At 45.6% G+C, this 104,278-nt stretch overlaps 4 protein-coding genes across 9 annotated transcripts; all 4 read left to right on the top strand.

Annotated features, from left to right (window-relative positions):
- The first annotated feature begins 2,921 nt into the window (after positions 1 to 2,921).
- Positions 2,922 to 52,336, top strand: LOC123931893 (zinc finger protein 671-like). Of its 2 annotated transcripts, XR_006816316.1 has the most exons (5): positions 2,922 to 3,158; positions 14,744 to 14,870; positions 15,628 to 15,750; positions 16,410 to 18,012; positions 52,306 to 52,336. XR_006816316.1 is itself a non-coding variant. In XM_045989570.1 (4 exons), exons 1-4 carry the CDS (start codon positions 3,126 to 3,128, stop codon positions 17,615 to 17,617), a joined length of 1,491 nt encoding a protein of 496 aa, XP_045845526.1. In that variant the 5' UTR covers positions 2,922 to 3,125; the 3' UTR covers positions 17,618 to 18,280. The 2 variants fall into 2 exon arrangements, 1 of the variants encoding a protein (XP_045845526.1); XM_045989570.1 differs by lacking the exon at positions 52,306 to 52,336 and having other exon boundaries at positions 16,410 to 18,280.
- Positions 25,792 to 52,394, top strand: LOC123931882 (zinc finger protein 814-like). 4 transcript variants are annotated; one of them, XM_045989537.1, is made up of 6 exons: positions 25,792 to 26,010; positions 28,840 to 28,966; positions 46,466 to 47,188; positions 49,444 to 49,497; positions 51,764 to 51,848; positions 52,306 to 52,394. In XM_045989537.1, the coding sequence occupies exons 1-6, from the start codon at positions 25,978 to 25,980 to the stop codon at positions 52,307 to 52,309; spliced, it is 1,026 nt and encodes a 341-aa protein (XP_045845493.1). In that variant the 5' UTR covers positions 25,792 to 25,977; the 3' UTR covers positions 52,310 to 52,394. The 4 variants fall into 4 exon arrangements, with proteins under 4 accessions (XP_045845493.1, XP_045845494.1, XP_045845492.1 ...); XM_045989538.1 differs by having other exon boundaries at positions 51,764 to 51,818; positions 52,306 to 52,379; XM_045989536.1 differs by having other exon boundaries at positions 51,764 to 52,311.
- Positions 52,395 to 59,372: 6,978 nt separating this feature from the next.
- On the top strand, positions 59,373 to 65,091 carry LOC123931902 (zinc finger protein 211-like). The gene is made up of 4 exons (XM_045989600.1): positions 59,373 to 59,758; positions 62,018 to 62,144; positions 63,896 to 63,952; positions 64,049 to 65,091. The coding sequence occupies exons 1-4, from the start codon at positions 59,726 to 59,728 to the stop codon at positions 64,114 to 64,116; spliced, it is 285 nt and encodes a 94-aa protein (XP_045845556.1). The 5' UTR covers positions 59,373 to 59,725; the 3' UTR covers positions 64,117 to 65,091.
- Positions 65,092 to 81,721: 16,630 nt separating this feature from the next.
- On the top strand, positions 81,722 to 91,839 carry LOC123931874 (zinc finger protein 850-like). 2 transcript variants are annotated; one of them, XM_045989514.1, is made up of 3 exons: positions 81,722 to 81,952; positions 84,534 to 84,660; positions 88,840 to 91,839. In XM_045989514.1, exons 1-3 carry the CDS (start codon positions 81,860 to 81,862, stop codon positions 91,746 to 91,748), a joined length of 3,129 nt encoding a protein of 1,042 aa, XP_045845470.1. In that variant the 5' UTR covers positions 81,722 to 81,859; the 3' UTR covers positions 91,749 to 91,839. The 2 variants fall into 2 exon arrangements, with proteins under 2 accessions (XP_045845470.1, XP_045845471.1); XM_045989515.1 differs by lacking the exon at positions 81,722 to 81,952 and adding an exon at positions 86,434 to 86,603 and having other exon boundaries at positions 84,589 to 84,660.
- The last annotated feature ends 12,439 nt before the right edge of the window (positions 91,840 to 104,278 follow it).

Below are 104,278 nucleotides of genomic sequence, written 5' to 3'. Positions count from 1 at the left end.
TGAATCCAAACAGGTCAGTGCTTTGGAAATGGTCTGATGGTTCCTCAGAAAGTGAAGCAGAGAGGCTCGACATGACCTAGCAGTTCCACTCTTAGGGTTAGGTCTGAGAGAACCGAAAACATACATACGCGGAAAAACCTGCGCACAAATGTTCACAGCAGCGTTACTCATGAGAGCAAAAAGGTGGAAACAACCCAGCACTCCATCAACTGACAAAGAGATAAAGTGGGGGCTCTATCCATATAACGGAATATTCTTCAGCTATAAGAAAGAAATACCGATACATCTACAACATAGAAAAACCTTGAAAACATTATGCTAAATGAAGTATGTTAGACACAGAGGTCACATATTTTCTGATTTCATTTATCCAAAATGCCCCAAATAATCAAACCCATAGAGGCAGAATGTAGATAAGTGGTTCCAGGAATTGGATGAGGGGAGAAAAGGGAAGGACTGCTGATAGGTGTGGGGTTTCTTTTTTTTTAAAGATTTTATTTATTTATTTGACAGACAGAGATCACAAGTAGGCAGAGAGGCAGGCAGAGAGAGGAGGAAGCAGGCTCCTCATCCAGCAGAGAGCCCAATGTGGGGCTCGATCCCAGGACCCCGGGATCATGACCTGAGCCAAAGGCAGCGGCTTTAACCAACTGAGCTACCCAGGCACCCCAGGTTTGGGGTTTCTTTTTGGGGTAAGGAAAATGTTTAAAAATCAGATAGTTGTGATGGTTGTAAAACCTGGTGAATATACTTAAAAAAACAAAACAAAACAAAACACCACACTTGGATTGTACTTTTTTTTTTTAAAGATTTTATTTATTTGACAGACGGAGATCACAAGCAGGCAGAGAAGCAGGCAGAGAGAGAGGAGGAAGCAGGCTCCCTGCTGAGCAGAGAGCCCGATGCGGGGCTCGATGCGGGGCTCGATGCAGGCCTCAATCCCAGGACCCTGGGATCATGACCTGAGCCAAAGGCAGAGGCTTTAACCCACTGAGCCACCCAGGCGCCCCTGGATTGTACTCTTTAAAAGAGTAAATGTTGTGGTATGTGAAATAGATCTCAAAGAAACTGTTAAAAAAAAAAAGATTTTGTTGGGGCGCCTGGGTTTTGTTTAATTTTATGGTGAACTGAAGCCAGACCCAGGCTTCCTGACTCTTCCTTTCAGTTTCCATCTTTTATAAAATAAAAAAATTATAACAACAACAAAAATTGTAATAGACAACATGACAAAGGAGTAGTGCGATATATATTAGGAATTGGGATGGTCCAAAGAATCTTTCAGCCAACAGTTTGCACCTGCCTTAGTGGCGCAGTCAGGAAGGAGTTATGTGTGGGGCAGGTGGCCCAAAGGACAGCAGGGGCACCTGGGTGGCTCAGTCTGTTGGGCGTCTGCCTTTCACTTGGATCAAGATGCAGTTCTTCATTGGGCTTGTTGTGCTGCGGGAGCCTGCTGAACTTAGTCCCCTGCCTGCAGCTCCCTCTGCTTGTGTTCTCTTTCTCTCTCTGACATATATATAAAATCTTTATACAAATTGAGGTATAACTGACATATAACATTATATTAGTTTCAGGTGTACATCATAATGATTCCATATTTGTATACATTGTGAAATAAGTACAACAACTCTAGTTAATATCCATCACCTTACACAGTTACAAAACTTAATTGCTTTCTATAATTTGCATTTTACAACTTCTTCGGATTCCTCATGCAGAATACTGCCTGTAATCACAGAGGAAATGATAACCACTTTTCGGGAATGATATGAGATCATGGGTTTACGATACCCCTACATTTTGGTATTCAGAGCACACTTTGCATGGATGCTCCACCCGTGAACACTGCAGACATTGTCCTGTATCAAAATAGCATTTCTTTCATTATTCTGCTTTTGAGATCAATGTCAGATCTTAAAGGAAGTGAATATAAAGACAGTGAATAAGAAAAGTGAATGGATAAAAGCTCACCAAGTGGACATCGTAGGTTACACAGATCCATATTTGTACTCTTGCTTCAGGGAAGCACATCTTCCTCCATCTTCCTTGTCATGCCTCTATCTGGAGTACTTTCCCTCTTGTCACTGTACATACCCGGTTCAGTTCCTAATACTAGCTCTAAATCTTCAGAGCGCATGCATTTGAATTACAGTACGGTAATTTTTATTCATGTTCTCTATCAGTGGACACATTTTGTGACTGACTAACTGGAAAACTTTGTGCATTTGGATCTGCAGCCTTTGGGAGCATCCAAAAAGAGCATGCTGAGCTTCCTGGATTCTAGAAAAACATGTCTCCGAATCGGTGCTCTGTTGCAGCCAGACCCTCCAGAAATCTAAGTATGGCCTCTTTCGGAAGGAGCTAAGTCCCCCTTGGGACCTAGAACCTCTTTCCCAGTGTCCTCTGGCGCCGCTGGGCTCTTGAATTAGGCGTCCCTAACCAGAACTAAATTTCGCAAAACTGATCTTAAAGCTCCGTTCTACATGTATTTAAAAACCAGCAAGGTAATAGTTATTAGCTCTCAGATATGACTGGACAGAGAGAGACTTAGTGGTGGTGTGTGTCCGTTTGATTTTGTGGCTCTGGGGAACATATGAAATAATGTGTCTACAAGCACGTCTGTGATTGGTCCAGAGCAAACGCCACGAAATCCGGATGCGGGCTCCGGCGGAGCAGAGAAGTCCCACCACATCCTCGAGCAGTAGGGCGTACCACTGACCACGCCCTTCGCAGTGGTCCCTCGCCTTTCCCAGGAACCTCCTCCGGAGCCACGAACCTGGAGCTTTGGCTCATAGAGAACTACATTACCCAAAAGCCTAAGCGCCGCAGTCCAATGAAGGCTCGGGAGAGGGGCATTTCTGTAAGTGCGAAAGGCGGCTGGGCAGGACTTCCGGTATCCTCTACGCATTGGACGTTTGGTCGCTTTTTGCTAGGATCTGCTCAAGCCGGGGGTTTTGATTGCTTGTTCAGGCCGAAGGTGGAGCGGTCGTTGCCGTTTCACAGAGACTAGTCGGAGGCTCGGGGTTGGCGACGTCCACCCACCGTGGCCCCGCGGCTGGGGCAAGACTTATTTGCGTCCCCGACCTAGACCCGGGCCGCTCCGGGCTCCGCTTCGTCCACCGAGTCGGATGGCGGCGGCCGCGCCCAGGGACTCGGCTGAGGTAAACGCTCGTCCCCCGGGCCCTCCCCGCCACCCCCCCATCCAGACCCCAAAGACCTGCGGCCCCGGCCCGGGTGTCCTGGACAGGGAGTTGGGGGTGGGCGGGGGCGCGTGCGTGAGCGCCGGCGGGCTGCGTGCGGGAGCGGGCTCCGGGCTGAGGGGCCGCCGGGGCGGGGTCTGCTGGGGGCCTGAGGCGGGAGGATTCTACCCTCAGGGGACGGAGCGTGAGGCTGCGGCACGCTTTTCCTGAGAAGTTGTATTCTCATTGTGAGGACTCTGGGAGCTGTAGGGGTTTTGAATAGAAGAAGGACTTGATGTCAGTGGGGACTAAAAAGTAGTCACGTTTTTCCGCACAACAAAGCAGATTAGGTTGGGGCGTGAATCTGGATTCTTGGAGACCGGTGAGTGGGCTGATGCAGCGAACTCCCAAGAATGTTCTGAGGGTGGGTGAACCAGAGTACTGCCGGAAGAGAGGGAGGAAGTGGTCAGAATCCGGATAGATTTTTTTTTTTTTTAAGATTTTATTTATTTACTCGACAGAGAGAGATCACAAGTAGGCAGAGAGGCAGGAAGAGAGAGAGAGGAGGAAGCAGGCTCCCCGCTGAGCAGAGGGCTCGATTCGGGACTCGATCCCAGGACCCTGAGATCACCACCCAAGCTGAAGTCAGAGGCCCAACCCACTGAGCCACCCAGGTGCCCCCCCCCCTTTTTAAACTGAAATATAGTTGCACAGAATGGCGTTAGTTTCAGTGTACAAGTCAGGTTTATACATTATTGGCTGGGACTCAAGAAGCACATTAACAAGAGAAAAATAGTTTATTGATGTGTGCAACACAGATGGGAGAAACCTAAATCAAAAGTAACTAAAAAAAAAAAAAAAACTCAGAATGGTGGCTCAGGATTCCAGTTGGTGTAGCATTTTCTTTTTTTTTTTCTTTAAAAGATTATTTATTTACTTATTTGACACAGAGAGAGAGATCACAAGTAGGCAGAGGCGGGGAGTGGGAAGCAGGCTCCCCACCGAGCAGAGAGGCTTAACCCACTGAGCCACCCAGGCGCCCCTGATGTAGCATTTTCAACAAAGAACAATAAATCTGTAGAGAAATGACAGGAAGAAAAGTAATGTTAGACTTCCAAGATCAGCCCAGTGTGGGACTCAATCCGTCATTACCTGACGTCATTACCTGAACCCAAAGCAGACGCTAGCAAAGCAGGAGCTATCCAAGCGTCCCCCTTCCGTGGGGTTTTTAAGACAAACTGAAATCAGTTTTTAAGTTTTAAGTTTTTAAGACAAACTGAAATCAGTTCTCTTATGGAACCCTATTTGTGAAAGTCTGCTTAAGATAATGGCCACACCAGGAACACCTGGGTGGCTCAGTTGGTTAAGCATCTGCCTTGGGCTCAGGTCGTGATCCCAGGGTCCTGGGATTGAGTATCACATCAGGCTCCCTGCTCAACAGAGAGCCTGCTTCTCCCTCTTGTTCTGCTGTTCCCCCTGCTCGTGTGCTCTCTCTATCAAATAAATAAATACAATCTTAAAAGAAATTAAAAGGTTATGACCACATCAATTCTAATTTGTAGGGGTGGGTTTACCCAAACCAAGTCCCAGTTCTCTGACCCACCTTGGTATCCTACAGTTCAATTGAAATCTGACACTATTTACTGGGAAATACTGTCAGATCTCACAGGTTAAGTGTTTAGTCCTCTAAGACTGTCTGCACTTCCCCCTTCAGGCACCAGTCACACATCCATGTTCTCACGTCTTGTTTCTGACCAACTGGCTATAGTCTGGAGGTTCCAATGACCCCCAGCCTTCTCGGGTCTGATTAATTTACTAGAGTTGCTCACAGAACTCAGGGAAGCATTTTACTTAATAGATTAATGATATATTGTAAAAGGATATAATTCAGAAATAGCCATATGAAGGGCAAGGTATGAGGAAAGGCACAGAGCGTCTGTGCTCTTTCCTGATACACTGCTCTCCCTGAATCTCCACTTGTTCACCAACCTGGAAGCTCTCCGAACCCTGTCTTTTTGGGGTTTTATGGAGGTTTCATTATATGGGCATGATTGATTAAATCCTCAGCAGTTAATGATTGATTGATTGAACTCAGTCTCCAACCATTCAGATCTCCAGAGGTCAGGGGTAGGACTAAAACTTCCAACCCTCCAATTATATGGTTGGTTCTCTTGGCAACCAACCCTCATCCTTACTTAGCTGCCTTCCAAAAGTCACCTCATTAACAAAAGAAAAGATATCTTTTCTCTTGTCATTTAGGAATTTCCAATGGTTTTAGAAGCTCTATGCCAGAAACAGGGACAAAGATCAAATATATATTTCTTGTGAATCACAGTATCACACTGACCTGGTAAATACACCTATGTTCATAGAGAATTCAGAAAACTTTTAGTCTGTGTTGTGGCTTTATTTTTGCCTTAGTGAATGTGTTTAAATGCTCAGTGATGAAAAACCAAGATGATTTTGTGAATGTTATGTGTTTTTTTTTTAATATTATATTCTATTTTTTTAGAAAAACTTTTTATTTATTTGACGGAGAAAGAAATCACAAGCAGGAAGGCAGTGGAGAGCCCGATGCAGGGCTCGATCCCAGGACCCTAAGATCATGACCTGAGCCGAAAGCAGAAACTTAACCCACTGAACCACCCAGGTGCCCCTGAATATTATATTCTTAATATCACTTATATGGTTATTCTCCGATTTCTCTCTCAGAGAATAGGCAAGAGCAAGTAACGTATACGTTTTTACCCACAATTCTTTTCAGTTTTTTACTTTAAATATTTTATTTATTTGAATTATAAAGAGATTGTCATACTGTATTAAATGCATAGGCGAACTCTATGCAGTCTGTCATAAATGGTCCTTCATTACAAAAATAGAGAAAAGCTAAAAGGAACGGAATGAAGTAAAACACAAATACTAAGAAGAGGGTTGGAGTGATGATATTAATATAAGAAATTGTCAACTTTAGGGAAAGTGGTACTACCAAAGATAACATAAGGACATTTAAAATATTAGATAAAATTTAATCAGGAAAATGTAAGTGCTAAATGTATTTGTACATAAGAATAAGCCTTCAAAAATTCTTTTAAAATATTTTTTTCCATTTTTATTTTTTCCTAAAGGAGACAGAAAGCACACACAAGTGGGAGGAGCAGAGTGAAAGGGAGAGAGAATCTCAGGCACACTCGGCTGAGCTCAGAGCCTGACTTGGGGATTGATTCCTTGATCCTGAGATCACAACCTGAGTGGAAACCAAGAGTCAGAGGCTTAACTGACTGAGCCACCCAGGTGCCCCTTAATTTTATTATTTTTTAAAATAATCTCCATGCCCAAAGGGGGGCTTGAACTCAAAACCCCGAGATCAAGGGGTGCATGGTCTACCAATGGAGCCAGCCAGCAGCCCCCCAAATTATTTTAATAATAGAATAGACCCCCAAACAGTAAAGATATAGAAGACACCACCAAGGGGCACCTGGGTGGCTCAGTGGGTTAAAGCCTCTGCCTTCGGATCAGGTCATGATCTCAGGGTCCTGGGATCGAGCCCCGCATCGGGCTCTCTGCTCAGCAGGAAGCCTGCTCCCTCTCTCTCTGCCTGCCTCTCTGCTTGCTTGTGATCTCTGTCTGTCAAATAAATAAAATATTTAAAAAAAAAAAAAAAGAAGACACCACCAATATCATCAGCTAACTTGATTCAATAGATATGCAGAAAACATTGCTCCATATTGCAGCAGAATGCACATTCTTCTCACCTACACATGGAATATTCACCAGGATAAACCAAATGCTGGGCATAAAACAAATTTCAGTAAGTTTAAAATTGAATTATACATAATATATTCTCTGTAACAGCAAAACCACAGATGTTGAAATTTTACAGAACACTTAAATTACCAAAAAGTAAAGACATAAGGGAAAGCAGTAGAGAATAAACTGGGAGCATAGTTTTGTAAAATAGGCAAGGGTGATTTGAATATAGAGCTAAAAAGATCAAACATATGGAAAATGGGTAAACATTGCTATTAGAATTGAAGACTTCTATTTCATAAAGATTATGACAGCCAAAATTTAGAGTTAAGAGAGACTGAAAGAGGTTTTTCTTTTGGGGAGGATGGCAGAGTAGGAGGATCTTGAGCTCACCTTGTCCCGTGGCTACCTAGGTAGTATATACCTTAGTGTAAATAAACCAGAAAACAACCCAAAGACTGGGAGAACAGACTCCCCACAGGTAAATGTAGAGAAGAGGTCACATCAAAAAGGGTAGGAAGGGCAGGGAACCAAACTGACCCACAAGACTATTTGTGGACAGGAGGGACACTGCAGGCACGGAGGAGGGAGAGGAGCAGACCCCACACCAGGTACCCAGGGCACCAGGAACTCACACTGGGAAACTTAATACCCATCATCTTCGGCTTTGAAACCCAGAAGGGCTTAGCTTCTTGAATTCTTAAAATCGGGGTGCTTAACACCTGGATCTTTAAAAAATTAGTGGCTTTGGAGGGTGATAGGAAATGGAGTCCCTGCCCGTGAAGCGATGCATAAAAACAGCTACACTGAGATAGATCATAGACGCAGCAGTTGGAAAAATGCCAGATGTATACTGAAAGGAGATTTATTTTCTGGTTTCAGAATATGTGCTGGAGGAGCAGGGATTTTTAGGAGACTTCTCAAAAAATAAAAGAGTTGTCAGGTGCCATTTCCTTCACCTCCACCACTAGGCTAGAAACATGGACACCTCAGGATCACTGCAGAATGAACTCTTCACCTCACTTGGCATTGGCATGCCCCACCCTCTGTAAATCAGCCTTACTGGAGTCCATCCAAAGTGGCTGCAGGTCCCCTGCCACAGCAGACCAGTGAAAACCCTGCTAGTACCATGTGTGCCAGGTTCTCCTGTGGACCCAGCAAGTGACTGGGTCCTCTCCCACAAGCGGAACAGCACAGACCTTGCTAACATGCTTGCATTCTCCAGCAGTCCCATCCCTTCCCCTCCAACACGCTTTCTGCGGGACTCCCATCAGAAGAGGCGCCGCAAGTGTGGCAGTGTGCAGGTGGTCTGGACAGGGGCCAGCACCACTGCAAAGTGACTTCTGTCCTGGGAGAAGGGAAGATAAGCACACACAAGAGTTTGACTGTGGCCCCAGCACTGAGTTGGGGGCAGGGATTTGGGCTGATTGCAGGCTACACCCACCAGTAAAAGCCTCTCAGGACAACACAGAGTGTCCTGCTGTTCAGTGCCTGAATCTGACTCAGATGCCTGGTCTGACTCAACTCAAACCCAGGGTAGCCCCACACTGCTCCGTTAACAGTACAGAGACCAAACCCTGTCCGCAACGGGGAGAGAGCCATTGCAGGTGGCTGAACTGAAGGCAAACGTGTCTCAGCCACAACAGTAGGGTGCACATAACACACGTAGGGGACGCTACCGAAGCACCAGGTTCTGGTGAAAAGGTGACATTGCACTGCAGGGCACGACAGAAACTTTTCTTCATAAGGAATACACGAGCAGTAAATCGGCCCCAGAAGAAATGTTGAAGGGTACTCTAAGTGGAAAGGGAAAACTATAAACAGGAGTATAAACAGGAAGATCAACAGCAGTACAATTAAACATAGCTATAAAAATCAGTAAAGAGATTCACAATATTATATAAAGTACAGCACCATAGACTTAAAATCTGGGGTGGAGGAAGGGGCGCCTGTGGCTCAGTTGTTAAGCATCTTCCCTTGGCTCAGGTCTTGATCCCAGGATTCTGGGATCAAGCCCCATATCAGGCTCCCTGCTCTGTGGGAAGCCAGCTTCTCCCTCTCTAACTCCCCCTGCTTTTGTTCCCTCTCTAGCTTGTGCTCTCTCTCTCTGTCAAATAGATAAATAAATCTTAAAGAGAATTTGATCAGACTTGTGACTATCAGCTTAATATAGAGTGTTATATGGATAAAATGTTATATACAAACCTAATGGAAACCACAAATCAAAAACCAGTAATAGATATGCAAAAAAGGGAGGGGAGAGAAATCTGAGTGTATCACTAAAAGCCAGAAAACAATGAGAGTGGAAACCAAGGGAAGAAAGGAACAGAGAAGGACTGCAAAAATAATTACAAAATAAGTAACAAAATGGCAGTAACTATCAACAATTACTGTAAATGTAAATGGACCAAATGCTTCAATCAAAAGAAATAAGGTGATGGATTGGGTAAAAATGTAAGACCCATGTATACACTGCCTGCAGGAGGCTCAGTTATGACCCTAAATACATGCAGGTTGAAAGGGAAGGGATGGGAAAGCATTCATCATGTAAGTGGAAATGAAAAGAAAGCTAAGGTACCAATATTTCTGTCAGAAAAAATAGCTTTAAAACAAAGACTATAATGAGACAAAGCAGGGCACTGTATAATTAGAACAATCCAACAACAAGATATAGTAAGTTTAATTATTTATGAACCCAACATGTGAACACCCAAATATATAAAGCAGTTAAACATAAAGGAGTAACTAGTCGTAATACAGTAACAGTAGGGGACTTTAACACCCTAATTACATCAATGGACAGATCATCTGAACATAGTCAAGGAAACAGTGACATTGAATGATACTTTGGACCAGATGTAACTAACATATATTCAGAACATTTCATCTTGAAACAACAGAATATAAATTCTTCTCAATTACATGTGGAATGTTATCCAGAATAGATCAAGCTAAGCCACCAAACAAGTCTCAACAAATTCCAGAAGATTAAAATCGTACCATGCATCTTTTCTGACCACAATGCTATTAAACTAGAAATGAACCACAAGAAAGAACCTGTAAAGAAGACAAATACAGGAACACAAATACATAAAAAGTCTGTAAAACCACAAATGGGTGGCTCAGATGGTTGAGCATCTGCCTTCAGCTCAGGTCATGATCTCAAGATCCTGGAATGGAGCTGCATGAAGGGCTCCCAGCTCAGCAGGGAGTCGGCTTCTCCCTCTCCCTCTGCTTCTCCCCCTGCTTATGCTCTCTCTGTCTCTCTCAGATGAATAAATAAAATCTTAAAAAAAAAGAACATGAATACATGGAGGTTAAATAACATCCTACTAAACAATGAATCAGTCAATCAAGATATCGAAGAAGAAATAACAAAATACATGGAGACAAATGAAAATGAAAACATAACAGTCTCAAATCTTTGAGAGCATCAAAAGCTGTCCTAATTTTGAATTTTATAGCAATACAGGCCTACCTCAAGCAGCATGAAAAATCTCAAATCTAACCTTAACACCTAAAGGAGCTAGAAAAAGAGCAAACAGAACCCCAAACCAGTAGAAAGAAAGAAATGATAAAAATTAGAGCAGGAATACAATAGAAATTAAAAACAGAACAGTCAATGAAACCAGGAGCAGCTACTTTGAAAAGATGAACAGAACTGATAAACCTTTAGCCACACTCATCAAAAATTAAATTAAAAAGAGGGCTCAATCAAAATTGGAAAAGGAGAAATAACAACTAACACCACAGAAATACAAAGGATTATAGGAATATTATGAAACATATGTCAACAAATTGGACAATCTAGAGGAAATGGATAAATTACTAGAACCATATAACTTCCCAAAACTGAATCAGGAAGAAATAGAAAATTTGAACACACTGATTACCAGCAATGAAATTGAATCAGTAATCAAAAATCTTGCAATGGGGTGCCTGGGTGGCTCTGGTCATGTTCCCGGGTCCCAGGATCAGGCCCCATGTCAAGTTCCTTGCTCAGCAGGGAAGCCTGCTTCTCCTTCTTCCTCTGCCAGCCGCTCCCCCTACTTGTGCTCTTTCTCTGTCAAATAATTAAAATCTTTAAAAAGAAAAAAAAAACACCTCTCAACAAACATAAGTCTAGGGCCAGATGGCTTCTCGGGTGAGTTCTACCAAATACTGAAAGAAGAGTTAATACTTACTCTTCTTAAACTATTAAAAAAAATAGGAGAGAAAGGAAAGCTTCCACATTCATTTTACAAAGCTGGTATTACTCTGGTACTCAGACCAGATAAAGACACTACTGAAAAAGAGAACTACAGGCCAATATTTCTGAACATAGATGCAAAAATTCTCAAGAAAATGCTAACAAACAATCTAACCAAACATTAAAAGTATCATTCACTGTGATCAAATGGAATTTATTCCTGGGATGCAAGGTGGTTCTTTATTCACAAATCAATCAGTGTGATACATCATATCAACAAGAAATAGGATAAAAACCACACAATCCTTTGAATAGATGTAGAAAAAGTACTTGACAAAATAAGCATCCACTCTTGATAAAAATCCTCAACAGAGTAGTTTTAGAAGAAATATACCTTGACATGATAAAAGGCCATATATGGAAAACCCACAGCTACTACCCAATGGTGAAAAACTGGGAGCTTTCCCCCTAAGATCAGGAGCAAGACAGGGATGTCTAGTGTCACCACTTTTATTCAACATTGTACTGGAAGTCCTTACCAAAGCAATCAGACAACAAAAATAAAAGGCAGCCAAATTGCTTAAGGAAGAAGTAAAACTTTCATTATTTGCAGAAGATATGACACTTTATATAGAAAACCCAAAAGAGTCTTCCAAAGAACTGCTAGAATTGATAAATGAATTCAGTAAGGTTACAGGATACATATCCATTACCCTTTTTTACACTAATAATGAAGTGGCATAAAGAGAACTTAAGAAAACAACCCCAATTATAATTGCACCAAAAATAACAAAATTTCTAGGGATATACTTAACCAAGGAGGTAAAAGACCTGCACTATGAAAAGTATAAAACACTGATGAAAGAAAGTGAAGATGACAGAACAAATAGATACTCTGTGCTCATGAATTGGGAGAGCAAATATTGTTAAAATGTCCCTATTGCCTAAAGCAATCTACATATTTAATGCAATCCCTATTAAAATACAGCATTTTTACAGAATTAGAACAAATAATCCTAAAATTCGTGTGGAGCTACAAAAGACCCGAGTAGCCAAAGCAATCTTGAAAAAGAAGGAAAAAAACTAGAGGTATCACAATCCCAGATTTCAAGATCTGTTACAAAGCTCTAGTAATCAAAACATTATGGTACTGGCAGAAAAATAGACACATAGGTCAGTAGAACAGAACAGAGAGCTCAGAAGTAAACCCACCATTATATGGTCAGTCAGCCTTCAGCAAAGGAAGCACAAATACCCAAAGCGAGTCTCTTCAATAAATGGTGTTGGGAAAACTGGACAGCTGTATGGAAAACAATGAAACTGGATCACTTTCTTACACCATACACAAAAATAAACTCAAAATGGATGAAAGACCTAAATGGAAGACCTAAAACCATAAAAATCCTGAAAGAGAGCGCAGGTAGTAATTTCTCTGATGAACCATAGCGACATTTTTCTAGATATGTCTCCTAATGCAAGGGAGACAAACAAAAATAAAATATTGGGAGTACATCCAAATAAAAAGTCTTTGCAGGGCAAAGAAAACAATCAACCACACAAAAAGACCACCTACTGAATGGAAGAAAATATTTTAAAATGATATGTCTAGTAAAGGGTTAATATTTAAAATATATAAAGAACTTACACAACTCAACACCAAAAACCAAATAATTTAGTTTAAAAATGGGCAGAAGACATGAACAGACATTTCTCCAAAGACATCCAAATGGCCAACAGACCCATCTCACTAATCGTCAGGGAAATGAATATCAAAACCACAGTGAGCTATCACTCCTGTCAGAATGGCCAAATTCAAAAACACAACAGCTGTTGGTAAGGCTGTGGAAGAAAAGGATCCCTTCTGCACTGTTGGTGGGAATGCAAGCTGGAAGGTGATATATATATCCCCAAAGGATACATTATTGAGCTATAAAAAAGAATGAAACTTTGCCACATGGGATAATGTGGTTGGGTTTACTGTAAGTGATACTGATCAGAGAAACAAATACCACATAATTTCAGTCATATGTAGAATTTTTAAAAATTTTATTTATTCGACAGATCACAGTGGCTTATTTTATAACTGGAAGAATGCTGTATTTACATGTGGTCACACTGCAGGAGATCCAAGGAGGGGACTAGGCCTATAGTTCCAATAAGTGTTGAAGAGCTGTGTCAGAGTGATTGCTAGGAAGAGGGCAGAACAGGTTGTGTTTTCTGTTACTTTACTCGGGCCTGTTTTGTTTACCAAAGTGCGTTGTGGGAGGTGGGGGGGAGGCAGAGAAGAATCAAAGTTGTGAACGTGCCGCGACCATCAATCGAACGGGTGACATCAGTTGTCAAATGGATGTTCAGAGGATTAGGTGGGGATAGGAAGGTTGGACTGTGAGGGCACAGCATGTATACAATAGATAAAATAATGGCTTCCCACACCATCCCTGTTTTTTTTTTTTAACATTAGTTTACTTTTATTTTTTAAGATTTTATTTATGTATTTGACAGAGAAAGAGAGATCACAAGTAGGCAGAGAGTCAGGCAGAGGGGAAGTAAGCAGGCTCCCTGCTGAGCAGAGAGCCCGATGTGGGACTCCATCCCAGGACCCTGATATCATGACCTGGGCGGAAGGCAGAGGCTTTAACCCACTGAGCCACCCAAGCACCCGGGCCATCCATGGTCTAATCCCTTGAACCTCTGGCTGTGTTACCTCATGTGGCAAAAGGGATTTTATGTGTGTGATTAAATTAAGTATATTAACAACATGGAGAGATTACCACTGGGCCCAGTGTATTCACAGGAGGATAGAGTCAGAGAAGATTCCAGGAAGTAAACAGGTCAGAGTGATAATAATTGCTGGCTTTGAAGTCGAAGAAGGGGCAGGGAGTCAAGGAATGCAGAAGGTCTTGAGAAATTAGGAAAGATAAAGAAAGATTTTTTTGTAGAACTGCCAGAAGGAACACGATCCTGATGACATCTTGATCTTATCCTGGTGAAGCCCATTTTGGATTTATAATCTTTACAACTGTAAGAAGAAAAATTTGTGTTGACATAAGCTGCAGAACTGGTAATGATTTGTCACAGCAGCTACAGGAAACTATAACGATGTGCAGTGGAGAACTGGAAGAAGGCTGAGGGTACCTGAAATATGCGTGTAGTCCTGGGTGCCTGAGACTGAAGAGAGATCCAGATTGGGAGGTCTTCAAGCAGGACTGGGGGCTTTCCTTTGGCAGTTGGGACCACTGGAGGTTGGGGCAGGATGGGATCCCAGTTAAATGCTTGGTACTGCCAAGCATTCTCTCCATGCTGTGTGCAGAGCGACATGTGAGGAGTCTGTTGTGCTGTCCGTGGTATGGGGGAGAAGAGTCGTGGTGGGTAACAGAAGCTGCGTGAGAGGTGTGGTCTGCGAAGTGATGTGCACGATAGGAGTGAGTGGGAACTGATGGTCCTGCAGCCCCGTTCCTGGGGGCTTCCGTGAGAACTGGGAACTGGAATTATGTCCTGGCATGATTTAGGGTCCCCCCGGGGGATTGGCTGGCACATGGGGAAGAGGGTGAGCATGACGTCGTTGTGGGTAGACAGAGTGGGGATACTCAGTCAAGAGACTTCCTGGACCGTGCTGGCCATGTCATTGCAGGTCTGTGTGATCTCTGAGGACGTTTTTGTGTTCTTCTCCCGGGAAGAATGGATGCTCCTTGATGATTCTCAGAGACTTTTATATCAGGATGTGATGCTGGAGAACTTTGCACTTTTAGCCTCACTGGGTAAGGTCTGCATGCCAATCCCATCTGCTTTCTCTTTTTCTCCAGGGTCTGCTCTGTCCTTCCCATGGGCAGGTCATAGGCACTGCTTCCTTGCCAGGTTTCCTGGAATAGTGGCTGTGGGTGCCCTGTTGGCGTTGGATGGAGTGTTCTCATCTCCTAGTGAGCCAGTCCTGAAGCCTTGCAGTGAAGGGTTGAGAGGCATGAGGTGTGGTTTGCCCAATGGATCCCATAGTCGTGCTCATTTTGGGGGCCTGGTGAATCTGTCCAGAATGATGGCACTGCTATGCCTAAGGTTCTGCTCCCTTTCTCTAGGGGACATTTTCTGGAGCTTAATTGTACCAGGAGTTACAGGCACTCACGTACTCACTACTTATGGGTATCTTCGTGCAGTTCCTCCAAAACCTTCCTTCAAGGTTTAAAAAAAAATTTTTGTAAATTTTTTATTTATTCGATTTAGACAGAGACAGAGAGAGCATGAGTGGAGCAAGGGGCAGAAGGAAAGGGAGAGAATCTCAAGCAGACTCCACGCTGAGTGGGGAGCCCAACGTGGGGCTTGATACCATGACCCTGAGATAATGACCTGAGCTGAAACCAAGTCAGACACTCAACCAACTGAGCCACCCAGGCACCTTCCCCGCCCCACTGCCAAGGTTGTGGTTTTTTTGTTTTGGTAATAATTTTTTTTAACTTACGGAGTATCGGAGGATATCTTGCTCTGGCCAGTAGTGGCTGCTCACCTGTCATTTGTCTCTCTTAGGAATTACATCCTCCAGATCGCACTTAGTCACCCCAGTGGAGCAGAGGGCAGATCCCCAGATAGCTGACTGGGTGGATATGGCTCCAGCCACAGCAAGGAAGACTCGGAAGGGACCTGGACCTGGTCAGTGGATGCAAGGGAAGGGCATGATATCAAGGTTGGGTTCAAAACTAGCAGTACTATCTTTTCATACCAGTGTTTGGCTTCAAGGCTCCTGGCCACACCGTATTTCTGCCCATCCTTCTGCATTCTTTTTTTTTTTTTTTTTTTTTTAATCCTTCCGCATTCTTGATACTGCAGCTTATCTCCTGTCTGCTTCTAGGCCCCTGCAGTGTTCCATCTGCCCGGCATCCAGGCCACCCCCACCCCCAGCTGGGTCTGCATTGTTCTGCAACATTGGCTTACACTTAAGGTGTCATGAGATGTGCACACCCCCTTAAATAACCCTTGATCCCCAGCTACACATTTGTTAGTGGGTCTTCCTGGGCCTGCACGTGCCCTTCTGGATAGCACTCCCCCGTCTCCACAGCCAGAGACCTACTGGAAGCCACTTGCTGTTCTCTGTCCACATATCCTTGCCCTCAGAAGGCTCCTTCTTGTCCTTCATTCAGTGACCTTTGGAGGACCCAGTTCTGCATTGCAACCCCTTCCTCAACCGTCCCCACCTCTCTTGTCCTATAAACGGTCCCACTGAGATACTCCCGGGTGTGTCGCACACACCCATGGGGTCGCCCCTCCTGGTAAATGTGACATGCATGTTAGCAGTACTTCTCTGCTTCCAGGTGGTTGGTCTGCAGTGGAGGATGAGCCCACATCCCCTGAGCAGAGTGTTTCTTTAGAAGGAGTGTCACCGGTCAGGACTCCAGTGGCAGGTCTGAAGCTCCAGTCCTGGGACGTATCTGGCTCAATATTGAAAGAAATCTTACACCCGACTGAATACCAGGGGGAGGAAGCCAGGCTGGAACCACACAGTGGTGGGGCCTGTTGGAAGCCTCTTGGGCTCAGGGCAAATGTCCATCAGCACCACACTGCAGAGAAACCCTTCAGAAGAGACGAGGACAGTGGCTCTGCGAAAAGCTGCGGATTCTATGTGCCAGAGAAGACCTGTACACACAGTGAGGGTAGAAGGGACTTTCCAGCCACCTCAGACCTTCTTCAGCACCAGGTCTCCCATATTAGGACGAGGCCCCACAAGAGGACGAGGCCTGGGGGAGCCCTTCACCCTGGACAGCAGCATCACAGGTGCTTCGAATGTGGGAAATTGTTCACCCGCAAAGACACGCTTACTCGGCACCAGAAAATCCATACTGGAGAAAGACCTTATGAGTGCAGCAAATGTGGGAAATTCTTTAGCCAAAGCTGTGACCTTTTTAAACATGAGACCATACACACTGGAGAAAGGCCTTATGAGTGCAGTGAATGTGGGAAATTCTTTAGACAGGTCTCTGGCCTGATTGAACACAGGCGAGTTCACACTGGTGAAAGACTCGATCAGTGCAGTAATTGTGGAAAATTCTTTAGTAGTAAGTCCAACCTCATTAGACACCAAGAAGTGCACACAGGGGCAAGGCCTTATGTATGCAGTACATGTGGGAAAGAGTTCAGCCGCAAACACACACTTGTTCTGCACCAGAGGACTCACACTGGAGAAAGGCCTTATGAGTGCAGCGAATGTGGGAAGGCCTTTAGCCAAAGTTCCCACCTTAATGTACACTGGAGAATTCACAGCAATGATTATGAGTGCAGCCGATGTGGGAAAACCTTTAGCTGCATCTCTAAACTCATTCAGCACCAGAAGGTTCACTCTGGAGAGAATCCTTACGAGTGCAGCAGATGTGGGAAAGCCTTTACCCAAAGGCCAAATCTCATTCGGCACTGGAAAGTTCATACTGGAGAACGGCCCTACGTGTGCAGCAAATGTGGGAAAGAGTTTAACCGCAAACACACACTTGTTCTCCATCAGAAGATTCATACTGGAGAAAAGCCTTAATACCACAGCGGTTGTGAAAAATCCTTTAGCCATTACCCCAACTTATCCATTTGCGAATTCCTGGCAGCAGACCTAGGACAGCCTTTACCAAGGACCAAACTTTATCCAGCCCTGGAAAATCCACACCAGACAAAGGCCTCAGCGGTACAGGGAATGTGCCATCTCCCTGTTTGGTGTAACAGCTCTCGCCAGAGAGGAGCTGCGAGAGTAGGCTTTGTGAGGGAGCCATCATTCAGAAGTGGTACCTCACACGTATGAACCTCTGCGCTGGGGAGGCTCCTTGTGAGTGCCTGGTACATCAGTGATATCAGGACCTGTGTGCGCATTGTAAATTGCCAAGGCCCTTTGTCAGTGCTAAAAGCCATCCCACTACTACCATCTGCCTGAGTCCCGCGGTACGTGTTGGTCACTCCAGCATGCTTAGGCAGGTGGACCTGTGCTGTCTCCACAGTCCCTAGAAGGAGTCACGATTGGCCTCCATGGTCCATGGGGAAGCTCATTTCCTTACTTTTGTCTGGGTTAGGCATGGAAAAAGTCAGCACACAAGATGGGTTTTCCAGGTAGCTTGCAAAGATTTATCCTCATGGACTTTCTCATCTCGTGTGATGCTCACTGTGGATGTGTGCGGTCTCACGGCCTTCAGCCCTGGAAGGCCATATCTCACATCACTCATGTGTGAGTACAATAATAAAGGGCTTATTCTTGAGCTACTTTTGTTTTTTTTAAAGATTTTATTTATTTATTAGAGGGAGAGAGTCTGAGTGGGGTGTGAGGGGGAGCAGAGCAAGAGGGAGAAGCAGGCTTCCCGCTGAGCAGGGAGCCCAACATGGGGCTCGATCACAGGATCCTGGAATCATGACCTGACCCGAAGGCAGACACTTAACCGACTGAGCCGTCCAGGCACCCCTTTGAGCTGCCTTTAATCTGGAGGGTTCTGCTCATTTTGTGGAGTGTGTTGAGGACACACCTGTGTTCTACCAACATGAAAGGATAAAGTTTATGGGAGGCCCCAATTTTCCATGTCCTGGGACACGATGATGGCAGAGAAAAGCTGTCACGCCAGGTTTGGTCTAATTTGTGTTGCCCCGCAGTCTTCTAGGAAAGCCTTAGGAGCTTTGGGAGACCTGTCATGGTAGCCTTCAATTCGTGAGTCCCTAAGTAACTGTAGGAAAGGGGTTGTGACAACCTCCAGTGCATCTGAGAGCAGAGTGAGTTTGGTCCCTTGTCCCCATGGAATGTTTCATATCCCCAGGCTCTATTAAGAGGAGTCTGGCCTCTGGTACCTGGCAAGAAGTCTGAGTTCAGAATTCAGTATGTGGGAGTCACTGGCAGGAAGACCTACAGGAGCCAGGCTGGGGCTATAATGGACACAGGAACAAAGCGCATTAATACGGAGTCAGAGCGGTTGCAGCACCCTGGGAGGGCTCTCCATGACAGGCGCCTGCTCATGGTACTCCGGTATCATGGCTGAGCAGAAGATACAGAAATTTTCAGGACTTCCAGATCTGTCTTTTCTGGCCAAGATCCCTTGCAGGACAAATAACCCAAATATTTCGTGGATTCCCTTAGGCCATAGATGCCTCAAGTCAGAACTGTTGCTGTGGTGGCAGGAAAGTGGATTGAGAGGCGGGAGATCTGGGATTCCAGGGATGTGGCTTTTGTGACTTATCCAATATTCTTTTTTTTTTTTTAAAGGTTTTATTTATTTGTCAGAGAGAGAGCACAAAGCAAGGAGAGTGTCAGGCAGAAGGAGAAGCAGGTTCCCTGCTGAGCCAGGAAACCGATGAGGGACTTGATCCTAGGACCCTGGAATCCCCACCTGAGCTGAAGGCAGATGCCCAACTGACCGAGTCACCCAGGTGTCACGACTTATTCAATGTTCTTGGTGACTCATATTCAATGTTCTTGGTGACTTGTATAGAAACAGCTTTCCTGAGTTGCCAGTTTATGCTGCCACTGAGGCAGGACTACCCCCAAGGCATGAGGAAAAAGTAGAGTGTTCTAACGTTGCCTAAAGGATTTCATTTGTCTTTTTCCTATTTTCTTAAGGTGGACTATGTTAATTAGATGAGAACTCCCTTCTAATACCAACATTTTGTAAGTTTCCCTGTAATTATTATGTTAGCAGAATTCCCATGTTAGCAGAATTCCCCACATTCTGATACATTGTGCATTTGTTTCATCTAAGAATTAGTTTAAAATTGGACTGAAAAAGTTCCAGCTTTATTTCTAGGGACTTCTGAGTATCTGTCTTTGCCACTAAGACACCTGCTAAGATAAGGGCCATGTTGTTTAATATCCAAAAATTTCCTGACCACACCTTGTCCCAGTTCCATTGCTGATGGTTTCCAACTGGCATAATGGTTAGATAGTTTGGCTTGACTGTGTTACCAGAGAGGCATAAAAACTCCTACTGGAATCTTCTGACTCTGGAAACCAGTGTTCATCACTCACATATTTGTGGTGTAATCTGGGAGTGAGTCACAAGAGTGTGTGAATAAAAACCTGAGAAACTGCGTGGATGTTCAATCCCCAGTATGGCCCTGCATTTCCTTCTCTTGGTATGTTACATCCTTCGCTTTTAAGAAAACCTGCTATGAGTATGTTCTGTCGAGTCTTTCAAGTGTTTTTAGGTACAATACTTGTGAAATGTTTCCAGTTCATGATGAGGATGGGATATTTAATATGATCCCTTATTCTAATTCAAATAATAGTGACTAAGCAGGGAGCGCCTGGCTGGTTCAGTTGGTAGAGCATGTGATTCTTGATCTCAGAGTTCAAGCCCCACATTGAGTGTGGAGCCTACTTTAAAAAAAAAAAATTGACTTAGTGCACAGGAAGCAAGATGACAGAGGCTGGTGAGGAAGGATTTTGTTAACAGGTTGGTTTCCAGGCCATCCCTGGGTTGGGTATGCATAAGGGATGTACTCAGAAACAGGAAGGAAAATAAATGTGAGAACTGGAGTCTGTAGGTCCATGCTAAGTGGATTGCAAATCAAAGACAAACAGGGTATGTCAGCCAAGATTGTGATTCCTTGGCTGTCCCCCCACCCCTTTTCTAGTAAAAAGCATCAGAGTGTTGGGGTCCGTTATCAAAGGAACGAGACTGAGACAAAGTGAAAGTTATGCAAAGCTTTATTCTATGCCAAGCATCAGAAGTCAGACTGACCGGCCAGGGCTGCCTCCAAAGAGGCCAGTCCTGATCTCACGGGCTGGTTTTATAGAGTATAACCGTAGACCTCAAGGTACGTGGCTTCTATTGTTAGGGCGTTTACTCCTGGAATTGATACCCGGAACCGATACCAGGAACAGCTGGGATGTTTGGAACTGCTGGGACGTGCTGGGGCGTTTAGAACTGCTGGCATTTATTCCCGGAATGAAGTCCATAGATGTAAACAACAATATGGCTACCCAGGTAATATGGAGTCGCTTTGGCTAAGCAGGCCCTAATAGTTAAATAGGTTTTAACATTAAATCTGCCCTAACGCAGAGAAACAGCTAAAGGCTCTTAAAGGTGTAGATCAAGCCTGTGGTTCAGTTTGATACCATACCTTCTATCACCATCCCTCTGAGCCAGCTGATTGACATGATGGAAGGGGAGACGATGTGATGTGAGACATGTTATGCATCTCTGTTCAGCTCTTGAGTGGGATTTAATGCTGGGGGGAAGGATTATTCAGAAGAAAGGTTAACTATAAACAAAAGATGGAAGAAATAGAATAAATCAGATAAAGATGTTCAGGTGGTTGATTAAAAGTGATATCTTTAAAAAGAAGAAGGTAGATGGAATAGTTACTAAAATTTTGATGGATCACTGTAAGAAACTGGTAATCTGTTCAAAGAATTGGGACAAACTCAATTCATCCTAGTCATAATAAACTTTTAAAATATTAAGATTATTTTTAGAAGGCATCTATAATCTTCTCAGAACCTGTTCTGATTATAACCAGGCAAGGAAATGGAGAGGATTATGACCGAGTGATGGGCTGGCCAGGGTCTCATGACCTTCCAGCAGGGACTCTACATCCTGGTATTTCACTGGTATTGGTGGTGACATGGCCTTAGGGCAGCAAAAAATAGAAATTGCTAGGCTTGATGATCTATGTGTTGTTATAATTTAAAAGTCAAATTAAAATTGAGAGGGAAGTACTACAGGAATGTGATACTGCTGTAGAAGGCTTACAGGTGAAAACATGGTCCACAAAGGAATTTCTGGGCAGAAACCACGAATGGCTGTGCCTCCCCCTGACCATAGTGCATTATTGGAATGGATATGATGTTATACAAATCTACTTCGTCCTTTTTTCTTTTTTTTTTTAAGTAAGCTTTACGCCCAACATGGGGCTTGAACTCAGGACACCAAAGATCAAGACTCTTGTTCTCTACTGACTAAGCAAACCAGGTGCCCCTAGTTAAGGATCTTTGATTTTTTTTAACTTCAAAAAAATTTAAGCTTTTATTTATTTAAGTAATCTCTACACTCAGCATGGAGGCTCCAACTCACTACCCTGAGATCAAGAGTTGCATGCTCTTCCAACTGAGCCAGCCAGGCTCAGGATCTTTTAGATGCAGCTGTGTTAGTATTTACAAATTCCCATTTAATGGTCTCAGTGGTAATAAAAGCTGATGGATCGGAGAGGTTAACTTTAGATTTTGGAGGACTTGATAGTTGTAATACCCACCGTGGAGCCCAAATCAGAAGCAGTATCTAATATGCTATCTACAATTAAAGCTACAGGCTCAGAGACATAATATTTCAACAAAAGACTAAGTGTATACTTGAGAAACTCAGTGATGCATTTTTCTAATATTTGTGAGAAAAACATTTCATAGTTTCTGATCTCTTTCCTCTAAGAATTTCCTATTCAGAAACACTGCCAAGAATATCTAAGATTACCATCCTTATTTTACATTCTAAATATTTAAGTATTTTCTTGACCTTTTGCTTTTTGTTTTATATACCTTTAATTTTCCATTAATTTTTAATTTCAATGAATGCAAATATTAAAAAACTCTTTTTTAAAAAAAGACCTCTTCTGTTCCATCTGGTTTAGTCCATGTTTAGTAATATTTTACTCATAAAACATTGAAAACATACTGCAATATTTTTATTTAATGGATTTGACATTCTTTATGCTTAGATCTAGTACTTATTTTTCTCTAATTAGAGCTAAAAATGTTTGCTATGAGTTTTTTTTTTTAAGATTTTATTTATTTATTTGATGGAGAGAGAGAGCCCAAGTAGGCAGAGAGGCAGGCAGAGAGAGAGGGGGAAGCAGGCTCCCTGCTCAGCAGCAATTCGGGGCTGGATCCCAGGACCCTGAGATCATGATCTGTTGTGAAGGCAGAGACTTAACTCACCGAGCCACTCAGGCGCCCCTTATTTGATTTTTTAAAGATTTTATTTATTCATTTGAGAAAGAAGAGAGAAAACAAGCAGGGGGAGATGCAGAGGGAGAAACAGACTCCCTACTGAGTTGGGAGCCGGGGGCCTGCTCCCAGGACCTGTAGATCACGACCTGAGCCGAAGGCAGACACCCAACCATGTGAGCCACCCAGGCACCCATATTTTTTTAATTTTAATACTGTTTTGCACAGTTTAGGTTGTGTGTGTGTGTTTTAATTAAAGATTTTATTAGGGCAACTAGATGGTTAAGTTGGTTAAGTGTCTGCCATTCAGGTTGTAATCTAAAGGGTCCTGGGAGTGAGTCCCTTGTCAGGCTCCTCGCTCAGTGGGGAGTCTGCTTCTCCCTCTTCCTCTGCCACTGCCCCTGCTTGTGCATTTTCTCTCTCAAATAAATATATAAAATCTTCGAAAAAAAGATTTTGTTTGGGTTAAAGCCTCTGCCTTCGGCTCAGGTCGTGATCTCAGGGTCCTGGGATCGAGCCCCGCATCGGGCTCTCTGCTCGGCGGGGAGTCTGCTTCCCCCTCTCTCTCTCTGCCTGCCTCTCTGCCTACTTGTGCTCTCTATCTGTCAAATAAATAAAAAATCTTTAAAAAAAAAAAAATATTTATGGGGCACCTGAGTGGCTTAGTCAGTTGAGCGTCCAACTCTTGATTTCAGCTCAGGTCATGATCTTGGGTGGTGAGATGAAGCCCCATATAGGGCTCTGGGGTCAGTGCAATGTGCTTGGGTTTTTTTCTCCCTCTGTCTCTCTGCCGCTGGCCCCTGTGCTTTCTCTCTCTCAAATCTTAGATTTATTAAAGAGAGAGTTGGGGGGAGTGGGCAGAGAGGGAGAGAGAAAACCCCAAGCAGACTCTGAGCTGAGCACTGAGTGCTGAGCCTAGAGCCAGACAGGAGCTAGATCCCATGACCCCAAGATCATGACCTTAGCTGAAATCCAGAGCTGGACCCTTCACCCACTGAGCCACCCAGGCGCCCTGGTTGATTGACAGTAGTATTTCTCAATGTTTTCAGGAATGAAAAAAACCACATTTTGGAGATAAAAGTCTCAGAATGATCAAGCACATTGGTCTAGCAGTCACATGCTCTGTTTGAGTCTATCTTTTCTCAGACTTCTTAAAACCTTCTCAAAGTTCTCAGAGGTCATAACCATTTCTTAGCTTTTACCAATGTGTAGGGAGATGGAATGTGGGTTTCCCTGTAACTATTTCTGCCACTGTCTTTAAACAGCTGAAGTCTGTATCTCACCGCTGTTTTATTCTGAGATAATTTCAAGTACTAAAGCAATAGTATGACCAGTGCCCGAAGAAAGAAGAATCACTTCCCGGCAAGAAGGTGAGATCATGGGGTGGCTCAGTGGGTTAAGTCTCTGCCTTCAGCTCAGGTCATGATCCCACGGTCCTGGGATTGAGCCCCACGTCCAGCTCTTTGCTCAGCAGAGAGCCTGCTTCCCTTCCTCTCTCTGCCTGCGTCTCTGCCTACTTGTGATCTCTCTCTGTCAAGTGAATAAATAAAATCTTTTTAAAAAAAGGTGAGATCATTGGGTTCAGACAACCCTTCATTTCAGGGTTCAGATTCTCCCTTTGCACACTTGCTCCAACTGAAAATGGCAAGACATGTTCGGTAGCAAAAATAGCATCAGTTAAGCTGCACTATGTTTGCGATGATGTCAGACTACTAAAAGGAATTAAGTACATCTGAGAATACGGAGTAAAAATATGTGGATAAAAGTGTTCTTTGATAGATGCGACACAATCACTGTACAGGCAGGAGGGGTTTAGTGTGGAAACAGAGGCTGACGGCGTCATTGACCACTTCATTTGGGGTGGCCTATCATCCCTTGTCCTTCTTCAATGTCGTGTACCATATGGGGTGTGGAAGAGGAAACCACGGGCCACAAATGGAGTCCCTTTTTCTCCATCATGTCAGCAGACCAGGGCGGAATACCTAAGCTCAATGCATTTCCAACCTCCCCCAGAAATTGAGTTTTCAAGCTCAGTCAGGGATTTTCTGGTCAGCACCAAAAAGGTAGTTTGCCACAGGGATGGGCCCTTTCCATCCCCCAAAGAAAGATGAGGGATTTTCCTAGTAAGACTCCATTTTTCCCCCAGTAAGGTGACCTCATCTAACATACTCCTTTTTTCTGTTTATGGTATTCTTGTCCTACCTTTAAAAACATTTCCCTCTCTGTAGCGCTTTGGAGCTGCCCTCTACTTGCTAGATGGGAGGCTGCCCAACTAAGGAATCGGTGGATAAAGCCAGCAGACCTTTACAATGTACTAGGCTGAATTTTTGTTGTTCAACAAAGCCTTTTTCGTATTCTTAACCAAGTCCAAAACTGACTAATGTTTCGGGGTGCAAATATCTGAGGAGCAACAACATCTATTCACCTATGCACAGACTCATTTCTTTCTGAAACGCTGTACGAAATGATACATATCGTCATTTACCTCAGTAAAAGTGTTTGAGAGCATCTGAAAGAATAGTTTTCTTTGCGAGCTGACTGAGCTTTATGGAATCTGAAAGAAGGGCTCTTCTCCGCCTTTAACAAGGAGCTAATCCTAACCCTGGGTAGGAACCTCACTTTTCAGCATCCCTCAGGGCACGTGACCGAACCTGGGGTATTCCCGGTGGAGGACGCCCTACCGGAGACCCCGAGCTCTGGGAGCCACACCACCCGGAAGAGCTTAAGTACCCAGGGCGCAGCGAGGAGCCACTGAGGGAACCGGCCGCCGTCTTTCTAGGTGTGCGTATTCGCTGGGGGCGGGACTTCCGGCCTCATCGCCGCGGGCAGGGTTGTAGCCCCAAGTTAGGTCTGTTTGTCTCCTGTTCCCGAGCGCGGGTCAGGATTGGGGTAACTGACGCTGAAGACGCGAGGAGCGGCGCCTCCTCGCCGCACACAGTTGAGCCCGGGTGTCCGCTCCCCTCCGGCCCGTTGTCGGCCCACCGAGTCCGATGGCGGCGGCCGCGCCCAGGGTCTCAGCTGAGGTAAACGCTCGTCCCCCGGGCCCTCCCCGCCGCCCCCCACCCAGACCCCGAAGACCCGAGCGCGGGGCGCCTACTCGCGGCCCTGCGGCCAGGGCCTCGGTGTCCGGGACAGGGAGGCGCGGGTGGGCGGGGGCCCGTGTGGGAGCGCGGGCGGGCAGCGTTGCGGGAGCGGACTCGGGGCTTAGGGGCCGCCGGGGCGGGGGCTGCAGGAGGCCCGCGCCCCCAACCGGGGACGGCGCGGCTGCCTTGGTTCTGTCAGGAGCAGGGTGCGGCGCGGCGGGTGAGGCCGGCGCGGTTGCTGCCTGCCGAGGCCGTGTCTGCTGGCGGTGAGGGGAGGTGGTCCAGCCCGGGTGTCAGGGGGCTTTCTCGGGCCGCAGAGAAGCGCCGCTGCCGGGGGTGAGCGCGCAGGCAGGGCGCGCGGCAGGAGGGACTCGCGGTGGTCGCTGGTAGTGGCCCGGACCGCCACCGTGTCCGCCCTGGATGTTGGAGAACCGGCTGCCGTTGCTCTGTTTTCGGAGAAGGGCTGAGGCGAATTGTGGGTGTCGCAGGGGAGAGGAGAACGGGGGGAGTGAGGGAACCCTGGGGCTTTTGGTCGGTGACGCTTGAAGAGAAAACTGCAGAGATTTTACCCGCAGAGATGTTGTTTCTGTGGGAGCGACAGGGAACAGCGTTTGGGACCGAAGAAGCCGAGTCAAAGCAGTAGCCAGTGTGAAGAGGAGGGAGGTCGTGCTTTTTAAGGGGAAAGGGGCGAAGTTGGGAAGGCTGTTACCAACTCTGAGGCGACGGGAGTAAGGTGGGAGTCGTGGCTTCCCGGTGGCTGGCTGTTGGGTGGGTGATCGGGAAAGACAGTCTTTCTGGGTTTGGGGTAATGAAGGAGTGCCCCACATAAGGCCAAGTCTGTCTTTTCCTCTTTGGTCTGCAGTTGATCACTGTGATACTGTTTGAGATCTCCCCTCAAGCCTGCAACCTCCTGATACCATTTTGTAAGATTTTCCATTGTTAGTTTTCACAGGCCCTGGTAGCAGAAAAGATGAAAGCTTCCATCAGCCGATGAAGTCAGCTGTAGGTTAACTGTCTTTGGGGATACCTAAGTTGTTTTTTGTTGTTGTTGTTGTTGTTGTTGTTGTTGTTCTTGTTTGTTTGTTTTTTAATTTGCCAGATATTCTGTTGAGAATTATAAAAGACCAAAAACATTTTTTGCAAACTGCTTTTAAACAAATGATTTGCTTTAGATTACAAATACTGTGTAAGACGATGCCTTCTTCTGCAAAACCAATAAATACAAGAACAAATTTTAAACATGTGATTTGTCCAAGATACTTGGAGGGGAAAAAAGCCCGATTTTTTTTTTTCCAGTATTGAAAAAAAAAATCAGTATTCCCTAACCTTTCAAAGAATAAGTTAAAAGAATGACACAGCTGGAGAAAAGAGAGAGACAGAGACCATCTTAAATTCCTTTAAATAGCTTCTGATAATTCTGCTGCTACCTTTCCTTTCTGGAACTCCTATCTTCTCAAAAGAGTTGAATGTAAAATATAAGTTGTTTTGACATTGTTTACAATCTCTGATGTTTCAGAGAAGTGTGATTAATGGCATCAAGTGGGCAGCTGGAGAGGAAATTTTGGGAAACTGGGGGAAAGATTCATGATGGAGAGTTTGAAAAGTGATGGCTGCTGTGTGGACCAGGGTGGAGACTTGGATCACATTTGGGAAGGGAATGCAGAGTGTCATGGCAATGCGCCTAGTAGATCAGAAGGACCTAGTAAAATATACTGAAGAGTGGTTTTCTTGTTCAACACGTGGTCGGGGTTGCTGGGCATTGTGAACACAGGTGAAGGAGAGAATGATCTGGCAGGTACATGGGCAAGCCTTTCATGGGATGATGGGACAAGAGGTAGCTAGAACACGCAGGAGTAATTTTGCCGAGAGTGAAGTTGGGCCTGCTCTTTATTCAATGATGTATGGCTTCACAGAATTTTATGAGTTTTTATGGTGCTTGGGGTGTTTCAGAGTCTTGCTGGTTGTTAAGATCTGGACAAATGTGGTCATTTGTGGTTTGCTGTGCCTGGCAGGGAGACCTTTAGTGCTGGGGTTTTCACAGAGGTTCAGTTTGGAGTGGAGCATTCTGATTGTTGAGGGACAGTATGGGTAGCACAGAAATAGAAGAGGGTCTATGAATATCCTAAGCTGACATGTGGTTGGGAGTGTGTTACTGCAGGGAGGATTAGAGGCAGGTGAGGAGGCTTCTCAACAGCATTTGAGGCTTTCCCTCAGTTGGGATCCATGGGAGTACTGGGGTGATAGCAAAACCTGTTTGTCTTTGTGACACATCCTTTGGTTGTCAAGCGACAAGGACAAGTGTGAGTCAAGGGAGAATCCTTTGGTGTGGAGCAGGAAGGTGTGGGTGTTCATCTGTGGGGTCCGAAGTCATGAGAGAGGTTCAGTCTACAAAATTATGTACACCTGGAGAGGAAGTGTGAGCTAAGGGCCTCAGGTTTGGGCCTGGTATTGAAGACTTCCCAGCAGAGCAGGGCCTATAATTGGCTGTCTTGAGGGTATGACCTGGGAGACTCCATGGGAATATCATGGCAGGGGTTTGGGACCTGCAGGGACATATTGCTTCCATGTGTCCCCTGCGTGTTATTGCTGAGCACTGAGCAGTGATCGGTGGGAAAGTGAGAGGACAGCAGCATTAGAGGCACCAGGACCTGGTATTATCTGAGGAGGGGAGCTGGACTGGCAGGGGAGACCGGGGTGGGTGTGTGGGTTGGCTGGTGGGTTCTCAGAGAGAGAGAATGCTCCGGGTTCCATGTTTTCCTTTCATGGTAGTGTGGTGTGACCTTTGAGGACGTGGCCGTGTACTTCTCCTGGAAGGAGTGGAGGCTTCTTGATGAGGCGCAGAGACGGCTGTACCACCATGTGATGCTGGAGAACTTTGCACTTGTATCGTCACTGGGTAAGGCCCTCAGCGTCCCCTTGACCTGCCCTGGACTCTGTATCCTGCGGACTCCCCTCCTCCTTTCTCCAGGGGAGGGTTTGTCCTTCTCTGGTGTGGACTGTGTTCACTGCGTGCTTCCCCAGCTTTCTGGGCAGTTGCTTTTGTTGCTGGCCCTGAGTTGTTGGTGTGCCCTTCTGTCTGCCCGCAGCCCCAGTACCCGCTGCGCTGAGCCCTGATCGGGTAAGATCGGAGGCCAGTGGTCCTGCATGGAGGCTGATGGAATGTGGCACCTTGCTTGCCCTCTCCCTGGCTGGGTCTCTGTGTTCAGATCAGTGCCATTTCTGTGGCCTGGGTTTTGAACCCTTCCTTGGGGTGATATTTCCTTGTGCCTGCCTGTGCCTGAAAATGGAGGCATGGGCATGGCCACTGTGTAGGTATACCATGGACTACTTCTCAAGACTGTCCTGTATGGTTCTTTGGGTAGTATTTACATCTCTTCTTCCACCTGCCCCCCTTCCTTCAACTTTGCTGAAATACGATTGACAAATAGAATTATATTATTGCAAGTATATTACATGATGACTGGATACACAATATGAAATTATTACCCAAATGAAGGTAATCAACACATGCATCATTTGTTAAGATTACCTTTTTCTTGTTGGTGGTGAGAAAGCTTAGTATCTATTCTCTTACCAAATTTCAAGTATACAGTACAGTATTAACAACTGTACTCAACATTAGATCCTCAGAATTTACTCATCTTATAAGTGAAAGTGTGTATCCCTGACCATCTTCCTCTGTCCCCCAGTCCTTAGCTTCTGGCATTCTAGTCTGTTTCTGGGGTTTTTATTTGTTTCCAGAGTTTCTGTATATGTGGTACCATACACTAGCTGTCTTTTCTGTGCAGTTTGACGTAGCATAGTCTTTTCTAGGTTCATCTATGTTGTGCAAGTGGCAGTTTTGCTTTCTTTTTTGTGGCTGAATATTCCTGCATGTGTGTGTCTACTAAATGTTCTTTGTCACTTTAAACACTCAGGCACACTTACTGATGTTTCCATATATTTGCTATTGTGAATAATACTTCAGTGGATATCTCTGTGTGGAGATATTTTGTGGAGATACTGATTTTGTTTCCTTGGGATACATATCTGGAAATGGCAATGGTAGATCATATGGTAGCCTTTTTTTTTAATATAAATTTTGTTAGTTAACATACAGTGTAGTAATGGTTTCTAGAGTAGAATTCCGTGATTCATCACTTACATACACATCCAGTGCTCATCACAACAAGTGTCCTCTTTAATAGCCGTCGCCCATCTAGCCCGTTGCCCACCACTTCCTGCCATCAACCTTCAGTTTGTTCTGTATCGTTAAGAGGCACTTATGGCTTGTTTCCCTGTCTCCTTTTATCTCTTCCCCACTCCTATATGTTCATCTCTTTGCTTTCCTAAATTCCACATATAAGTGAGTGAGATTATATGGTATTTGTCTATCTTTGTTTGACTTACTCAGCATAATATACTCTAGTTCCATCCACATAGTTGCAAATGGGAAGATTTCATTCTTTGTGATGGCTAATATTCCATTGTATATATGTGTGTACACACACACACACACACACCCCACATCTTCTTTATCCATTCATTAGTCAGTGGACATTTGGGCTCTCTTACTTGGTTATTGTTGGTGCTGCCCTAAACATCGGGGTGCATATACCACTTCTTACCTGTATTTTTATATCCTTTGGGTAAATAGCTAGTAGTGCAATTGCTGGATTGTAGGGTAGCTCTATTTTTAGCTTTTTGAGGAACCTCCATAGTGTTCTTCAGAGTGGCTGCACCGTTTTGCATTCCCACCAATAGTCCATGAGTGTTCCCCTTTTTCCACATCCTCGCCAATAGCTATTGTTTCCTATATTGTTTTTTTTTAATTTTTTATTTTTTTATTATTATTTTTTAAAGATTTTATTTATTTATTTGACAGAGAGAAATCACAACTAGGCAGAGAGGCAGGCAGAGAGAGAGAGAGAGAGAGGGAATCAGGCTCCCTGCTGAGCAGAGAGCCCAATGCGGGACTCGATCCCAGGACCCTGAGATCATGACCTGAGCCGAAGGCAGCGGCTCAACCTGTTTTTTTTTTGTTTGTTTGTTTTTTAATTTTTTAAAAAGATTTTATTTATTTATTTGAGAGAGAGCACAGAGGGAGAGTGAGAGGGAGAAGCAGACTCCTAGCTGAGCAGAGAGCACGACACGTGGTCAGTCCCAGAACCCCGAGGCCATGACCTGAGCTGAACACAGATACTTCACTGATTGAACCACCCAGGCGCCCCTAGACACTTTAAAAAAAAATAGGATTTTTTTTTAATTTGAGAGAGAGATAGAGATAGCGAGAGAGCAGTAGCGGGGAGGAGAGGGAGCCCACTGAGCAGGGAGCCCGATGTGGGGCTACATCCCAGGACCCTAAAATCATGATCTGAGCTGAAGGCAGATGCTTAACTGAGCCACCCAGGCGCCCCTCCTGTGTTGTTAATTTTAACCATTCTCTCAGGTGTGAAGTGGTATCATAATGGTTTTGATTTGTATTTCTCTGATGATGTTTGATGTTAAGCTTATTTTCATGTGTCTCTTAGACATCTGGATGTCTTCTTCTTCTTCTTCTTTTTTTTTTAGTTTTTTTTTTTTTTTAAGATTTTATTTATTCATTTGTCAGAGAGAATGAGCACAAGCAAGGGGAGAAGCAGGCTTCCCGCTAAGCAAGGAACCCAGTGCAGGAACTCGATCCCAAGACCCTGGCATCACAATTTGAGCTGAAGGCAGACGCTTAACTGATTGAGCCACCTAGGCGTCCCTGGATGTCTTCTTTGGAAAAATATCTATTCATGTCTTCTGCCTGATTCTTAACTGGGTTATTTGTTTTGGGATGTTGAGTTTGGTAAGTTCTTTATGGGTTTTTGATACTAAGCCTTTACCAGATATGTTGTTTGCAGATCTCTTCTTCCATTCTGTAGGCTGCCTTTTAGTTTTGTTGATTGTTTCCTTCGCTATGCAGAAGCTTTTTTCTTGGTGAAGCCCCAGTAGTTCATTTTTGCTTTTGTTTGGCTTGCATCCAGCAGCATGTTTAATAAGAAGTTGCTATAGCCAGGGTCAAAGAGGTTTCTGCCCGTGTTCTCCTCCACGATTTTGATGGTTTCCTATCTCATATTTAGGTCTTTCTTCTCTTTTTAATTTGTTTTTTTGTGTATGGTGTAAGAAAATGGTCCAGTGTCATTCTCCTGCATGTGGCTGTCCAGTTTTCACAATAGGATTTGTTGAAGGGACTGACTTTTTTCTGTTGGATATTCTTTCTTTCTTTTGGGAGATTAGTTGACCATAGAGTTGTTGGTCCATTTCTGGGTTCCGTATTGATCCATGTGTCTCTTTTGTGCCAGTGCCATGCTGTCTTGATGACTACAGCTTTGTAATATAGCTTGAAATCTGGAATTGTGATGCCTCCGGTTTTGTTTTCTTTTCAGAATTGCTTTGTCTATTTAGTGAATTTTGTGTTTCTGTATAAATTTTAGGATTATTTATTCTAGTTTTGTGAAACATGCTATTTTGATAGGGATTGCACAGAATTTGTAGATTGCTTTGAACAGTAGAGACATTTTAACAATATTTGTTCTTCCAGTCCATGAGCTTGGACTGTTTGACATTTCTTTGTGTCCTCTTCAGTTTCTTTCATGAGTGTCCTGTAGTTTATAGTTTTCAGAGTAAGATCTTTTACCTCTTTAGTTAGGTTTAATCCTGGGTATCTTACTGTTTTTGGTGCAGTTGCAAATGGGATCAATTCCTTCATTTCTTTTTCTGCTGCTTTGTTACTGGTGAAGTAACCAGTATATAGAAATGCAGTAGATTTCTGCACATCACTTTTGTATCCTGCAGCTTTGCTAAACTCATGTATTGGTTTTAGCAGTTTTTTGGTGGAGTCTTTCAGGTTCTCTACAGAGTATCATGTCATCTGCAAATAGTGAGGTTTTGACTTCTTCCTTGCCAGTTTGGATGCCTTTTATTTGTGTATTTATTTATTTTTTGGTCTTCTGATTGCTAAAGCTAAGACTTCCAGTACTATGTTTAATAGTAATGGTGAGAGTGGACATCCCTATCTTGTTCCTGACTGTAGAGGTAGAGCTTTCTGTTTTCCCCATTGAGGATGATATTAGCTGTGGGTCTTTCATATATGGCCTTTTTGGTGTTTAGGTATGTTCCCTCCATCCCTACTTTGTTGAGGGTTTTCATCAAGAAAGGATGCTGTATTGTGTTGAATGTTTTTTCTGCATCTATGAAGAACACCATATGATTCTTATCGTTTCTTTTCCTAATGTGGTGTATGACGTTGATTTGCATTGGTTGAACCATTCATAGTGGCTCAGGAAGAAATCCAACTTGATTGTGGTGAATAATTCTTTTAATGTAATGTTGGATTTGATTTGTTAGTATTTTTTTTTTTTTTAAAGATACTTATTTGAGAGAGAGAACACAAGCATAAGTGAGCTATCGGCAGAGGGAGAAGCAGGCTCCCCACTGAGTAGGGAGCCTGACACAGGGCTTGATTCCAGGATCCCCAGGATCATGACCTGACCTGAAGACAGACTCTTAACTGACTGAGCCACCCAGGCGCCTCTGATTTGCTAGGATTTTATTGAGAGTGTTTGCATTCCTGTTCATCATGATACTGGCCTATAAGTCTCCTTTTTAGTGGGGTCTTTTTCCGATTTTGGTATGAAGGTAATGCTATCTTTGTAGAATGAGTTTGGAAGTTCTCCTTCCATTTCTGTTTTTTGGAAAGGTTTGAGACCATGACCTGAGCTGAAGACAGAGGATTTAATCCACTGAGCCTCCCAGGTGCCCCTGTCCCCTCACTTTCAATCTGCAGGTGTCTTTAGTCTAAAATGAGCCTCTTCTAGGAAGCATACAGATGGATCTTGTTTTATTTTTTTTTTTTAATTTATTTGACAGAGAGAGGGAGATCACAAGTAGGTAGAGAGGCAGATAGAGAGAGGGGGAAGCAGGCTCCCCGCCAAACAGAGAGCCCAATGTGGGGCTTGATCCCAGGACCCCGAGATCATGACCTGAGCCGAAGGCAGAGGATTAACCCACTGAGCCACTCAGGCGCAGATGGATCTTGTTTTAAATCCATTCTTACGTCTTTTTATTGGGGCATTTATTGATCCCAGGGTCCTGGGATGGAGCCCCGTATTGGGCTTTCTGTTCAGTGGGGAGCCTGCTTCCCCCTCTCTCTGCCTGCCTCTCTGCCTACTTGTGATCTGTCAAATAAATAAATAAAATCTTTAAAAAAAATTTGCAGTTTGCAGTGATTATTGAATGATATAAATTTGGTGTCATGGTGTTGTCTATAGAGTTGGTGTTTTTGGTGATATTTTCTGGTCCTTTCTCGTCTTTGTTGCTTTGGGGGTTTTTGTTTGTTTTTTGGGGAGGTTTTTGTTTGTTTATTTTCCTCCACTCAAAGAATCCCCTTTAAAATTTCTTGCAGGGCTGGTTTAGTGGTTATGAACTCCTTTAGTTTTTGTTTGTCTGGGAAACTGTCTGTCCTTCTATTCTGAATGACAGCCTTGCTAGATAAAGAATTCTTGGCTGAATATTTTTCCCTTTCAGCACATTGAATAGTTCCAGGGCTTTCTGGCTTGCCAAACTTCAGTGGACACGTCTGCTGCAAACCTGATCTATCTTCCTTATAGGTTAATGACTTTTCTTTTCCCTTGCTGCTTTCAGGATTCTTTCCTTGTCTGTGTATTTTGTGAACTTAACATATAATACGCCTTGATGGTGGTCGACTTTTATTGAATTTATTTATTTTTTATAAAAATAGGTTAGGGAAGGGGAGAGGGAGAGAGACAATCTTAAGCAGCCTCCATGCCCAGCACTGAGCTCAGTGCAGGTCTAAATCTCACAACCCTGAGATCATGACCTGAGCTGAAATCAAAAGTTGGATGCTTAGTCAGCTGAGCCACCAAGGTGCCCTGGCTTTTAATTTCATGGGAGTTCTCTGTGCTCGTTGGATTTTGATGTCCATGTCCTTCCTCAGATTAGGGAAGTTTCCAGCTATAATTGGTTTGAATAAACTTTCTACCCCCTTTTCTTTTTCTTCATCTTCTGGGACTCCAATGTTATAAATGTCATCACCTTTTAATAATTTGCTGTTGAGTTCCCTAAGTCTAAGTATGCGGTCCATTACCTTTCCCTCTTCTTTTGAGCTTCATGCTTTTCCGTAATTATATCTTCTATGTCACTGATTGACTCCTCTCATTTGTCCATCCTCATTTTTATGACCTCCACTTGGGATTGCATCTTGGTTGTAGCATTTTTAATTTTGGGCTGACTAGATTTCAGTTTTTTTATCTCTGCAATAAGGAATTATCTAGTGTCTTCTATGCCATTTTCAAGCCCAGTTGGTATCCTTATAATCATTTTACATTCTAGTTCAGACATCTTAATTATATCTGTATTGATTAAATCACTGTCCATGAGTACTACCTCCATCTCCTGTTCTTTCTTTTGTGGTGAATTTCTCCATCTTGTCATTTTGTGCAGAAAAGAAAAGAAGAAAGAAAAAGGAAAAACAAAACAGTAACAACACCAAACTAGATTCCATGTTTGTTTTGGTCTGGTTGTTAAAAGAATCTAGAATCCAAATAAGAAAAAAGAATACAATGAAGGTAAATAAATAAATAAATGTAAAAAGAATCTGTATAAAAATAGAAACGCAAAAAAGTTAATAAGATAAAGAATTGAAAAAAATAAAGAAAGAATAAAGAATAAAAGTATAAAGGAGGCTAGATACTATTTTCCCCTAGAGCTGAAGCTTTTTGCAGCCCTCTATGATCTTAGCCCTCTGCTAACATCAGCCTTAAATTACTCTTTTGTCTTGTTTGAGATATAAATTTGCTTATTTGATACCTTTGCCTTAATGTAGGGCTTTATTGCTCTAAATTTCCCTATTAGAACTGCTTTTGCTGTATTCTATAAGCTTTATTATTTTGTGTTTCTGCTTTCTTTGTTTCAAGATTTTTTTTAATTGCGCCCATTTGTTTTTCATGATTGCATTGTTTAATATCCACATATTTTTGAATTTTGAGCTTTCCTCCTATTATTTATTCCTAGTTTTATACTACCATGGTCAGTAAAGATAACTGATATTATTCCTCTTAAATTTGCTACGACTGGTTTCATGATTTATAACATATGATCTTTTCTAAGAAATGTTCTATATTCCCTTGAGGAGAATATGTGTTACTCCGCAGTTGAATTGAATATTCTCTATATACCTACTGGTCCATTTGATCTAAAGTATAGTTAAAATACAAAGTATTCTTGCTTTTCTGTCTGGATAATCTACCCATTGTTGATAGGGGAATATTGAAGGTCCTCTGTTATTATATATATATTTTTAAGATTTTATTTATTTATTTGACAGAGAGAGAGATCACAGGTAGGCAGAGAGGCAGGCAGAGAGAGAGAGGGGGAAGCAGGCTCCCTGTCAAGCAGCTAGCCCCGATGCGGGGCGCGATCCTAGGACCGTCAGATCATGACCTGAGCTAAACGCAGAGGCTTAATCCACTGAGCCATCCAGGTGCCCTGAAGGCCCTCTGTTATTATTACAGTATTACCGTCTATCTGCCTTCGGATTGATAATATTTGCTTCCTGTGTTTAGGTGCTCCGTAGTTTGATGTTTGGTGCATATACACTTGTAGTTGTTACATCCTCTCAATACATTAGCTCCTTTATCCTTACGTTATGACTTTGTCTCTAAGTCTGTTTTATCTGATAAAAGTATTGCTATTTTTGCTTGCTTTTTGTATTCCATTTGCAAGAAGTACATTTTTTCCTCCCTTCACTTTTAGCCTACGTGTGTTCTTAATGCTAAAGTGAATCTAATATCCACAGCACATAGTTGGATCTTGTTTTTTGTTGTCATTGTTTTGTTTTGTTTTTATTTATTTATTTATTTTTTATTGATTTATCTGACAGACAGAGATCACAAGTAGGCAGAGGCATGCAGAGAGAGGGGAAGGGAAGCAGGCTCTCTGCTGAGCAGAGAGCAGGATGTGGGGAAGTTTTCCTTCCATTTCTGTTTTTTGAAACCGTATCAGAAGAATAGGTGTTAAATTTTCTTGAAATGTTTGATAGAATTCCCCTGGGAAGCCATCCAGGCCTGGACTTTAGTTTCTTGAGAGATTTTTGATTCCTGCTTCAATTTCCTTTGTTGGTTATGGGTCTGTTCAGTTTTCTGTTTCTTCCTGTGTCAGTTTTGGTAGTTTATACATCTCTAGGAATGTGTCTGTTTCTTTGAGATCGCCTAATTTCTTGGCATACAGTTGCTCATAGTATGTTTTTATAATTGTATTTTGTCAGTGTTGGTTGTAATCTCTCCTCTTTCATTCATAATTTTATTTATTTGGGTCCTTTCTCTTCATTTTGGTAGTGTGGCCAGGGTTTATTGATCTTACTAATTCATTTAAGGAACCAGCTCTTACTTTTGTTGATCTGTTCTACTGTTCTTTTGGTTTCTAATCTTTTATTAATTCTCTTCTGCTGGGGTTAAGCTTTATTTGCTGTTCTTTTTCTCCAGCTGTTTTAGATGTAAGGTTAGGTCGTGTATTTGAGACCTCTCTTTTTTTCTTGAGAAGGGCTTGTATTGCTCTATACTTCCCTCATAAGACTGCCTTTGCTGCATCCCAAAGGTTTTGAACCATGTGTTTTCATTTTCATTCCTTAATTTCCTGTTGACCTATTCATTCTTTAGTAGGATGCTCTTTAGCCTCACTGTATTTGAGTTCTTTCCAACTTTCTTCTTGTGATTGAGTTCAAATTTCAAAGTATTGTAGTCTAAAAATATGCAGGGAATGATCCAAACTTTAGGTAACAGTTGAGACGTCATTTGTGACCCAGTATGGATCTGTTCTGGAGAATGTTCCATGTGCAGTCGAGAAGAATGTGTATTCTATTGCTTTAGGATGGAATGTTCTGAATATATCTTTGAGGTCCATCTGGTCCAGTGTGTCATTGAAAGCCATTGTTTCCTTCTTGATCTTCTTAGATGATCTGTCCATTGCAGTGAGTGGGGTGTTAAACTACTATAATTGTATTATTATTAATATGTTTCTTTAATTTTGTTATTAATTAGTTTATATAATTGTCTGCGCCCATCTTGGGGGCATAAAATTTACAGTTGGTGGATCTTGTTGGGTAGACATTTTAATTATATTAGTAATGTCCTTCCTCATCTCTTATTACACTTTGGTTTAAACTCTAATTTGTCTGGGGGCGCTAAGCCTCTGCCTTCGGCTCAGGTCATGATTCCAGGGTCCTGGGATCAAGCCCCATATCGGGCTCCCTGCTCGGCGGGAAACCTGCTTCTCCCTCTCCCTCTCTCACTCCCCCTGCTTGTATCCCCTCTATCGCTGTGTCTCTCTCTGTCAAATAAATAAAATCTTTAAAAAAAAATAAAATCTAATTTGTCTGATATAAAGATTGTTACCCCAGCTTTCTTTTGATGTCCATTAGCATGATAAATGGTTTTCTGCCCCCTCACTTCCACTCTGGAGGTATCTTTGTGTCTAGAATGAATCTTTTGCACACAGCATATCAGTGGGTCTTGCTTTTTTATCTGATCTGGTACCCTGTGTCTTTTGATTGGGGCAGTTAGGCCACTTACCTTCAGAGTACCTATTGAAACATTAAGAGTTTAGTGCCATTTTTACCTGAATATTTACTGTTTCTACATGTTTGCTCTGTTCCTTTCTGGTCTATGTTTCTTTTGGTCTTTTTCTTCACTTAAAGGGTCCCCTTTAATATTTCTTGCAGGGCTGGTTTAATGACCACAAATTCTTTTAGTTTCTCTTCATCCTGGAAGCTCTTTATCTATCCTTCTATTCTGAATGACATCCTTGCCGGATAAAGTATTCTTGGCTGCCTGTTTTTCTCATTTAGTACCTAAATATATCATGCCAGTCCTTTCTGGCCTGCCAGGTCTCTGTACATAGGTCTGCTGCCCATCTAATGTTTCTACCCTTGAAGATTATGGACCTCTTGTCCCCAAGATGCTTGCAGGATTTTCTCTTTGTCTCTGAGGTTTGCAATCTTCACTATTAATGTGCTGAAGTGTTGACCTGTTTTTATTGATTTTGAGGGGTATTCTCCGTGTCTCCTGGACTTTGATGCCTGTTTCCTTCCCCAGATTAGATAAGTTCTCTACTATAATTTGCTCCAATATCGTTTCTGCTCTGCCCTTCTCTTTCCTCTTCTGGGATCCTAATTATTTTAATATTGTTTCACTTTATAGTATCACTTTTCTCTCCAATTCTCCTCTTGAGATCCAGTAGTTGTGTATCTTTCTTTTTCTCAGCTTCTTTATTTTCCATCATTTTGTCTTCTATATCACTAATTTTTCTGCCTCGTTTATTCTAGCAGTTAGACCCTCCTTTTTTTTTTAAGATTTTTTTTATTTGACAGAGGGAGAGAGCAAGCACAACCACAAGCAGCAGCAGGCAGAGAGGGAGGGGGAAGAAGGCTCCCACTGAGCAAGGAGCCTGATGTGGGGCTCGATCCCAGGACCCTGGGAACATGACCTGAGCTGAAGGCAGACACTTAACCAGGCACCCTTAGAACCTTCATTTTTTTTTTTAAGATTTTTATTCATTTATTTGACAGAAATCACAAGAGAGGCAGGCAGAGAGAGAGGAAGGGAAGCAGGCTCTCCGCTGAGCAGAGAGCCCAATGCGGGACTCGATCCCAGGACTCTGAGATCATGACCTGAGCTGAAGGCAGTGGCTTAACCTACTGAGACACCCAGGCACCCAGAACCTTCATTTTTTATTGAATCTCAATAGCCTTTTTGATTTTGACTTGACTAGATTTTAGTTATTTTATTTCTCCAGAAAGTATTCTCTAGTGTCTTTTATGCTTTTTTTCAAGCCCTGCTAATATCTTTATAATTGTTATTCTGAACTCTAGTTCCACATCTTACTTATATCCATACTAATTAGGTCCCTGGCTGTCAGTACTGCCTCTTGTTCTTTTTTTTTGAGGTGAGTTTTTCCATCTTGTCATTCTGTCCAGAGAAGAGTACATGAACGAGAGGACAGAATACTAAAATGACAACAACAACCCCTTAGAAATATACATTAAACAAATCAGAAGAGACCCAAAACCAAAAAATATATAAACATTTTTAAAAAGTGAAAGAGAATATAATCAGACAGGTGAGTAGAACAGAGCAGTACACTGGATCCTGTGTGTATTTTGGTCTGTTTGTTAGAAAACTAGATGGCAAGAACAAAAACCATGTATGTACAAAAATAAAATTTTAAAAAAACAGAATCAATGAAAGAATAAAATATAACTTTAAAAAACAAATTTTTAAAAAAAGATGGAAAGAATATAAACAGATAGGATAACATACACTATATCCTGGGGTGTATTTTGGTCTTTTTGTTAGAAGAAACTACATCTCAAAATTGTGAAGAAAGAAAAACTTATTATACAAAAATAAAATTAAATACATTGAAGGAATAAAATGTAACTATCAGGATGAAAATTTAAAAAGACTTAAAAAAATATAATCAGACAAGTAAAGAGAACAGAGCAAATACATTAGACTCTGTGTGTATTTTGGTATGTTTGTTAGAAGAAACTGCATCCCAAAATTGTAAAGAAAATAAAATTTATATACGAAAATAAAATTAAATACAGTGAGTGGATAGAATGTAACTCTAAGAATGAAAATAAAAAGAGACTTTTAAAAAAGAGTTGCTAAAATAAATCATTTCAAAGGAAAAAGAAAAGAAAAGTAAAATCGAAAGGCTAAGGAATGATAAGAAAAACCATGTATTTTATGTACCGTTTTCCCCTAGTGCTGGAGTTTTGCAGTTCTGTGCGATCATTAAACTTGCTGATCTGAGGGAGGGGCCTGTTGCGCTGATTCTCAGGTGTCTTTGCTTTGGGAGGAATTGCACCCTCTTGTCAGAAGGCATGGCTAAGTCAGGGGCTCTGGATTGCTCTATGTGGCTTTTGTTCCCTGAAGGCCTTCCCTGCAGCGAGAGAGGATGGCAGTGAAAATGGCGGCTGCCCAATCTCCAGACTCAGAACTGAAACCTCCTCATGCCCCCCACTTCTCAGTGCATCCTCAAGGAAAAGCAGGCAATCACTCCTGTTTCCCTGGTCTCCAGCCACACTCTGTGCTCACCCAGCCTGTGACTAAGCATTTGTGACCTTGCTCAGAGTCTCCAAACTCTGTAGACTCCTGTGGTGTGCATGCATGCTGTTCCTCCCCGTGAGAGGAAAAGGGATCTCTCCAGGGCTCTGCTGCTTCCTGAGCCCCTGCTCAGAGAGTGGTCGCCCTACTGTGTGGTGGTTCATGGTTATGGCAGCACTGAGCTGGGACCCCAGTTCTTTCTGTGACCCCCGGGAATCCTGAAACTACACTGTCCCACCTAGGATTCTACCTTGCTTGCCACCTGAGCTCCTTTCAGGCAGGGACATCCCTCACTGGAACAGCCTTCTAAACGTTCTGATTTTGTATACTTCTGATATATCACTTTCCGTTGGCCCCCTTCCAGAGGCATCCTACCCCCATGGTTTATCTTCTGATATATTACCTCAGATTCCCTTCTCCACACCTCATACCTCGCAGACAATGGTCGCTTTTCTATTTGTAGACGTGCAGCAGTTCTTTCCTTAGATCTCCAGTTGAGTTCACAGGTGTTCATAATAATTTGATAGCTATCTAGCCAAATGCCTGGGACCAGACAAATCTAAGGTCTCCTACTCCTTCGCCATCTTGGGCTCTTCCTGTTTCCCCCAGTTTTCTTAATGGGACAGTGTCACCATCTTATTTTAATGTAAATATTTAATACCAGAGGTTAAGTTAATTTTTACCAACACAGAATTTTTGCAAATATATGAAATTTCCATTTTATTGTGTAGTTTATATCATACTAGTTAAAGTCATTTCTCTACATGTATTCTCTCTCTCTTTTTAAAGATTTTATTTATTTGAGAGAAAGCATGCGTGAGCATAAGCAGAGGGGAGGGACAGAGGGAGAGGGAGAAGCAGACTCTCTGCTGAGCACAGTGCCCGATGTGGGGCTTGATTCCAGGACCCTAGTATCATGACCTGAGCCAAAACCAGATGCTTAATCCAGCTGCCCCTGTATGTATTCTAAAATAGCCACTTTGGGATGATTTCCATCACCTGTATCATAAATATAAGGACCTTGATTCTAACCAAACAGCATCTCAAATGAGTAACTTTTAGTTAGAGGATAAGAAAGTCATCAGATAGGGGTACCTGGGTGGCTCAGTGGGTTAATCCTCTGCCTTCGGTTTGGGTCATGATCTCAGGGTCCTGGGTTCGAGCCCTGCATCGGGCTCTCTGCTCAGCGGGGAGCCTGCTTCCCCCACCCTCCCTGTCTCTCTGCTTACTTGTGATCTCTGTTAAATAAATAAATAAAATCTTTAAAAAAAGAAAGTCATCAGATGATTGTAGTAGTTAATTTTCAAAGGACATTCTATTGAAATGTTTCTTCTGATGCAATAGGTGTAAGTTTGAATCCTCAGAAAACAAGGGCAATACAAGATTACAACGAACTAAACTTTTGTGGTTTAAGCCTTCCATAGTCCTAATCCTTTGACAGAAGCAAAGCAAAGCGTCTTTGCTGCAAATGAAATGGGTCTCCAGCATTTCCATCTAGTTGATCTCTCAGAGGTAGACACCTAAGACATAAAACAAATACATATACCATCTCGGTTCTGGTTGGTTGAATTGTGCCTGATGAGTTTAATACCCACCTAATCAAGTCCCAGCAGTGGAAGGTCACATAAGTCACTCTGGTAACTGGTAAGAAGAAACTTCAAAAGCACAGGCTGGTTATGCTGGTGCAGCCCTGTGGGAAGTTATTTAACACAAAGAATGAGTTGAGGGGCATCTGAGTGGCTCAGTTGGTTAAGCAACTGCCTTCAGCTCAGGTCATGATCCTGGGGTCCCACTATTGAGTCCCTGATTGGGCTCCCTGCTCAGCAGAAGCAAGTCTGCTTCTCCCTCTGATTTCTCCCCTCTCATGCTCTCTCTCTGTCAAATAAATAAATAAAATCTTTTTTTTTTTAAGATTTTATTTATTTGACAGACATCACAAGTAGGCAGAGAGGCAGGCAGAGAGAGAGAGAGAGAGGAAGCAGGCTCCCCGCCGAGCAGAGAGCCCGGTGCGGGGCTCGATCCCAGGACCCTGAGATCATGACCTGAGCCGAAGCCAGAGGCTTAACCCACTGAGCCATCCAGGCGCCCCAATAAATAAAATCTTAAAAAAAAATGAGTCAAACAGTTCTGCTACAAAGACCAGTTCATTAAGGATAGTCTGTTTAGAAAGACAGAAACATTCTTCGGTCCCATTCGTTATCTGCCATCCTACTTCTTAAGAGAGAGGTGGCATTAAGAGGATTTAGTGTTGTACAGGTATGAATTATGCTCTAGTAGTGCCACATGTCCTCGTATTTTGATGTCTTCCCAGCTGCCTGTGGTCTCATATTAGGGGCCCCATCAGTGATTGGGTGGACTGTTGCCAACTATTAATTGATTCATGTGTCACTGCTTATATCTGACTCTCCTTTTGGAGAGTGGGCACACCCGGAACTCTCCTGTATTGTGGGTATAGAGTGTGGCGTGACTGCACACTCTGCCGCTCCTCTCTGCTGATGTCTGGGACTTCTGCGGGGCAGCCCCTGTGGCATCCAGGCACCTGGATGGTGTGCCTCCAGCGTGCAACTCTCAGGTGAGTCTGCTGCTCACTCCGCTTAGCCTCATCTGACCACCAGTGACTACCCCTCACTGCATCCTTGGCAGCCCACTCTGTTCGTTTCTACGATTTCTGTATCTTTGTTGAACAGCTTATTTTGTTTATTATGTATCTTCTTTTGTTGAGTCTTCTACCTGTGTTTTTTCTTTTTTTTTTTTTTAAGATTTTATTTACTTATTTGACAGAGAGAGAGATCACAAGCAGGCAGAGCAGCAGGCAGAGAGAGAGGGGGAAGCAGAGAGCCTGATGTGGGGCTCGATCCCAGGACCCTAAGATCATGACCTGAGCCGAAACCAGAGGCTTAACCTACTTAACCACCCAGGCGCCCCAACCTGTGTTTTCTTGTGCCTCACTAAACTTTGTTAAAACAATTATTTTGATTTTTGTCTGATAGATCTCATACCTCTATTTCCTTGACTCTATTTTCTGACGAATTACTGTATTCCTTTGATGTGTTATGTTTCCTTGATTTTTTGTTTCTTACATATCTGCATTGATGTTTGCACATTTGATGGTGTGGTCGCTCCTTCCAGAGTTTGTGGTACTTTTGGTCAGGAGGGTCCTTCACCGACAGGTGCGTACAAGGGTGTCAGCTTCATGGGTTATGGCCGTTCTGGACCTGGGGAGGGCCCAACGATAAACTCTCTGGCCCCCGTCAGCACTGGCAAGGCCTCGGGAAGAGAGAGCCGGATGGCCAAGGCTGCAGTGTCCAAAGCAGCGGAGGAGACTGCTGAGGAATGCCTGGTGGCTTTTTTCCAGGAGAGTATCGTGGCAGAGTTGAGGTCGATGCAGAGTCCGAGTCTTGGGTACCCTGGGGTGGTGGCAGCGGCCCTGGCATCTGATGGGCTGGCACTCATGGAGCAGCCATAGAAGAGGGCCTGGTGTGCGGGTATTTTCAGAGTGACAGCAGTTTTGGGCCCTGGGACACTGATTACAACTCAGTCGCGTTCATTTGCTTTGTGAGTTGCAGCCACGAAGTTGGGTGTCTGTGTGTGCACGGAGACCCAGTGGCTCTGAGGCCCTGGCATCAGGCTAGCCTATCTAGAGGGTATTTCCACTCCCTTGAGTCGTCAGTGGACCCAATGCAGTCAGGGTCTGAAACGAAGATCTGGGGCCCAGGACAAGCGCAGCATTGGGGGAGGGGGCGCAGTCACGATCCTTGTCCTGGAGGTGCACAGCAGCAGCTCTGGAGCAGGGGGAAGCCGGATGCAGGAGCTTTATAGCCACTGGGTCCATGACAGTGATGCATGTTGGTCAACTCAGTGGCATAGGATGCCAGTGTACCCTGTGGGGAAGGTGGCGTGAGTCGGTTGAGCAGGTACCACAGTAGCACCTGCCTGGTGTGACTGATACAGACAGAACCAGCCCTTCTGACCCGTCACCACATCTCTGCTAATAAAGTCTCCAGCTGTCCTTTCTGCATGCTTGTGCTCTCCTTTATGCCCCACTGTGTAGTAATTGGTCTTAATTGGATTTTTGATCCCTCTGAAGCTAATGTCATTCATGGGCAGCTCTTGAATTCATTTTTGGTGGGGTGAAGGAAGGTATCTCCACTTCTACCATTCTGCTGACATCAGTCATATAGGGTGCTTGTCTGGGTCCTTTGTATCCTGAGTAGCTCTGGGACAGTGCTGGCCATCCACTTAGCCTGTTTTCCTCCAGTATTTCTTTCCTTTCCTTCCCATTCCTTCCTTTTCCTTTTCTTGCCCTTTCTTTCCTTTTTTTTTTTTTCTTCCCTTTCCTTTTTATTTTTCTTAAGTAGGCTCCACACCCAGCACAGAGCCCAACACAGAGCTTGACCTGATAACCCTGCGACCAAGACCTAAGCTGTGATCAGGGGTTAGATGGCCAACAGAGCCACCCAGGCTCCCTTTCCTATAGTATTTCTATCCTCCTGGTACCCTGTAGTTGCTCAGGAAGGCTTACAGGGAAGAGTCCTTTGTGTGTCATAGCATGGACATGCTCCAGCATGACCAGGTGGGCTCACAGGCACAGGGCCCTGTTTCTCGTGAATGGCAGCTGGGAAAGGTGTGATATCAGCTCTGTGTTCATATCATACTGGGCACCTTTGTTTGTTCAGCCAGAGTCTGGTGTGATTGCCAGTGGCCACACCCCGTTTCTGTCTTTCCTTCTTCACTGTTAACAATTTGTGGACTTCTGGGATCTACTCCTTTGGTAATTCCATGACTTGCAGTGTGGGGGTAATCGGAGCTTCTCAGGCCTCTACGTCTCACCCATTTCTCCCAGTGCTCTTTCCTTTCTGTGTACCCCAGCATCCATGCTTGGCCACTTTGCCATGAGATGTTGACATATGCTTAAATTGACCTTGAACAGCAGCAAATTTCTTGTAAGTAGATTTTCCCACAGTCTTCTACTCAGCCAAGAAACAAGCCAACATGAAGCTGTGGACAGAGAATAAGTTGTAGATCCTGGCTCTCTCCCTTGTGTCATACCTTAGTTTTGTATTTTTCTGGCTAGTGCACTTGCCACGATACCTTGACTTTAGGGGCCCAGGAGTGCTCAGCGGCCACTCCTTCAACTGTGTTCCATCTCTGGTGTCTTGAAAAGCCTGTCATACATTCATGCCCAGATGAGACAGATGCGTGTGTGATGGGCTCACCCCACACTACAGCCAGCACGTGTTTCACCAGCGTTTCTCTGCCTTCAGGTTGCTGCTGTGGAGCAGAGGATGAGGAGGCTCCCTTTGCACAGAGCGCTTCTGTAGGCGTGTCCCAGACCGGGACGCCCAGGGCCACTTTGTCTTCCCGGAAGACCCACCCCTGTGAGGTGTGTGGTCCCGTCTTGAGAGACATTTTCCACTTGGCTGAGCTCCAGGGGAAAGAAAACAGCCAGAAACGGTTGAGGTGTGGGGCCTGCAGGAAACGATTCTCTTTCGGTGTGAAGTTGGAGCAGCAGCAGCAGCAGCAGGAGCAGCCCGCGGGAGCAAAACCATTCAGAAGCCATGTGGACAGGGCCTCTGCTGTCAAGAGCTGGGGATTCGATGTTTTGGGAAAGCCCTTTCCCTGTGGAGACGTTGAGAAGGGCTTGCTGTCTGGCTCGGGGCATCTGGGGCAAGAAGCCACTTGTACTGGGGAGAAGCCACACACGATCCCCCAGTGCAGGGCAACGTTACAACGCGGAAGCAGTCGTGGTGCTTGGGGAGGATGCAAGAACACCTTTGGTCCCAAACACACAGATACATGGGACCAGGGTGTCCACCTTGGAGGACAGTCCTTTGTGCGCAGTGAATGTGGGAAATCTTTCAGCACTCATACTGCTCTCCATTATCATCACAGAGTTCACACTGGAGAAAGGCCTCATGAGTGCAGTGAATGTGGCAAGTCCTTTACCCGAAGACATAGACTCAACATGCATCTAAAGGTTCACTCAGGTGAAAGGCCTTATGAGTGTAAAGAATGTGGGAAATCTTTTATTTGTAGGTATGAACTCCAGTATCATTATAGAAGTCACTCTGGAGAAAAACCTTTTGAGTGCAGTGAATGTGGGAAGTCTTTTACCTATCGCTCTGCCCTTAGTTATCATCAGAGATCCCACCAAGGAGAAAGGCCTTATGAATGCAGTGAATGTGGGAAATCTTTCACTTCTAGCTCTGCACTCAGGTATCATCACGGAGGTCACACAGGAGAAAGGCCTTACAAATGCAGTGAATGTGGGAAATCCTTTCGACAAAAACATTCCCTCTCAATACACCAGAAAACTCATAGTAGAGGAAACCCTTACAAATGCAACAAATGTGGGAAATCTTTTTCTTGTAGTTCTAGTTTCCATTATCATGAGAGAATTCACACAGGAGAGAGGCCTTACGAATGCAGTGAGTGTGGAAAATCTTTTATAAGTAGTACTGCCCTCCATTATCATCAGAGAGTTCACACTGGAGAAAGGCCTCATGAGTGCAGTGAATGTGGGAAATCTTTCAGCACTCATAGTGCTCTTCAGTATCATCGCAGAGTTCACACTGGAGAAAGGCCTCATGAGTGTAGTAAATGTGGCAAGTCCTTCACCCGAAGAAATAGCCTCAATATGCACCTAAGGGTTCATTCAGGTGAAAGGTTTTATGAGTGTAAAGAATGTGGGAAATCTTTTATTTGTAGGTATGAACTACAGTATCATTATAGAGTTCATTCTGGAGAAAAACCTTTTGAGTGCAGTGAATGTGGGAAGTCTTTTACCTCTCGCTCTGCCCTTAGTTATCATCAGAGATCCCACCGAGGAGAAAGGCCTTATGAATGCAGTGAATGTGGGAAATCTTTCACTTCTAGCTCTGCACTTAGGTATCATCACAGAGGCCACACAGGAGAAAGGCCTTACAAATGCAGTGAATGTGGGAAATCCTTTCGACAAAAACATTCCCTCTCAATACACCAGAGAATTCATAATGGAGGAAACCCTTACAAATGCAACAAATGTGGGAAATCTTTTATTTTTAGTTCCAGCTTCCATTATCATCAGAGAATTCACACAGGAGAGAGGCCTTATGAATGCAGTGAGTGTGGAAAATCTTTTATAAGTAGTACTGCCCTCCATTATCATCAGAGAGTTCACACTGGAGAAAGGCCTCATGAGTGCAGTGAATGTGGGAAATCTTTTATCACTCGTACTGCTCTCTCTTACCATCACAGGGTTCACACTGGAGAACGACCTTATGAGTGCAGTGAATGTGGGAAATCGTTTAGGGGAAAATCTAACCTCTCTCAACATTGGAGAGTTCACACTAGAGAAAGGCATGGTTCTGTAATGAATATGCAATTTCCTTATTCAGCATAATGCCACTGGTGAAAACTCTTTGAGGAGCCGTTTGCCTGATTTGAATCTTTTACGGTAGGGAAATTCCTTAAATTTATGTTGGAAGTATGTGTGGCCATGTCGCATTTTCTAAATTGTCCAGAGAGCTCTCTAGATTTATGTAACTGACAGTTCTGTGACCCTTTCACCTCTGCCAACTTGTAGGTCCGCACAGTGCCCATCAATCCTCACCCCAGTGTACTCAGAGAAGCTGACCTCTGTTCTCATGAACTGGAACAGATTAGCAGTAACTTGAGGTCTTTTTGGGGTCAGCTTTCCCTCCTCCTTGAATACCTTCATGTCATGGACTTGCATCAGTGATGACCCAGAGAACATCGTGAGTTTGGCCGGCAGCTTAGAGAATGGCTACCTTTTTTCAGGAACATGTTGGTCGCATGTGATACTTGTGATGAGTTTTTCCAGCTTCCAAGTCACAAACTGGAGAACTGTCTTCTCCACATTGATTTGGATAAAATGATAATCAAGGTCTTACTGTTTAAGTCTTTAATCATGAATGTTCTACTTACTGTGTGGAGTAGTTTATAAACAGATTTGGGCTTAACAAGCATCAAATGGTGAACTTCTAAGAGTCTCAATCTAGCTGTGCTTGAGGAGGAAGTGGAGGATGACAGGAAATAGCTTGCCAGTTTTGTTTTGTTTTGTTCTTTTTAAGTAAACTCTATGTCCAACTTGGGGCTCAAACTCAAAACCCCAAGATCAAGAATCAAGCTCTACTGAGCCAGCCAGGAGTGCCAGTAGCCTGCCAGTTTGGACTAAATTTGCATTGATGCTGCCTCACAGCCTCCTAGCAAAAACTGCGGGGCTTTCTGGTTTTCGTTTCAGGTCTGGACGACGTGTGTTTGAGGAGCCTCAGTGATGAGCCCCAGGAGGGAGCAGGTGTGAGACTCTTAGTGCTTCTGCCAGTGACATGAATTTCTTCCCTTACTCGAAGGGGTTCTCACAGGGGATGTCAGCACTGTTGAGGGCTTATTAATCCCAGCTTTACAAGCAGCCATGTGCCCTGATGTCCACAACCCACTGGGCTCACGTCACTGGTTGAAAAACCACAGTGGGAAGGAGAAACCATAATTGGTACAGAAACACTTAACAGGAAGAGGAGGAGGCTGCAGCCAACTGGATGGAATGTGCCTCTTCTAGAAATGGATCCAGACAAGTTTCTGTGACAGTGACTGTAGGATCAGTGTGTACAAATCTCAGGACCTCCGGGCATATTTATCTTGTGTAGGTAAAGTCACTGTCAGAGAAAATAACTGAAAGCTATTGGTGATCCTTTTAGCCCGTGTTCTCCGTGTCCAGGCCAGTACTACAGAGAGGAATACAAGAGAGTAAAAGGGGTGGGGGGAGTCAGTAGTTTGTTGATGTGGCCCTTAAGATCCAGACAGTGTTCCTGTTAACACCAGCGGAACCATCCTTCACTGCTGCCTGTGTCTGCAGACACTGAGGTAAGACTGACGCCCAGAGGACATGGAACAGGGTGGTACTGTCAGCATAAGGTTGCCAAACCTATTTTTATTTTGAGCCAATTTTTAAAACTATATTAAGGTTTAAATTACAGATGCTAATAAACTGCATATATTTAAGAGTGTACAATCGATAAGTTTTGACAAGGATATGAATCGCTGCCACATCATAATCCTGATAATGACCATATATGTTATGCTTTATTTACCTCTTGCCTACTACAATCTCTCCTTACCGTACCCACCTCTCCCGGAACCACTGTACTTTATTTTACAATGGGAACTATCCACCTTTTGTTATTTATATGTTTGGAATTAAGCTGTTTACTCTTCCCTACCCTCTGTGATTTCCTTTCATCAGTGATGTTCTACAAATAGCTCACTTTTGTGTCTAGATAACACCCTTATGTTGGCACATGCTGCTGTTACTTTATTCATCTTTTTTATGGGCACTTAAGTTATTTCTAGATTTTGCCTGTTGAAAATAAAGGAGTCAAAAACATTAGTGTCGGGGTGCCTGGGTGGCTCAGTGGATTAAGCCGCTGCCTTCGGCTCAGGTCATGATCTCGGGGTCCTGGGATCGAGCCCCGCATCGGGCTCTCTGCTCCGCAGGGAGCCTGCTTCCTCCTCTCTCTCTGCCTGCCTCTCTGCCTACTTGTGATCTCTCTCTCTCTCTGTCAAATAAATAAAATAAAATCTTTAAAAAAAAAAAAAAAAAAACATTAGTGTCAATACTTTTATAGAGATGTAAGCTGTTTTTATTTTTGTCAATAACTTAATGTTCAGTACCTGAGTCACAGGACAGGTGAATATTAACTTCTGAAAAAACTGCTGCACTGCAATCAAAATGATTGTTCACTTTTGCATTTGCATCAGCAGTGGATGAAAAGTCCACTTCTTCTGCAACCCTGCCAATACTCGATGTGGCCATCCTTTAATTTTGCCCAATGTAATAACTGTGTAGTATAGTTTTAATTGCATTTCCTGAAGGATTCAGGATCTTGAGCATTTTTTATGTCTTACTTGCCAGTTGGAAATCTTTTGTATTTCTTTTCCATTAACATCATTTTCCTATTTTCTTGTATGTGAGTTATAGTTATTTTCCTTTTCATTTACAAATAAGACAGTAAAACAAAGACATGTTTAAAGGAAAACCACAAGCTTGGAATGGAGTCACTTTGCTACCACTGTATCACCAAACCGGGACTTGATAGCTAATGTGATTGCAATTTTTCACTTTTCCTCAGTCAACCTAAAGTTTCCTGGTCCCAGTGGTGAGGTAATCCTCCTAAGAAGTCTCCATTTTCCCCCAAAAGGAGGTGACTTTGCCCAAATAATCTTTTTTGTTTTCATGACGTCCTTGTCCTGCTTGTCCTGCCTTTAAAACTTTTCTGGCCCTTTGATTCCCTTTCTATTTGTTAGATGGGATGCTGTTCAATTCATAATTGTTCAGTAGAAACAATCTGATCTTCAGATTTACTAAGTTGAGTATTTTATTTATTTATTTAAATGCAATTAGCCAAAACTAATATAGCACATTAGTTTTGGTGTAGAGTTCAAGAGTATTGTTTTTCAGTAGCTGTATGTTGGAGTTGTCCTGGGTTTTAAATAGGTTGATAATCATTTTTCTATATGGAATAACTGTTCTGAATACTGGAAGACTATTCATTATTTTTCCTCAGATACTTTTGTGTCCTGGACTGTCATGACCAAAAACCACACATGTTTAAGTTTAGGGTACGTTCTTACCATCATGTCGGGACTTTGGTACGTGCAGAATTCAGAAATGCAAAAAATCCAGCCCCACTTTATAGTATTTGCCTATTTACAAACTAAATTCTTCCATGGTGAGAGTGGATGTGCTGAGAAAGCGCTGAAAAACCACTTGGGCGGTTGGAGGAAAACTAAACCTTGGCGTGTGCAGGAGATGTGACAACGCCAGGCAGACAGCAGCTGTGGGGGCTGGGAGCTGGCTGGAGGTCTGCAGGAGCCTCACAAGCAGAAGACGTTAATCCTGACAGGCCAGAGGGGAGGGACGTCCCTGAACACCCTGACTGATGACTGGTGATCTGTCTGGACGGTCTCACCTGAGAGCGACAAGGTTTTCGTGTCCACATGCTGAGTTCAGAGTCGCATCCTCCCATCCCAACCAGTACACTGTAAGAAATTCTCACCGTGGAACGCCAGCCTCCAAGTGATTTAATTCCGTCTCTTTCTGTAATAGCTGACTGCGGATCCCCAGAGTCGACCTTCCGTGCATCTCGCCGCCAATCTGGGATGTGTTTCCGGACAGCGGTCTCACGGAGAAGCCAGCTGGGCGGGGGAACGGGTAGCGGACGCTGGGCCACTTCCGGTCTCCCCCCACCCCCCCGGGCCAGGAAGGACTGGGAGCCGGGTGGGGCGGGGCCTCTCCCGGAAAAGACAGGGGTTTCCGCCGGGGCAGGGGGTGGGGGCTCACCCGGAACATCCGGCTCAGGACTGGCCACCCTCTTCACTCAAAGTAGAGGAGTGCAGGCCTTCTGGGGCCTCTACCAGAAAGAAGGGGGTCCCTAAGACTGGCGTGTGGGAACCTGCGGAAGCCTTTTCCACCCCACGAACACACGCGGGATCATGGTCTCATCTCCGAAGCTATGCCAGGAAGGGGTCTGCCGGCTGGGAGGCAGGGGTGGTGCACAGAGGAGACACTTCGAAGTTGTTGAGTACCCGTACTTAGCTGGAGGCGAAGTTCCCACCGTCAGTCCTTAAGGCAGTGTTCTGTCCAGAGCTCTGGCCATCCGTGCCCCTCAGGGACACAGCACAGTCCGTAGGTGAGTCCTCCGTTCCTCCCGCGTGCACCTTCATGACCGCTCCGGCGCCTCTTGCGGGTGACGGGGTGTAGCCTGGAATAAACAGCGGATTAGGTTGTCCGCGATTATTTTAAGGGAAAAACGTGAGGCCCAAGTTTGTCCACAAATTATGACTTGGTTGTGCTGTCCGGGGTCTCGCACCTATCCTGAGTGTCCCAAATGTACTAGGTTAGGTTCCTGCCTCGTGACAAAATCCAGAGGCCGAGGAACAAATGGGACTAAGGAAGGAAGACAGTGGACTAACCTCTCAAAGACTGACTCCAAAGTGCTCAAAACACTTCCGGGTTTATAGAAGGAAAATGTGGGGCCAAGGTGAGTGGGTACTTGCAGATAGGCAGCAAAACTCAAACAGATCCTTGTCCTGGTGTCAGTCATGGGTGGGGACTTGGTGGCTCAGGGCAGTCCTTAGTGCTACAGGGGGTAGTTTTGGTTCCCATCAGGGGATGCCTTGCCAGCAGGGTCCAGGGTCTTCCATCTGAGTGAAGAGACAAGCTGGAAAGAAGAACCTGACTAGAAAGTTTGAGGTCAAATGGGGTCTTCTTTCAATAGTAAGAAAAACTTATTCGTGAAGCCACCTCAGGCCCTCCAGCCAACCTAGTAATCTTGAAGGTTTAACAAGCACCTTAGCCTCGTGATTGATTCACCCTTTTATCTGTAGATCAAGCATTCTCTCCTAGGATGAGATGAGCACTTGTGAATGCCACAAAGCAAAACAGATCCTTTTGCACAACCTGTAAGTACTAAGGAACCAGATCCCTTGCACAACCTCCCAGTACTATGATCCCATCTATAGATAGTACCATTGAGTCTGCATGTAGTCAAGAAATGTTCGGGGGCACCTGGGTGGCTCAGTGGGTTAAAGCCTCTGCTTTCGGCTTAGGTCATGATCCCAGGGTCCTGGGATCGAGCCCCGCATCTGGCTCTCTGCTCAGCGGGGAGCCTGCTTCCCTTCCTCTCTCTCTCTGGCTGCCTCTCTGCCTACCTGTGATCTCTGTCTGTCAAATAAATAAATAAAATCTTTAAAAAAAAATAAAGAAATGTTGCGGACCAATGTACTCCCATTACTGGTTCACTGTCCTAACTTTAAAAACCCACGGGCAAGTCAGAAACCTGAGAGCTGGCGTTTGTATGAGAGCCCACCTTCTCCCTAGGTGGCCAGCCTCCTGAGTAAAGATTATGTTCCTTTCCAATCACCACTTGTTTCTTCAGTATTGACTTTTGAAGTGCTAGGCAGCCAAAACTGGGTTTTGGAAACAGGTATTTGAACACAGAGACACACACAGAGCAATCCATTCATGTGAAAAGGCACTTCTAAAAGTATACCATCCTGCAAACATTGTTTTTCTGCACTAGGTAGAGTGGTTAGAAGCTTTTCACTTTAGTGTTCATAAAGGAGTAGTAACCCATTAATAGCAGACAATCAGACATTCTAGACATTACTTTTTAATGAAGAGAATAAATGTGTGCTAATAAATTTTGCAGCCTCTGTTCTGAAATCCTGCTGCTATAGAAGAGATTCATGTAAATGAAATGACAAAGATAAGTGCCCTGTCTTCAGGAGCCACGACTAGCAGATGGAATGTTTTACTCTGCATCTGTTCTATCCAGACATTTCTTAAAAAACCAATTTTTGGGCTACCACCAAAGTGTCTGAGTCAAGAGGTCTCGGTTGTGGGCTGAGAATGAGCATTCATTTTTTTTTTATTTAAAGATTTTTATTTATTTATTTTGACAGAGAGATCACAAGTAGGCAGAGAGGTAGGCAGAGAGTGTGGGGGAAGTAGGTTCCCTGCTGAGCAGAGAGCCCGATGTGGGCCTCGATCCTAGGACCCTGAGACCATGACCTGAGCTGAAGGCAGAGGCTTAACCCACTGAGTGACCCAGGTGCCTGATAATGAGCATATCCAATGAGCTGAGGTAAAGCTGATGGAGAGGGCAGGGCAGAGGTGAAACTGAAAACAGGTTTTTTCAGGAAGGCCAGGCTGCCTCCCTCCACGCTCCAGTACAGGGACTCTGTAGACCTACAGATTGTGAGGAGCAGCAGGGCGAAGGGTTCTCACACACACCTGCTGAGTGCCTCGGCAGTGAGCCAAGCAGGGTAAAGGCTTAAAGGGCTGGAGTCGCAGGGTCTCCAGGGCAGAGAGGCCACAGGAAGCCACCTAGCCACTGGCTTCTTTTGCTTGGAACTGCAAATCAGCAAAGAGGCCGCTAGATGCCAGTGGCTCTGATGCTCTACCACCTACAGAGGCAAACTGAAACCCAACCTGGAGCAAAGTCTTGTAAGTGCCTAAATGGTTGCACTGACTGCAAACGCCCAGTCATGCAAAGCTGTCTACGTTGGTCTCCGTGTTCGGCATGGAGACTACCTAAAACATACAGTCACCTGGTTTTCCAAGTAAGACAATTCCTTAAGCAATAGGCAGTCACATAACGTTTTGCTTTGCTTTCCCTTCTGGTCTACAAAAGCCTTTACCTAATTTGGTTTGGAGCCATCTGAATGCATTTGGTGTTTACACAAATAAGCTCTTTGAAATTTTCACCTAATGAAAATAAAACCTGCAGGACTCATCCTTTCTCAGTGATGCTGTTATTAATGAGGGCTTCCTTTCTGCCCAGTGGGTTATTACACCTGGACTCCTTTTCTCACAGAATCAGCTCTCCTTGTTTCCATTGTACCTACTTCATTCTAACATAGAATATAACAGTAATTCTGCTTTCCTGTTTCCTGAGTTTTCCTTGAGCGTAATACAGGGCATTTGAAGGCAGGACTGCTTGTCTTGTGCCAGAATTTCTCCTTTGCATCTACCAGAGCTCCTGAGAAACTAGTATGTGCTCAGTGCACATTTGTTAGAACAGTGAATAAACATGACCTTTTTTTTTTTTTTTAAGATCTTATTTATTTATTTGACAGAGAGAGAGGAGGAAGCAGGCTCCCCGCCAAACAGAGAGCCCGATGTGGGGCTCGATCCCAGGACCCTGAGATTATGACCTGAACCAAAGGCAGAGGCTTTAACCCACTGAGCCACCCGGGCGCCCCCCCACCTTTTTTTTTTTTAATTTTTTTTTTTTTTAAGATTTTACTTATTTGAGAGAGGGAGAGAGCCTGGGTGGTTCAGTGGGTTAAGCCTCTGCCTTCAGCTCAGGTCATGATCTCAGGGTCCTGGGATCGAGCCCTGCATCGGACTTTCTGTTCAGTGGGGAGCCTGCTTCCCCTTCTCTCTCTGCCTATCTCTCTGCCTACTTGTGACCTCTCTCTCTCTCTCTCAAATAAATAAATAAAATATTTTAAAAAGATTTTATTTATTAGGAAGAGGGAGAGAGCTCAAGCTGGGGGAGGGACGGGGGAGAGGGAGAAGCAGACTTCCCACTTAGCAAGGAACCTGACACAGGGCTTGGTCCTAGAACCCCAGGGTCATGACCTGAGCCCAAGGCAGACACTTAACTGGTCCAGGTTACTGAACCACCCAGGTGCCCCTAAACATGACATTTCACTCTCCCTCTCATTTTAACTATTCTGGGTATCATAAATTTCCTCCTTAAGTCTCCAAAGTGGTGTGAAAATCAATGAAGGAAACCACATTCAAAATGGAGCTTTAATGGGGCACCTGGGTGGCTCAATATTAAGCATTTGACTCTTGATTTTGGCTCAGGTCATGAACTCAGGATCATGAGATCTAGCCCCTGTCTCTCCCTCTCTCCTCCCCTACTTCTCGTCTCTCATGCCCAAATAGATCTATTAAAAAAATAAAATGGAGCATTTACACAGGGAGGAACGAATAAGCAGCTGAAAAAAGGAATATTATTTTTACTTGACAAGGGAGGATGCTTTCTCAGTAGGAATTTAATCTGCTTTGAATCAAAAGGATGAGCTCTCCTTGCCCCAGCAACCACACACTAACCAGGGCCATGCAGGCAATGAAACATTGTCACAACTAGAAATTCATTTTCTTCAATAAACCTTTAATGAGAGCAAACCTCTTCATGCTTCTCTTAAACCCTCATAAAAAGCTAACTTTCCTTCTATATCTTCAGACTTGCTTGTGCTTTGCCCTGCTGTCCTTATCCCCAACTGAAATTCTTCTGTCATTCCCGAATAAACTCAATTTGCTAGTAAAATGACCGGCTGTTTACTTTGAAGGATGACAGTAGCATAGTTCAATATTTTCAAGAATGAAAAGGTCAAAATTTGGAGATAAAAGCCGCACAATGAGCAGCCACATTAGTCTAGCAGAGTCACGTGCTCAATTTGATTCTATCCTTTCTCACTTCTTAGAGCTTCTTCTAAAAGTACTCTGAGATTATTATTGTTTCTAAGCTTTTATCGATGTGTAGGAAGACGGAATGTGGCTTTCCCCGTAGCTACCCTGCCACTGTCTTGAAGTAGCTCAATAAACGTTATGAACTGCTTCCCCAAATGTGCATTTCACCACTGTTTTTGGAGATAACTTCAATTCCTAAAGTGACACTACTGCCAGTGCCTCAAGAAAGAAGAGTCAGTTCCCAGCAAGGAGGTGAGTTCATTGGGTTCATAAAACCCTTTATTTTAGGGCTCAGATTCTCCCTTTGCACACTTGCTCCAACTGCAAATGGCAACATGTGTTCAGTACCCAAAATAGCATTGGTTAAATTGCACTATGTTTGGGATGATGTCAGACTCCTAAAAGGAATTGAGTACATAGAAATATATGGATAAAAGTGTTGGCTCAGTCGGTTAAACATCTCCCTTCAGCTTAGGTCATGATCCCAGGCTTCTGGGATCCAGTTGCTCATCGGGCTCCTTGCTCAGCGGTGGCCTCCTTCCTCTGCCTGCCACTCTCTGTGCTTGTGTGCACTCTCTAACAAATACATAAAATCTTTTTTTTAAAAATGTTCCTTAATAGATGGGACACAATCACAATACAGGCAAGAGAGTTTCAGTGTGGAACCAGAAGCTGACTACATCACTGTCCTTGAAATTCAGGGTGACCTACCATCCTTGTCCTTAAGTGTCAACAGACCTGTAAAGGGTTTGAAAGAGGAAACCATGGGGCCAAATGCAGTCACTTCCACTAGGCCATGTCACCAAATCAGGGCATAATACCAAAGCACACTGCCCTTTCAACTTCCCCAGAAATAGTTTCCGAGCTCATTCAGGGATTTTCTGGTTAGTACCAAAAAGACAATCTACGTAGACAGGGTCTCTCCACCCCCCCCCCCAAAGAAAGATGAGGGATTCTCCTAACAAGACTCCCTTGTCCCCACAGTAAGGTGACCTCAACTGACATAATCCCTTTTTATCTGTTTATGAAATTCTTGTCCTACCTACCTTTCCTTTCCCGTAGTGCTTTGGAGCTGCCCTCTACTTGCTAGATGGGATACTGCCCAATCCACAAATCAATGAATAAAGCCAACAGTTTACAATGTACTGGGCTGATTTTCTTTTTTAAAGATTTATTTATTTATTTGACAGAGAAACCACAAGTAGGCGGGGGGGGGGGGGGAGCAGCCTCCCCGCCGAGCAGAGAGCCCAATGTGGGGCTCGATCCCAGGACCCCGAGATCATGACCTGATCCAAAGGCAGAGGCTTAACCCACTGAGCCACCTAGGCGCCCCTGAATTTTTGTTTTTTAACAGGGACTTGTTTGCATTCTTCCTAACCAGTCCAAAACTGACTAATGTTTCAGGGTGCAAATATTCAATGAGCAACATCTTTCTAGCTATGCACAAGCTCATTTCTTTTTGAAGTGCTATATGAAATGATATGTTATTTAAACTGTTGGAAAAGGAAAAGGAGTGAGACTGATATAAAGCAAAGGTCAAGCAAAGCTTTATTTCGCGCCAAGCATCGAGAATCAAACTGACTGGCCAGGGCCATCTCTTGCAAAGAGGCGACCCCTCCCAGCCTCACAGACTTTTATAGAGCAAAGGCCATGTGGTTGAGCCTGGACACACACAGGTGGCCAATTGAATTAAAATTCACACTATAGAAGCTATTTGAACTAGCCTATCACTCTGGTCAGAATTGGCGCCCAAAAGGCACGGCCCACATTCTTGGGTGGTTAGGGAGGTGCTTTCCTGATTGGATGTCTCCGCCTAGCTTGACTCATCCTTGTATTCTGGGCTCTGTTACCTCCCCCTGATCTGACACGTCCTGGTATATGGGCTCTGTTATCAGGGGCTGGTCAGTCATATTTTACTGGTTTCCCAGACTTGTTTCTAAGTAAGTGGGGGGGGGGGGGGGGGCAGGGTAAATCCAAGTCTACTGCATAAACAACAAAATGGCTCACTCTGGCTAAGTAGGCCCTTACATAAATCAGTAAAAGGATCTGGAAGCACCTAAAATAATAGTTTTCTACTTTGGAAACTGACCGTCATAGAGTCTGAGAAAAGGGCTCTTCACCTTTGACAAGGAGCAAAGCAGGTCCCTGTGGGTAGGAGCCTCACTTCCCAGCATCCCTCAGGATGCCACGCGACCAAACCTCCCTTATTCCAGGTGGAGGACGCCCTACGAGAGACCCCGAGCTCTGGGAGCCACACCACCCTGAACAGCCCTTGCCCGGAGAACACAGAGCCAATGAGGGAACAGGACGCGGCACTCGTAGGCGAGCGCATGCGCTGCGGGTGGGACTTCCGGCTTCGTTCCCAGCTGTATATGTATTTACCTTTTCTAGGGTCTGCTTATCTTTTCAGGTTCTGAAGCGCGGATTCAGGGTCGGGGTGACTGATCGTGAAGACGCGACGGGAGGCGCAGTCCCCGCTGCACACAGTTCAGTCCGGGTGTCCGTTCCCCTCCGGCCCGCTGCCGGGCCACCGAGTCCGATGTTGGTGGCCGCGCCCAAGGACTCGGCTGAGGTAAACGCTCGTCCCCTGGGCCCTCCCCGCCGGCCCTCCCCAGACCCCGAAGGCCCGAGCGCGGGACGCCTGCTCGCGGCCCTGCGGCCAGGCCCCAGTATCCGGGACAGGGAGGCGCCGTTGGGCGGGGTCCCGTGTGCGCGGCTGCCTTGGTTCTGTCAGGAGCAGGGTGCGGCGCGGCGGGTGAGGCCAGCGCGGTCGCTGCCTGCCGAGGCCGTGTCTGCTGGCGGTGAGGGGAGGTGGTCCAACCCGGGTGTCAGGGGGCTTTCTCGGGCCGCGGTGAAGCGCCGCCGGCGGTGGTGAGCGCGCAGGCAGGACGCGCGGCAGGAGGGACTCGCGGTGGTCGCTGGTAGTGGCCCGGACCGCCACCGTGTCCGCCCTGGATGTTGGAGAACCGGCTGCCGTTGCTCTGTTTTCGGAGAAGGGCTGAGGCGAATTGTGGGTGTTGCAGGGAGAGGAGAACGGGGGGAGTGAGGGGAACCCCGGGGCTTTTGGTCGGTGACGCTTGAAGAGAAAACTGCAGAGATTTTACCCGCAGAGATGTGTTTTTGTAGGAGCGACAGGGAACAGCGTTTGGGACCGAAGAAGCCGAGTCAAAGCAGTAGCCAGTGTGAAGAGGAGGGAGGTCGTGCTTTTTAAGGGGAAAGGGGCGAAGTTGGGAAGGCTGTTACCAACTCTGAGGCGACGGGAGTAAGGTGGGAGTCGTGGCTTCCCGGTGGCTGGCTGTTGGGTGGGTGATCGGGAAAGACTGTCTTTCTGGGTCTGTGCTAGTGAAGGAGTGTGCCCATTCCAGGTCAAGTCACTGTCTTCCTCTTCTGTCTGCGGTTGATCACTGTGGCAGTGCCTGAGAGCTCCCTCTGCTGCAACCTCCCGACTCCATTTTAGTGAAGTTTGCAGTTACTGATTTTCACAGTTCCTAGCAGCTGAAGGAACGGAAGCTCCCATTAACTGGATTAAAGGTAGCATAGGTTGATTTTTCTGGGGGATGTCCTACATTGTTTTGACATTGTTTACAGTCTCAGCTGTGTCAGAGAAGTGTGAGTCATGGAATAACTTGGGAGCTGGACAGCAAAGCTTGGGACAGTTGGGAAAGTTTCAGATGGAGGGTTTGAAAGTGATGGCTCTGATGTGGACCTGGGTGGAGATTTGGATCGCAGTTAGGAACTGAACACAGAGTGTGATGACAAAGCTGCTAGTAGGTTCAATGTCCTAAGTTGTGCGGAAGAATGGTTGTGTTGGGCAGCATGTGGTGGTGGTCGACGGGCATTGTCACCAAGGGTGAAGGTGAAAGATCTGGCAGATGATGGTCAGGGTTCCTTGGGATGATTGGAAGAGATGGCTGAGGACATCAAAAATTGAGACAAGATGACAGTGAGACAGGGGCTGTTCTCTCTTCCGTGTTCTAAGGCTTCAGCAGAATTTTGTGGTCAGCTTTTACGTTGTATGGGGTGTTTCAGAGGCTTCATGCCAGAAAAGGTCTGAGGCAAATGTGATTCGCGGTTCTCTGTGCCTGGCAGGGAGACCTTTAGTGCTGGGGTTTTCACAGAGGTTTAGTAGAGGATGGTTGGTTCCTGATTGTCGAGGGCCAGCATGGGCAGCAGAGAAGTAGAAGACGGTGTAGGAGCATCCTAGGTTGACAGTGGTTGTGAGTGTCCTACTGCAGGGAGGATTAGGGGCAGGTGAGGAGGCTTCTCAGCAGCATTTGAAGCTTTCCCTCAGTTGGGATCCACGGGAGTACTGGGGTGGTAGCGAAACCTGTTTGTGTTTGTCACACATCCGTTGGTTGTCATGTGACAGGTACAAGTGTGAGTAAACAGAGAATCCATTGGTGTGGGGTAGGAAGGTGTAGGCGTTCATCTGTGGGGTCTGAAGACATGAGAGACGTACAGTCTACAGAATCATGTAGACCTGGGGAGGAAGTGTGAGCTAAGGGTATTGGTATTAAAGACTTCCTGGCAGAGCAGGGCCTATAATTGGCTGTCGTGAGGGCTCGCTCTGGGAGACTCCATGGGAATATCCTGGCAGGAGGATGGGACTTGCAGGCCACATTGCTTCCATGTGTTCCCTGCGTGTTATTGCTGAGCACTAAGCAGTGATCAGTGGGAAAGTGAGAGGACAGCAGCATTAGAGGCACCAGGACCTGGTATTATCTGAGGAGGGGAGCTGGGCTGGCAGGGGAGACCGGGGTGGGTGTGTGGGTTGGCTGGTGGGTTCTCAGAGAGAGAATGCTCCGGGTTCCATGTTTTCCTTTCATGGTAGTGTGGTGTGACCTTTGAGGACGTGGCCGTGTACTTCTCCTGGAAGGAGTGGAGGCTTCTTGATGAGGCGCAGAGACGGCTGTACCACCATGTGATGCTGGAGAACTTTGCACTTGTATCGTCACTGGGTAAGGCCCTCAGCGTCCCCTTGACCTGCCCTGGACTCTGTATCCTGTGGACTTCCCTCCTCCTTTCTCCAGGGGAGGGTTTGTCCTTCTCTGGTGTGGACTGTGTTCACTGCGTGCTTCCCCAGCTTTCTGGGCAGTTGTTTTTGTTGCTGGCCCTGAGTTGTTGGTGTGCCCTTCTGTCTGCCCGCAGCCCCAGTACCCACTGCGCTGAGCCCTGATCGAGTAAGATCGGAGGCCAGTGGTCCTCCATTGAGGCTGATGGAATGCACCTTGCTTGCCCTCTCCCTCGCTGGGTCTCTGTGCTCAGATCGGTGCCATTTCTGTGGCTGGGTTTTGAACCCTTCCTTGGGGTGACATTTCCTTGTGCCTGCCTGTGCCTGAAATTGGGAGACATGGGCATGTTTACTGCTTATATGAACCATGTGTTACTTCTCAAGACTGCCCTGTATTGTTCTTGGTTTTTTCTTGAAGATTGATTTATTTATTTGACAGAGATCACAAGTAGGCAGACAGGCAGGCAGAGAGAGAGAAGGATGCAGGCTCCCCACAGAGAGAGCCCAATGTGGGGCTCGATCCCAGGACTCTGGGATCATGACCTGAGCTGAAGGCAAAGGCTTTAACCCTCTGAGCCACCCAGGTGCCCTGTCCTGTTTGGTTTTTTTAGTAGTGTTTACATCTCTTCTTCCATCTGCCCCTATCCCATGAGCTTTGTTGAGGTATGATTGACCAGTAAGATTATATTATTGAAATTTTATTACTTGATAAATTGATACACATTGACATTAGTGTAATTTTTAAAAAAATTTTTAAACACAGGGGCGCCTGGGTGGCTCAGTGGGTTAAAGCCAGTGCCTTCGGTTCAGGTCATGATCCCAGAGTCCTGGGATGGAGCTCTGCATTGGACTTTCTGCTCAACAGGGAGCCTGTTTCCTCCTCTCTCTCTGCCTGCCTCTCTGCCTACTTGTGATCTCTGTCAAATAAATAAATAAAATCTTAAAAAAAATTTTTAAAACAGAAACTACTGTAAGATTTTTTTTTTAAAGATTTTATTTATTAATTTGACAAAGAGCAGGAGAGGGAATACAAGCAGGGGTAGTGAGATAGGGAGAAGGAGGGAGCCCAATGCAAGGCTTCATCCCAGGACTCTGTGATCATGTCCTGAGCCAAAGGCAGATGCTCAACAACTGAGCCACCCAGGCACCTCTAATTTCTTTTTTATTTATGTATTTGACTGAGAATGAGCACGAGAGTTTGTGTGCTCATGTGCACAAGCAGAGCGGAGGGGAAAGGAAGAGAAAATCCCAAGCTGACACTCTGCTGGGAGTGGAGTTTGAGGCGGGGCCTCAGTACCACAGCCATGAGTTGTGTGCTAGAACCAGTGCAGTACCCAGGCACCCCTACTTTATAAGATTATTAACAAAGTGAAGTTAAAACACAAAATCATTTGACATAATTACCTTTTTTGTTGGTGGTGGTTCAAAAACTTAGTATCTACCCTGTTAGCAAATTTCAAGTATAGAATACAATATTCACAATTGTAATCAACCAGCTGTACTTACTCATCTTATCAATGGATGTGTGTATCCTGACCAGCATTGCGTCACTTCCCTCAGTCCTTAGCTTCTGGCATTCTACTTTCTGTATCAGTGAATTTCATTTCTTTGTCTTTTAAGGAATGCTCATATAAGTGGTACCATACAAGGTTTGTATGTTGCTGTGGGGCTGATTTGGCCCTGCATAATGTTTTCCAGGTTCGTCTGTGGAAAGTGGCAGTGTTGCCTTTTTTATGGCTGAATATTCCTGCACAGGTACATGTGTGTCCTAATTTGTCCTAATTGTTCTTTGTCTCTTTATTTTTTCATTTAAATATAATTTATTTTTTTTTATTGTGTTTTCTCACATAGACTCCATACCCAGTCTGGAGTTTGAACTTACCATCCTGAGATCAAGAGTTGGATGCTCTACCAGCTAAGCCAGCCAGGCATCCCTTCTTTGTTGCTTTAAACGCTCATACACATCTACTGACGTGTCCATGTGTTGGCTTTGTGAATAGTACTGCAGTGGATATTCATGTTCAGATCGGTTGTGGAGATACTGATTCTGTTTCCTTGGGATACATACCTAGAAATGGCGTCGTGGTAGACTATAGCGCAGTTATAGTTTAAGATTTTGGTGGGTCTCCCTAATATTTTCCATAATGACTTCCCTCTTGACATTCCCAGCAGCAGTATTCCAATGTCATTTTTTTTCTGCACGTCCTGACCAGCATGTTACCTCTTGTCTTTTTGGTAATAGCCATGTTAATAGGTACGAGGTGATATCTTGTGGTTTTGAGGTGTTTTGGTTTGGCTTTTTAAGATACTTATTTGAGAGAAGCAAGAGCATGATGGGGGAGGAGGGATGGGGGAGAGGGAGTACTCTCCACTGAGCAGGGAGCCCTACGTTGGACTTGATCCCAGGACCCCAAGATCATGACCTGAGCCAAAGGCAGCCACTTAACTGTCTGAGCCCCCTAGGCTCCCATGGTTTTGGTTTTCATTTACCTGAAGATTTGTGATTGTGAGCACGTGTTAGCCACTTGTACATCCTTTTCATTCTTGTGGGTTTCACTGGCTCTGATGCAACTTTTCTATTTGGTATGGTGGTACTTGTAGTTTTTTGCTTTTGTTGTGTATGCTTTAGATGTCCTATTCAAAAAATCACTGGGAGGAATAAGGTTAGGGAGCCTTTTTATGTTTTTTCTAGGAGTTTTAGGGTTAAAGGTTATATGTTTAAGTGTTTAGTCAATTTCAGCTTCATTTCCATGTGTACTAAAGGATAAAGATCAAGTTTCATTGTTTTTTTATTTGGATATTTAAATTTCACAGCAATATTTTATTATTATTTTTATTATTTTTTTATTTAAAGATTTTATTTATTTGGCAGAGAGAGATCACAAGTAGGCAGAGAGGCAGGCAGAGAGAGGGGGGAGAAGCAGGCTCCCTGCTGAGCAGAGGAGCCCGATGCGGGACTCAATCCCAGGACCCTGAGATCATGACCTGAGCCTAAGGCAGTGACCCTTATTATTATTTTTAAAAATTTATTTATTATTTCAGAGAGAGAGCAAGCAGGGAGGGACTGAGGAAGAGGGAAAATGAATTCAAAGCAGACTCAGCAGTGCACGTGGAGTCTGGTGCCAGCTTTATCTAAAAACCGGTAGTTCATGACCTGAGCTGAAACCAAGAGTCAGGTGCTCAACAATTCAGCCACCCTGGCGGTCTTCAAAACAGTATTTTGAACATTTATTTATTTTACAGAGAGACAGAGATAATGGTGGGGAGGGGCAGAGGGAGAGGGAGATAGATAGTCCCAAGCAGACTCTAAGCTGACAGATGCGGGATTGCTCTCATCACCCTGAAATCTCGACCTCACTGAAACCAGGAGTCAAAGCTCAACCAAATGTGCCCCCTGGGACTCCCAGTAGATTTTACAACATTATTAAAGAGATTATTCTTTCCTAGTGTAGAATTCTTCCCAATTATCCCTTTGGCATAATTGCAAAAGATTAGTTGACTGTATATACGAATGTTTACTTCTGGAATTTGTATTTTGTTCCCTTGGACTCTTTTTAAGTCAGTATGCTATTATTTTGAATCTCGTAGCTTTGTAATGTAGTTTGAAATCTGAAATATGCTGCCTTCAGCTTTGATCTTTCTGAAGATTGCTTGGGCTTTAGGCTTTGGTTGACTTGGTGGCAGATGTTCCAGTGTACTCTGTGGAGCAGGAAGCTGGAGGCTCTGCTGAGCAGGGACTGCGTAGCAGGCACCCTGTGGCTGACAGAGATAATCTCAGCCCTATTTCTTTCCCACCCACCGTGTCTCTGGTAACAGTCTGCAGTCGTCTTTTCTGTGTGCTTGTGCCTTTTTAACCTCCACTGTGTACTGCTCAGTCTTAGTGGCACTGTTGCGTCCTCTGAGGGAATGCCATTCATATACAGCAGTTGAATTGATTTTTTTCGGGGTGAAGAATGGTATCTTCTAGGGACACCTGGGTGGCTCAGTCGGTTAAGCTGCTGCCTTTGGCTCAGGTCATGATCCCAGGGTCCTGGGATCAAGTCCTGCATTGGGCTTTTTGCTCTACAGGGAACCTGCTTCTCTCTCTGCCTCTGTCTGCCACTCTGCCCTGCTTGTGCACTCTCTCTCTCTCTCTCTCTCTCTCTCTCTCTCTATCCCTCTCACAAATAAATAAATAAAATCTTAAAAAAAAAAAAAAGAATGGTATCGTCTATTATCCCACCCTGCTGACGTCAGTCACATAAGATGTTTTTCTGTGTCTGAAGTGTCCCGAGCTCTAGGACAGTTTGGTTTTCCTTCATTATTTCTATCCTCCTGGCATCTTGTAGTTGCTCAGGAAGGCTTACAGGGAGGAGTCCTTTGTGTGTCATAGTATGGACATGCTCCAGCATGACCAGGTGGGCTCACTGGGAATAGAAGTGGGGAATGTGTGATATCAGCAGTGTTCAGACCATACTGGGCATCTTTGTTTGTTTAACCAGAGTTTGGTGTGATTGCTGATGGCCCCACCTTACCTCTGTCTCTCCTTCTTACTGTTGACAGTTTATGGATTCTGGATTCAACTCCAGTGGTAATTCCACGACATCCAATACAGAGGTCATCAGGTCATCAGTGCTTCTCAGGCCTCCATGTCTCACCTCTTACTCTCACTGCTTTGTGTGTACCCCAGCATTCACCCCCAAATGGTTTACCATGAGAGACTCACATGTCTTTTTTTTTTAATTTTGTAAAACAGATTTTATGTATTAATTTGAGAGAGAACGAGCAAAGGGAATGGCAGAGAGAGAATGAGAGAATCAGGCTCCCCTGTGAGCAGCGAGCCTGATGTGGGGCTCGATCCTAGAACCTTGGGATCATACATGAGCTGAAGGCAGATGCTTAACAGACGGACCCACCCAGGCACCCCCTTCACATGTCCTTAAACTGACATTGAAGATGAGCAGATTTATTGTGATTAGATTTTCCTGCAGCCTTGTACTTAGACAAATAACACCAGCAGAACTGGTCCTACACAAACTTGTGTGAAGAGAAGTAAGGTTTAAACCATGGCTCTCCTCCTTGTGTCATACCCTAGTTTTTTGTCCTTCTAGTGTGCTCTCAACAACTTTTGGGGCCCAATAATGTATAGCAAGCACTCCTTCAAATGAATTGCATCTCCTTTGCTGGAAAAGCATGTTATACGCTTGTGCCCCCGTGGGACAGATGCATGTGTGTGATGGGCTGACCCCACGCTACAGCCAGCATGTGTTTCACCAGCGTTTCTCTGCCTTCAGGTTGCTGCTGTGGAGCAGAGGATGAGGAGGCCCCCTTTGCACAGAGCGCTTCTGTAGGCATGTCCCAGACCGGGACGCCCAGGGCAGCTCTGTCTTCCCGGAAGACCCACTCCTGTGAGATGTGTGGTCCCGTCTTGAGAGACATTTTCCACTTGGCTGAGCTCCAGGGGAAAGAAAACAGCCAGAAACGGTTGAGGTGTGGGGCCTGCGGGAAACGATTCTCTTTCTGTGTGAAGTTGGAGCAGCAGCAGGAGCAGCCCGCGGGAGCAAAACCATTCAGAAGCCGTGTGGACAGGGGCTCTGCTGTCAAGAGCTGGGGATTCGGTAGCTCGGGAAAGCCCTTTACTTGTGGAGAAGTTGAGAAGGACTTGCTGTCTGGCTCAGGGCATCTGGGGCAAGAGGCAGCTCGTACTGGGGAGAAGCCGCACACGATCCCCCAGTGCAGGACAACGTTACAGCGCAGAAGCAGTCATGGTGCTTGGGGAGGGTGCAAGAACGCCTTTGGTCCCAAACACACAGATACATGGGACCAGGGTGTCCACCTTGGTAGACAGTCCTTTGTGTGTAGCGAATGTGGGAAGACATTCAGGTACAAATCCTTATTTGCCATACACCAGAGATACCATATTGGAAAAAGACGTTGTAAGTTTGGGAAATATGGAAAATCACTTTGGCAGAGGTCAACCCACAGTCAACATGAAAGGACTCACAGTGGATCCAGACAGTACACGTGTGGCAAATGTGGGAGATTCTTAGGCCACAAATCTGTCCTCTTTCATCCCCAGAGATGGCACAGTGGAGGGAAAATTTATGTTTGTAGCGGGTGTGTAAAATCTGTTAGCAGTAGCTCAGTGTTGATTAGTCATAGGGTTCAGTCTGGAGAACGGTTATATAAGTGTTGTTGCTGTGCAAAATCTTTTCCCTCTGTGTCTGCCCTCTCACATCATCAAAGAACTCACACAGCAGAAAGACCGTATGAGTGCAGTGATTGTGGGAAATGTTTTACCACTAGTTCGATTCTCCATGCTTACCAGAGAGTTCACACAGCAGTAAGTCCTTATGAGTGCAGTGAATGTGGCAAGTCCTTTGTCCAAAGGTATAGCCTCAAAGGACATGTAAAGATTCACTCAGGTGAAAGGCCTTATAAGTGTAATGAATGTGAGAAATCTTTTAAGTTGAAGTCAACATTGATTAAACACCAGAGAATTCACACAGGAGAAAGGCCTTAAGAGTGCAGTGAATGTGGGAAGTCTTTTGTCTATAGGACTCATCTCCGTTATCATCACAGAATTCACACAGGAGAAAGGCCTTATGAGTGCAGTGAATGTGGCAAGTCCTTTGTCCGAAGAAATATTCTCAAAGTACACATAAAGATTCACTCAGGTGAAAAGCCTTATAAGTGTAATGAATGTGGGAAATCTTTAAAGTGTAAGTCAACATTGATTAAACACCAGAGAATTCACACAGGAGAGAGGCCTTATGAGTGCAGTGAATGTGGGAAATTTTTGCCACTAGTTCTGTGCTTCATTCTCACCAGAGTTCACACTGGAGAAAGGCCTTATGAGTGCAATGAGTGTGGGAAATCTTTTACTGCTAATTTGGCCCTCCATTATCACCAGAGAGTTCACACTGGAGAGAGACCTTATGAGTGCAGTGAATGTGGCAAGTCCTTTGTCCGAAGAAATAGCCTGAGCTTGTACCTAAAGGTCCACTCAGGTGAAAAGCCTTATAAGTGTAATGAGTGTGGGAAATCACTGAAGTGTAAGTCAACATTGATTGAACACCAGAGAATTCACACAGGAGACCATCCTCATGAATGCCGTGATTGTGGGAAATCTTTTACTTCTAAATCTGCCCTTCATTCCCACCAGAGAGTTCACACTGGAGAACGGCCATGAGTGCAGTGACTGTGGGAAGTCTTTTACCACTGCTTCTCACCTTCGTTCTCACAAGAGAGTTCACAGTAGTGAAAGGCCTTACGAATGCAGAGGATGTGGCAAGTCCTTTTCCCGAAGGAATAGTCTCAATGTACATATCAAGGTTCACTCAGGTGAAAGGCCTTACAAATGTAATGAATGTGGGAAGTCTTTGAACTATAAGTCAACTTTCATTCAACACCAGAGAATTCACACAGGAGGAAAACCTTTCCTGTGCAGTGAACGTGGGAAATCTTTTCGTTATAGCCGCACCCTCCGGTATCATCGTCAGAGTCACCTTGCAGTAAGTCCTTACGATTGTAGGATTGTGGGAAATCTTTTACTTGTAGTACTTACCTCCGTGATCATCAGAGAGTTCACACTGGAGAAAGGCCTTATAAGTGCAGTGAATGTGGGAAATCTTTCACTTCTCGTTCCCTCCTCCGTTCTCACCAGAGACTTCACACTGGAAAAAGGCCTTATGAGTGCAGTGAATGTGGCAAATCCTTCTTCCAAAGAAATACCCTGAATGTACACATAAAGGTTCACTCAGGTGAAAAGCCTTACAAGTGCAATGAATGTGGGAAATTGTTGAAGTACAAGTCAACATTTATTCGACACCAGAGAATTCACACAGGAGAAAGGCCTTATGCTTGCTGTGAATGTGGGAAATCTTTTTGTAGTTATGGTGCACTCAGTTATCATCACAGAGTTCACACTGGAAAAAGACCTTAGGAGTAGTGGGGATGTAGGGAATCTTTCAGCTGAATTTCCAATCTCATTCAGCATGAGAAGGTACACAGTAGATAAAGTCTGTGTGGGTGAAAACATGAACTAAAGGGTTCTGTTCTCTAATATTGTTATGTTGACTCCTGTCCTCTAATGCAGTAGGAGTAGCAGATGATGTCTTTGGGAGGTAATTGATATTAGAATGGATCATGTGTGTGAATTCCTAATGAATGGTGTTAATGTGTTGGAAGTATTCAGAGACAGCCTGCTTCCCCTGTCAATTGTGTGAGGACCCTTTGAGATCTTCTATAAATCCGGAAACTGGTCCTCATGAGACATAAAACCAGGCTATATGGAGAATGTAATGGGGGATAGCCAGCCTCCAGAAGTGAGAAATTTTTGTTGCTTACAAGCTACCCAGTTTATCGTATTTTGTTAGAGGAGCCTGAGCTAAGAAACGTGAAGAGTGTAGGTAATGTTTTGGGCAAAGATACTGTTTCATAAAAATCGGAGTTCACCTTGGAGCATGACCGCATGGGTGAGCTGAAGGACACTAGTCCTTCAGCCAGACATCTGTCTTCCTTCCACACTTGAGAGTTCACACTGCAGAAAGACTTTAAAATGGCAGAGAACATGGTATTTCCTTTTGTGTAATTGAACCTTACGAGGCAGCCACCTTCCTGAATTGAGCTTTGTTCACCTGCACATCCACAGCAGAGTGACTTCCTGAAATTCCAACTATTTGGGAAACGTTCAGAGGTTGTATTGTGTGTTCTGATGTTTCCAAGGTCATTACTGGAGTCCCTGCCAGATTCTGTGACAGAAGTCATTTCACCTCTGTCACCTGGATGGTCCCAATAATGAACATCTGTCACCACCCAGCTTAGTGATGCTGACCACTTCGCTTTGTCATTCGCTGGTGGACATGATGTGTATTGAGATCGCCTCATTGCCTTCTAAGTTAGTGCATGGATGTGACCCAGTGTTGACCCTCCATACCTCTTGAGTTCTGGATGGTGTTTTGCAGAGAAAGACTAAATGATTTAGGGACCTTGTTGGTCTCCTGAGTTTTGTGATAAATATTTGCAGCTTCTAAGTCAGTAACCCAGGAATTGGGTGCTGTGTGTTGCTCTCGCTTATGCATTATTAAAGGCCTTTTGTGTTTAATTACCATTGGTCTTAGGTGTTAAATTCATTCTGAGGGATGGTTTGAAGTTGGAATTGGGCTCTGCCAGACGTAGGAGTGAACGGATTTCTTTGCAACCTCAAACTTACTGTGTCTCAGAGAGGATATCTGCAAATAAGTAATACATAGGTCAGTTCTGCTCTCCAACTTGGGCTTTAATTTGTATTAAAACTCAAGACCAGGGCGCCTGGGTGGCTCACTGGGTTAAAGCCTCTGCCTTCGGCTCCGGTCATGATCCCAGGGTCCTGGGATCAAGCCCCACATCAGTGTCTTTACTCAACAGGGAACCTGCTTCCTCCTCTCTCTCTCTCTGCCTGCCTCTCTGCCTACTTGTGATCTCTGTCAAATAAAGTCTTTTAAAAAAAAGTGATACATTTCACTTAAAAAAAAAACCTCAAGACCTTTGTTATGAGATTTCTATGCCCTACACTTTATGTTAATGTGGTAACCCCAGTACCTCACAATGTGACCATAGTTAGACATAGCATCTTCAAAGACATGATGAGGTTGAAATGGGTTATTAGGATGGACTCAAGCAGTATGGCTGATGCCCTGAGAAGAGGAGATGAGGAATCCGGCACCCAGGGATGACCATGGGCAGACATGGAATCCCCATCTGCAAGCCAAGGAGAGAGGCCTCAGAAGAAGCTAATCCGGCTGACACCTTATGTTCAATTTCGAGACTCCAGATTGGGGTGAAATAAATTTCTGTTGTCAGGTCACCCAGTGTGTGGTACTGTGTTACGTCAGTTCTAGCTAATACAGCCTCCTTGGATCCATATCTGGGTTTTGTGGTGTGGGTGCCAAGAAGCTTTGTGTGCCCAGAGGTCACCATGAAGAGGGACCACTTGAGACCTTCTCCAGTGCTTATGGAAACAAGAATATTTTGCTTGTCCACAGCTGATAGCCCAGGCTGCCGGGCACTGTTGTGTGGAATCTCTACCCAGATCCTTCACAGGAGCCTTGTGACCGGCTTTGCAGTTTCCACTTGGAACTCCACGGGGGCAGGGGGACTGTAATTGGTAATCTAGATGATTGGGTAACTAGAGAGTAGAGGAGACATCAGCCACCTAAGTGGTGTGTATCTCTTAAAGTGTGTCCTCAGATGTTGTTGTGACTTGCTGGGAAGGATCAGTGTGCACACTAATTCTCCACTTTCAGACACACATATCCTGGTTGGCTGAGGTCATTGTCATAAAATAATCCAAGTCTCTGAATTCTTCTGTCCTCTGTGGTGCTTACATGTCAAGGCCATAGTGGTGCAGGAGGAAAAAGGATAAAGGAGAATTTATCCTCTAGGGATGTAGCTTTTGTGACCCCCTCCCACCAGCATACTTGTTGGAATCCTAAAGGACTAGCAGACACTTGCTCTGAGCCATCCTCCTCCTAGGTAGTCTCCCAGGTACTCCCAGCTCTAGGGCTAAGAACGAAGATCTTTCTGGAGGAGGTGGTATGGAGTCCTACTCCTGTTAAGGTTGCTCAAGATCATCTTCTGTCCCAAATTCCATAAATAAACCATTTCTCCTCCAGGTGGACTTTTCAGCCTTTTTGTTTGGTCTGAAGGCTCAGAGGTCATTTTGCAGGTCTGTCCCTTATATTCAACAGTACTGTTTTCTTCTCTGGATGTATACCACTATTGATGTCTTCATCTGTTCGGAGCATTTGGGTTATTTTCCAGTGTTTTCTTTCACAAACAAATCCCTCTATATACTTTCATTATAATTCCTTATGCAGATAACTGTTTCATTTCACTTCTGTTAAAACTCAAAGCACAATGGCTAGGCACAGGTAGGTGAGTGTTAACATTTTCCTGAAAGTGCCAAAGGGGTGCTCCCACCACGTGTGTATGAGAGTTCCAGTATTTCCAGCCCCTCCCAGTACTTCATAGGATATCTAATGTCAGCCCTTTTAGTATGTGTGCAGTGCTATGTTGTAATTGCATTTCCTAGGGATTTCTGACTTTCAGCATTATTTCATGAGTTTCTTTACCACCTGTATGTCTTCTTTCATACACTTTCTGTTTAATTTGTCTATTTTCTTTGATATGGTTATGGCCAGTTCTTTTTCAATTACAAATAAGCCATGCACACAACAAAAATAAATGTTAGAGTTTTTCTCATTCTTACCTGGTGTGACATTTTTCTCTGTAGTGTCATGGTACTACTAAAAGGCTATTTTTTCATTAAGTACATTAGGTTTTTGTGGCCTACCCATTGTCATGGACCAAAACACCTTACATGTTTAAGTCTAGGGCACATTTATTTCATTATATGTTCATTTTATTAAGTCCAGGCATTCAGAAAAACAATCTATCCCAGCTTTGTAGCGTTTGCCAATTTCTAGAGTGTAAATTCTCCCATGGTGAGAGTGGATGTGCTCAGAGTAGGTGCTGAATAACTGTACTTGGGTGTTTGGAGGAAAACTAAACCTTGGCGGTGCAGGAGATGTGACAAGGCCAGGCAGACAGCGGCTGTGGGGGTTGGGAGCTGGCTGGAGGTCTGCAGGAGCTTCACAGGCAGGAGACATAAACCCTGATAGGCCAAAGGGGAGGGACGTCCCTGAACACCCTGACTGGTGACTGATGAGCTGTCGTCTCACCTTAGTAGCAACAGGGATTATGTCCACCCCTCAGTTCAGAGTCGCTTCTTGGGAGGTTCTCACCATGGAATGCCAGTCTCCCAGTGATTTAATTCCTTCTTTTTCTGTAATAGTTGGCTGCGGGTCCCCAAAGAGTTGACATTCGTGCATCTCACCGCCGCTGTGGGCTGTGTTTCCAGGCAGCTGTCTTAGGGGAAGTGGGCTGGGGCCAGGGAGGGGTTGAGGGCACTGGGCCCCTCCAGCCTACCCCTGGCCAGGAAGGACTGGGAACCAGGTGGGGTGGGGCCTGTCCCAGAAAAGATGGGGATTCTCTCCTGGATCGGCCTCACCCAGAAGATCGGGGGTGGGTTCAGGCATCCCTCTCCACCCGAAGGAGGGCCTCTCCCAGAAGTAAGAAGGTCCATAGGTTAGGTGTGCGGCAACCTGTGGAGGCCTTAACTCCCCCTCCTACCCCTGGACACATGTGGGATCATGGTCTCATCTCGGAGGACATGCCAGGAAGGGGCCTGCAGGGGGGCCTGATGCCGGTTTGGAGGGCAGGGACAGAGACAGAGGAGACACTTGGAAGTTACTGAAAGGGCTGTCTGGGTTGAGTACCGTACTTCACTGGAGAGGATGTTCCCACCATCAGTACTTTTTTTTTTTTAAGATTTTATTTATTTATTTATTTTTTAAGATGTTATTTATTTATTTGACAGAGAGAGATCACAAGTAGACAGGCAGGCAGAGAGAGAGAGGCAGAAGCAGGCTCCCTGCGGAGCAGAGAGCCCGATGCGGGACTCGATCCCAGGACCCTGAGATCATGACCTGAGCCGAAGGCAGCGGCTTAACCCACTGAGCCACCCAGGTGCCCCCCCCCCCACCATCAATCCTTAAGTCAGTGCTCTACCCAGAGCTCTGGCCCTCCTTTGCCCCTCAGGGACACAGCACAGTCTGCAGGTAAGTCCTCCATTCCTCTCGATGCACCATTATGACCACTTTGGCGCTGATGTGAGTACAAGTCTGGCCTAAACTTAGTGGATTAGGTTGTCCACAGTTATTTTAAAGGGGGAAAATGTCAGGTGCAGGGTTTTTTTTTAAAGATTCTATTTATTTATTTGACAGACAGAGATCACAAGTAGGCAGAGAGGCAGGCAGAGAGAGGAAGGGAAGCAGGATCCCCGCTGAGCAGAGAGCCAGACGCGGGGCTCGATTCCAGGACCCTGAGATCATGACCTGAGCCGAAGGCAGAGGCTTTAACCCACTGAGCCACCCAGGTGCCCCGTCAGGTGCAGGTTTTTCAACAAATTATGACTTTGAGGCACCTGGCTGGTTCAGTCAATTAAGCCCTTAGACTCAGGTCACGATCTGGGTGTTCTGGGATAGAGCCCTGCCTTGGGCTCCCTGCTCAGTGAGGAGTCTGCCTCTCCCTCTCCCACTAGCCCTCCTCCTGCTTGTGCTCTCTCTCTCAAATAAATAAAATCTTAAAAAAAAAAGCAAATTATAACTTTGTTGTAGGGTTGGGGCACAGGGGTGCAAGAGCACTTATCCTGGGGGTCCCAGACAGACTAGGTTTGGACACTTCCTGGTGTGAAAATCCAAAGACAGAGAAAGCAGAGGCGTAAAGCAGAAAGGCATCTCAGCAAGGCCAGCACAGAGAAGACAATGGCCAAACCACTCAAAAATTGTCTCCAACATGTGGAGAATGTTTCTGGGTTTGTAGAAGGAAAATGTAGGGCCAAGGTGGGTGGGTACATGCAAGTAGGCAGTGAAAGTCAAACAGACCATTGTCCTGGAGTCAGTCATGGGTGAGGACTTGCTGGCTCAGGGCAAAAAGTCCTTGAGGGGGTAGTTTTGGTTCCCCTCAGCAGATGCCTTGCCAGCAGGGTCTTCCATCTGAGTCAATAGACAAGTTGGAAAGAAGCTGCCTGGAAAGTTTGAGCTCCAACTGGGGGCAGCTGAGATTCTTCTGTACTAAGAAAAATAGTGTGTATGGGTGAAGCCAACTCAGGCCCTCAGGCAACCTAGTAACCTTAAGGTTAAACAAGCATCCTTAGCCTACATGATGGATTAACTTTTCTATTTATCTATAGGCCACACATTCACTCCTAGAAACAGCTGGGGACTTCCAAATGCCACAAAGCAAAACAGACCCTCTTGTACAATCCCCAGGTACTAAGGAACCAGATCCGTTGCACAACCTCCCAGCACTGTGATGACATCTATAGCTAGTACCATCAAGTCTGCATGTAGTCAAGAAGTGTTAAGGACTGCTGTACTGCCCTTACTGGTAAGCTGCCCTAAACTCCTTTAAAATCCCCTGGATGAGGATGAAACCTTGGAGTTGGCCTTTCTCCAAGAGTCCACCTTCTCCCTACGTGGCCAGCCTTCCCAATAAAGCTCATTTTCCTTTCCAATCAATACTTCTCTTTTGAGTATTGACTTTTGGAGTGCTAGGCAGCCAGAATTGGGATTTGGTAACACAGAAATGTATTTGAACACAGGCACAGACACAGAGCAATCCATCCATATGCAAAAGCAATTCTTTTTTTAAAGATTTTTTTAATATTTTTATTTATTTATTTGAGAGAAACACTGAGAGAGAGCATGAGCGACGAGAAGGTCAGAGACAGAAGCAGACTCCCTGTGGAGCTGGGAGCCCGATGCAGGACTCGATCCCGGCACTCTGGGATCATGACCTGAGCCGAAGGCAGTCATCCAACCAACTAAGCCACCCTGCAAAAGCAATTCTAAAAGGATATTATGGAGCACCTGTATGTCTCAGTTGGATAACAATCCACATCTTGATTTTGGCTCAGCCGGTGATCTGGGGATTGTGAGATCAACCTCATCCCTGGGCTCCATCTTCACTCTGGCGTCTGTTTGAGCTTCTCTTACTTCCTGTTCAGGTTACTTCCCCACACACGCTCCTTCTCTTTAAACAAACAAACAAACAAACCATACGGCAAATATTGTCTTTCTGTACCAGGTACAGTGGTTAAAGGTTTTTCACTTTTTATGTTCATAAAGTAGCACTAATCCACTAACAAAGTACAGAAAATCAGACATTCTAGACATTACCTTTTTTAAAAAAAGATTTTATGTATTTATTTGAGAGAGAGAAAGAAAGAGAGCAAGTGCAAGAAATGGACAGCAGAGGGGGAGGGACAAGCAGACTCCCCGAGTGAGCAGGGAGCCCATTGCAGGGCTCAATCCCAGGACCCCAAAATCATGCATGACCTGAGCTGAAGTCAGACGCTTAACCAAATGAGCCATCCAAGTGCTCCTCTAAACACCACTTTTTTAATGAAGGAAACAAATGCGTACTGAAATTTTGCAGCCTGTATTCTGAAATTTGCAGCTATAGAGGCGATTCCCGCCAATCACAAGAACATCAGGTGCCTTTCTTCAGGAACACAAGGAGAGCATGGAATATTCAACTGTCTGTCTATCTTACCCAGAGACGTCTTAAAGAACTGACTCCCGGGCTACCACTGAAGTGTCTGAGTCAAGAGGTCTCTGCTGTGGACTGAGAATGAGCATTTCTAATGAGCTGAGGTAAAGCTGATGGAGAGGACAGGGCAGAGGTGAAACTGAAAACAGGTTTTTCCAGGAAGGCCAGGCTGCCTCCCTTCATGCTCCAGTACAGGGACTCGACTCTGTAGACCTACAGACTCTGAGGAGCAGCAGTGCGAAGGGTTCTCAGACACACCTGCTGAGTGCCTCTGCAGTGAGCCAAGCAGGGTAAAGGCTTAAAGGGCTGGAGTCGCAGGGTCTCCAGGGCAGAGAGGCCACAGGAAGCCACCTAGCCACTGGCTTCTTTTGCTTGGAACTGCAAATCAGCGAAGAGGCCGCTAGATGCCAGTGGCTCCGATGCTCTACCACCTACAGAGATAGGCAGAGGGAGAAGGAGGAGGCTCCCCACTGAACAGGGAGCCTGATGCAGGGGCTCCAGTCCCAAGCCCCTGGAATCACGACCTGGACAGAAGGTAGCCACTTAACCAACTGGCCACCCAAGCGCCCCACGGTCTTCCCTTTTCAGATGAGCCCTTTCCCTAGTTTTGGTTCAGTATTACCTGAATGGTTTTGGTGTTTGCTCAAATAAGCTCTTCAAAATTTTCATGTAGCTCACTTCATCTTTTAACAGAACTAACAGGGGTGCCTGGGTGGCTCAGTTGCTAAGCTTCTGCCTTTGGCTTAGGTCATGATCCAAGGGTACTGGGATAGAGCCCCGCAGTGGGCTCTCTGCTCGGTAGTAGGCTGCTTCTCCCTCTCCCACTGCCCCCACTTGTGTTCCCTCTCTCGCTCTCTCTCTCTGTCAAATAAATAAATAAATAAATAAATAAATAAATAAATAAATAAAATCTTAACAAAAACCAGAACAAATAAAAATAAAAACCCAAAGGACTCATCCTTGCTCAGTGGTGCTCTTATTAACGAGGTCTTCCTTTCTGCCCAGTGGATCTCTTTTCTCACAAAATCACCTCTCCTTGTTTCTATCTCACCTGCCACATTTTAACATCGAATGTAAACTTGAACTTTTGTTTTCATGTTCCCTGTGTTTTCCTTGAGTATAATACAACGCATCTGAAGGCAGGACTGCTTGTCTTGTGCCTTGTCCTATGTATCTACCAAATTTCCTAAAAAACCAGTATGTGCTCAGTGGATGTTTGTGGACACAGTGAATACACATGACATATCCATTTCTCTTCATTTTAATTCTTTTTTTTTAAAGATTTTATTTATTTATTTGACAGACAGAGATCACAAGTAGGCAGAGAGGCAGGCAGAGAAAGACAGAGGAAGAAGCAGGCTCCCTGCGGAGCAGAGAGCCCGATGTGGGGCTCGATCCCAGGACCCTGGGATCATGACCTGGGCCGAAGGCAGAGGCTTAGCCCACTGAGCCACCCAGGTGCCCCTCCATAGCTATTTCTACCACTGTCTTTAAACAACTTGATAAAGGTTAGAAACTGCTTTCCAAAATGTGCATTTCACCACTGTTTTCTGAGATAACTTCAATTGTTAAGCGACACTGCTACCAGTGCCTAAAGAAAGAAGAGTCGCTTCCGGGGCGTCTGAGTGGCTCAGTGGGTTAAGCCTCTGCCTTCGGCTCAGGTCATGATCTCAGGGTCCTGGGATCGAGTCCCGCATCTGGCTCTCTGCTCAGCAGGGAGCCTGCTTCCCCCCTCCCTGTGCCTGCCTCTCTGCCTACTTGTGATCTCTCTCTCTCTGTCAAATAAATAAATAAAATCTTAAAAAAAAAAAAGAAGAAGAGGGGCGCCTGGGTGGCTCAGTGGATTAAGCCGAGCCTTCGGCTCAGGTCATGATCTCAGGGTCCTGGGATCGAGCCCCGCGTCGGGCTCTCTGCTCCGCAGGGAGCTTGCTTCCTCCTCTCTCTGCCTACTTCTCTGCCTACTTGTGATCTCTCTCTCTGTCAAATAAATAAAATAAAAAATTAAAAAAAAAAGAAGGGGCGCCTGGGTGGCTCAGTGGGTTAAGCCGCTGCCTTCAGCTCAGGTCATGATCCCAGAGTCCTGGGATCGAGTCCCGCATCAGCCTCTCTGCTCAGTGGGGAGCCTGCTTCTTCCCCTCTTCCTCTCTCTCTGCCTGCCTCTCTGCCTACTTGTGATCTCTGTCTGTCAAATAAATAAATAAAATCTTTAAAAAAAAAAGAAGAAGAAGAAGAAGAAGAAGAAGAGTCACTCCACGGCAAGAAAGTGAGATCATTGGATTCAGACACTTCATTTCAGGCTCAGATTCTCCCATTGCACACTGGCTCCAACTGAAAATGGCAGTATGTGTTTGGTACCAAAAACAGCATTGGTCAAGTTGCACTATGATCGGGATGATGTCAGACTCCTAAAAGGAACTGGGTATATCTGAGACTATGGAGAAAGAAATATACGGGTAAAAGTGTTCCTTCATAGATGGGACACAATCATGATACAGGTAAGAGAGGCTTAGTGTGGAACCAGAGGCTGACCGCGTCACTGACCACATCATTCGGGGCGGCCTACCGAACCTTGTCTTTCTTCCCTGTCATGCACCTGTATGGGACGTAGAAAGGAAACCACAGGGGCCAAATGGAGTCACTTCTGCTAGGCCTTGTCACCAAACCAGGGCATAATGCCGAAGTTCACTGCGCTTTCCACTTCCCCAGAAATTCCGTTTCCACTGCTCGGTCAGGAATACACCGGTCAGCACCAAAAAGGTAATCTACATGGATGGACCCTCCATCCCCCAAAGATAGAGGATGGATGGGGCGCCTGGGTGGCTCAGTGGGTTAAAGCCTCTGCCTTCGGCTCAGGTCATAATCTCAGGGTCCTGGGATCGAGCCCCACATCAGGCTCTCTGCTCCGCGGGGAGCCTGCTTCCTCCTCTCTCTCTGCCTGCCTCTCTGCCTAGTTGTGATTTCTCTCTGTCAAATAAATAAAGTATTAAAAAAAAAAAAAGAGGATGGCTTCTCCTAATGAGTCTTTTGTCCCCACAGTAAGGTGACCTCATCTGACATTAACCTTTTTTCTATTTATGATGGGCACCTGGGTGGCTCAGTGGTTTAAGCCGCTGCCTTCGGCTCAGGTCATGATCTCAGGGTCCTGGAATGGAGTCCCACATCGGGCTCTCTGCTCGGCAGGGAGCCTGCTTCCCTCTCACTCTCTCTGCCTGCCTCTCTGCCTACTTGTGATCTCTCTCTGTCAAATAAATAAAATCTTTAAAAAAAATTAAATAAATAAAAACTAAAAATTTTCTATTTATGATGTTCTTGTCCTACCTTTAAAAACCTTTCCTTTCTGGGACGCCTGGGTGGCTTAGTCGGTTGAGCGGCTGCCTTCGGCTCGGGTCATGATCCCAGCATCCTGGGATCGAGTCCCACATTGGGCTCCTTGCTCGTTGGGGAGCCTGCTTCTCGCTCTGCCTCTGCTGCCTCTCTGCCTGCCTGTGCTCTCTCTGACAAATAAATAAATAAAGTCTTAAAAAAACAAAAACCTTGCCTTTCTGTAGCGCTTTGGAGCTGCCCTCTGCGTGCTGGACGGGGAGCTGCCCACCCCACAAACCCAGGAGTAGCGCCGAAAGCCCCTCAGAATGCACCGGGTTGAAGTTTTATGATTTAACAGGAAGGTTTCTTTTTTCTTTTTTTTTTTTTAAATATTTTTTATTTATTTGACAGAGAGAAATCACAACTAGGCAGAGAGGCAGGCAGAGAGAGAGGAGGAAGCAGGCTCCCTGCAGAGCAGGGAGCCTGATGTAGGGCTCGATCCCAGGACTCTGGGATCATGACCTGAGCCGAAGGCAGAGGCTTTAACCCACTGAGCCACCCAGGCGCCCCTAACAGGAAGGTTTCTAAGTTCCTAACGAACAATGAACTGACTCTAACGCGCTGACGGACGCAAGCATGAAAGACCAACAACAACTTTCCAGGTAGACAGAGACTCATTTCTTCCAGAGGCGCCTCAAGGGATGATTTGTCATTTACCTCAGCCACGGGATTCGGGAGTATCTAACGTAACGGTTTTCTCCTTTGGAAGAAGACTGGCCTTCCTGGACTCTACTCCGCCTTAAACAAGGACCAAATGCGGTCCGGTGCCTCTCGGGAAGGGCAGCACTTTCCCGCAGCCCTCAACGTGAGACTGGACGGAAGCGCCGAACTCCAAGGTAGAAAACCCCTTTTCTGACACCGCCCAAGTTCTGGGATCCACACCACGGGGAAGATCCTCGGAGCTGACGATACAGCAAGGGGCCAATGAGAGAACAGGACGACGCATTTCTAGGCGGGCGCATCCGCTAGGGCGGGACTTCCGGCCAATTACGGGGTTGGGCCTCTTTTTCCGTTTGTTTACTTGGGAAGGTTCGGAAACGCACTTTGCGAAGGGTGACCAGTGGAGAAGACGTGAGGGGAGGCTCTTCCTCCAAGGCAGACAGGAGGCCCGAGGCTCTGTGACATCTCTCGAGTTGCCAAGTATCGGGGCCTAAACAAAAACTGATGGCCCGGGTGCCCGCTTCCCCCCACCAGCTCCCGGCTCCGCTTCGCCCACAGAGTCCGACGGCGATAGCCCCGCCAAGGGACTCGGCTGAGGTAAACGCTCGTCTGCCGGGCCCTCCCCGCTGCCCCCCCCCCCCAGACCCCGAAGGCCCGAGCGTGGGGCGCCTGCTCCCGGCCCTGCGGTCCCGGCCCCGGTGTCCGGGACAGGGAGACGCCGGTGGGCGGGGGCCCGTGTGGGAGCGCCGGCTGGCTGCGTGCGGGAGCGGGCTCTCGGCTGAAGGGCCGTCGGGGCGGGGGCTGCAGGAGGCCCGCGCCACCATCGGGGGACGGCGCGGCTGCCTTTGTTCTGTCAGGAGCAGGGTACAGCGCGGCGGTTGAGGCCGGCGCGGTCGCTGCCTGCCGAGGCCGTGTCTGCTGGCGGTGAGGGGAGGTGGTCCAACCCGGGTGTCAGGGGGCTTTCTCGGGACGCGGAGAAGCGCCGCCGCCGGGGGTGAGCACGCAGGCAGGGCGTGCGGCAGGAGGGACTCGCGGTGGTCGCTGGTGTGGCCCGGACCGCCACCGTGTCCGCCCTGGATGTTGGAGAACCGGCTGCCGTTGCTCTGTTTTCGGAGAAGGGCTGAGGCGAATTGTGGGTGTCGCAGGGGAGAGGAGAACGGGGGGAGTGAGGGGAACCCCGGGGCTTTTGGTCGGTGACGCTTGAAGAGAAAACTGCAGAGATTTTACCCGCGGAGATGTTTTTGCTGTGGGAGCGACAGGGAACAGCGTTTGGGACCGAAGAAGCCAAGTCAAAGCAGTAGCCAGTGTGGAGAAGAGAGAGGTCGTCGTGGGTTTTTTTGTTTGTTTGTTTTGTTTTCTTTTGTTTTTCTTGGGAAGGAGCGAAAGCTGTTACAACTCCCCAGTCCAGGGGAGTAAACTAGAAGATCCGAAGTATAGTGGCTTCTCATTGGCTGAGCTCTTGGGTGGGGCGATCATGGAAAGGCTGTCTCTTGTGTGTGTGTGTGGGGGGGGGGGGGTGGTAGTGAAGTAATAACCCCAAATAAGTTCAAGTCCATCTCTCTCTGTTGGGCCCGCAGTTGATACCACTCACTGTGGTGTCTGAGAGCTCCCCCCAAGTGCAACCTCCCGACCCCAATTTAGGGAGGTTTCCCATCATTAATTTTCACAGTTCTAGCAGCTGAAGGGAGGGAAAGTCCCATCAACCTGATGGAAGTTAACGGTAAGTTGCTTCTCTTTGGGGGGTGTCCGAACTGGTTTCCACAGTGTTAGGTGACTTAGATGTTTCAGAAAATGGTAAGTGTTGGCATCAAGTGGGCACTGGAGAGGAAATTTTGGGAAACTGGGGGAAAGATTCATGATGGAGAGTTTGAAAAGTGATGGCTGCTGTGTGGACCAGGGTGGAGACTTGGATCACATTTGGGAAGGGAATGCAGAGTGTCATGGCAATGCTCTGAGTAGGTCAGAGGGACCTAGTAACGTGTGCTGAAGAGTGGGTTTCCTGCTCAACACGTGGTCGGGGTTGCTGGGCATTGTGAACACAGGTGAAGGAAAGAGGCCGTGATCTGGCAGATACATGGACAAGCCTTCCGTGGGATGATGGGACAAGACATAGCTGAGGACGTGGGGGTTTTTGTTTGTTTGTTGTTTAAGTAGGCTCCATTCCCAGTGTGGAGCCCAACACAAGTCTTGAACTCAGAACTATGAGATGGAGATCTGTGTTGAGATGAAGAGTTAGATGCTGAACCCATTTAGCCACCCAGGCGGCCCCTCCTGTGAGTATTCGAGAGGCTGGAGCTGCTCTCTATTCAGTGTTCTAGGGCTTCACCAGAATTTTGTGGCCAGCTTTATGACATGTGGAGTGTTTCAGAGGCTTCCTGCCAGAAAAGGTCTGGGGCAAATGTCATTTTTGGTGTTCTGTGCCTGGCAGAGAGATCCTTAGGGCTGGGGTTTTCAGAAAGGTCCAATACTGGATGATTGGTTCTCAGCTGTCGAGGGCCAGCATGGGTAGTAGGGGAGTAGAAGACGGTGTAGGAACGTCCTAGGTTGACAGTGGTTGTGAGTGTCCTACTGCAGAGAAGATTAGAGGCAGGTAAGGAGGCTTTTCAGCAGCATTTGAGGCTTTCCCTCAGTTGGGATCCATGGGAGTACTGGGGTGATAGCAAAACCTGTTTGTCTTTGTGACACATCCTTTGGTTGTCAAGCGACAAGGACAAGTGTGAGTCAAGGGAGAATCCTTTGGAAGGTGTGGGCTTTCATCTGTGGGGTCTGAAGACATGAGAGGTACAGTCTACAGAATCATGTAGACCTGGAGAGGAAGTGTGAGCTAAGGGCCTCTGGGCCCTGGTATTGAAGACTTCCTGGCAGAGCAGGGCCTGTAATGGGCTGTCGTGGGGGCACAACCTGGGAGACTCCACGGGAATATCCTGGCAGGGGGATGGGACTTGCAGGCCAAACCCGGAGCTTAGATTGCTTCCATGTGTCCCCTGCATGTTATTGCTGAGCACTGAGCAGTGATCGGTGGGAAGGTGAGAGGAGAGCAGCATTAGAGGCACCAGGACCTGGTATTATCTGAGGAGGGGAGCTGGGCTGGCAGGGGAGACCGGGGTGGGTGTGTGGGTTGGCTGGTGGGTTCTCAGAGAGAGAATGCTCCGGGTTCCATGTTTTCCTTTCATGGTAGTGTGGTGTGACCTTTGAGGACGTGGCCATGTACTTCTCCTGGAAGGAGTGGAGGCTTCTTGATGAGGCGCAGAGACGGCTGTACCACCATGTGATGCTGGAGAACTTTGCACTTGTATCGTCACTGGGTAAGGCCCTCAGCGTCCCCTTGACCTGCCCTGGACTCTGTATCCTGTGGACTCCCCTCCTCCTTTCTCCAGGGGAGGGTTTGTCCTTCTCTGGTGTGGACTGTGTTCACTGCGTGCTTCCCCAGCTTTCTGGGCGGTTGCTATTGTTGCTGGCCCTGAGTTGTTGGTGTGCCCTTCTGTCTGCCCGCAGCCCCAGTACCCGCTGCGCTGAGCCCTGATCGGGTAAGATCGGAGGCCAGTGGTCCTGCATGGAGGCTGATGGAATGTGGCACCTTGCTTGCCCTCTCCCTGGCTGGGTCTCTGTGTTCAGACCGGTGCCAATTCTGTGGCTGGGTTTTGAACCCTTCCTTGGGGTGTCATTTCCCTGTGCCTCCCTGTGCCTGAAATTGGAGGCATGGACATGTTTACTGCTTATGTGAACCATGGGCTGCTTCTCAAGACTGGCCTGTATGGTTATTTTTGTAGTGTCTACATTCCTTTTTTACCTGCCACCCTCCATTCATCTTTGTGAGGTATGATTGACAAATAAAATTGTATTATTGAAATTATATTATATAATGATTTGATATACATTATAAATTTTTTTAAAAGATTTTATTTATTTATTTGACAGAGATCACAAGTAGGCAGAGAGACAGGCAGAGAGAGAGAGGGAAGCAGGCTCCAAGCCGAGCAAAGAGCCCAATGTGGGGATCGATCCCAGAACTCTGGGTTTATGACTTGAGCCGAAGGCAGAAGCTTTAACCCACTGAGCCACCCAGGTGCCCCTATACATTATAAATTTTTAAACATTTATTTATTTATTTATTAGAGAGAGAGAGTGTGTGTGTGTGTCTGTGTGTGTGATAGAGAGAGAAAGAATAGAGAGAGAGCCAGGGGGAGGGGCAGAGAGATAGAGAGAAACCCGTGGTAACTGTGCTGAGCAGGGATCCTGAGGCAGGCCTTGATCTCTAGTCCCAGACATTGAGATGCTCTTATATTATGAAATTACTAACAAAATGAACCTGATCAGTACAGGATCACTTGACACAGTTATGTTTTCTGTTGTCGGTGGTTCTAAAGCTTGATATCTACTCGAATAACAAATTTCAAGTGTTCCATAGAATATTGGCAACTGTAGTCAATGTGCTCTATGTTAGAGCCTCAGAAGTTATCTTGTGAATGTAAGTCATGTCCTTACCAACATCTCCCCATTTCCCTCAGTCTTTAGCTTGTGGCATTCTACTTTCTTTGAGTTTGACTTTTTTCTTTTCTTAATAAATATCCACAAAGGGGTGCCTGGGTGGCTCAGTGGGCTAAAGCCTCTGCCTTCAGCTCAGGTCATGAATCCGGGGTCCTGGGATTGAGCCCTGCATCGGGCTCTCTGCTTGGCGGGAAGCCTACGTCCTCCTCTCTCTCTCTCTGCCGGCCTCTCTGCTGACTTGTGATCTCTCCCTCTCTCTCTCTCTCTCTCTCTCTCTCTGTCTCTCTCTCTCTCTCTGTCAGATAAATAAATAAATAAATAATCTTTTAAATAAATAAATAAATAAATAAATATCCACATAAGTGAGTTTGTATCCTGTATCCACATACAGGGTTTGTGTTTTGCTGTGTGGCTTATTTGACTGAGTGTGGTGTTTTTCAGATTCATCTGTTTGTGGCAAATGGCAGGGTTGCCTGCAGTTTTATGGCTGACTATTCCTGCACGTGGGCGTACTAAATGTTCTTTGTCACGTTATTTATTTCTCTATCTAGATACAATTTATTTTTTTATTCTTTTTTTTTTTAAGATAGCCTCCATGCCCACTGTGGGGCCTGAACTCACCACCCTGAGATCAAGAGTTGTGTACTCCATGGACTGAGTTGGGCCGTTGCCCCCGATTTGTCAGTATAAACACTGACACACAGTAATGTGTCCATACATTGGCTTTGTGAATAGTACTGCAGTGGATGTTCCTGTTCGGGTAGGTTGTGGAGATACTGATTCCGTGTCCTTGGAATACATACCTAGAAATGGCAGTGGTCGACTGTGTGGTAGTTGTATTTTCAATTTTTGTTGGGTGCCCTTATATTTTCCATACAGACTTCCCTGTATACATTCCCAGCAGCGGTATTCCAATGTTCCTTTTTCTGCATGTCCTGACCAGGGTGTTACCTCTTGTCTTTTTGGTAATAGCCATTGTAACAGGTAGGAGGTGATATCTTGTGGTTTTGGTTTTCCTTTCCCTGATGATTGGTGATTGTGAGCACGTGTTAGTCACTCGTACATCCTTTTCACTCTCTGGTGTGTTTCATTGGCTCTGGTGCATCTGAAAAGTTGCACTTTTCAATTTGGTGTAGTGGTATTTGTGAGTTCTTGCTTTCGATGTGTATGCTTCAGATGTTCTACTCAAAAAAGCATTGTCAGGAATATGGTTATGGAGGCTTTTTCCTATATTTTTTTCCCCTAGGAATTTTAGGGTTTGAGATCCTATGTGTAAGTCCTTAATCAATTTGGAGTTCATTTCCTTGAGTGCTGCAAGCAGGGGACCCAGGATCCTTGTGTTTTCATTTGGACAGTCAGATACCACAGCAGTATGAAAGAGGTTATTCTTCCCCAGGGTTGATTCTTGGCCTCATTGTCAAAGATTAGTCGTCTGTAGACGTGTTGCTTTACTTTTGGGCTCTTCATTCCGTTCCACTGGTCTGTTTGGATGCCCGTGCCCTAGTGTGGTGAAAACAGTGGCTTTGTAGTATAGTTTGAAACCGCAAGTGTGGGCGCCTGGGTGGCTCAGCGGGTTAAGCCGCTGCCTTCGGCTCAGGTCATGATTTCAGGGTCCTGGGATCGAGTCCCACATCGGGCTCTCTGCTCGGCGGGGAGCCTGCTTCCCTCTCTCTCTCTCTGCCTGCTTCTCTGCCTACTTGTGATCTCCTGTCTCTCGCTGTCAAATAAAAAAAAAAAAAATCTGAAACCGCAAGTGTGCTGCCTTCAGCTTGATCTTCTTTCTCAAATTGCTTTGGCTTCAAACATGGGTTAACTTGCTGGCCAGTGTTCCCGTGTCCCCTGTGGAGCAGTAAGCTGGAGGCTGTGTCGGTCAGGGGCCTCAGTGGCACCCACCCCGGGGCGGATGGAGCCAGCCCAGGCCTCATTTCCCACACATTGCACATGTCTGTGCTAATACAGTCTCCAGCCGTCTTTCTGTGTGCTTGTGTCCCCTTTGTTGGTCTGCTCTGTTCTAGTCAGTGTTAATGGGCTCTTGGGCACTTCAAGCTAAGGCCACTCACAGACAGCTGTCGAACTGATTTTTTGTTGAGGTGAGGGATGATTTCTGCTTTCCCGCCATCCTGCTGCCATCAGTCACAAAGGATGTTTTTCTTTGTTGTGTCCTGAGTAGCTCTAGGATGGTGCTGGCGGTCCCCTTGGCCCGTTTTCCTACAGTATTGGTATGCTTCTGGTACCCTTTGGTTGCTCAGGAAGGCTTCCACGGAAGAGTCCGTTGTGTGTCATAGCATGGACATGCTCCAGGAATGACCAGGTGGGCTCATAGGGAGCCTCTTTCTGGTAGATGGCAGCTGGGAAAGGTGTGAGACCAGCACTGTTCAGATCATACTGAGTTTCTTCAATATCTTCAACCTGACTGCGGTGCCTATGCAGATGGCCACACCCCATTTCTGTCTTTCCTTCCTTACTGTTGACAGTTTGTGGACTGCTGAATTCTACCCTTTGGTACTTCCCTGACGTCCAGTATAGGGGTAATTAATGCTACTTGGGCCTCCACATGGCACCCGTATCTCTCACTGCTATTTCTGTGTAGTCCAGCATTCACCCCTGAAAGTTTTACCGTGACATATTCACATGCCCTCAACTGTCCTTGACCACAAGTAAATTTCTTGGGGTGGGATATTGCTGTAGCCTCTATTCAGCCAAATCTCAGTAGCAGAAATGGACCTACACAAACCTTTGGGCAAAGAATAAGCTGTAGGCTCTGGCTGTCTTCCTTGTGTCGTACCCTAGTTTTCTGTCCTTCTAGTGTGCTCTCCCTAGTACTCTGACTGGTTGTGCCCAGTAGTGCACAGCGACCTCTCTTTCAAATGAATTCTGTCTCCTTTGTCTGGAGAAACATGCTGTACATCCTGCTTAGGTGAGTCGGGTGCGTGTGTGATGGGCTCACCCCCTCGCTACAGCCAGCACGTGTTTCACCAGCGTTTCTCTGCCTTCAGGTTGCTGCTGTGGAGCAGAGGATGAGGAGGCCCCCTTTGCACAGAGCGCTTCTGTAGGCGTGTCCCAGACCGGGATGCCCAGGGCCGCTCCGTCTTCCCGGAAGACCCACCCCTGTGAGATGTGTGGTCCCGTCTTGAGAGACATTTTCCACTTGGCTGAGCTCCAGGGGAAAGAAAACAGCCAGAAACGGTTGAGGTGTGGGGCCTGCGGGAAACGATTCTCTTTCGGTGTGAAGTCGGAGCAGCAGCAGCAGGAGCAGCCCGTGGGAGCAAAACCATTCAGAAGCCGTGTGGACAGGGCCTCTGCTAAGAGCTGGGGATTCGGTGGTTCAGGGAAGCCCTTTACCCATGGAGTGGTTGAGAAGGACTTGCTGTCTGGCTCGGGACGTCTGGGGCAAGAGGCATCTCGTACTGGGGAGAAGCCACACATGAACCCCCAGTGCAGGGCAACGTTACAGCACGGAAGCAGTCATGGTGCTTGGGGAGGGTGCAAGAACGCCTTTGGTCCCAAACACACAGATACACGGGACCAGGGTGTCCACCTTGGTAGACAGTCCTTTGTGTGCAGTGAGTGTGGGAAAACATTCAGGTACAAATCCTTATTTGCCATACACCAGAGATACCATACTGGAGCACGACATCATGAGTTTGTTCCCCGTGGAAAATCCCTTGGGCAACGACCAACCCTGAGTGAACATGGGAAGACTCAGGGTGGATCCACGCAGTACACGTGCAGCAAATGTGGGAAATCTTTAGGTGGCAAATCTGTCCCCCTTCATATCCAGAGATGGCACAGTGGAGGAAAGAGTTATGTTTGTAGCAGGTGTGCAAAATCCCTTAGTGGGAGCTCATTGTTGATTAGTCATAGGGTTCACTCTGGAAAACGGTTTTATAAGTGTCGCGTCTGTACAAAATCTTTTCCGTCTATGTCTGCCCTCTGTTATCATCAGCGATCTCACACAGGGGAAAGACAGTATGAGTGCAGAGATTGTGGGAAATGTTTTACCAGTAGTTCTGTCCTCCATTACCACCAGAGACTTCACACTGGAGAAAGGCCTTATGGGTGCGGTGAATGTGGCCAGTTCTTTCTCCGAAGAAATAGCCTCAGTGTACACATAAAGGTTCATTCAGGTGAAAGGCCTTTCAAATGTAATGAATGTGGGAAATCTTTGAAGTGTAAGTCAGCATTCATTAAACACCAGAGAATTCACACAGGAGAAAGGCCTTATGAGTGCAGTGAATGTGGCAAGTCCTTTCTACGAAGAAATACTCTGAATGTACACATAAAGGTTCATTCAGGGGAAAGACCTTATAATTGTAATGAATGTGGGAAATCATTTAAGTTTAAGTCAACATTCATTAAACACCAGAGAATTCACACAGGAGAAAGGCCTTATGCTTGCAGTGAATGTGGGAAATCTTTTATCTCTAGGACTGACCTACAGTATCATCAGAGAATTCACACAGGAGAGAGACCTTATCAGTGCTCAGAATGTGGCAAGTCCTTTGTTCGAAGAAATATCCTCAAAGTACACAGAAAGGTTCACTCAGGTGAAAGGCCTTTTAAGTGTAATGAATGTGGGAAATCTTTGAAGTGTAAGTCATCATTGATTAAACACCAGAGAATTCACACAGGAGAGAGGCCTTATGAGTGCAGTGAATGCGGGAAATCTTTCATCACTAGTTCTGTGCTTCATTCTCACCAGAGAGTTCACACTGGAGAAAGGCCTTACGAATGCAGTGACTGTGGGAAAACTTTTACCACTAGTTCTGTCCTCCGTGATCACCAGAGACTTCATACTGGAGAAAGGCCTTATGAGTGCAATGAATGTGGGAAAACTTTTACCACAAGTTCTGCCCTCCATTATCACCACAGAGTCCACACTGGAGAAAGACCTTATAAGTGCACTGAATGTGGCAAGACCTTTGTCCGAAGAAATAGCCTGAGTGTGCACCTAAAAGTTCACTCAGGTGAAAAGCCTTATAAGTGTAATGAATGTGGAAAATCATTGAAGTGTAAGTCAACATTCATTCAACACCAGAGAATTCACACAGGAGAAAGGCCTTATGAGTGCAGTGAATGTGGGAAATCTTTTTCAGCTACTTCTGTCCTTCGTTCTCACCAGAGAGTACACACGGGAGAAAGGCCTTATGAGTGCAGTGAATGTGGAAAATCTTTTACCTCTAGTTCTGCCCTCCGTTCTCACCGAAGAGTGCACACTGGAGAAAGGCCTTATGAGTGCCATGAGTGTGGCAAGTTCTTTCTCCACAGAAATAGCCTCAATGTACATATCAAGGTTCACTCAGGTGAAAGACCCTATAAATGTAATGAATGTGGGAAATCTTTGAACTATAAGTCAACATTCATTCAACACCAGAGAATTCACACAGGAGAAAAACCTTATCTGTGCAGTGAATGTGGGAAATCTTTTAGTCATAGCTGTGCCCTCCGGTATCATCGTCAGAGTCACCTTGGAATAAGTCCCTATGATTGTAGTCAGTGTGGGAAATCTTTTACCTCTAGTTCTGTCCTCCGTGATCACCAGAGACTTCACACTGGAGAAAGGCCTTATGAGTGCAGTCAGTGTGGGAAATCTTTCACTGCTCGTTCTGTCCTCCGTTCTCATCAGAGAGTTCACTCTCAGGAAAGGCCTTATGAGTGCAGTGAATGTGGCAAGTCCTTTGTTAGAAGAAATAGCCTCAATGTACACATAAAGGTTCACTCAGGTGAAAAGCCTTATAAGTGTAATGAATGTGGGAAATCTTGGAAGTGTAAGTCGACATTCGTAAAACACCAGAGAATTCATAAAGGAGAAAAGTCTTTTGCTTGCAGCGAATGTGGGAAATCTTTTATGAGTCATGGTGCTCTTAGTCATCATCACAGAGTTCACAGTAGCAACAGGCCTTAGGGGTGCTGGTGTTGTGGGGAATCTTTTTGCTAAATCTTTAGTCTCCTTCAACCTGAGGATATACACAGGAAATAAAGTATGGGCAATATTATGAACTGAATGTTTATGTTCACAAAAACTGGTATGTTCAACCCCTGTCCTCTAATGCAGTAGGTTTAGCATGTGATGTCTTGGGAGATAATTCAAAGATAACGTTTCATGAAAATCTGAATTAGCCCTGGAGCAAGGCCTCACGAATAGGTGAATGACACAATTCCTTTAGCCAGTTACCTGTATTCATTCCACACTTGAGCCTTCACACTGCAGAAAGAGTTAAAAATAGCATGAAAGGTAACATTTCCTTCTTTAGAATATTACTCTGGAGAAAAACCTTTTTGAGGAAGCCAACTTCCTGAATTGAACTTTGTTCACCTGAATCTCTATAGAGTGGAGTGACTTTGTGTAAGTTCAGCCTTTTGGGAAAAAATTCAGAAGGTGTATATTGCGTTCTGATGTGTCTGTAGTTAATGGAAGTCACTGCCAGATTGCATGGCAGAAGTCCTTTCATCTCCGCCACCTGGGTGGTCCCAATAATGTAGATCAGTCACCACCCAGCATGCTTAATAGTGCTGCCATCCTTTGTCATTTGCTGATGGCAATTACACGTAATTGGGTCTCTTCATTTCCTTCTAATTTTGATCATGCACGTAACCCAGTGTTGACCATCAGTACCTGATCTATGTTTTGGGCAGTTAGTTGCACAGGAAGACTAAATCTCGTAGGGACTTGTTGGTCTTACAATACTTCTGATAAATCTTTGCTGCGATTTCAATTGCATTTCCAATCAATTTCCAATCTGCATTTCCAGAGGAAATGTTTATGCATTAATATGACTTTTTTATTTAATTACCTGTAATCATAGGAGTTGTGTTCACTCTAAGGAATGGTTTGAAATCAGAATTGGGCTCCCCACATGTAGGAGTGAACAGATTTCATTGCATTCCATGTTAATTGTGTCCCAAAGTGGATATTACCTACCTGCGTACAACATTACTATTCTCCAGCCTAGGCCTTAATTTGCATTAACTCTGAAACCTATCTGATGGGTTGAATGTGCACTCACAGTTCGCATTTTGAAGTTAAAATCCCCCAAAACCTCACAACGTGACAATAGTTAGACATAGCATCTTCAAAGACATCATGAAGTTGAAGTGGGTCATTAGGGTGGACTCATGTAGTATGGCTGGTGTCGTAGGAGATGAGGAGATGAGGGTACAAGCACACCCGGGTGACTGAAGACAGGATCCACATCTGCAAGCCAACGAGAGGCCTCAGAAGAAACTAACCTGGTTGACACCTTATGTTCAATTTCGAGACTCCTGATTGGGGTGAAATATATCTCTGTTGTGTGGTTACCCAGTGCGTGGTACTGTGTTACATCAGTTCTAGCTAATACAGCCTCCTCGGATCCACATCTGGGTTTTGTGGTCTGAGTGCCAGGAGGCTTTGTGTGCCCAGAGGTCACCGCGAAGAGGGACCACTTGAGACCTTCTCCAGTGCTTATGGAAACAAGAATATTCTGCTTGTCCACAGCTGATAGCCCAGGCTGCCGGGCACTGTTGAGTGGAAACTACCCAGATCCTTCACAGGAGGCTTGTGACCGGATTTGCAGTTTCTACTTGGAACCCCACAGGGGCAGGGGGACTGTAATTGGTAATCTAGATAACTGGGTAACTAGGGAGTGGAGGAGATATCAGCCACCTAAGTGGTGTGTATCTCTTAAAAAAGTGTGCCCTCAGATGTTGCAGTGACTGGCTGGGAAGGATCAGTGTGCACAAATTCTCCACTTTCAGATACACATTGTCAAAATAATCCAAAGGTCTCTGAATTCTTTTGTTTTCTGGGGTGCTTACATGTCAAGGCCACTGTGGTTCAGCCAGAAAATGACAAAAATGGGAGATTTCAGAGTCCAAGGATGTAACATTGTGACCCCGTTAGGCAGCATTCTTCTTAGTGTCTTGCATAGCTATGGCAGACACCTGTTCTGAACCATTTTCCTCCCTGGTTGTCTCTCAGGTACACCCCAGCCTCCAGGGTTATAAAAGCAAGTCTTACTGGTGGAAGTGGTGTGGAGTCCTACTTCTGCTAAGGTTGCCCCAGTCTTGCTTCTGTCCCCAAGGCCTTCGATAAACTATTCCTTGGGTTGCGTGGTTGGCTCAGTGGGTTAAGCATCTGCCTTTGGTTTAGGTCATGATCCCAGGGTCCTGGGATCAAGCTCTGCATTGGGCTTCTTGTTCAGTGGGGACCCTGCTTCTCCTGTCTGCAGCTCCCCTTGCTTTGCTTGCTTGCTCACTCTCTATCTCTCTGTTTCTCTGGCAATGGATAAATCTTAAAAATAAATAAACCATTCGTCCTCAAGCTGGATTTCCATCCTTTTAAGATTTTGCTTGTTAGGGGCACCTGGGTGTCTCAGTGGGTTAAGCCTCTGCCTTCAGCTCGGGTCATGATCTCAGGGTCCTGGGATCGAGTCCCGCGTCGGGCTGTCTGCTCAGCAGGGAGCCTGCTTCCCTCTCTCTCTCTGCCTGCCTCTCTGCCTACTTGTGGTCTCTCTCTGTCAAATAAATAAATAAAATCTTAAAAAAAATTTTTTTTGCTTGTTAGCATGAGCTGGGGGAGGGGTAGAGGGAGAAGCAGGCTCGCCAATAGGGAGCCTGATGCAGGCCTTTATCCCAGGACCCTGAGCTCACAATCTGAGCGGAAAGCAGAAGCTTAACTGAGTGAACCACCCAGACACCCTCTCACCTTTTTACTTTGGTCATTCAGCTCTGAGGTCATTTTACATATGTGTCCTTTTCAATCAACAGTACTGTTTTCTCTTCTGGATATATACAGTATCGATCTCTTCATCTGTTCGGAGCACTTGGGTTACTTCCAGTGTTTCACTTACACAAACGAGTCCCTCTATATATTTTCATTATGGTTCCTTACACGGATAGAGGTTTCATTTCTCTTCTGTTAAAACTCAATGTGCAGGGGCGCCTGGGTGGCTCAGTGGATTAAGCCGCTGCCTTCGGCTCGGGTCATGATCTCAGGGTCCTGGGATCGAGCCCCGCATCGGGCTCTCTGCTCCGCAGGGAGCCTGCTTCCTCCTCTCTCTCTGCCTGACTCTCTGCCTACTTGTGATCTCTCTCTCTGTCAAATAAATAAATAAAATCTTTAAAAAAAAAAAAACTCAATGTGCATTGGCTAAGTCACAGGTAGGTGAGTGTTAACATTTCCCTGAAAGGGCCAAGGGCCAAAATGGAATTTAAACTGTTCACCATCGCATTCCCACCCCGCATATGTGAGAGGTGCAGTTTCTTCGGTCCCTGACAGTACGTACTCGGGTCAGTCTTTCATGTCAGCCCTTTTAACATGTGTGCAGTGTTGTGTTGTAACTGCAGTTTCTAGGGATTTCTGCCTTTCAGCTTTTTTTTTCATGTGTTTATTTACCACCTGTACGTCTTCTGTCATACAATTTCTGTTCATATCATTTGCCCATTTTCTTTGAAGTGAGTTATGACTAGTTCCCTTTTTTTTAAGATTTTATTTATTTACTTGACAGACAGAGCTCACAAGTAGGCAGAGAGGCAGGCAGAGAGAGAGGAGGAAGCAGGCTCCCTGCTGAGCAGAGAGCCCTATGGGGGACTCGATTCCAGGACCCTGAGATCATGACCAGAGCCAAAGGCAGAGGCTTAACCCCCTGAGCCACCCAGGTGTCCCATAACTAGTTCCTTTCTCAATTTCAAATAAGACATGCATGCAACAAAGGTATATGATGGAATCTTCCTCATTCACACATGGTGTGACATTTTTCTCTGTGGAGTCAGAGTAATACTGGAAGGGTATTCAGTATTTTTCCTCAGACTTTTTTTTCATATGGAATCTTAGTTGGTTTTTTTTATTAACAGAATTTTTATTTGCTTCAGGAATACAGGTCTGTGAATCATCAGGCTGACACAATTCACAGCACTCACCATAGCACATACCCTCCCCAATGTCCATCACCCAGCCCCCTCATCCCTCCCCCTCTTCCCCCAGCAACACTCAATTTGTTTCCTGAGATTAAGAGTCTCTTGAGGGGGTGCCTGGGTGGCTCAGTGGTTTAAGCCGCTGCCTTCGGCTCAGGTCATGATCTCAGGGTCCTGGGATCCCATCCGGAATCGGGCTCTCTGCTCGGCAGGGAGCCTGCTTCCCTCTCACTCTCTCTGCCTGCCTCTCTGCCTACTTGTGATCTCTCTCTGTCAAATAAATAAATAAAATCTTTAATAATAATAAAAAAGAGTCTCTTGAGGTTTGTCTCCCTCTCCAGTCCCATTTTGTTTCATTTTTTCTCTCCCTGTCCCCCACAACCCTCCCGCCCTGCCTCTCAAATTCCTTATATCAGGGAGATCATATGATAATTGTCTTTCTCTGACTGACTTATTTCGCTCAGCATAAAACCCTCTAGTTCCATCCACTTTGTTGCAAATGCCAAGATTTTGGTTTTGTTTTTGTTTTTTTTTTGGATGGCTGCATAGTATTCATTGTGTATATACCCCACATCTTCTTTATCTGTTCATCTGTTGATGGATATCTAGGCTCTTTCCATAGTTTGGCTATTGTGGACATTGCTGCTATAAACATTTGGGTGCATGTGCCCCTTCAGATCACTACGTTTGTATCTTCAGGGTAAACACCCAGTAGTGTGATTGCTGGGTCATAGGGTAGGCTCTATTTTCAACTTTTTGAGGAACCTCCATGCTGTTTTCCAGAGTGGCCGCACCAGTTTGCACTCCATCAACAGTGTAGGAGGCTCCCCTTTCTCCGCATCCTCACCAGCATCTGTCATTTCCTGACTTGTTAATTTTAGCCATTCTGACTGGTGTGAGGCGGTATCTCATTGTGTTTTTTTTTTTTTTTAAAGATTTTATTTATTTATTTGACAGATAGAGATCACAAGTAGGGAGAGAGGCAGGCAGAGAGAGAGAGAGGAGGAAGCAGGCTCCCTGCCAAGCAGAGAGCCCGATGCGGGGCTCGATCCCAGGACTCTGGGATCACGACCTGAGTGAAAGGCAGAGGCTTTAACCCACTGAGCCACCCAGGCGCCCCTCATTGTGGTTTTGATTTGTATTTCCCTGATGCTGAGTGATGTGGAGCACTTTCTCATGTGTCTGTTGGCCATCTGGATGTCTTCTTTTTTTTTTTTTTTTTTTAAAGACTTTATTTTATTTATTTGACAGACAGAGATCACAAGCAGGCAGAGAGGCAGGCAGAGAGAGAGAAGGAAGCAGGCTCCCCGCCGAGCAGAGAGCCCGATATGGGGCTCGATCCCAGGACTCTGAGATCATGACCGGAGCCGAAGGCAGAGGCTTAACCCACTGAGCCACCCAGGCGCCCTGGATGTCTTCTTTGCTGAAATGTCTGTTCCTGTTCTCTACCCATTTCTTGATTGGATTATTTGTTCTTTGGGTGTTGACTCTGATAAATTCTTTATAGATTTTGGATATTAGCCCTTTATCTGATATGTCATTTGCAAATATTTTCTCCCATTCTGTCGTTTATCTTTTGGTTTTTTGCTTTGCTCTGCAAAAGCTTTTGATCTTGAAGAAGTCCCAATAGTTCATTTTTGCCCTTGCTTCCCTTGCCTTTGGCAATGTTCCTAGGAAGAAGTTGCTACAGCTGAGGTCGAAGAGGTTGCTGCCTGTGTTCTTGAGGATTTTGATGGATTCCTGTCTCACATGGAGGTCTTTCATCCATTTTGAGTCCATTTTTGTGTGTGGCTTAAGGAATGGTCCAGTTTCATTCTTCTTCATGTGGCTGTCCAGTTTTCCCAACACCATTTGTTGAGGAGACTGTCTCTTGTCCACTGGACATTTCTTCCTGCTTTATTGAAGACTAGTTGACCATAGAGTTGAAAGTCCATTTCTGGGCTCTCTATACTGTTCCATTGATGTATGTGTCTGTTTTGTGCCATCCTCAGATTTTTTTGTGTCCACAATGTCATGGCCCCAAAATACCTTACGGATTTAAGTCTAGGGTGCATTCTTACTTATGTCATCATTTTCTTCTTAAGTGCAGCCATTCAGGAAAACAAAATTCCATCCCCACTTTGTAGTTTTTGCTACTTTCCAGAATGTAAATTCTCCCATTGTGAGAGTGGGATATTCTCAGAAAAAGGTGCTGAATAACTGTATTTGGGTGTTTGGTGGAAAACTGCTCACTGTGGAGGATGGGAGCTGGCTGGAGTTCTGCAGGAGCTCATAGACAGGAGACTTTATCCTGACAGGTCAGAGGGGAGGGACTTCCTTGAACAGCCTGATGGGTGACTGAAAATATGGCTGGTTCTCAACCTAGTGATGACAATGTTGCCAGGCACACCCACCTGGTTCAGAATTGCTTCCTTCCATCCCACCCAGTAGACTAAGAGAACTTCTCACCCCGGTGCACCATCCAAATGATTCATTTCCTTCTCTTTATTTTATTCTTTTTAAAAAAAAAATTTATTTATTTGACAGCACAAGCAGGGGGAGCAGCAGAGGGAGAAGGAGAGGCAGGCTCTCTGCTGAGCAGAGATCCGGCTGTAGGGCTCGATACCAAGACCCTGTAATCATGATCTGAGCCGAAGGCAGACACTTAACAACTGAGCCACCCAGGCGCCCTCCTTCTCTTTCTGTAATAGTTGACTGCTGGTCCCCAAGAAGTCTACATTCTGCGTATCTCACCACAGCCTGGGACTGTGTTTCCAGACAGCTGTTTCAGGGGAAGCCTGCTGGGCCTGGGGTGGGGGTGGGCACTGGCATCCTTTCCAGCTTCCCCCTATCCTGGAAGGGCTGGGAGCCAGGTGGGTTGGGAGCTGTCTCAGAATAGATCTGGGGTCAGTGTTGGTGCAGCTTTTGCTTGTTACCTCCAGGTGGTGACTTCAGCCTTTTGTTTGAACTATCGCCTTGACATTCTGCCTGTTCAGATCCACTTTCACCCTTCCACCCAAGGGCTTGCGTGTCAGATCCTTTGTAGCTGCAGCCTGGGGGATGCACAGGAAGGTGGTTTCCTGGTTCAACCTGAAGCTGCCACCTGGGCTCTGACAGGTCTCAGCTCCTCTCACCTAGAGCTTAGTGGCTACAGTAGGGGACCATGTCACCCAACGTGCGCTAATTCTGGGACTCTAGAAGTTTGGTGCTGACTTTTGCCAGCTATGCAAGAGAGTGGAGGAAGGGGAGACACCCGGTGTAAATCTCTTTAAGGCTGCCCTTAATGAGTGGGCTTTAATGCCAATTGCTTAAAAGAAATTCATTTAACTTCCTAGCATTTTTAAAAAAGATTTTATTTATTTATTTATTTATTCGACAGACAGAGATCACAAGTAGGCAGAGAGACAGAGAGAGAAGGGGAAGCAGGCTCCCTGCTGAGCAGAGGACCCCCCCCCCCATATGGGGCTCGATCCCAGGACCCTGAGATCATGACCTGAGCCTAAGGCAGAGGCTCAACCTACTGAGCCACCCAGGCGCCCCACTAGCAGTTTTATTTATTGAAAGGAAGGAGGAAATTGTGGGAGGGAGGAAGGAAGGGAAAGAAGATAGAGCAAAAGGGAGGGAGAGAAAGGAAAAGAAGAAAGGAAAGAAAGAGAAGGAAGAGAGGGAGGGAGGAAGGGAATGAAAGAAAAGAAAAAAGAGAAAGAAAGAGGAGGGTAGGGGAGGGAAAAAGGAAAGAAAAGGAAGGCCAGGAGAGGTACATCTTTGCTCACAAGGAAGAGTGTACCCAGGTCGAGTGCTAGTATGGGAACTGCAGAGGCCTTTTCCTCTGCGGACCCCTCTGTGAGCGCGATGTCATCTTGGGGAGTCAGTGAGACAGGGGCTGAGTGTGGAGATCGGGGTGGGATCTCCTGAGGACATCCATACCAGGCAGGAGGGCAGGGGGGCTCAGAGGCAGAGGAGAGGCCTGGAGGAGGTCAGCACCCTGGGTAGATTTAGGAAGGACCCTCTGGGCTGAGTATCCCTACTTCCTCTGGATCCTAAGTTCCCACCGCTGATCTTTAAGGCAGTGCCTTCCCAGGACCATTGACCATTCTTGAGCCCACAGGCCCCCCCAGGGACTCAGCCCCGCCCACAGGAGAGTCCTCCATTCCTCTGGCTGCAGCAGGACCACTCTGGCGCCTCCTGGCGGTGCCAGGGTGTAGAAGTCTGGACTAAGCTCCCCAAATTAGGTTGTCCACCATTATCTTAAGAGAAAAAAGCCTCAGGAGCAGGTTCAACAAGTAATTGAAGCCCGAGACGGAGGCTCTTGTCTCACGGAATTGAAGAATGAATCTCCGGAAAGGGAGAGTGAGTAAAGCAGTAGAAGTTTATTAAGCAAGAATACGGAAAAAGCTCTCAGGAGCGAGAGGGGTCCCGACTGGGTTGCCGCTGAGGGCTTTTAGGGTTGGTCTTATATAGAAGGCTAACCAGGGAACTTAAATCTTTTCGACTGGCACCACTGATTAAGGACTAGTGGTAACATCTTTAGTGGCTTACTTCTTTTTAGGGTCTGGTTATTTTCTGTGATCACAGGAGACTGTCATCCCCCTCAGGCACCTAGGGCAGGGAGGCCTGGAGTGTTCCCTTTTCTCTGGTTTCCTTACAACTCCACATTTTGGGGATTTCTGTGAACCTGATCATGGAGCCCCTGTCTATATATCCCCACTAGGCACCACCTGTCCCTTATTCATTATGACTTCCTTGTACTGTCGGGGCACAGGGGTGAAAGAGCACCTGCCCTGATGGTCTCAAATAGACTAGGTTTGGCCTCTCTCTCATGACCAAGCCCAAAGGCTGAGGGAGAGGTGGTGGTGAAACGGGGAAGGAATCTCTCTCAGTAAGGCCAGTGCAGAGAAGACGCCCTGGACTCACCTCTCAAAAGACTGACTCCAAAGTGACAAAGTAGCTTCAGGTTTATATAAGGAGAATATCGACCAAAGGTGGGTGGTACATGCAGCCAGGCAGTGAAAGTCAGATCACTCCTGGAGTCAATCATGGGTGGGGACTTGCTGGCTCAGGGCAATCCTTAGAGCTCCAGGGGATAGTTTTGGTTCCCATCAGGGGATGCCTTGCCAGCAGGGTCTAACGTCTGTCAAGAGACAGGCTGAAAAGAACCCAACTAGAAAGTTTGAAGTCAAAATGGGGGCAGCCAAGGTCCTCTTTTAGTCCAAAGAAAACAGTATATATATGTGAACTCATCTCAGGCCCTTGGGCCAACCTAGTAATCTTAAGGTTAAAGAAGCATCCTTAGCCCACATGATGGATTAACCTTTCTCGTTTATCTATAGGTCATGTTTTCTCTCGGAGAAAGAGCTCAGCATTGTGCATGCCACAAAGCAGAACAGACCCTCTTGCACAATCTCTAGGCAATAAGGAAGGAACCAGCCCCCCAGCATTGTGATGACATCTATAGGTAGTATCATGGAGTCTGCATGTAGTTGAGAACTGTTAAGGACGGCTGTACTCCCTTTACTAGATAACTGCCCAAACTCCTCTCAAAACCCTTGGCTGGGGAAAGCATCTGCCTTCAACTCGGTTCATGATCCCAAGTCCTGAGATAGAGTCCCCCATCAGCAGGGATACTGCTTCTTTCTCTCTCCCTCTGCCTCTCCCCCATTTTTGTGTTCTCTCTTTCTCAAATAAGTAAATAACCCCGCCCCCCCCCCCAAAATAAAAACTCCTGGGTGAGGCAGAAAAACTTTGGAGTTGGCCTTTGTACAGTTGTCTGCCTTCTCTCCATGTGGCCTGTCTCCTGATTAAAGCTCATACACCTTTGAAGTCAGTAGTTGTCTGTTGAGTATTGGATTTGGAGCCATGTGCAACCAAACTTGGTTTTTTGTGACATAGGAACATATTTTAACAAAGAGCCCCTCACACACAGAGCAACCCTTCCATGTGCCAAAGAAATTCTAAAAGGATATTGTACTGCAAATAATTATTTTTCTAGGGTGCCTGGGTGGCTCAGTCAGTCTGTCTTCGGCTCAGGTCATGATCCCAGAGTCCTGGGATGGAGCCCTGCATCGGACACCCTGCTCCGCAGGTTCTGCTGCTCCCTCTCCCTCTCCTGCTGCTTGTTTCCTCTCTTGCTGTCTCTCTCTCTCTCTGTCAAATAAATAAAATAAAATCTTTTTTAAAAAATAGCTTTTCTGCATCACATAGAGTTGGGTGAGATGTTGGAGTGAGGGGCTCCTTAGTGGCTCAGTCAGTTAAGGGTTTGCCTTTGGGTCAGGACCCTGGGATGGAGCCCCACATCCATCTCCTTTCTCAGTGGGGAGCCTGCTTCTCCCTCTGCCTACCGCTCCCCTTGCTTGTGCTCTCCCTCTGTGTCAAATAAATAAATAAAATCTCAAAAAAGAAGAAAGAAATAAAGAAATTTTGGGGTGAGGGAATCACATGGTCAAGAAAGAATTCTTGAGATGTCTTCTGGAAGACAGAGGTGGTTTATTAAAGCACAGAACAGGACCTGTGGTCAGATGAGCTGCTCTGGGATTATGAGGGGTAACTCATATATTTTTAAGTTTGGGGAAGCATTAGTCTCTTAGAATCTTGTTAGCAAGGTTTCCAGGTCCTTGGGCGATAACTGTTGTGAGGATATCATTTAGTACTGTCTACTAAAACCTTAGTCTTGAGACCCTTCCGATGGGTATCAGTGGGCTATTTGTTTAGAGAATGATTGCTAATCACTGGGGGAGTGGAGGTGCTGGGTAGAACTAAAGGAAGTTTCCAAAGAGATTTTCATATGTTAAAGAAGACTTACAGGATCCTGGAGTTCTGGCTAAGGTCAAGCTAAAGTGTCTTTTTCCTTTAGGAAAGTACTACCCTGAGGGAGTTGAGTTCCTAGAATAAGGTCATCCTGCCTGTCCCAAGTACTTGTCAGTGGGGTGGAAGTTGTAAGGAACGTTGTTGTTCTTCTCCTTCGTTCTCCACAGCAGAGTGATTAGTGGCTTTTCATTTTCTGTGTCCACAGAGGAGTAGTAATCTGTTAAAAAAACAACAGAAAACTGACATTCTAGGCATCCCATTTTTAATGAAGGAAATTAATGTGTTCTGAGGAATTTTGCCACTGAGGTTACGAGCTCCCGCTGCTGTAGAGCAGGTAAGTGTGAGTGGCGGAGTATCAGGTGCCCGTCCCCAGGATGCACAGGAAGGAGATGCAGTGCTGTACCGTGTGTCTGTCTCAGCCAGAGGCTTCTTGAAACACTCACTCTGCGGCTACCCCCAGAGTCCCTGAGTCAGTAGTTTGTCTCGTGCAGTGAGAATGAGCATTTATAATGAGCTGGGGTGCAGCTGATGGAGAGGTCAGTGCAGAGATGAAGCCTTGACAAGAGGATTTTTTGGGGGAGGGAGGGGGAGGCCAGGTGGCCTCCCTCCAGACTCCAGTAGAGGGTGGCTGGGGACCTACAGACTGTGATGAGCGGAAGAGCCCAGGCTGCTAATGCACATCTGCGGAGGGTCCCTGTGCTGAGCCAAGCAGACTGAAGCCTTAAAGGACTGGAGTGCCAGGGTCTCCACTGGGGAAGACTCCACAGGAAGCCACCCTCCACCTCCCCTTCCAGCTTCCTATTGAAGTCAACAAGCAGGACATTAGACGCAGGTGACTCTGATGCCCTACCCCCTACACAAGCAAACTGAAACCTAACCTCCAGCGAATTCTTTTAAATGTCTTAAGGGTAGGAAATGGAACCAAGATCACAAATAATGATTCACCCAATCACAAACAGCTACCTACGCTTTCCCAAATAAGGCAGTTCTTCAATCATATAACTTGTTTGCTTTGCTTCCTTTTTTTTTTTTTTTTGTCCACAAATCTTTTCTCCTAATTTGGTTTAGTGCTGCCTGACTGGATATGTGTTTGCTGAAATAAGCTCTTTGAAATTTAAAGGAAGCTCACTTCATCTTTAACAGAACTAATGCAAATTAAGACTGTCGGGAGCCATTCTTGCTCAGTGGTGCTTTTATCAAGTGGGGCTTCCTTACTGCCTCTTCCATCCAATCCCCTGTTCACAACATTACCTCTCCTTGTTCCATTGCTCCTGCTACAACCTACCATGCGATTTAACTCAGTATTTCTGCTTTTGTGTTTCCTGTGTTTTCCTTAAACATAATAAATGCCACAGGAACACAGGACTGCTTGTCTTTTTTTTTTTTTAAGATTTTATTTGTCAGAGAGAGACAACATGCACAAGCAGGAAGAGAGGGAGAGGGAGAAGCAGGCTCCTCGCTGAGCAGGGAGCCCAGTGCGGGGCTCGATCCCAGGACCCTGGGATCATGACCCCAGCCGAAGGCAGACACTTCACCGAATGAGACATTCAGGTATCCCTAGGACTGCTTGTCTTATGCCTGCATTTCTCCCATGCATCCACCCAAGTTCCTGAAAACCCCAATGCGTATTTGTTAGAACAGTAAATAAAGATGACATTTTCAATTTCCGTGTCATTTTAACTCTTTAGGTACCCTAAATGTCCTCTTTTAAGTCTTTCTAAAGTAGTGTGGAAATCATAAGAGACGACTCATTGAAAA

This window comes from Meles meles, chromosome 19 (genome assembly GCF_922984935.1).
Source record: "Meles meles chromosome 19, mMelMel3.1 paternal haplotype, whole genome shotgun sequence".
Lineage (NCBI taxonomy): Eukaryota > Metazoa > Chordata > Mammalia > Carnivora > Mustelidae > Meles > Meles meles.
The sequence above is the reverse complement of the archived record's forward strand: the minus strand, read 5'-3'. Positions and strand labels throughout refer to the sequence as shown.

Excerpts from the sequence above, each read along its gene's own strand:
- LOC123931882 (XM_045989535.1), top strand. The coding sequence starts at position 28,933 with ATGCTGGAGAACTTTGCACTTGTATCGTCACTGG. Across the intron at positions 28,967-46,465 it reads TGCACTTGTATCGTCACTGG|GTTGCTGCTGTGGAGCAGAG; the intron begins GTAAGGCCCTCA and ends CTCTGCCTTCAG.
- LOC123931893 (XM_045989570.1), top strand. The coding sequence starts at position 3,126 with ATGGCGGCGGCCGCGCCCAGGGACTCGGCTGAG. Across the intron at positions 3,159-14,743 it reads CGCCCAGGGACTCGGCTGAG|GTCTGTGTGATCTCTGAGGA; the intron begins GTAAACGCTCGT and ends ATGTCATTGCAG. Across the intron at positions 15,751-16,409 it reads TCGGAAGGGACCTGGACCTG|GTGGTTGGTCTGCAGTGGAG; the intron begins GTCAGTGGATGC and ends CTCTGCTTCCAG.
- LOC123931902 (XM_045989600.1), top strand. The coding sequence starts at position 59,726 with ATGTTGGTGGCCGCGCCCAAGGACTCGGCTGAG. Across the intron at positions 59,759-62,017 it reads CGCCCAAGGACTCGGCTGAG|TGTGGTGTGACCTTTGAGGA; the intron begins GTAAACGCTCGT and ends CTTTCATGGTAG. Across the intron at positions 62,145-63,895 it reads TGCACTTGTATCGTCACTGG|GTTCGTCTGTGGAAAGTGGC; the intron begins GTAAGGCCCTCA and ends AATGTTTTCCAG.
- LOC123931874 (XM_045989514.1), top strand. The coding sequence starts at position 81,860 with ATGGCCCGGGTGCCCGCTTCCCCCCACCAGCTCCCGGCTCCGCTTCGC. Across the intron at positions 81,953-84,533 it reads CGCCAAGGGACTCGGCTGAG|TGTGGTGTGACCTTTGAGGA; the intron begins GTAAACGCTCGT and ends CTTTCATGGTAG. Across the intron at positions 84,661-88,839 it reads TGCACTTGTATCGTCACTGG|GTTGCTGCTGTGGAGCAGAG; the intron begins GTAAGGCCCTCA and ends CTCTGCCTTCAG.